The sequence below is a fragment of the Equus caballus genome, chromosome 6, assembly GCF_041296265.1.
Source record: "Equus caballus isolate H_3958 breed thoroughbred chromosome 6, TB-T2T, whole genome shotgun sequence".
Taxonomy (NCBI): domain Eukaryota; kingdom Metazoa; phylum Chordata; class Mammalia; order Perissodactyla; family Equidae; genus Equus; species Equus caballus.
Window position 1 is genome coordinate 4,967,110 of NC_091689.1, and position 144,179 is coordinate 5,111,288.

The window sequence follows — 144,179 nt, forward strand, 5'->3', positions numbered from 1 at the left end:
GGCCTCACTAAACAAGACTGCCTACTGCTGACCTTGAAGAAAACAAACCTGTATTTGCCTTTAATTTACCTCAGTTACATAAAATTCAAAAGCCAGCTGCCCAGGAGAGAGCATGAGTGGTGATGTGAGGTAAGAAGGTGTGAGGCTGTTAGACATGCTAAGTCCAAGGTACCACATGGAAAGAGTAGAAGGTCCTTGGGAAAGTTATTGGTTTTCTTTTTTCCTACTTAGCCTCAGTTTTCCTCATCCACAAAAGGAAGATAATAATACCCATTCTCAGGGTCAATGTGAGAGTGTAGTGAGACTTTATATCTAAACTGCCAGAGAAGCACTCAATAAATGAGAGCTGTCACTTTTATTACTGTCATCATCATTATCATTAACAAGGGAGGAATGAATCTTAGTAATTCAGAACAGGGTTAAAACTAGAGAGATTTATGGAAAGAAAGCATTTTGTCAAGATGTCACTCCAAAACCAGAGAAGCTATAGATTATCCAGAAAAACACCAAAAATACCACAATTAATCACTTGGGGGCGCAGGACCAGAATCCAGGAAGTCAGTTTAGGCAAAGAACTCACATGGAATCTAGAGAACGAAGAGCTTATGTAGACAGCAATTTTTGACCCATAAAGCCCATCCCACTTTCTATGCATTGGCAATTTGCTTTGGTTAATTCCCATTATAATAGTCAAAAACAGGGAAATCTTTTGGTGAGGAGCAATAACAATAAAATAGGAGGGAGAGATGTTGTCATCAAGAATTCCTCTTGGAGAGGGCACTCACTATTTAGAAAGAACACTTTAATAAGAGTAGCAGTCACTGTTACTGTTCAGCCTGTATCTTCTTGGATCCCTCTTCCTATTTCTTCATGCCCTTTCACCCCAGCTTCAAAGTGCACTTGCCTCTCAGGGCCCACAGTGGTACCTCCTCTTTGAGAGACTGCACTCAGGCTACTGAGTCCTTCACCTGCACATGCAGAGAGCCTTCAGTACATGACAGTTTATTACCCTTCAGGTTGGCTCTGGCAGCATCAGAGCACGGAAGCCCAGTCTTCTTGGCTCAAGTCAGAAACTAGGAGTTGTAATTTATATTGCACAGGATCTGGTCAAGTCTAGGACTTCTCCTGAGGTTACACCTTTGCTTGGCTTCTTCCTCCTCTATGTTCTGCTTCCCTCACTCCTTTTCCAGTTTCTCCTTGGAAACATCTTAAATAAATCACTTTCACTCAAGATCTCATCTCGGGGTTTGCTGCTGAAGACCCAACCTAAGACAATGAGCCACTTCAGTGTTGGCTGCAACCCCAAAAGGATGCATAAATAACAAAAGGTAATCACTATCTGCCTTCTAAAATTGGTGGGACCTATTAATTGGAGAGCCCTTTGTTTCAGCAGTTTTGAGAATATGAATGTAGCAGTATTTGCTAAGATAGAGCTGATGATTTGTGCAGTATAAGCACTCCCTCACCACCACACACAAACACACACACACACACACACAAATCATCTCCTCTATAAAATATCAAGTAATGTCTATGTCACACTTTAAGATGTTCACACACAAGCAGATTCTTTTGAAGAACTGGACCACTTGCTGAGTTCTTCATTAGGATGGGCAAGAAGCAAATGTAGAAATTACTCTTGTGAAACTACACAGGGCCAGAGAATTAGGGCACTTTTCTCTCTGGTTACACGTAATAAAAGAGAAGATTTTGAGTTGTGATCAACAAGATGGAACACAAAAATATAACAGCAACAACATTAACCTAATCCTTTTGTGCCAAGTTTCACATTCTGTTATCTAAAGTCTAACATAATGAAGACATTTGCTTCTCTCTTTCCTTCAGTGATCAAACACTACCCTCTACCCTCCCCACTCCTCGGCAGCTCTTCTCCCACATTCTCCTGTCTCCTTCCTTTGGGTGTCCTCCCACCTTCCTATAATTGAAGGCTGATGTCATCTTGAAAGAACATGCAGTCTCTATTTTCAGAGGCTCTGTCATCAGTGCAGCTGCCTGGCATCCTATCATTGCCCATCTCTGTAAGTTAATACAGGAACACAAACCTTCGGTGACATTATGCTAATGCGTAACCTTCCCTGGACACTTTGTGCCTGATGCCAATGTCTAGGTTGCACTGAAATAACACATTGCCCACTTAGACAGCTAAAGCCTACTCTAATGAGTGTCAGAAAGACAAAGAAAAATTATCTTGACCTCATTTGCTAAGGGAATCTATAATTTCTAGAGTGGAGCAGCCTTCTAAACCAAAGATTCTACATGGAAAAATGCCTTTAGAATTCCATAATCTATGTCATCTAGGAGGAGCCCTCAATAGCAGTAGAACTTTAAACTCACTGAGCAAAATCCTGGTGCTCTAATAGCCAATGTAGGCTTTTCATGATCCATACCACACCCAAACTGAAGGGGAAGCAGAGGAAATCCAGTCTTCCCATGTTAATCACGTTCTCCTCTCCTCCCTTCTCTCTCCTCCTCTCCTTCAGGTTCATCAGGCCAATGCAAGTCATCTAGATGCACTAACTTTCCAAGATGTTGAGGCATATAAACTACTGTTATTGAAGCGTCCTATTAGACTTGCTCCCCTACAATGGCTTCTCGTGACCATTTTAGCCACCAATATCCCTAGTCTTCTCTTTTACTCAACAAATATTTCTTAACTATGAACTATGTTCAAGCACTTAAATCTTGGGAAAAACATAACATTGAATCACTAAGGGCCTGTTTTCAATGAGCTGTCAATCTATTAGGGGAACTAAAACACCTAGACACAAAAAATCCGTGAGAGATCATGCATTGCTTTAATGACTAGAAGCGTTTCAAGAAGTTACCATTTATAAGCAAAGATAGAGAAGGAGGTTATAGTAATTTTCTTGTTGCAGCTGTAACAAATTACCACAAACTGAGTGGCTTAAAACAACACAAATTTACTCTCGTGTAGTTCTGGAGATCAGAAATCTAACATAAGTTTTAGAGAGCTAAAATCAAGCATCAGCAGGGCTGGTTCCTTCTGGAGGATCCAGAGGAAAATCCAATCCTTGCCTCTTCCAGCTTCTAAAGGCCACATTGCATTGCCTCACTCCAATCTCTGCTCCCATCTTCATGTTGCTTTCTCCCAGTCTGATCTCCTGTGTCCCTCTTATAAGGACCCCGTGATTATATTGGGCCCACCTCAATAATACAGAATAGTCTCCCTATCCCAAGATCCTTAACCAAATAACATCTGCAAATTCCCCTTTTGCCATGTAAGATAACATGTTCACAGGTTCCGGGGATCAGACATGAACGTGGACATCTTTGGGGAAAGAGGAACATTGTTCAGCTATCACAGAGGTGTTCTTGGCCACAGAAGTTTTCTGATGAAAGGCATGGAAGCAGGTGGGGAGATCACTGTTTGAGGAATGACAAGGTAAGGGTTTATGTGATGGAGATGGGGAATCTCCATGTATCTGGTGGGACAAAATGCTACTAAGGAGGCTGAAAACTTTATTCAAAGATAACTAGAAACAATTGAAAGTGTAAAGTAGAAGAGTTTTTAAAATTAACACGGCAGTAACGCACAGAAGGATTTGGAATAGCAGTCTCAAATGTAAATGCTACAGGGGCCAACCAGGCACCTTACATAGGTAAAACGCTCTTAGCGCAAAGAGAACACAGTCCGGGGAGAACTATGGAGGACAGGAGAGCGTAGGCTCCATTCCAAAAAGGCCAGCACCAAGCCAGTTGCTGCCCCGAAGGATATAGACCCAGTGGTATCATAGCATCAGATTTTTCAAAAGAAGTAAGAAACCAGGATTTTATATAATATCTCTCAATTTTTAAATATTAATAACTATTCAAAACCTTTTTCCAAAACATTGTAATATTGAATCAAATATTACACTTAACACACACACAGCTGGCAGTTTGCAGCCTCTGGATTAGAAGAAGGCAAGATGAAATGACAGAGCTCATCCCAGGTTCAGGGCTGGTCTCCACTCTCTATGTGGAAGCATGACTGAGAGTAGGAACATGGTTATGGACTTAATCCTTAAATTGTCCTTTGTCTGATTGCCACATGACAAATATTAACTACCACTATCATCTAGCTGGGGAAACAGAATGTAGACATGAGAGGATAACTAACTCCAAAAGGTTAGCTGTGCTAAGTGTCAATGAGTGCTACCTCAATGGTTGCTACAGGAATCAAAAGGACACTTGGATAGTTTGGCCTGATAGAAGGTTTTAGATAGCATATTTCCTAAAGTCTGATCTCAGTTATTTGGCCCCAGTTCTTATGAGTATAATCAAATATCTTCATTCCTGTAGTAGACGTGGTTGTGGCCTACCTTATAGCCAAGCCCATGGCTGAGTTCTTGCTAATAGAACCTTGATTCTGCCCAGGAATCTGTATCTGTGTGTTTAGGGGAAGCTGGGCTCCTCCCCAATTCTGGGAAAAAATCTTGTTTGGTATAAACCAATCATGGCAATTCCATTTCCCTCCCCAGTGACTGGTTGCAGAATTGGTCCAACAACACAGTTCTGACCATTGAGATGGGAAGGCAGTTCTGCTGGCATAACTTATGAGGGAGTTTAGGGAGTTTCTTTGCTCTTATAAAGGCACAGACACTCTTCCAGATGTGGAAGACTGCTGTGCAGTGTCTGGAGCTGTGGCAGCCATTTTATGTCCGTGCTGGGGCAAGCATGAAAACAAGAACCAACATGCTGAAAGTGGCATGGCCAAAAGATAGCATGAACCAGTGTCAGTGGTGATATTAGCTGCTAAAAGTTAAACATGGGAACACTACAAAAGGTGATGTGTGCTTGGTTCAAGAACCATAAGGAAGGAAATCTGCAAACTTTTATAGCACTGTTTTTAATCAGACCTTTTAGCACCAAAGCCAGATTAGTTGGAAGAGCAACATGAAAAGTGAGAAAGAAGAGAACAGATGAGCACAGTGAAGTGCCCAGGGAGCAGTTAAGAGCAGAACCTGATACTGAACTGAATCTCAAGTTCATGTGCCCATGCACAGTAAGCCAATCACTGAGACACTGGTACTTGGAGATGGAGAAAGGTTTATTCCAATTGGCCAAAATGAGAAGGAGTGAGGATAGGTTCTCTCAAATCCACCTTAACAAAAGAAGAAAGCAGAGGGGTTTATAGAGCTAAGGGGCGTGAGAGGAGGAGTTTAGGAGAAATCTGTGTTTCTTTCACTCCAGATAAGCCCTTGGGCAATCAGACTTATGGGTGTCAATGGGGGCTAGTTATCTGGTGATTGTAACTTCCTTAAAGGCGTTCCTTTTCTTTTGCAAAACAAGCTCCTAAATCCTTGTGACCCTTGAGTCACCTCTCAGGTTAAATAAGAAAACAGCAAATTAACAAGATTAACTTCTTTTCACCTCTGTCTGTGCTGGGAACAAGGTTAAAAGGTAATTACGTTCTTTTTTTCTTAAAGATTGGCACCTGAGATAACAGCTGTTGCCAATTTTCTTCTTTCTTGCTTCTTCTTCCTGAAGGCCCCCAGTACATAGTTGTAGGTCCTTCTGGTTGTGCTATGTGGGGTGCAGCCTCAGCACGGCCTCACAAGCCCTCCTAGGTCTGTGCCCAGGATCTGAACTGGCGAAACCCGGGGCTGCTGAAGCAGAGTGCACAACTTAACCACTGAGCCACAGGGCTGGCCCTGGGTAATTATGTTCTTATTGAATATCTACAATAACCCTCTGGTGCCTGGCTTCAAACTGACTGCAGAGATTCCAGGCAATAATAATGCAGAGAAGAGCAGGAAGACACCAAGCATGGCAGCACAGGAAAGGGGCAAGCTACACCACCTTCAGGCCCTGAGGGCATCACCAAGAGCTCACCAGTCCAGCCAGCCCAGCAATCTGGAGAGTGTTCACCAAAAAGAGGATGATCTCTTAAAGAAAAATTTCAATAACTGCCTAGAGAACCGCAAATGGTCACACTGAAACCCTGCTACACAGTAAGAATGCTGGGGACTTTCAGTGAATGGGCAGGTTAATTTCCACTCATTTAGTAACAAGCTTTATTCTATCAACTCAAACTCTGAAATAAGTGAGATTGTAGGGGCTAAAGGAGGCATGTGCCTCCTTTATGATCAGACAGTGGGGGTAAAACAATAGAGTGTACAAGTGGATGAACAAAGCAAAGGAATGAAGCCAAGAAGCAGCAGAAAAAGCTGCACTCATCTTAAGAGGATGATGAGATTGTTATGCAATTTAACTAGAATAATTTAATTAGAAAAAAACTTTTATCAATAAAATATGACTTCATTGAAGTATGACCAGAAAAGAAAAAGCTAGTTGAACTATGAAAATTATAATCAAGTAAAGTTAATAAGAAATACTCTGTTGGAAACACAATTTGAGAACCTTGACTATATTTTTTATATGTAATTCTCAGTAAAAAAAGTACAGATTAATTCTCTCTCCTTGTTTATTGGTAAATGAATACGTAAATTATTTTTTATTAGCAGATGTATTATGTCTCACTAATATGTATTTTTCTGAAGGTGCTGATAGTGTTTGAAAAGTCCAACACAGCTTTGAGAAGCTATATGTATTTAGGGGGAAACTCAGCAAATTGTAACTGCTGAACAAGTTTCCAAATTCAAAGATAAATTTAATACCATTAATAATTAATACTACTTCACAGGTTGAAATGCAATCTATTTTAAGGACTACTTTATAAAAATTCCACCCTACCAGGGGCCAGTGAATTACATTTTTAGGGAATTTGACCAGTACAATGTAGCTACTTGCCTAAATACCAATGCTGCTGGTGTCTCATAAAATACGGTCATATACATGTATAAATATTTTTACCATGTAAAAAAATATATGTGTATTCCTGGATATATATTATCCTATTGTCTACCTTAGTGATTCTCAAATGTTTTTTTCAGCTTTAACAGATGTAATGGATGATGTTCACATTACCATGGTCATACAGATTTTGCTGAAATAAACAAAGAAATAGCTGAGACATAAGAATTTTTAAATAGTCCCATGGATGTAATACAGAGTTAAGATTCACATTCTTTTTTATACTTTCTTTATCCTTACTTTCTTCCTTATTATAAATTTCCTTATTTGGTAAAATTTTTAAAAAATAATTCAGGATGCAACTTACAAGGATTTAAATGATTTATGTCCTCAGATATTATCAATACATTAATAATAGTTGCATTTCAAGGACAAGGCATTGAGTCGTGTACAGTTTCCACCTAGCTAATGAATTGAAACTCAACTCTTTTCTCCCATACCAGAAGACAGGTGATAGAGATAGCCTTGAGTCTACCTTAATTTTTAACAAAAGGTAACTCATTTATAAATTTTGGTACTCTTGCTAGTAACAAATGACCCATACCTGGTTCACAAACCTTTTCATCACAGACATATAAGTGTAGCTTGCTGTCATTTTTGAGAACAGCTAGCCTACTAAATGCAAACTAATATGTGTTTGCAAAGAAAAAATTCAACTTCATATGTTTGTGCCTTCAGTGAAAAAAAAAAATGTGCTCAGCATAGTAATTCTGAATCTTTATAGAACATGCATTTGGAGAGCAGGGCCAGTAAATATTAATAATTTTTATTATTTTCTACCTCCCGAAGTCATTGCATTCATTCTACCTATGGATCAGAGTTTAATGAAAACATGAAATGTTATTATAGAAAAAACTGCATAAGAAAATTTATTCATCATGCAGATCCTATGCAGATTTTTAAAAATCTCATTATGACCTTAATATGGAATTTCTAATGTTTCTTGTGCCTGGTGATACACGATGGTGGGGGAGGGGCAGCAGGGAAGAAGTGGCTTAAAGGACTCAGGAGTCTGAGTTGATAGCAAAGCTCAACGTGAGTCAACAGTGGCAGGAGGCAATCAAAAACTCTCACATATTCTTTATTAGAAATGCAATATTCAGAGTGAGTTCTCTTCCCTGTCCCTCAGACTATGCCTGGATTAATATGTGCTGTTTGAACCTTACCTTCTTGAATGGGATATGGACAAACAGGAGAGAATTCAGAGAAGAGTGACAGATGGGTTTGAAATCCTGTCATAAAAGAATTGCTTGAGGACATTATGCTAAGTGAGATAAGCCAGTCACAAAAAGACAAAGATTGTATGATTCCACTTATATGAGGTCTTTAGAGTGGTCAAATTCATTGAGACAGGAGCTCAGGGGAGGGAGGAATGGGGAGTTGTCATCTAATGGGTATAGAGTTTGAGTTTTGCAAGATGAAAAGAATTCTGGAGATTGGTTGCACAAAAATGTGAATGTACCTGACACTATTGAACTGTTCACTTAAAAATGGTTAAGATGGTAAATTCTCTGTTATGTGTATTTTACCATAACTAAAAATTTAACATCTGCTAAAACAACTAAGGTTGTTTAATCAGGAAAAGAGAAAGATTCGTGTGGCAGAAGATAGAAGAAAGAGGGCCAATCTATTAATGATGAGTCACTACATGGAAAGTAAGTCAACTTATTCTTGTGACCTTAAGAAAATGCCAGCACCAACTAGTATTAGCTATTGGGCTACAAATTGTAGCTCAACACAAATAAGAATAACTCAACTGTCAGAATGTAAGACAGAAAGATAGAATAAATGATTGATATCTATGGGCCATATTAGTTACTCTGGAATAATTCATGCCCCAAGAACCAGTTAGTAGCAAGGAACTAGTTGGCAGCTGTGATATAATATGAGAAAGCTGCAGGATACAAGATTGATACACAGAAGTCAGTCATATTTCTATACAGTAACAATAAAAAGTCAGAAAATGAAGGGCTGGCCTGGTGGCTCAGCAGTTAAGTTTGCGCACTCCACTTTGGCAGCCGGGGCTTGGCCTGTTCGGATCCTGGGTGTGGACCTATTCACCGCTTATCAAACCATGCTGTGGTAGGCGTCCCACATATAAAGTAGAGGAAGATGGTCATGGATGTTAGCTCAGGGCCAGTCTTCCTCAGCAAAAAGAGGAGGACTGGTGGCAGATGTTAGCTCAGGGCTAATCTTCCTCAAAAAAAAAGTCAGAAAATGAGGTCAAGAAAACAATTCCATTTACAGTAGCATCGAAAGGAATAAAATACTTAGAAATAAATATAGCAAAAGATGTGTAAGGCTTATACACTAAAGAAAACCACAAAACATCATTGAAATAAGTGAAAGAAGAACTAAAGAAATGAAAGACATATCCCACGTTCACAAATTGGAAGACTTAACATTGTTAAGATGGCAACACTCCCCAAACTGATCTACAGACTCAACGCAATCTCCACCAAGACGCCAGCTGCTGTTTTTTGCGTAGACAAGCTGATCCTAAAATTCATATGAAAATGAAAGAGACATGGACATAGAACAACTAAAGCCATCTTGAAAAAGAACAAAGTTGGAGATCACACTTTCCAATTTCAAAACTTACTACAACCCTACAGTAATCGAGACAGTGTGGTACTGGCATAAGACTAGTTTTATAGATTTAAGAAATAGAATGGAGAGTCCAGGAGTAAACCTTTACATTTGTGATTGATTGATTTTTGACAAGTGTGCCAACAATTCAATGGAGAAAGAATAATCTTTCCAACAAATGGTATTGGGACAACTGGATATCCACATGCAAAAGAACGAAGCAGGATACCCACCTGACACCAAATATGAAAATTAACTCAAAATGGATCAGCAACCTAAATGTAAGAGCAAAAACAATAAAAGTCTTAAAAGGTAACAGGAATAAATTTTCATAACCTTGGATTAGACAATGGTTTCTTAGATATGACACTAAAAGCACAAGTGACGGAAGAAAAAATAGATAAATCAGACATCATCAAAGTTAAAAAAGTTTTCTTTCAAAAGACACCATCAAGAAAGTGAAAAAACTCACAGAATGGGAGAAAATATTTGCAAATCATATACTTGATAAGGGATTTGTATCTAGAACACATAAAGAACTCTTACAACTCTTACAACGGGCTGCCAAAGTGGAGTCTTACAACTTACAACTCAATAATAAAAAGACAACTAATTAAAAAAATGAGCAAAAGATACAAATAGGCATTTCTCCAAGGACAGTATAGAAATAGCCAATAAGCACGTGAAAAATGTTCGATATCATTTGTCATCACAGAACTGCAAATTAAAATCAAAATGAGATGCCGCCTCATACCCACTAGAATGTCTAGGATCAAAAAGTCAGATAATAACAAGTGTTGTGGAGGATGTGATGAAATCAGAGCCCTCAGATACTGCTGTTGGCAATGTAAAATGGTGCGACCGCTTTGGGAAACAGTCTGGCAGTTCCTAAAATGATTAAAAATAGAGCTACCACATGACCAACAATTCCACTCCTGGATGTATACCAAAGAGAAATGAAAACACATGTCCACACAAAAACTTGCACACAAATGTTTATAACAACATGATTCATAATAGCCAAATATCCATTTATTGATGAATGGGTAAACAAAATGTGGTATCTCCATACAATGAAAGTTATTCAGCAGTAAAAAGGAATGAAGTGCTGATCAACGCTACAGTACGGGTGAACCTTGAAAACGTTATGCCAAGTGAAAGAAACCAGTCACAAAAGGCCGTATATTGTATGACTCTATTTATATGAAATGATCAGAGTAGGCAAATCCATAGAAACAGAAAGTAGATTAGTGTTTGCCAGGGGCAGGCGGTAGGGCTAAATGAGGAATGATTGCTGATGAGTATGAAGTTTCTTTCTAGGGTGATGAAAATGTTTTCAAATTAGATGGTGGTGCTAATGGTTGCATACCTCTGGATATGCTAAAACCCAGTGAATCATATACTTTAAAAGGGTAAATTTTATGGTATGTGAATTATATGTCAATAAATCTGTTATTTTAAAAAGTAGTCCACACCGTGAGCATAAAAACACAATTCAAATGAAGAAAATAAATTTTCAGTCTTATATGTAAATATTTCTATTTTCATAAAAATGTATGTTTCTTTGTATCAACCATTGATTATATTAGTCACACTAATGTTAAAATATCTAAGTTTCGACTTAATTTTAATTGGACTTACTCGTTTTCTGCTTGGAACTCTCAGTAGTGCTCTGATAACCAAAGAAACAAAGATAAAAGAATCGACTTTCTCTGGTGTAGTCTTTGGCCAATTACATCTTCACAAACAAACACCAGAATATCACCCAAGGCCAGCTTTAAGGTTTCCTTAATTGTCCGTGCATGTAAATGAGCATGTATGCAGGCACAATGTTTCTTTCATTGAAACCATTAAATAAGTGCCAGGCCAAAAAGCAAACAAGAAAACCAAGAATCATGTTTAACACATCACCGATAGAGAAGATATCTATCAACATTGACTATATTTTCATTATGTTTAAGTCCAAGATGAAGGACTTGCTTAGCAGGTGAACCAAATCAAATTAGGCATGGCTCCTTGTAACAACGACAAAGAAATCCAAAATAGAAGTAGTTTATACAAGACCCAAGTTCATCTCTCTCCCATAGAAGAAATGCCAAGTTTGGCAGCCCTGGGCTGGTAGGGGCTCTCCACAGTGTCATTAGGGAACCAGACTCTTTCCAGCTTCCCACTCCATGATATCTGCATGTGATCCTTGGCCAGCAAATAAATCCATCCACTTCCAACAGTAAAATGAAAGGACACCAGAAAGACTCATCCAACACTTCTTGTGACCGATCATTGGCACCTAATCCCACAACTAACGGCAACGTAGTCTTTTAGTTAGGCTAAAAGATTATAAATCTATACTAAGGAAAGAGAGGAGAACGATTAAGAGGAGGCAACAACTCTTTTAGAAATAGAAATCTATGCCATGAAGAATATATGCAACAATGATCAAAACTGCTGTCAGCCCAAGTCTAACTAAACAACGAGCACAGGCAGTTTCAGTTTTCTTCTATGTGCTGACGGTAATTATTCTGCAGCCATTTTAAAAACATGTTTTTCCAAAGCTGTGTACTAGATCAAAAAGTCATGTTCTATGTATACAATGAATTGTTTTGAATCATTAAGCAGTGAGGAAAGATATTTAGAAAAAGCAAGCAATCATCTCAGTAATGGCAGAACCTGAAACAGCTTTTAGGATGCCATGACAATTTCTCACCAAACGTGGAGACTTTTCCCCCTGCTGTGAATTGAAGGTGGCTGTCAATTCTTCAATCCCTCCTTCCCATGAGATGCGGACTCTGTTTCCCCTCCCTTGCACGTACGCTGGCCCTATGCTACGCTTCAATCGAGAGAATGCAGCACAAGTGATGCTATGCAACTTCTGAGGCCAAGCCTCAAGAGATTTGCACTGTCTTCCCTCCTGCTTGAAATACTTACTCTTTTGGAACCCAGCTGGCATATTCTTAGAGGTCTAAGCCAAGTCTACGTGGAGAGGCCAAGTGGAGAAGAACCAAGACACAAGGGAGTTAGGTAGCCAACACCAACTATCAGTCATGTGAATGACACACGTTGAATGACCCAATCCAGTGAAATCTACAAATGTCTGCAGCCCCAGCTGATACTATGTAAAGCAGAACCATCAGGTGAGTCCATTCAAGGCATGGGTTCATGAAGTATGACATATTTTTTAATCCGCTTTGTTTTGTCATATAGTAATATATAACCAACACACACACCCTCCCATGGGAGATCGGTAATTAAGTACAATTCATTTTCATCTGACTTAGACTTAAAATATTCATTGTCTTTTTAAAATGATTCTCAGTCTTCTCAAATCATCAAGAAAAACGCATTTCTCCTCATGAATCAAAAACGATGTCTTCTCTTTAAATCCGTACTGCCTTGACTAGTAGGTCTGGTCATCATGTAAATATTTATTCAAGAAATGATGCTTTTCAAATGATATACATTCATACTGGCAAAAGTAAACGGGTTGTAAAGAATGAAGACTTTCTGATAAGCAGTGTAAAAATCTCAATACAAGACTTACTCCTTTGGAAATCATTCTGAGCATTTTAAGGAGAATGACATTTACAGATGGAATGCTTTTATTCAATAAAAAACAACCCCGCCCCCACATGAAAAGGAAGGAAAATCACTTTTGGTAATCTTAGTCATATTGAATTGACCTTTGATTTTTGACTACTTTTCAGAACTTATTTCCTGTACTGTTACGCAGAGTTTTGCAAGTTTATAAGTTCAGAACCAAATTTTGATTTTACATCTCTTTACTACACTGTAAAGAACAAAACTTCAGACGACAGACATTTTTTAGATCCCTCTCATGTGACTGCTCTGTGGATTTAATAGTCTATGCCAGTAAAGTCTCCCTTTCTAATTCTTGAAGGTGATACTGAATCTATGCGTGACTGAGAATTCAATGTAAAGATTAATCTTGATTGCAATTTATGATTCTCCCATACCACTGAGAGTATATAATTATGAATAGCTCAAGAAAATATTCTTTATATTCTGTTAGGTTAAAAAAATTATGAGGCTTAGGAATAAAACGTTTTTATCCAAGAATATCTCCTTTATTTAACAATGTAAAGAACCTCTTTCAAGAAATAACTCACTACCTTGAAATCATATGAAGGAAGGATAATAAATAATCTGAATTATTATCAGAACTACATACTAGCTGTATCTTGGTGTACAACCAAAGTATTCCATCTATGATTTTAATAGATTGTAAGGCATTTATTAAAGATATCATTGGTTTTATTTATATTGGATTACACAGCATCTATAAAATATTTCAAATTTAGATAGGTAGATTGTTAATATTCTGACAATAATATTATAATTATTGCCAATCTGAATCTTGGAACTGGAGAGCTTCTGGAGTTGCTACCATCTCTAAAATATCAGACCTATTTGATGTCAAAAACTCTTCTTATTTCTCCTGACAGCCAATAACTTTGTCTGCTGTTCAAGTACATCTATCAGCTATTTTTTCTTACCCTTGATAGAATAAGCCCTGAATTTAGAAAGGCTAGTATGGTGTCCAAAGCTTCCTAAATTATAATTCCTTGTATCTATGGAGGACCTAACAATTTACACACACATTTATTACTGATGTGCCAAGCAACCCATAGGATAGTCAAAGATTATTATTTTTTGATATTGGTCAAGAAAATGAAGGTCTGAAACGCTCTTCTGTCAACAGGTAGTAAATGGCCCAATGGAAATCAATCCAGAATGGACTCCTGGTCTAATGCGCTTGCTGCTGTACCATGCTGATTCAGATCACACAATACACTCTAACTTGAAGAACTGATAGCAGAACCTACAACTGCTGACATATAAAAGGAAACTGTAAATTGATTTTATGTTGTATTAGAAACTGCAGAATATTGCAAAGGACAGAGACATAAAGTGTGGTTGCTGCCTAAAAGAGCCGTTGCGGAAATAGCACCTCAGAAGAACATATACTTCCTTCCCGTGTGTCTTCTGCTTCACATCCGCTTAGTGTACTCAGAAAAAAATAGCATTTTTACCATCACTTCCTCTGCAGAACCAATATTGCTACAGGAGAGCAAAATGCATGCTATTCTGCCTCATGAATCCAAAATGTTGCTGAGTAAATCCTAATTTCAGAGTCACAATTGTTGGCAATGATATAAAGCCAAAAGAACCTTTCTTTATTAAAATTTAAAAAAAATAATAATGGTTTCCATGCTATGTTCTCAATATATAAAATAAAAACAAATATTTGGCAAAAGGTTATATTTGAACCCTGTTTCAGAAATACTTGACTTTGTTCTGATAGAGACAGAAATGTTCAATATCTAAAGTCGGGGATGTGAGAGTGTGCTCTGATATAAGATAGCAGTCACAGATCTTATTATCAGGAGATGGTGATTTAATAAATTTTTGACTTTTATGTGGTATAAATATGTAGCAAAGCTCCAAGAAATTGAGCAACATTGTACTGGCCCAATCGTGCCTGGCAGTGATTTGAAATTAGGTAAAGCAGAATCCTTCAAGCCACAGAGAGCACATCTACATAAATATCAGGAGCTTCTCCATGATTACATCAGCTCTTATCTTTAGAATGGCAAAAACCCAGCAGCTGAAGCCAGAAAACTCCATCAATGCCACAATGAAATTGGCTCGACTCATAAGTGCAGGACGCAAATATGCTTATCTTCCTCCAAGGGCGATGATGACTCTTAAACCTGCAACATTATAGGCTCAGTTCTGGATTTTTGGTAAAATCCAATGACAGCCAGCACTTAAATATTTCTCCAAATATTTTTATGTTCCTTTTTCACTAGATCGGACAAATTTTGCCTCTCTTCTGCATTCTCTTGTTACTAGTACATTTTGCCTAATAATTAGTAAGAATCTTCTCTGAAATGGCCTATCTTCTGAAAGGGTAGAAATGAATTTTATCAGATCAGAGGCAAAAGAAATGTATACAGGCAGTGTCCTCTCTCAAACGCGGGCATATTAAAATCACATTACCTTCATATTTTAAAGCAGATGGGGGAAAAATCAGTTACCCTTTTTAGCCAGGCCATTTCCCAGCATTATAAGAAATTCACCATTTAGCAGTGAACCTGGATATCATTTTTCATGGATTATATTTCTGTTTCATTCATATTGCTTTGGAACTCTTGAAGATTCTTTTATTTAATCCATAAATTATATGGCTAAAATCTGTATTTACCTGTTGTTTATCATTTTAGTGATTAAATATTGCCAGTTTAAACTTTTTCAGTGATACTCACTAACATTAAAATTACCCTGTTCTATAGGTGCACTTTCCTTGTTTTATCTCAGCCTTAGAAATGTTCTTGGCATAACTGTATCTGCGTATCCTCAGATGAACTCAAGCTTTGTCAAAAGAAATGACACCAAAGTGCTATCTAAGTATAATCTGATCATGCACCCAACGTTAAATTAACCTTTGATTATATAATTGTTTGAACAAAGGAACCCAGGCATTGAAAGTCTTTATTCTCCATTAGAGATCAATAAGGAGAATGAAATCAACCACAAGTCATCCACTGGATCGTCTTGGTAAGGAGACCTCCGATGCGAAAGGCTCACTCCAGCAAACAATCCATTGTGCAGTAGGCTCCATGACAAATGGGCTCCTTATGATGGCCATAATGCTCCAAGCCAACCACGTACAGTCCATCATCAGAGACCATCTCTTGTCTTTTAAAGCAAAGACGATGCTATCAGTCCATTATCTATTAAGTGAATGTTTCGTGGTTTGAGTTTCCTTTTCCCCTCGGAATGGAGATAGGTTGAAAGATCCACATTCATTAGTGTCTGGACTACACTCATTTATGGGAAGGTTGGCCAAGGACAGAGGATGAGGGGGCGGCTAATTAATCCCTGTGGAGTTCAAGCCCAATACAGAGGCTTTGTCATCATACTGTCTAACCAATTAAGGTAACTTCTTAAGACCTGAATGTGACCATTTTTAAATATATATTTGCATGTCATTCTTTTGCAACAGTCAAGCTCATTTTTTCTGTCTTACTATTTTAATGCATGGAGCAGGAACATCTTCTCATTCCCTCTCCAACTTCGTCCCTCTGGCTTCCACTACTGCTGCAGCTGCTGTTTAGGTTCGCTACTGGCTATAGCTACTGCCACTCCACTTCTTCCCTAGTTTGATGATAGTCTGTTCTTTCTGCTGTTGCCTCTGGCAGATAATACACACGTGTAATCACCATATATAAACACACATACACTAGCTAGCTCCATCTTCCTCGCTAACAGTTCCATTTTTTGTTGCTGAGAGTTGACACTTTGCGGGTGGGCAGATCATGTGACTTTCTGGTTAAGGAGACATAGGAATCAGCTCTGGGGGGGTGGCTAACAGAGCTGGTGGGCTCTTCTGCCACCTCCTTCCAATCTAAAATGCAGATGAGATGGTCAGAGCTACAGTGAACACGTTATAACAATGCTGCAAGGTAGAGAATGGGCCCCACTGTACCAGCCTTGGACCACTTGGTTCTAGACTTCATGTTACATAAGAGAAAAATAATTTCCTACCTGGTTTGGGCTGCTGCCTTTCAGATCCATGGGACGGATCTACTCCTGACTGAGACAGGTCCCACGTAGTCATTATTTTCTTTATACCAAGCACTTCATACGTTCTCATGTAATCTTCATGACCCTTTAGGACATTACTGTCCCCATTTTACAGATGAGGAGACTGAGTGTCAGGCACAAAATTACCTGCCACAATCATTCAAGTTAACTTTTATAGTTTAAAGTTAGCCCATTACTAACCACTATAGCATGTTGCCTCTTTCACACTGCTTTTCAAAGTTCTCTTTAGAATTGTTGCTTCAGTGAGCTCAGGGGCTGATTCTTTGCACCAAAGACTCTCCTGGAGCCACGTCTGGGTTCAGAGATACTACGGAAGACTGAGGTAGTGGTTAATAGTTCAGGCTCTTGAGTCAGAATATCTGGGCTCAACTCTCAGCAGGACTAAAACAAGCTGTGTGACTTTGGTCAAGTTACTTAAACTCTCAGGGCCTGTTTGCTCATCTTTAAAATGGGACAAAAATAGTACTTAGGAAATAAAGGCTGTTGTGAGAATTATTTAATACATATATAACAATGAAAACAGTCTGATCATGGTAGGCATATGACAACAAAGCATTCACTGCTGTGATTACTATGTAGTCTGGCTTTAAGAAGCTTAGAAAAATTAGGTCACAGTTTCTTTAATAAGAGACAAAGACCATTGACTTTGACCAGTAACTGGAAATGAAGATTTTGGTAATGTTTTGATAGCTACACTAAATAAATGTTGAAATAAAACACAAATTGGAAACAATGGGGAGAAAAGAAAAAAGAAAAGTAATAATTTATAAGGCAAATTTTTAAAAAGTAGTGTCCCATTCATTGAAGTGGATGAATTTCTGATAGCTTTATAAAAGTAGACAATTCCAAGAATCCTGTGGAACATTTTTTCCTCTTGGATGAAAAAGCCAGAAACTCAGTGGAGAGTGTTGAAGTTCAGATTTTTTGAGACTGAATGCCACTGACCAGTCAATGAGGGGCAGGAGAATAATGGTATGGAGGGAATGGAAGTCTAGCAGAGAAGAAAAAGAAGGTAAGCCACAGACAATGCCATCAGTCTTCTGTTCCAGATGTAGGACAGGGATGGAGGCAGAGACCTTCTATGAAGGAAGAACTTATTAAAAACTTCTGGCAACAGAAGTGGCAAGAAGAAAACACCCAAGTATACAATAGAGAAAAGAGGAAAAGCTACGAGTCAAGAGGGAAAAGCTGAGCTCCAGTTCTGCAGCCTTTGAGCTTACTTAACATTTTAAACGAAACGACTGAAGCCGTGTGCTATTTTTAGTGATCCTGGCTTTCACCTACAAACGGAAATGATTTATAAAGGAACGAAATTTTGGAAATGGTTCAAAACAAGAGAAAGAAATGGCTCAGATCAAGATTTTTAATCCACAATTTCCTGACACACTGCACACACTGACGATTCTAGTAGGGACGATCCCATGGAGGAAATGTTCAACTTTTAAATTCCTCTTGCTGGTTACATGGATTCCTTTCCTCCAAAAATTATTACATATTTAAGATATTCCCCAGAGGTAACCACCTGGACATATTTCTCTGGATTATTTACTATGCAAAGCAGGCCCTGAGGTTTACTGCCCCTGACTCCTCCAATTACAGGTATATTGAGAGTTGAATGATTATATTTTCTTCCAGATGAAATGCCACAAAACCACAACCCTATCCTTCAGTGAAGAGGCCTAGCCAATTCTTAACAAATCAGAGTGTAACATAAAAAGACATAAAGCCATTGCTTATACATATTTTTAATTTATTCTTTCTTCCTCTTTCCTCAACCACGGTAAGAGGAGATTAATAGGCTTTCTACTTGATAGTCCAGTCTCAAAAATATCATTTGGAAAAGAAACGGTTGACTAAGTCCTGTGAGCAAGTTGCTCCAAGCCCCAGACAACTAATCTGCCTTAGCTCGTCAAACGTTACTCTCAAAGGGCCAGATTACACCCTTTTAAACCAGGGTATGCCCAATTATTTCCAAATGGCAGAAACAATTCAAAGCCTCAAATGTTGTATTAACTATATATAAAAGGTAAGAATTTCTGGTTTTCAGAAGAATGAGTACAGATATTTAAGGCATTCTTCCATTGCGTGCCCCTTTCTCTGCCTGAAAACCACATTACGTAACCCGATGTAACCCTCAACACAATGCATGGTAGGGGAAAATGACTTCGTAAATGGGAGGAGGGTCAAAACGATGTGCTTGCAGAGGGGACACAGACAAGAAGGAAGAAGCTGACTCACCCCTCAAAACCCTACTCTGAGGGGAAACAACTGCCACTTGAGAAGTATTTACCAAAACAAAGTCAGGGGTGATGGCAGAAAGAAAACATTTTCCCATAAAATATTTAGGTTGTACTCTTTCTCCTGAAGCTACTGAAGGATATACTCCATTAAAATATAGGTGTAAGGCAGAAAACGGATTCCAAGAAAGAAGAGAAGCAAAGGGGTTTCCCGGACCTGGGAGGGAGGGGAAGTCGCAGGACGAAAGCTATGCAGCAGATGTGACGGTCAAATGGTCCACACTGGAGTGGGATGCAGGGGCTGCGGGAGGGCTGTTTCTAGCAAAGACTGAAGCTGGTCTACTGCCCAAACAGGTTTGTCTCAAAGGAAAATTATATTGTGAGCCCTTTTCCAGAGACATCAGAAAGTAGTGAAAGATGTAGACATAAGTTCTAAAGCTTAGACATTTTAAACTAATAAAAATTCAAGGGAAACAAAAAAGGTTTACAAAAAGGGAAATGCAATCATTGCAAAACACTTGGAAGAACAGGGGTATTTCCATAGTCATCGGTGTGAAAACCCTCAAAAGAGATTTAAATTCCCTCCTGGGAAGATGGGGAGAGGAAAGAAGGACGCTCAGAGTGACAAAATGATCATCTACCACGGTAGGAAATCAACAGATGTCTATGATGGATGAATCCACAGAATGCAGTACACAGGCTTACTTCCATAGAAGGCGAATTCCAAAGTCAACTGCTTATTGAAAGAGTACAAAGTGAGGGTTTTGAGTCGACATCGAGAGAGGGGTGAATGAGACTCATGCTTTTTAGTCCAAATCCTTTAGCACTATTTGACTTTTTAAGCTACATACACAAAGGTTTTTCTATGAAATGGAAATTTTTTAAATGCCAACAATCCATTTAAAAAAACCTTTCTTACATTAACAAAAACCTCCTTTCTAATGACTACATCTGAATTCATAGAAAACCAGCATGAATATTAAAAAGATGCATTTTCTAAAAAGGTAGATGAAATAAATCTGGAAAGCTTTAACTACTGTTTAAATTATCTTGAGATTAAATTTGCCAACATAGAAAATGTAACACTGAAAGCAAAAAATTCATTTCCCATTTGTGCCTTCAGCAAGCTGGATTTCCTATTTCTGCCTTGGCTTCCTAATTAAAGAAAAAAACTCTCCAATAAAATATTGATAGAATGTCCTTCTCTTTTGCCAGAGAGTAGAAGTATCACTCAAGGGGAATCAAAAAATGCTTAGTGACTATCATGGGGATATGAACTTATCTGGTCCTAAGAATGAGTCCTAGATACCTTTTCAAAAAATACCTACGTCCAGAGCAAATACTGGTTGGTTCTTCTGCCAAGTGAGTCATGTGTGGCAAGATAGACTTCTGGAAGTCTGTCCTGACACAGAAATGCCCACTAGTGTGCAGGTCTCTACAAGGGCATTCTTCCTGCACACGTGACATGGGCCGGCCCGGCCAACAACAATACCTGTGCAACCATCCGCTTCCTCGTTAGGCTCTCCTGCCAGGGCTTCAGCCCTGTGAGGGCCTTGGCCATGTCTCACTCACCTCACTTGTTCCCAGAAAACAAGAGAGTGATATCCAGTACTTTCCCAGTAAATAGCCCATGAATCAATGTACAAATCAGTGAATCAATATCAGACTCTTGTTAACCTCCTTTTAAAATGTAAAACCAGATACATATTTTTTAAAAGGATAAAATGCATAGGTGTAATTGCTAGTGACTCTTTGCAGAGCACTTTAAATAAGAGGATACTTCCAGAAAAAGTCAATTGCCTGCTCTTTGTGCTTCTGCCACATATCTGCAGCCAAAGAAATGTCAATAGAAAAAACATCTTCAGATTTCGTTTATTTTTCAGAATGTATTAATTCCCTTTTAAAATAAATTAAATGTCATATTTATCAATCATTACTTCCACAGCCCAGAAAAATAATCCAAATTTACCACGAGGTGTCAGAACTTCAGCAGTCATAGAAAAAGGAAATGATTATTACAATGAGAATGGCGATGACTTCAAGGCACATGCATACCCAGGGCTGTGCGTTTCATATCACCCTCACCCCCACCAAAATTCCACATCCCTTAACTTTAGAGATGTGAGTCTTGGGGGATCAGATATATTACACACACACACTTTTTGCATTGCAGTGGGTGTCTCATCAACTCATGAAAATTATAGCAATCAATTAAAGCTCATTTTCTAATTTTTATATTTTAAGCATAACTATAGGTCTTAATTTAAATGTATAAGGTGTGCACTGCATTTTGTAGAGATGGTAATGACAGATGGTGACTTAGTTTGACATTTTAAAGAAAATCTCCCGCTTCCCCTAGGAGTAAAATCTACTATGAAAATGTTTATGCAGCTTTATCTATAATGGAAATAATCCAAATACTCAATAGCAGGGATTTGGTTAAATAAATTACAATACATCTTGTTGATAGGCTGCTATACAACTGTTGCAAAATATCTACAAGAATATTTAATTATATGGGAAAATATGAGAAGTAAAGTTACATTCAGAGTTTCATTCCTTAGTTACAAAACCTATGTGTGTGTGCTAGAACAGAAAAAAAGACAAGAATGTTAATAGTTGTTATTCTGGGTTATGGATTAACTCAATATTTCCAAGGCCCAAGTAAATGAATAAAATGGAAGGGAGTAAGACAGTAATGCGTGGTGGGACTGTGAACTGAATACATGCCCTTTCAATAACACTCAGTACGTTTTTTTAACACTGTGAAGGCCAAAAAAACTATTTTTCAGTTTATGATCTCTGCATTTGGGGACTATTTTCTTCCTCATGTTTTCGTCCTTTGACAATTTGCTACAGTGATTATGTAATACTTTTGAATACTTTTGTAAGCAGAGTTATCTGAAAACTCGAAGGTAGCCACAGTGGTAACATTCAGAAAGAGACCTATAGATTTCATCAATGGCAGAATATTTTGGTAATATTATTTTAGCCCCAGGCAAAGGGGTAGTGATTTCAACAAATTTATAGTATTAATAATGAAAATATAAGAGTCTCACAAATTATGAACTAAAGGTAGAAAAGATCAACTCCTTTCTTTAGAGATGTGTAAGGTAAGGTTATCCCAAGGTCATACAGCAGAAGGCCTGAGGTGGCAAGGGGGCTTGTGACACAATGCTGACAGAAGTTTGGCCAGTGCTTTCTAAGGTGCGTTTCTTAAGTGTGGAGGCCACGGAGTCCTGGTATCCAAAGGAAATGCATTTAGAGGATGAAAGATACGCAAAATCTTAGCTGTATGGGCAGCAGAGGCTATCCAGATGGGGGCACTTCACTCACAGATGGGGAGAGAAGTCAGAGGTGAGAAATTAGCCCGATAGCTGGGTCCTGGTTGTTGTTAAGGTTAATACCAGTAGAGTGAAGACAAGAGGACAGCCAGCAGTCAAGCTGGGGCTGGGCACAACAGCCAGGACTATTCAGGACTGAGATGAGCTGTGCTACCAAAAGCTACCTTCTAATGAGCTGCTTTCTTAGACACATCTCTGGTGCATCCTGCTCACAGAGGTGCTGGAAGGTGAGCGTGTGTCTCTGAGGTGCTCAGAGCTGTCACACATCCTTACATCCTGGTGAGAGGGACAGTATTTCCCTACTTTATAACTGTAGACACACGTTAGTAAAAAGATGGGAAACACACCCAGGTCCAACTGACTTCCCAGCCTGTGCAGGGCCGTGCCCGTGCTTGTCCTTACTCCAGTCTGCAAGCCTGACTGGAGGCTCACTTGGCCTCGGAGGAGCCTGCACAGGGCGCCTCCTCAGGGCTGGGTGTTAGTCAGTAACCCTGTAAGCTGCTTTCCCACGTCTCCCACATGGCCATTCGGAGAGAAACTTCCAGGTATCAAAAGGTGCACTCTGTGCCTTAGAAAGCTACACAAATAATCAACAATCTCTAATTCATAAGAGAGCAGGCAGGTAAGGAGCCAAACATAATACCTATTGGTCAACTGAAAAAAAAAATTAGAACTGCTCAGTTTTCATTTACTAGGTGCTTCGATGTGCATATCTTTGAAAAGGGTTGACTTACAAAGACATACATTAAGTTCACAATTTGTAGTTCAGTCCATCTTCAAACAAAACACTGGCTTACAGTAATTCAATCAAAGAAGCATTATTTCCTCCCATTTTAACGTGCTCTGGTTAGAGAATATAGCAGACATTTGTGACTATGATGAGGTCCACGAACCATTAGAACACAACTGACTCTGCTCCAACCGGTGGAGGCAACAACAGCTAATGCGTAATGTGGCCCCCGCCCAGCCGCATCTTCTCATCCCCACGGGAAACATCAAACCTCCCAAACAGTCTTCATCTATGCAGAGGTCATTTAATTGCCAAGTTCACAAAGCAGACAAAAGAAATCAGGGCAGCTGAAATAAACAGAGAATCTGATCTACAAAAATGTAAGTATCTAACTCTTAGGTAAATCACTAAAACCTTCACACATTGTTTATCGATCCTTTCAGTCATAATTCTAATATACTTCCTATGGTTTCCATTCCTCAGCAAGTCAAAAGAAAAAAATTAGATAGGGGAAAGTATTAATGGAAATAAGTAGCTACAAAGTAGCAGCTGTCAAGGGAAACAGGTAAAAAACTACAAAACGCAGGTGGAACCCGATCTAGAAAACAGCCACGTGTAATACTGTGGATATGCTACCGCCCCTCTGACTAACAGAACCACAAAGGAATCACTGTGTGATGAGGAACGCTCTGAATGATGATTCCAAACCAACAAGGTTACATTGCATTCAGAAAAATTTATTTAAGGTAATAAAGTATCTAATATACTTTAGAAATATTTCTATCCAAAATTAATTAAAAAGCATTAGTGTTCAAAAAGATAAGCCTTTGTCAGCTGAAAGATGTCCTCACAAGTCTTGTGAAGTCTTATTCTTTAACAGCGCAGAATAAGTCACTTCTATAGAGGAAGCACAAAGAACTTTAATGATTTATGGTAAACAGAAAGGAAGCTTAGATCTATGACAGAAAAATGAAGATAATTACAAGTTTACCTATACAGAAAGTACAAGTTTCAAGAGTTTAACATCAATCAACTGCCGTCAAAACAAATATTTAAAGAAACCCAAAATAAAACTGCTTAACTGTGGGGGAGAAAATAGGACAGAGGGAGAGGGCGTACACGAAGAAAATGAAGGAAGGACAGCAAGCAGCAGCCCCCAGACATGTTTTTACCAACAGAGATTCTGATGAGAGGCACAGACACAAACCCGCCTAGGGACGCAACCACTGAGGCAACAGAAAAGTGACTGAAAGTCAGTCATAAATCAAAAGTGACAACCCAAATCCCGGAGAGTCTTCAATTATTTAGTCCAGACATTATCAACCCATCCGACTTGTCTGGGGCTACGGTGTTCATCACTCTCCCTTAGAACGACACGTGGGACACACACACCACTGGCTGGAGAGAGGGAGTCGAGCCAGTTCACCCCTGAAGGTCGAGGTCAGCAGTATATTATCCTGTTCATATGATATATTTCTTGATATGAAAAGTAACATGTCAAAGAAGGAATTAAAGTAAAATTTATTTTGAAATAATCAACAGATCTCAAATTTCCAAATAAATGGATCTTAAAATGTTCACTAACTTCAGACTCTCAGGCTTCTAATGCAGTGGTTATCAGACTGTTTTTGGCCCACGAGGGACCAAACTGGCCGGTCTCACAGTGTCTCCCTTCCCATGGTTTTAACATTATGAGTACATTCAATTTCCAGGAAGACCTCTTAAAGAATTCTGCCTCTAAAAAAAGGTCTTAAAATGATCTAACCTATAATCTAGCTCGTTGATTCACAAATGAGAACACTCAGACCAGAGTAACCTCCCAGCCCCGCCTGCTCCTCAGCCTTGACTGTCCTGTAGCATGAGGAATCCCTTGCCATTCCTCCCTCTAGACTTATTGTCAGGGCCTTTCGTGTCATCTGGACACAACCTGTTCTAAATCAAGCAATCCCCAACTTCTGCCTCCAGAGCAATCTAAAATGAAAAAAAACTTTACGAAAGAAGAAATTAAGGCCTTCAAAATAATTATTTTTGCAGTACGTAGCAAGGCCTACCGGAAGAAGACTGCTTCCTAATTCAGCTCATTAACATTTGACAGACAATCTGCTGGTCTAGTGAGACTTTCTACAAAATGTCGATACTAAAATGTGTTAGCAAACATGCTCTAAGTATATATACATATATTGTAGATAAGGTTATAAACCGATAGTTAACAATAAGCAAGTGTATATAATAAAAATATGTACCATGAGCCCCATGTTGGTCTTCACCACCAAAGAACAATAATATTAAGGTTCAAAACATGATTTCCTGATGAATAGACAAGATAAAAATAAGGAATAAAAACGGAGAAACAGACATTCAAGTAAATTATAATAAACTAAATAATCGCAATGTGAGATGAAGACAATTGTAGATAAAAGAATAGTTTAACATCTGTGGTGGCACATTTAGACCAGGTACACTATTTTCATTACAATAAAGCCAGAATAATTATTTGACAATATTTTTTGTTTACTAAAAGATGGGAAGTGTTTTTGCTGGTGGCAAGGGTGGATTTTTTTTCATCAAAGAACATTAAAAGGCTGAGACAGTAATGATACCACTTGTATATTTAACCAACAGTTCTGATACCCTCTCATTAATCTTTGATAGCTGATAATTTGAATAGAAAGACATGATGAATCAAAACATATGTCAGTTTTAAAAAGAAAAATCCTTGAAAGCAATCCCAGCATCTAAATGGTTAACACAGAATGATTTCCTAATCTGGCATAAAATTCCTTTCTAATTTAAGGGGGGAAAAATAAGAATGAGTCTACCTATCTGTAAAAATATGAATGATCAACACAGTGCAATGGCTGGGTTCTCACACTGTGTAAGTTCAATGTGAAATGTTCGTCCGGTGTAGTATTCAGCTGTCAAGAGGGAGCAACTCAAACGACATCACGCAATCTATAAACCAGCTGGAAGGAGCCATCCAGACTTTGCCCTGCCGAACCTTCTCTGGGCGATGATTAGACAAATCCTCATAGATGATATACTGCGTGCAGAGGCGCTGATCAGAATCGGGTTTGGCATGGTACGCGACTGTATTGATGGTCTGAGTCACGTCACTGTCTGGCTTGGGCTTTCTGCTGAGGATCTGGCCCCCAGCTGCAGTCACAAGCTTAATAAGGTTGTCCTTTGGATGGTGTTTGAAGGTTCCCCCAAAATAGAAGTAGCATCCATCAAACAGCTTTGGCAACTGAAATAACAAGAAAAAGCTTGTTAGAAGCAGACCAAAATATTTGAAAACACTGCATATGAATGAGGGAAATAAAAATAATAATCATAAGCAGTTAAGAAGCTATTTAATGAGGTGCTGGAACAAGCTGTCTTTCAAGTGAACTACTTGGGTCAAGAAAAACACTGATCCAGGGGCTGGTCCGGTGGGGTGCTGGTTAAGTTTGCACGCTCTACTTCAGTAGCCTGGGGTTCGTGGGTTACACACCCGGCATGGGCCTACATACCACTGGTCAAGCCAGGCGGTGGCAGCATCCCACATATAAAATAGAGGAAGACTGGCAACAGATGTTAGCTGAGGGCCAATCTTCCTCACCACAAACAAACAAATAAATAAATAAAAATACTTATGCAAATAAAGGCTTCCTATTTACAATTTTTTCCCTAAAACTGAGTCACCATCTTGGGTCCTTTCCACTCTCCTCAGATTTTAGGTGTGCTTTGTGTGTGTGTGTTGTGTGTGTGTGTGCATGTAGCAAATGAAAACTGTACATCAAGCTTCTTTTATCAGAATATTTATTCACATTTGGTATGACTTAAAGCCCTAAGAATTCCTAGCGTATCTGACATCTGCTTCAGGGAGACCAAGCTCAACTTTATTAAATTATAAGAGCAACAACTTTTCCATGGACTTTTATCCAGTTTTGCCCATCCCTATTCAGGTCCCTTATATTACCAACCTAAGGTCTCCAGGGCAGCCACGTGGGAACGTGGCCTCCAGAGTTCTAGAAATGTATTCCTTGAGACACAATGCATTATGAAGCCAGGGTTAGGGATCCAGTTAGCTATGAAACACACTTCTGTGTGCTTTATTTTAAAAAAAGTTTCACAGTTCCCTTCTATGAAAATTCTTCTTCGTCATTTCCCATCTACCTATATATCAACAGGCTAATGGAGTGTTATCCATTAAACCTGCAGTATGTGGCAATAAAGACATATGGTGACTAAATCCGAGCAGCAGCTCTAAGTTTTCTTTCAAGTTACTTCCTGTATCTGAGACTTACCGCAGATTCTGAAAGGTTTATGGGAATGTTCAAGATGCCAAAAATCCATTAACAGTACGAAATTATTACCTTCTGGATTTTACTGCTCATCGTGACCCCCTCTCAGAATCAAGTGCTTGAAATAAGCACAATTAAAATTTTAATCAGTCACCTGTACTTGTTGAAAGGGTAGGAGTTCTTCCTGATGGTGATAACAATATTAAGTTATAACAAGAACAATGAAAGTAGCATCAAAAGGAAAATACCAGCTGTTCTCTGTTGAGCCTGCCTCTCTGTGGTCCTTCAGGAATTTCATACTTTTCTTCCTGTTCGTATTCTTTTCTTTGTAGACATACTTTCACCCCTGGCAGAAAACAAGGATAAAAGCAAAATAAATAGCAAGTGAGCATTATTTCTTTCTCACTGAAATTAAGCAATTAACCTAAGTGATTTTTCTTCTTCATGGTTGTTTTAAGTATTGCTCTGAAACAGAGAAAGAAACCTTACTTATGCCAAAACAAAATGTAATAAAACTGGTTTTCCATACAAAGAAAATCTAAGAAATGTTTCCTTTAGAGGACTGAGCAACGAATAAGATTGAACACTAATTTTAGTTTCCTTCCTGAAAAACCAAAGTCAATACACTATTTCATAGACAAGAATAAAAATCTAAATTTTTATTTACAGCAATTACCAAAATTAAGGTGAACACAAAGTCCCTGGTTTAGTTCAGCCACGACGATCTGACCTTGAGCGCTGACCATCTGCACTGCTCGTTTTGGTGGCCATATGTTCAACCTCCCGTCAGAAAATGAGGGATCTGACCTTAAGGGAAGTGTGTTGGTCCTCAGCACCTGGCTCAGCTGGCCACACAAGAGGGCTCTACAGAACTTGTTAAAATAAACAATAAGCAGAGCTTGGGTCATGTTTGGGATTTGACAGGTGCATACTGAAGTTGCCAGTCTAGAGATGACGTGGTTGAGTTTTACAGCAAACAGAACATTCTTCCTCTGGCTTGCATAAGTGTGTTCACAATTCCAGATTAAAAAGCAAGAGCAACAGAGAGCCCGGCCTGGCACTGTCTAGAGTCATTCTACTCACTAGCTCCTGGTTGGTTAAGCCCTAAGTGGGGCCATTAGCTGACAGCCAGCACTAACTTTCTGGCTAAGCTCTAGAAATGACGTGGCCTCAGGAAAGCCCAAGATCACTCATAGATGGTAGGACACAGTCAGCTTAATCTGGAGGCCGCATGTTGAGATACTGCCTGTCACCATCAAGGGAGGGAATTCACGGCACATATATATTTATCTATGCATATCTATCATGCTCTTGTTTTGATGGTATAGAACTAACCTAGATTTGGGATTTGGGGTCAAATGACTTAGCTATCCCAATTATTTGCTTTCGGAAAATTATTTAAACTCTTTGAGTTTCAGCTGCCTTGCCTATGGAAAAAAAAAGAACAAGGAAAATAACAATACCATCTATTTCACAGGGTTGCTGTGGATAAAATGCAAAAATGTTCTGGAAAGCGGATACTATGATAAATTATTTTCATATAAAAACAAACCCTTTACACAATTTGCTATCTGTCTTTAAGATTATTATGCTCAATAACCTCAATTTGATCGTTGAGGGAACTCCAGGAGGGTGGGAACCCTACATCAGTCATGCTTGCATCCTCCAGCACTTAACACACTCTCCCATGGAGCTGGAGCTTAATAGCTGAGGTTACTGCCAAAGTCAGGACAGTAACTCAGGGCTTCTACTCACTGTCTGGTGTTGTTAATATAAAGGAAAAAAGTCTTTATAAAATTCACTAAAGATGTAAATGTTAAAGAATTCTATCTGCACTAATTGAAAAAAAATTACATAGCACTTACAAGAGTTCAGAGCAACAGTCCAAATTCTTAACTATTTTAAACTAGTTTTGATAAAGTACTTTATCGCTTGCTATCTAATGGCTTGAAACTTCACCAGAAAGATTTTATGGTGCATAAACATGTACTTTCAGTTGAGAATTAGACATGTATGCTGGAAATATACTGCTGGAACAGTATTTTGAAAAACTCTTGAAAACTGCAGTGATAAAATTCCATGTAGCTGATCCTTACTTAATTCAACAGTGCAATGACTCCAAAGCAAGACAAGAACCACTGCTGGGCCTGTAATCTGGGCCTGCAAAGTTCACCCCTTCTGACTGAAGGGGACCCAGAACCAACAGTTAATCTGATACAGCTACCAGAACAGTCCCAGGATTTCATCTGATATACAATTAAATTCATTTGTGTATGATAAAAAAAAGGCCTCTTGAACTATAAAAATTATCAAGAGAGCAGGAACCATCACTGGAAAAGACAAAGAAATTCAAGCCTCTCCAAAAGTTTCTATCTAATGGTCCACTTCAGACTGATCAAGACTTCATTACCATTTTTAAACTTTTGTAACCATGTGCCCACTAGGACCCAGTTCGAACTGACCCCATCTCTTATCAACAGAGTGACTGAGTTGTTTTTCAGAAAATTTGCAGTCACGTAGCTAGAGCATATGCAGAAGAAGGAATCTTGACCTGAAATGACACCGAAACCAAAGATTCTGCCCCCCACAGAACTAAAGGACCAGAATATGACCGGAACTTGAAAGTCGGACTCTCATCAGAGGCGAGGGGTCCGTTGTCTAGGAAGATCCGGTGTAAGCCCCTTCCACACCTCAGCAGAAAAGTTTAAAACCTTACTAGAAACGTATAAAACACTCCAATCAAAACCGGCCTGGCCAGTGCTTCCATGTCCCAGCCTGCTTCCTCACCCTCTTAAATTTCACCCTAAATCCTGGATCAGGGAGACAGATCTGAGAGCTTATGTCTCCTGTCTCCTTGCAAATCGATCTCACAATAAAGCCTTTTCTTTTCTCAAAAGATGATGCTGTAATAATTGGCTTTTCATGCAAAGAAGGTAGGAGAACCTCATCTTTGTGAAGTACCACGTTCTCTCTAAAACCCTAAACTGACATCATAATATTTCATCTCTGTCTACGTGAGTTAATCTGCAGAACTGGGAGGAAGAGAGGAGACAGAATTGAAACAAATGGTATCTTTTGAGAAAAAAAGTGTTTGAATCCTATTTATTAGGCATATTCTACTTATTCCAAAGTAATCCAATGGCTAACCTTTTGAAGAAATAAATGTGAGAACAGATCTGATTGTCAGAAAGATATTAAAAAAGAAAATTATTCTTTCACATTTCATATTTAGTTCAAATATGGTAAAAGCAAGAATAACTGTTTTCTTGAATAAAACTATCTAAATGCAAAGTTGATTCTGAAAATAATGTAAGACCAGTATAAATATAAAAAAACTGGCAATCAAATATTCTGGAAGTATTAGTGATTCAGATGTTTTAATGAAGTGGGATTCAAAAATATGAGTAATGTGAGAAATAATGCACAACCAATTTTAGTTCCTATTTCTGGAACTATTAAAAAATATTCTGGAAATATTAAAAAAAATTGAACATCATTCAGAAAATATGAAACATTAAGATGTTGTTTTATTGTTACTTTTCTGGGCACAAATGAACAGAATGTGAATAGAATTTACTTACCAAAAACCATTAAGTATATTATGTTGACTGTGTATAAGTTTATTCTTCTTACTCCTGTAAATCCTCTAAAAACAAACTCTCTTCTCACAAATTTTCATTAGTGGAGAACCACCCTAATTTTATAAATGCTATATTACCAAATATTCATCTTATGAGCAGAACGTATCATTATAATCTGAATGTGTAAACACTAGCCAGTGCTAGAAACCTTAATTTTCCATAATTTAAAATAAAATACTCATAATCTCAAGGCTTAACCAAAGCACTCTGGAAGGAATATACTTTTAAAAAAGCAGAAAACCAATGTTAAAATCACACCAATACTGTCTGGTTAAAGAATTTTAGAAAAAAGAGAAAAAATTCTTTAAAGCCCAATTTATTCCATTCTATTTTCTTTCTACCCGTCTCCCTTTAAATGACCAACAACACAATGATTGGTTCCAAGGAAAGGTAACACAAGCGTTTGCTCTGAAAGGCACATCAAGCCTTCTTGTGCTTAGGAACACTAGACAGCACTTCGGTTCTATACTGAGGGGCCATTTTAAACAGTGAATGCACAAAAATGCAAAAAACGTGGCGTTAAGAGATGGACGAAAGGACACTTGTTTACAGTGTGAGAGCTGAGACAGGAGGCCGAGCATCAGTGTCTGACTTCAGCTGGGAACATGCTCGTTGGGCGACTCAAGTGTTTCGCTGCTGTGTGCGTGTCTACAAAGGCACCGTGAGTACTGATCTGTGGAGTACGAAACATTTTAGCGAGTAGGCAAATTCGCAAATACAGAATCCAGGAACAATGAGGACTGGATATATATTATTTCCATTTCAGGGAACTGAAATGCAAAGAAATTAAGTTGCTTACAGACACTCAGCTATTAAGTGGCAAAATGGGAATTTGAACCCAAGTCTGCTTAGTTTTCTAAAGCCTGTGCATTTTACACTAAAATATACCTTTCTGGTATACAAGATACACCTTGGGGTCGAAAAGGCATGATGTGAATATTACAAATGCTTTAGAGCTGCTTCAGTTGAGATGTTCCAAGATGCTGCCAGATAAGTAAAAGTCAAGATTTTAACAACTGAATAGTCCATCTCTCCAAAAGCAGTGCTTTGTCAAGAGACCAGAATTTTTCTTAACTTGGGACTCTGAATGCCTACTCACATTCTACCTTGGAATAGCTATCATCCCCAGCACGGGATTCTGAATTTGTGAGTCTTGCCTGTGCCTTGGTGTCACTTTCCCCCAGTATTCTTAATACGAGAAGTATATTTAGCCAAGTTTGCTATGCTGAATTTCTGAACCCCGTTCTTCTCACTAACTTATCATAAATATAATGGTTCCACAAAAATTGTTGGGCTTTTGTAAATTATATTTTTAAAATATTGTAATTTTTAATAATTGCTCACTGAATAAAAAACAGTATTTCTAATATGAAAATATGAGCTTTATTGTATACTGAAAATGAGTCTCAAAATAAAATTTTTGAGTAGGTCAAAATATCATACCAGAAACACTGCCAGTGAGCTCACATTGCGCCATACACTGTTCCCACATTAAACACCAACCTAAAAAAGGGTAGCAAACTAGCTAAATCACTGACTTACCTCAAACTCATTACTTCAGACGTAAAGTATTATTTTTACTTTCTCTTTAATCACTTAAGCATGTAGTTCCCTTCCTAAATTTCCTAATGATATTTACAGAGCGTTCCTAACAGTATCTGTAGATGAGTGAATATGGCAGCACTTACGGCCACGGACTGGACTGAACACTGACCACTCCTCCGATACCTGCCGTAACAAGTGACTGGCTAACGTCTAACCACAGAAATAAACCAATGAGCTGTGCCTATGCTGGCTGCTTCGCCATTTTATGGGTTTATTTGGTTGATTATTTAAAATGTCAAAAAAAAAAGCATATTAAAATGGTATCCATTAATCCTGACAACGTGCTGGTCTTAGTCAGGAGAATGTAGCCTTAACAGATACTCAGAGATAAGCAGGGCATCGGGAGCAACGAGATGGTAGACACCAGAAGGCAACAAGGCGCTTCCATGGGACGAGGCCAGTGCTTTTATAGTGCAAGTACGCCTCAAGTCACAAAAATTCCAGCCCTACAGCAGTCGTTCAGTAAATTTCTGTAAAATAGGTAGAAAAAATCAGTGCTCTAATTACAATTAATGAGCTGAATAAAGAACACATTCCTGATAGTCTCTTGTTCCAGTAACAATTTGCCAACTCCCTATGTCACCTAACACCAACTAAAACAGAATGAAAATATAGCTATTTTTCCCCCTAAAAACTGAAGAACAGTGTCCAGGTCTATAACAACATGCTTGAATGGTGACAAAGTGTTCTACTAGAGTGGCTCTCATAGCATAGAAAACTGAGAATTTTTTGAAAGCTGGGAGTGACATCTAGTCCATGGGTTGTAACTCGAATGCCTACAAGGGCCAAGCAGACCACACGAACACGTGGGGAACCTGGGGTTAAGTAGTAGGAAGTCGTGGAGACTGTGACAAATAGGAAAATGCACATAACACCCAAAGACACAAAAATTAAATGGTTATGCTGGACTAAACCACATAAATTGTATCTGCTTTGGCCTTTACGCTGCCAGTTTTAAACTGATGCTTTGTCTAATCATCCTCTTCATTGCATAGACAAGGAAACTTAAGTCCTAAGAAATTTAAGCAGCTTTCTCAGTGACACAACTGAGATGAGAACTCAGACATCCTCCATCCTACATCAGTTGTTTTTAAATCTTTATTCTTATAGTTGTAAAAAATAAAGCATCTAAGAAAATGGCAGCCATTCTCTACTACTCAGATTTAATAAATTATACCTTACAATAAATCACATGACCACTTAATAGACTACTAAATAGGAGGATTCTGCCTTTCAAGAGATTAGCCAAAAGCTATACCAAATGGCAAAAACTGCCGGCTACCTTGGAGGTGTGGGGACAAGAACATATCTGGCTTTGTCTTCAGTGGATCAATGAGTTTATTCAATCTGACTGATGCCAAAATTACCACTCTCTAATTTGCACCCTGACAGTTTCAGACTGAAGAGGACCTCTTAGTAGACATTTACAACAATTACAAATGCGTATCAACTTCCTAGTGAACCTCTTCTGGAATAAACTAACTGAACTGCTTTACTAAACAAGTAAAGAAACAAGAATGAAATACTTTATAAACTTTCAGCAATTTAAATATCACTAATGAAATGGAAGAATCTACCAGCCAAAACATTACCTAATTAACAAGCCTAAATGAGACGATATTTTAAGGTTTGATTTACTCAATAAAAGTTAAGCAAACAGCAGCAAGAATTCTTAAACCTATTTTCCATGTTAAACAAAATATCAGAAATTTCACACCATTCCTCAACATAAACTCATCTAATGTATAATATACCCTGTAATCCTTAATCTCTGGATATACATCAAGATTTTAAAATAGCCCATTTTCTACCAATTTAAAGATACTGCTTAAAATTTAACCAAAATATATTTTATATTTGTAATACATACTTAATAGAATCCATATTATTCCATCATCTGCCACTAAAATATATTAACAGAAAGATGGAGTCTTATCCTCTCTTCTGAAGAAATAAGTATATTCGAGACCATTTCTTAGCTTTCTCAGTGAATAATTTCCAAACTGAAATGACTTTACATGAATAAGCTGTTATTTATATAAACATAGGTGATTTCTGCATCTGCCAGAATGACACATACTTCAAAATGTGTCAAGACACCATCCTTATAAAATGTATGCTTTATTTCATCTTTTGTACTTCTCACATGTTCCATTATATTTTAAGATTTTGACTGAAGCTATCATTTTGCAAAAATATAGGAATGAATTACCTGTTTCATTAAAACTAAGAGATTCTTTTAGCCCACATGTATTCTGATCATGCCTAGCATCTCAGGTAAGCTGTCCTTTTGCCATGATCTTATTATTTTTTATGTACATAGGTAAGCAGCGCAATTCCCAAAGTACTGCTTAACTCAAAGTCATCAACTCCAAGTCATTAAGGCAGCTCTGGCTACCCACGCAAAGCCTGGAATATCTGTATGCTAATGCAGCTATGACTTCTGGGTTATAACGATTTTTTACAAAGAAGCTTGTACTATACAGAAAGGAATCCCTTTATTCTAAATCTCTAGTAACCACTCTCACCTTCTACCTCATAAAAGCACAGACATCAATGGATGTACATTTTCATTTTGGCAGCATGAACCACTGATGATGTTCATGGATGTCTATTAAGCTTAGTCACTTTTCCTAGTTTTAGAAAGGATCATACAAACAGGAAGGAGTAGAAGAAAAGGAGTTCCTGAATCTACAGCTACACAGAAATGATTAGAGAATCCAGTGAAGACAGAATAAAGCTTTAAAATGGAGATCTGTGAAATTTCCAGAGGGGGAAATTACCCCTCCATTGAAGGCCACAGAATTTGCTCACTCTCTTCAAAAGCTAGAGCAGTAAATAAATCCATATTTTCAAAAACTGTTATTCTTCTGGAGCAACTGGCTATTTGTAGCTGAAATAGCACTGAAAATCAGAATTAAATATCACTCTGCCAACACCAAATGACCTAAAAAAAATAAAATACAGAATCAAATGTAACTCTATGTCAAAACTAAAAGTCCTAACAAATATGTTATTAGATCCAAACTAGGCACTTATATCACTCAAGATAACAGCATATTAGTAAAATAAACTTTGAAAAATTCCCCTTCTGAATCTATTAAAAATGAACACCCAGGATATAAAAACAAAATAAATTATTTTTTAAGTGCTTTGATATTAAGCTTTTTAGTTAAATAGGCTACGATATCACCAACCTTTAGAAAAAAGGAAGTCACAAGAGGAAACCTACGAAGACAAAAATGGAAAACCACCACTCATACTCTTGTTGCCATTTTTGAAAAACTGGGTGGCACGTAAAAGAAATACTAAGCCCAGTATTATGAAATTCTACAGTAAAGAGTGAAAGGACAAAGAGATGAAGGCTGGAAATGTAAAGTAACTGCTGAGTGCTCTGCTCACACCGTCAGAAACATCTAGATTTGAGACATCACAGATCATTAGATTTTGTAATTCCGTACAAATACCATTTAACATCTGGTTATTTGGGATACTTTTTAGGCCAATATTCTAATTACAAGCATGTTTATCTATCAAAACATGTTTCCTCATAGGATAGTAAGCTGAACTTATTTTACTTAATGCAAGCAGATCAAATTCTACCGCAAAGTATGTTACTGTATCATAAAATTTTCTTAGGCAAAATTTGGGTATTAATTCTAAAACCTTGTATTATGAATAATAATAACAAAATAATCCTTCTCTTTATAGACATGGGTTAAAGACCAAACTCAAGTCTAACGTCCAAAAAGTTTTCTAACAATTTAAATACTCATTCTTGGTGGTGTTTTTTAGTCATATTTTTAAAGCTGAAATATTTATGTAACAATTTCCACTTTGATTAGGCCAATCACTATATTAAAATATATCTGTGAGGTCTGAATAACAGGTATAAAAGATCTGGTGTATCAGATCAAGAAATGTACACACATAGATTCTAATTTTCCTGTTTGAGACTGAAGCCCTTACCTATCAAATTAATCTTTGAAAAACACTAAAAAGTAGATATACTTTCTAACTCTGTTCTTAGCATTTTTGAGAAGCTGAATTTCTTCCGGGAGAAGTTGAATTCATTTAACGGACACACACCGCTTTTAAGACTGTTCTCAACAAAGAGGTCATACCTACCAATAATCTACCACTATTGTTTTTAATTGTGGTAAAACTAGTATACAACACTACATATATTTCAGGTGTACGCTGTAATCGCTATTTGTATACATTCACAGTGATCACCACTGTAAGCCCAGTTATCACCCATCACCATAAAACTGATCCCAACTGCTATTTTCTTTTGGTTGTTTCTTTGTCTGTATGCATTCACCCATTTATATATTGTTGAAAGCAAAGATATAATTGTTTCGCGTTTTTAAAAAATTTAAACAATCCTGTTTTTTCATAATACTTTAGTCTTATATAAAATGTGAATTTTTTCAGAGAATATCTTTAAGCATTCCAGAATTTTCTTAATTCTCTCATATTTAAGTTATTCTTCCTACTTCTTGCTATTAGAAATAACAATGCCAATAGTTTTCGTCTTTCATCTATATTACTTGCTCAGGGTAAATTCTCAGAAGCGGGACTACCAGACTGAAGGATGCTAATTTTTTTTTATTCTTAGAGAAAGTTTGGTAGGGGCCAGACCCATGGTGCAGTGGTTAAGTCTGGTGCACTCCACTTCGGTGACCTAGGTTCTCAGGTTTGGATCCCATGTGCAGAACTACACCACTTGTCAAGCCATGCAATGGTGACAACCCACACACAAAATAGAAGACTGGCACAGATGTTAGCTCAGAGCTAACCTTCCTTGAGCAAAAAAAAAAAGGAACACTCACAGTGGATGTTAGCTCAGAGTGAATCTTTCTCACAAAAAAAAAAAAGAAAGAGAATCTTTGGTAAAGGATTTCTGTAAGCGTGAAATTGCCTAAACAATCTTAGTTGACAGAAATCCTTTAATATATTTTTGATAATTACAAAAGTTTAAATAGAATAAAAATTACAGTTTATTTTTAAAATTCCACAACACTCTCAGTATCCATTTGAAGAAACAAATTTTAATAGAAAAGTGTTTGTTAATCTGATTATGAAGTTATGTATGAAACGATGATGTAATAATTGTCTTTCAGGTTCCATCCTCCTCATCGAAAACAAGAACAAAAGAACACCCTGTTTGGCCCTTTCTCACCCCACGAACCAAGTCCATTCTCAAATGCTGGCATGTTCCTGCAGCAACGCCCTCAGGTACGGAGGACTTTCAAAACTTTCACGGCAGCAATTTGACTTTAACTTAGACGAGAGAGGGGAAGAGGGAGAGGTTATCAAAGAACAGATGACAGCCATCTGCTCTCCCTTTCACCACGAGATGAGAAATGAGGACACAGAATTAAATCTTTTGAAAAACGTCAGGCTAACGAAAATTTTGAAAGCAGTGTACTAAAAGAACAGGTCAGCAGGGGCCAGCCCAGTGGCACAGTGGTTAAGTTCGCACACTCCACTTCAGTGGCCCAGGGTTCATGGGTTCAGATCTCAGGCATGAACCTACACACCACTCATCAAGACATGCTGTGGCAGTGTTCCACATATAAAATAGAGGAAGACTGGAACAGATGTTAGCTCAGCGACAATCCTCCTCAAGCAGAAAGAGGAAGACTGGCACAAATGTTAGCTCAGGGCCAATCTTCCTCACCAAGAAAACAAAATACAAAAAAAACAGGTCAACAAAAGATATTTTATCTTTCTGAGGGCCAGTTTACATCTTCAGGATGCAGTTCCACCTCATTCACACTCTCTCTAAGAGATGAATCAAATGACTTACTTGTACATCTTCTATCTTTCATTCTGGATTCAGAGTCCAGAGTCCTTACCATCACACCACAGAGCTGCCTACTCTTTCATTCTAATCACCTCTTTAATTACCAAATTCACCCTGTACAGGGGGAATCAGCACCAAAACTAGGACTAAAGCAGAATCTCAGCCAGAAAATTAATCTTGAAGAAGGAACTTTTTCTGTCTATTTCTCTCATTTCTGTAAAATAAAGACAAACACCATTCTGTAAGAGATCTGTTAAATAAATATGATGAGATCGAATGGTTGGTACAACAGTATAATTACAGCCTGTTCTCAGAATGTTCATGCTAAGTTCATTAACTGTGACATTGTGAGATACTCTACCTAAATAATGTAGGAAAATAAGATATATCAATTAATTAAGACAAAACACGTTTAAACAGAAAACTTCCAATAGTCAAATTTAGATCCAATGGATCCAAATTGTTTTGTATAGTTCTTTTTCTAATTTGTTTAAATTTGTTTAATTTGTTAAATGAGTCAATTATCTACAGAGAAAGCTTAGATAAAATTTCCTCTTGAATTTACTTGGTTACTAGAAAATACCATAAGAAATCAATATTAAAGTCTCTATATAGCTAAGCCAGTAAAGGTTTTGTCTACCAGCAAGCTAATGGATATCCTCAAATATAAGATCTACTTTTAGAAAGTCATCAATCTTTACAATTAATTTTGAAAGCTTTGGTCCACTTCATCATTCTTTAATATAGATGGTTTTCAACTAGTTTTGAATAGCTCTGAACATTTTTTTAAATCAAACTGAGCTGCCTGACGCTAAGAACAATATAGAAACTGTGAGAAATATATATTAGAAAAGAAGGTATTTGAGGGTTCCTGCCTTCTTTTTATAAACTCAGTAACTACTTAAATTGTCTCAAACCCTGAATCTATTTCTCTTTAGACTTTGTATTAGAAAATATGGGGATATAAACTTCAATAAGAGATTCCATCCATCCTTTATCCTAGAAGAACCACTGATATGAGAGTACTTTATTCACGGCTGTGAGAATCACCAATAGCACACTATTAAGTCAGCTCAAGCCCATCAGTGATTCTATAAAAATGACACGGCCAAGCCATTAAAGTGACAAAACTTCCATTTCTCAAAGACGGCGATTTTATGGAAACAAATCATGTAGTCTGACATGCAACCAGATGCAAGTTCAGCATATTCACAAGAACCAGACTTAACGTTAAGTGGTAAACGCCTTAACATTCAAAACTTCACACGGCTTCTTTATTACTGAGACCTTATTATTATGAAAATCGGCTCCTTCCTAGAACCACTGGCAAGGTTTCTGGCACAAGTTCAGCACAAAAGCATCTACAATCACGGAACCATTTTTAAATCAATTTTTTAAACAGTGAGGCCCAATAAAAGTTGCCACAGATTTGAAAGGAAAAAGAAGGTTCAAAAAAGAGTGAGACATAAAGAGAAACTTTTTTTGCTACATAAATGGCCAATCAGTCCAATTGCTTACATATCTCTTAAACTGGTCATGACTGGCAGAGACTAATAACAGACACTGATGACAACAGATGGCATGGCATCACCAGTCATAGCCACTTAGCTGGATCAGACCACACCGTGGAGACCAACGTCACAAGAAAAGTGGTAGCTGCATTTAAAAAAGACATGAATATCAATTGCTAAAAGGAAGCTGTTCTACAAACCAAACTAATTTCAAACTACAGGTCAAATTAATAATACAATTAAGGTCTTGATAAATCAAGCATTTCTACCATAAAACCTTCAAAGCACAAAGCCATAACATTTTTTAAAACTAATCCTAATCCATCATTTGCTTCTTAAAAACAAAGTTTCATTAAAAATACTATTCTTTTTTCTTTAACTTTTTAATAGGAAATAATTATAGATTCACAGGAGGTTGCACAGAAATGTACAGGGAAGTCCCATGCATCCTTGCTCCAGTGTACAGGGCTAACATCTTACACAACTACAGCACAATATCAAAACCAAGAATTTGACACTGATACAATCGACAGGGCTTATTCAGAGGTCACCAGTTACACACGCATTCGTGTGTGAGTGTGTGTTCAGATCTATAAAATTCAATCATATGTGTAGCACTGTGTAATCAAGATAGTCAACTGTATCCTCAAAGACATCCCAGGGAACCCCACTGCAGCCACTATTCTTTGCTAAGCAACTAGTTAACAGAAAAGGTCATTCCACTGTCCTATGTTAACCATCGTATCAAAAGTAGATACTTTAGTTACTGAGAAGTAGAAAATAACCCTGTATGAGCTTTCTTTATTTTATTTTAAGTCCGAGGTGAATCTAAGGTTAAGAAAAGCAAATAAGTGGGACCTTGGAGGACGGAAGGCAGCTCTGAAGGTGGTGGGGGGTGACAACCAACAGGGAGAGGGTGACGGGACACATTTCCAGGGGAGGCTTCGATGACAGCTGGAGTAACTGCCCTAAATCAGGTGACACGAGGCAGTCTAAATTTCCTAACAGCTTCCTAAAATATACTAGATTAGCAAAGAAAGCAAAAGGGTGTTATACAGGTAAGTTTTCAGACATCATAAAGGGAAAGCAATAAACTATTTTTGTTTCATAGTCGTATTAAGTTAAACATATCATTTAATAGTAATATGGATTGCTAAAGCTTAAAAGTCTACTATGTAATCCATTTACTCTATTAAAATAGTTTATTATAGAAAAAAGATTTTTTAAATTTATTTTTAAATTTTATTTTTTTTAATTGCAGTAACACTGGATTATAACAATATATAGCTTTTAGATGTACATCGTAATATATTTTGAATTCTGTATACATTACATCATGTTCACCACCCAAAAACTAACTATAGTGCAACCCCTCACATGTGAGCCTAATCACCCCTTTTGCCCTCCCCTCCTTCCCCTATGGTAACCCCCAACTCAATCTCCATAGCTACGTGTGTTTGTCGCTGCTTTTATCTTCTACTTATGAGTGAGATCATATGGTATTTGACTTTCTCCCTCTGACTTATTTCACTTCGCATAATACCCTCAAGGACCACCCATGTTGTCACAAACGGCCAGATTTCACCAAGAAAAAAAGATTTTAAAACCAGAACATACTGTGGACATCTACTAAGAACATCGAAATGATGCCATTAATATGAGAAGCTTTTTCAAAATGCAGTGACTAACCAGAGGTAAGAAAATTAGCGTAACTTCCTTAAAAGTTATTGGCAGTAGTACGCTCTGAAAAATGAAATTATTCTACTTAATTCATTTTGTAATTCTCTCAATCCAACACTTACATTCAAATTTGAGGATCCAGCATCCATTGAGAATCCCAAGCATGTATTTCAGGGTACTTTGAATCGTATCACCAGGAACAATGACGTGAGTTACTAGAATACAAAGAAGTAAGAGAAATAGAGATAGAGACCAAAATAGTTTTTTAACTAGTCTGCTTTTCATAATCAGTGAGTCTACATTTTACAAACTTACACAAATTTTCTTCTAAGGCAACAATATTTATACTTAGGTATAAGACTTCTTTTATTTAGTATCATTCTCAACCTGGCCACCAACATAAAAAATCAGATCACAAACTACGTATCTTAAAGCCATAGTTGCAAACACAAATTTTTCTTTTATTTTCAAATTATAACTAAGGAATTAAAGCACTACATTGCATTATAATTTATTTGTCATTAGCAAACTCACAAAATTGCTCTTCTGACACATTGTTCTGTCTTAAAATATGCGCAAAGCTTTAAACTTTACATTTCCTAACTAAATTAAACCTCTAAGTAGTTTATAACTGTAAAAACCTTTTAGATTTATTACAATATACAGTCGTATCCCAATGGTTACAACATATAAATTATCAAAGGGATTATCTATTTAAAAAATTTTTCTATCGAAAATAAATTTAAAAAACCTCACCTGTACTGTCAAACTCAGTACATTTTTTAGCCTTAAGAACTGCTGCAAGTTCACTGAGCATTTTCTGCTGTTCTGAAGAAAGCCCACTGCCTATAAGCACACGAGGTCCACCCCTGTGCTGACCTGTGCTCATCTGTTAATGAAAACGGAGATGCCGCAGTTAAAAACATTGAAAGACTAGACAAAACATTATTTAACTGACTTTCACTTGATGTAAGCTTGAATTTCTTTCCTTAGCTTACTCTATCTAGCAATTCCCAATAATTTCCACTGGATTGTCACTCTGAAGCTTAAAGCTCAATGCATTTGAATAACTATTTTTCTATTTCTTTATCTTCCCCCCATAAAATGCTACTTGTGATGGCTCTCCATACCCAGGGCATCTTGTTTCTTGATTCTAAATTCAGTCTTTCCAGGGTTTTACAGCTTCACTCTGTCACCAGTAAGCCTTTTTTTTTTTAAGTAACCCAAACCACTCACTTAAAATTATCAATTTCCTTTCTCCCCTCCACTCACTTATTCCAATACAGTTAAACTCAACTTGGTCTGTTTGGTTTAAACTGAGACTGTCTGAAAAATGAAAGAATACTCGAACAGCACTGATCTCAAAGATAGAAAACACATTTTTAACATAGAAAGTTACCTCTCAAAATCAAGAAAATGAAAACAGACAAGGGAATATCAGAGTTAAATCAGATCCACCAACAGTAATAAGTCAATGCAGCCCATGAAATGGAAAGAAGCGCTCTAACAAAGACTAATATATGTTCACTTTAATAGAAAGACTTAGAACTGAGAGGAGACAAAAAAGCCAAAAATAAAGAGAAGGTACCCATGGATAGTATTAGAGATTGGAAGTGAAAGATTCAAAGAAACACTGAGATAGTGTTTTCAATAGCAGTCAACAGAAATTTAATAAATGGAATTGGAGGAAGAGTTAGCCAAAAGCTACCTGACAGGAGAAAAACAATGACCCAGCAGAGAAGAATGGGAAGGTGAATCAGCACTACTGTACAAAAGATCGAAAGCCAGACACTTTAATCTTCAAATACAAGACACAGGGCCCTCCTACGCGTGAGTGTGTATGCATACAGACATGTGGGCTTTCAGAAGCTCCGAAGAACATGAGTGAAACACTGCAGGAGCAATCACCAGTATAGTTCAGCAACTAGAATGGAGAAGGTTGGTATTTAAATATTCACTTCAAATATCAGAGTAGAGAGAATTTAATTTATCCAGTCTGATGCCTGCAATATTACATGGAAACTGCTGGCTACATCTCTAAACACATGATCTTAAGATTCATTCACTCAAAGTATATTAAATGAGATTCTACTATGCATTAATAAGCAAGTATGTATATATTTTTTAAAAATATGTTTATAAAAAGTTTTTCTAAATGGCAAGATTCAGCACTTCAAAGTTCAGCTTCCTGAATTACTTATTCCTCTAAGGTTCAAGGTGCAAAGGTTTCACTGGCCATGCTATGTACGCCACACACATATTTACAACACATTTCTATCCATGTATCTTTCCTAGGCACTAAACTCTAAGATGATGTAACCATGTCCAACCCAAACACTGTAAACACTCCATAACGTGAAAATGGTTCAGTGTACTTTATGGATCATTCAATTACTATATGATGATAATACTAAAAAACAGCATTTTAAACATTCGTGTCAGTTATACAAATAAGTGCCACAAAAATAGCTCTAAATTGAACACATTACTTTTCCATTTATGTAACTCCACTTCACCTAAATTAGCTCTCTGTACAAAACAGTGAAAAGATATCAGTTCTAAATATAGCATAGGATACTATTTCCACCAATCCAAGGAAAACACCAAAGTGGGTCAAGAATTTTCCTATCATAGTTTTTAAATTTGAATAAAAAATAGAAACTGGCACTAATTTCTTGTAGTTAAGGAATGCTATTTAAAAAAACTACACAAAGCAAACAGCTGCCAAGGCCACGTGTCTGACGCAGGGGGCAGGCGGCATTTGATTTGAATAAGCAGCGGTCTCAGAAGCATGAGGTTCCGAAGGTGCTCAAAAAACATCCTGAGGGGTCAACACCTTATTTGCAGAGATTAGATACTATGCACAGTGGCATTAAACAAACTCTCATTTAAGGAATAATTAGATCTGGAACTTTTTCTTAGATAAATTAGTTATTCTGAGTTGATCAAAATTAATATTTAAAAAACTATAGACAGAATACAAAAGATAAACAGGCTGCTCAAAGGGAAGAAGGGCGAGAAATCACACAATGAGCATGGCAAGCTGCTTTTCAAGTCTTTCTGCTCAGAGACTGCTTCTCAGATTTAAGGCAGTGCTTTCCAACAACCATTCATCTTACTGGAAACAAAATTCTCAATGGGCAGCAGAGGACTTCAAATCCTGCCCACACAGCACCCCTTCCCTTCTGCACGTTCTCCTGCAGCAGTTCCCAGGATGGCCTGGAAATTACTGAGTGAAGGATTTCAGACTCAGCTACCAAGCACTTGTGCTCATCTCAGGGGCAAGCACGCATCAGGAAGGGCCCCCGGTGCTCATTCATGCATTCGACATCCACTGACTGAGCACCCACTATCTGCCAGCCATTATTCTCAGTGCTGAGGCCACTGCAGTAAACAAGAGAGGCAAGTCCCTGCCCTCACATAGTGTATATTCTAGTTGGGAGGAAAGAAAATCAATAAAAACAAAAAAGAATTAGGTCAGATGATAAGTGGTACGGTAGAATAAAGCAGGGGAGTACAGAGTACAGAGTAATACAGCTGTACAGAGATCGCTCTGATAAGACCACACTGCAGTCACATCTGAAGGGAGTGAGGAAGCATGCCACGTGTTCGCCTGGCACCCTACATTTGCTCCTGGCAGAGAAAACGGCTAGTGCTAAGGACTTGCAAGGAGAGGATGAGGGGGGCTTCAGGAAACAGGAAGGCAGCCCATGTGGCTGAAAAAGAATGAGTGAAGGGGAGTCTGCTTGTGGCTGGGGAAAGGCAAGCGCCAGAGCTTAGATCTCCAGGACTATACATAAAGAAACAACCCTTCCAACTTAGTAGTTGTTAACATTCATTATCTTTTCCTTAGTCGAGCATCTCCCATTAAGACGGGGGACAAGCCATGTCCATGTGACATGCAGAAAGTATAGATTTCTTACATTTAATACAAAGCAATAGTATTTGGAGAGCTGAATTGAGAGAAGGATAATCACTTTCCTCTTTCTGAAGGGCACTGCCATCCCCACACTACAAGAATACCATAAAGAGATCTTTATTTTTGACGCATTTAAAATAATCCTCTCCAGCTTTTACATAAAAGGAACATTGGCAAATGACAACTTAGTTATGCTATGTTCTGCCAGAAGAGTTCAAGTCCAAGTGAATAAAATAAATGGCAATTTATAGTTGTTACATATGGTTAGACCAAATGGGTACCAACCTAAGATTTAAGAAATCTGAGTTCTAATTGATCCACTCCAAAAAAAATTTTTTCTACGATGCTTAACCCTGGGCAAATCATACTAGGTCTCAGCTTTCTCATTTGTAAAATGAGATAATTAACCTGCTGATTTCTAGGTTCCCTTCCGGTTCACTACCAAAACTATAGCATGGAGCACACTTACAGGACTGAAGTCTAGAGCAGGAGGTACAGTTTCAAAGCATAAAGGCAACTACCCGTGACAACATCTATGCCCACATCAAACTCTCCATACTGTGAGTGGCCTCCGTATCTTAAACAACGCATCAATCACTACTCCACTGCTCTTACCAGACAGACAGTGTTCCCTGAATGGTCCTAGACCTCAGCTCACCCCTTTCTCTTATTTTTCCCCATCTGAGCAGTTGCTAAGATACAGTGAGTCCACCAACCCTCTCTCTCTAAACGCCTCTTCTTCTCTCCATCCCCACATCACTACCACCACCTATGGGTCCAGTCCTCACCATTTCACACCTGGACTCTACTGCAGCAGCCTCCTAACAAGTCTTCAGTCTCATCCCACTCCCAACTACCCTCTGCGCAGTGCCAATCCATTTGAAAACACTGAGGGTGCCCTATGAACCAGGGAAATAAAGGCTCAACTTCTCCCCAGGGATTTCAAGACCCTTTACAACCTGATCCCAACCTACCTCTTTACCCTTAATTCCTCTTTAACATGTCTTATGCTCCTCTCACCTAAACTTTCCAACGAAAATCCATTCCTCACTTCCTCCATACTAACAGAAGCCCAATTCTGTTCAGATATCCACTCTTCAAGGACTAACCCTATCTTCAATCATGAAGTATGTCAAAACTGCTATGTGATCAGTTCTGACCAATATGACATAAGAGGAAGTCCACTGGAAGGCGTCTGGGAAGGCTTTAGTCCTTCTTGTAATGCTGGACACTGTCATACCCAGAATTGTGGCAATCACCCTATAACCACTAGTAGGGAGATTACTGAGGTCAGAGCCACCAAGCTGAAGAGGGCAAAGTAGAAAGACAGCCAGACTTTGGGTCTCTGGTGCAGCCACTTACCTGCTCAACTACCCAAATGGAGAGCTAGCCTACATGGAGATTACTTTAAATAAGATAGTACACTGTCTTTAAGCATTTGAGTAAGAATTTTCTGTTATTTACAGCCAACAGCATTCCATTCGATACTTTGCTAAAACTTTCACCTTTCAAGGTTTAGACACCTTTGCCACCTTCTCTGTGAGGCTCTTCAGATCCCTCCTGAAGTCAGCTTCTTCCTTCTCTATGATTCTACTGTACATTTTTATGGCTCCTATTATAAATTTATGACAGTACATAAGAAATTCTCTTACATCTATATACCAACTAAACTCTAGCTTCCCAAGGAATAGTCATTCTTTCCACTTTATCTCTAGAGTGTATCTCTCTCCTCAGCTACAGAAGCACCTATCCAACGCCTGTTCAGCATCACCATTCGATGCCTTATAGACATAACATTGGCAAAGAGAACTACTGCTTTCCTTCCCCACGGCAACAAATGGCACCACCATCTATTCTACTGCTAAAGTCATACTAATTCTACTCTTTCTCCACACTTCATACATAATCCATCAGAAAGTTCTGTTGTCATTAACTCAAAAATATATACTAAACCTCATTACTTCTCATAATCTCCAATGAACAGTCCCAAGTGGTCTCTTTCCTTTCATTCTTGCCCCAACCCTGCAGTCTCTTTATTACAAAGGAGCAGAGGGAACTTTCTAAAGCATAAACCAAATCCTATCATTCCCATGCTTTAAATCCTTTCAGTGGTCTCCCATTAATCTTTGACACTCACTAGTCACCAGCAATAATGACTTTCTCTCTAACCTTCCAACACTCTGAGCTCATCCACTGAGGAGCCTATACACTGGTGTTCCCTCTGCTTGAAACACTTGTCCTCCAGCTATTCACCTGGATGCCTCCTCTTCATCATTCAGGTTTCCAGTCAAACATCAGTTCTTTAAGGTCTCTCCTCAAGGCCCCTCACTACAGCAGTGCCTTTTCTGGAGCCCACAACCCCCACTCAAGTACACTCTACAGAACCTTCTTCAAAGCACTCATTTAGAAGGTCCTGAAAGTTTTTGTTGATATTAGTTTATGTATTGACAGTCTGTCTTTCTCCTTTCTCTCACTAGATTGCAAGCTCCTTGAGAATAAAATTCTATCAGTCATGTTTATTGCGGTATGAGTGCTGCCTAAGATATGGAGGAGGGTCAATAAATATTTGTTGATAGATTTATTCTGATTATGTCTTTGAATTCACAGTAGCTAATACACAGGAAGTGCTCAATAATTGTTTGGTGAATGAAAGCAATTTGCTAACTGGAAATTTTTCTATTATGTTCCTTTCATAACCAATTTCAATAAAAGACATAAATTTCCCAAAGCTAAATCCATACTTACTACTGAGCAACGGCTAGTTGATGATGATTCATTCTTCTCTGGGAGCAGCAACAGCGATTTCATATTTTCACTGTCCGCATAATCCACAGGCCGCAGACCAAATATGTTACTGGTAAAATAAGTACAGATAGGTTTAAGCAAATAAAATGTACGACTTGATTCTTAACTAAATGGATGCACTAATGGAACAATTTCTTCAACTTCCTCAATAATATACAATTTTTACTAAAATAAATGACTCTGAATACACGTAAGGCATAAGGATCAAGTAACATAAGCTGCTGAATTCAATGGACAAAAGATGTGAAATTTCAATTTGAAACAAGACCATTACAGGGAGCATTTTTAATTGACTATATTGCTACTAACATACGAATTTTTCACAACTCTGCATTCTTCTGCATTCATATTCATATTTTGAAACATAGCCTCATAATCATTAATCACTATGGGTGAGATGGTTTCAAATGCAAATAAAAACCATTTACTGTAGCTATTATAGGCTCTGCAGTCTATATAAACAAATACAGAAATTAGATAAATTCATAGGCTAGGCATTTAGATCCACTAGAAGGAAAACCATGCCCCACAACAAAGAATTTAACAAAGTAGTGAACAGGGCACTTTTAAAATTAATTTCAGGGACCGGCCCAGTGGTGCAGCAGTTAAGTCTGCAGCTTCACTGGCCTGGGATTCACCAGTTCAGATCCTGGGTGCAGACCTATACACCGCTCATCAAGCCATGCTGTGGCAGCGTCCCACACACAAAAAAGAGGAAGACTGGCACAGATGTTAGCCCAGTGACAATCTTCCACAGCAAAAAGAGGAGGGGTGGAGGTGGATGTTAGCTCAGGGCTAATTTTACTCAAAAAAAAAAAAAATAATTTTAATAAGTAGACACCCTATAATCTATAATGATCACAGCCATCACAGAACAAAGTGGTATGGTTCAGAGAACAAGCTGAGGCAGACCTCTCAGCAGGTATTAATTCAAAAGCCACAGAACAGTACACTGGACAAGACTTTAGAGATCCAGTACGACTGCTATTTCATAGATGAGAAAACAGAGAGAGAGAGAGGTTCCAATGACTTGAGAAAAGTCACATTTTCCTTGTTTATTCCACTAATATTCAATATTGCCCATCATTAGTCTTTCAATTATAAGTAACTTGTTATAATTACGACTTTTGTCTACCATTCCACTTCCTTACATATGGTTTCAAAATAATTTTAATATATTATACTGTGTCCAAAAGTTTTCTATGAGCATTTCTTTTATAATCCTTTATGGTTTTTAACATTATGGTATATCCATATAATGGCCATTAAAGTTCATGTGAAAATGCAATGTGCTAAACAGGATATAAAATGATAAACATAGTACAATACCAGTTTTTCAATTTGTGTTGAATGCATAGAAAAAGATCTGGGAAGAAACTGAAACAGCAGGGGAAGAGGAAGGAGGAAGCTGCCAGCTGTCTGAGGCTCCATGGAGGGTGCACAGATGAGGGATACAGCATCTATTGGGTTTAGAGACAAGGCCATTGACAACCTTGGAGAAAGATGTTTCGATGGCTTAGCAGGAAAAACAGGCTAGTGGATTAAGGAAAGAACGGAATCTCCAGTCCTGCAAATGTTTCTTTAATGACTGCTATTCATGACTATCAGGTTCAGCCACTCTTTCTTCTTGGGACGGTGCTGGATAAACACTGATAAATTCATATTCTCAGATTCCCCTTTAAGCCAGGTCCAATAACGTGTAACCTTCCTCTGGCAAGAGTCTTTCTCTAGCCAAGGTATAATACCTCAATTGTGTTTCAGCTTTCTGATTTACAACAAAGTGATACGAGTCACTGTGCTGGAATTTGGGAAGACCCATACACTCAGAGCAGACAATCAGCTTGCTTCAAAGGGTAGCTGATCTCATTTACTACACATGATGCTTCTCAGTTTCATTCTCTAAATTATTATGCCCACATGCCAAATACACAATCTCCTCGCACACATATGCTGTAATATGACAATCAAAAATTAGAAGTCTGAGTTTAAGAACCAATATTCTAGAGCTTACACCACCAAGTACACAAATGAATAAACAATAAAAAAGCCACACTATATGCCATCAAAAAATCACTGCATACATAAGGACTTTTCCACAAAGATAAATGCAGATTTTACACTTCAAAGAAATAAAATTTAAGAGCCCAATCAAATGCGCTGTAATGCTCAGTAACTATAGTATAGCTATTTTACACAAATACAAATAAAAGTCCACTATGACAACATGAAAGACTGTCACATGAAAGTACTTCCTAAAGTATCACCATCAGCTAGTGAGGACTTTGAACCAAAAAATAACCAATAAAACAATGGTCTTAACAAGTAAAATGCTTTTACCATCTAAAGAACAGCTTCATAAAATGATTAGAAAGATTCTAATTTACATTTAGAGTCTTTACTACACGGCTTACTACCTCATGTGGTCTGTAAACATGTGGTTTCTCCACAGGGATTACGGACAGCTTCTGCTTATACACACAATCACTAAACCCTTAGGCCCCCTTATTGCTACTGGAGAACGGCACATTACAAATGCTACAGACTGAAAGATAATCGGCCAAACCTCAGCCCTATAGCATGGGAGATGGAGTCTATGAAATCCTGGTGCATTTTGGCTTTGTTGTGGACCACTGAAATTTGGAATTAGACACTAGTTTTGCTTCAAAAAACCATAGGAAGAGAAGACAGGACACACGTAAGATTTCTCCTCTATAATGTAGGCACAAAAAAGTCATAAAACTTTTTTCCCCATAATGATATATTTGAATGAATTAATACTTTGCTTACAGACTTGGTGTGAAAAATCAGTTTAAAATGTACATAATTAAATTTATTCTCTTTTTTTAAAAATAGGTAATACATAGAGGAAAAATCACATGTTGTTACTTGCACAAGGGACTATCAATGTGACAGATTATTAATTGAAGACGGTGAAAGTCAGTTATTCTCCATTACTACATAGGAAAGAAGACTTTTTTAGATTTACTGCAACATCATGGATTCTGAATACATACCAATAATTTAATTTGCTATTTATTCAAATGGGTTACCAAGGGAACTTACAGAATGATTTTTTCTAAATGTTCTTAAATATAGTATGCTTTCTATTTCCTGACATATTTTAACCTAAAGCCTTAACACTTAAAATAGGTATTGTGGAGGAGTACCTAGACTTAGACAACCCTGTCCTTGCCTGTAATCCTACTGAGAACAAATACTCATTCAAGAGATGAGTATAGAAGTGCTAAAGTGGAAACTAAAGCCCAAGTATGAGGTGAGACGTAAGAGGGATCCCGAAGGAGGCAAAGAGCACACGTCAGCAAACAAGACGGCCTTGAGATCGAGATGAGAAACCAGAATGTGGGGCATGAATGTGAAGGACCCGTGGGGGTAAGCAGCGCGATTGTTGAAATGGATGGAATTAATGGAAGAAAGCCTTCTATCAAGGCTGAAGAGTCTAATCACTGTATGCTCGTGTGTCAGAGCCAAATACAATATGGAAAACTGATGAATGATCAGGCCTAAAGCAACGGACATTAGAGACAAAAACAGTACGTAGCTGTGAAGACAGAAAGGCACAGGGTCTACGAGTTAAACTACATGGGTCCATGTGACACCAATATAATTAAAACTATTCTCCGAATATTGGAAACCATCGACATCTTCACCGCTGAGTGTACATGCTGAGAGCACAACAGCATGTTAACACCTTTCACAGGCACCACTTCTGACAGTTCAGTTCCCTCAACGCCCTACTGAACAAAGTCCCCTATAATTCAGTGAATCCCACATAATTACATATAGATAATATGCTTTTATCTAAACTAAATCCTAAAAATGTCAGTTTTTTCTGGTTACTGAAACATTTTACATGATCATTAACCACTCAGGAGTTGTGTGACTTTAGATGAGTTACTTAACCTCTGGTGCCTCTCTTTCCTCATCTATAAGACAGGGATAACAACACAACCCACTTCACAGGATTGTTGCAAGGACCAAATAAAGTAAGACATCAAAAGCATTTAGAGCCAGGCCGGATGGCCGAGTGGTTAAAGTTTGGCACTCTCACTGCTCCGGCCCAGGGTTTGTTTCCTGGTCATGGAACCACACCACCTGTCTGTCAGTTGCCAAGCTGTGGCAGTGGCTCACAGAGAAGAACTAGAAGGACTTACAAATAGAATATACAACCATGTACTGGGTCTTTAGAAAGAAACAAACAAAGAAAAAAACAAAAAGCACTTAAAATAGTGCCTAGTAGACAGTAAACACTCAGTAAGTGCCTGCTATTAATATTACTATATTTTCATTTTTGGAAGACAGATACAGAATGAAGATGAGGGAACATACATTACACCTGGAGCGTTCACCTCTTCTCTTCATTTTCGCCAATCTGATGATGCCTTTCATGCATGCTTTGTAAGGATAATTTGGATGTGTACTAAGGGAAAGTACAGAAGCCTAGTTTCTCAGCAACATTAAAATAGGAGTAGATTTTCATTTTCCTGTATGGTTCAATGTAAAGAGAGAGCATCAACCAGATGACTTTGAAATCCTTTTTGGATCGCTCAGACTGATGAAAAGGAAGCACTTACTAAAGGATTAAGTTGCGGTGCTCAATGTCTCAGCTTCACCCCAAGGGCAGAGCTCAGAATTGAGTAGAATCCTTTAATGTCCTTTTCTCCTCAAGAAAGATATGGCAGCCACCCACCTACAACAATGCCCGAGGTGAGTTTCACCACTAGTAAAAGGGCAGGAGGAAAGACGGGCAAATTTAAACTTGCACTTGCACACACAGATCGTTCAATCCCAAACACACATGTGGGACGGCATTTTTATGAATGCTAACCCTATCATGCACAACAGGATACTAAGGCAGTCCGTGAATGTAACCCCTTATGAATAAACATGAAATTGCAAACACATACACTTTAATTTTTTAAGTCATTTGGCCTGCTGTGAAAGAGGAAAAAGCACAGAAATTCAAAAGAGCAACTTGTTTTTTTAAAAGCTATAACACATAAATTATCTCTGTTATAGGAGATTAATTTTTAAAAAATTAACTAGGGCAATGGGACAATTAATAGGTCCAATGGTCCATATAATATTTTCTAATTAAGAATTCTAGATCCTTGCATGGAAAACTGTGTTAATGACAGACCAAGTACTAAATCCTAAACTCTACATATATGTTAAAAAAGAAAAGGGACAAATGACATTATGACATTCTGCATACACCCAAAATGGTTCTGACGTGACTGCAGGAGTTTTCGCTTTAGGTTCACACTGGGATGCAGAGAAGGCAGTGGTGAAGAAAGACAGCTGATGAGGTTTTGAACAGTTATCTATATAAGTATTCTCAGGCAACAGGCAACAAAGAAGGATATATAGAAGATATGAACCTTTTTCTCATTACCTGAGGCTCTAATTTTCCCTCATGGGCAATGGGACTCCTATTTTAGTTCATGAGAGGTAAGTTTCTCATACAAAGCACAAGTAAATTCAGAGTTAAATGAATTAATACTGTACTCAAATGCAAGATGCATTTTAAAAATGCCAGTTTGCACAGCAAAAGCTCAAAGCATATTAGAAAGTATTTTAAATAAAATGTGACAAAAAAAACAGCAAGGTGTTAGAACATTAAAATTAAATCAAAACAAAAGATAAAGTCTGGAGTAGATATATAGCCTTCTACTGTACACATATTCCCTCTATAATCAGAAAGACTTAAGACCCATACTCCTTGCAGTAGGAAAATCCATAGTTGAAGATCATAGCCTCTGTGGGAGAAAAACGGGCTGCGGCGCCTTCACTGGTGACCCGTGAAAGTCCTGTATTTCTTAAAGTAAGTAATGAAGATGGCAGATAAAAAGTATCAATAATATATCTAATTAGAATGGATGTGGGGTTTGGTTATCATGCCTTGTCTTATAAGGTTTCAAGATTTCCCTCCACCAGTATTCAATAAGATGCTTTTAAATTCACCTGGCTTTGCAGTAAATAATACTCCATTCTTTCTTTTCCTACGCCTGGTCTTCCATAGACATTCAACACCTAATTATATTTCTGAGTTGTTGACTCTCCCTACCTCCTGAGCTATAAAAATGTTCCCGCTTACATTTTATAAATATACTGAAAAGATAGTTCTTGAGCCTTCTCTCCAATATTTAAGGTCATATGGTCTTAGCACCATTCATGACAACTTAATACCAGAACATACCAGAATACAGAATTTTCTAACCTGGATCCCTTAGCCCTCGTATACAAGCCTTCCTCTCTTCCAAAGACATCCAAGAACAACTCTAAGGCTACATTTCCTTCATCTCAGGTTTTCTTCTCTCCCAGGGCTAAGTTATAAAAATCTTTACTCCTCTTTACAAGTTTGCTTTGCCCTCAATTGAACTAATTCAAACTAAAATTCTCACAGTAGCAGAAAAGGTTTAAGTCAATCAAAATATACCAAATGTTGAGTAAGAAGAATCTACATTTGGTGTGAGGACGTGTGCCTTTTATCAAACATGCTTTCAATATGAACTCCATTAACCATCACTTCTTTATGTCTATAGTGCAATGAAAAGCAACGGGTACGTCCAGTGCTGGCTTACAGGCCTACTTTGGCTTACAGGGCCCTGAAGGATGTGGAAACAAAGATAGTATTTTTTAGCATTCAGTACCCAAAGACTATCACAACATTTAACTAAAAAATATATAAAGGAAGACCTGAAGCTTTATGAGTTTGAGACACTCTGAGATACATACGAGAAATATAGTAAGGACAGCACTTCTTCTCAGACCCTGTCTCACTAGTGTGCCCTTTGCTAAGCATCAGTAAGATGATCTTCATGGGCACCCTCCTAAAGATCACAGCCTCAGATGAAAGAGCAAAATAGGCAAACTTTATTTTTATAGTCCACAGGGACTATTTAAAAATAAACTTAATAACAAAAAAGTCCATTTTCTCCTTAGTATCTACAGTCTACTATTAATACATTAGTATTTCAGAGAGATAACTACCAGCAACAAAACTGGAGAACTCTCCAAATATTATACAATATGCAAATTATCAAAGTCGATAACATTGTGCCGGGGTCGGGGGGGAGGGGTATTTCTGTAAGAGACTCCAGTCATGTTTCAGAGACCAGAGGAGGTGGAAGCACCCAGCCTGCCTTAAGAAGCTGTGAGTATAACTCTAATATCAAAACCTGAGGGCAAAAGCGAAAAAGAGAACTACTAATCATTTTAACTTATAACTACAAATACAAAAATCCTAAATAAAACCCTAGCAAACTGAGGTATTTGTTTAAAGACCAACATACTACACTAAGTTAAGTTTACCCCAGGAACGCAACATGGTTTAATATTTAAAAATTTATTAACACCATCAACAGGCAAAAAGTCTAAGATCATCTCAGTATAAGCTGAAAATCATTTAATAAAATGAAATACAATCTTGTTAAAAAGTTGTAAATTAACTGAAAGGAAGATCTTTATTTTTAATATTAATTTTAATATTGACTGTAAACCTACAATTAATATTTTTCAAAAATGAGAATAAAACAAGCATGCCAACTATTACCATTATTTTATACTATTGTTCTGGAAACTTTGACAAACGCAGTAAGAAGTGAAAGTTAATAAACGATAATTAGATCCTCAGAATTAGATGTTGACTAGATCTAAGAGAAATGTACTAAAATAAACAGCTTTCCTATACATCAGGAACAAGTTATATTTATTAATAGAACATCCAGTTCACCTGGGCAACAAAAGAACCAAATACCTAGAATAATCTCAATAAATAGGTGCATGTGTATATATGCACACATATGAAACAGATTTAACGCTTTACTAAGATGTATAACAGAATGCTTAAACAAAGAAACATACCATGGTCCTGAGTGAGAAATCAACTTTATTAAACCTACTATAATCTATACACTTACCAATTTCAATCAAAACCCTAAGCTGAAACTTAATACAGTAAATCAAACTTCACGTGAAGAAATAAATTGATAAAATTACCTAATTCTCCACTCCACCTCCCATCCCTACCGTCACTACTTTAATTCAGACTCTCACTCCTCCCCTGGATCACTGGACACAGCTCTGTACTGAGCTTCCCGTACAGCATGGAGGAGGGAGTTTTCAAGTTAAAATGTGAACTCTTTAGCACACAAGGCCTTTCACTGCCCTGTCCACCTTCTCTGGCCTCTTACCTCCTCCTCCTCCTTCTCATTCCAGTCTTGTGTCACTAACAGAAGCTCCTAGAACTAAATGGAACTTGGTTTTATGTTGGTGGAACTTGGTGGATGTTAGCACCCATCATCTTCTCTTTCTCAAAATCCATCCTCTATTCTTCTTTAAAATTCAGCTGAAGTGCTTCTTTCTCTAGAAAGTCTTTCATGACGTCTTCTAGTCACATTTACAGCCCCGACTCTAGACTTCCAGAGAATCTTGGGCACTGACCTATGAGGGCACGTATCACACTGACCATAATCGGTGCTGTACCTGTCTGTTCACGCCTGCTACAATACAAGTAGCAGACGAAACAAATGAGAAGATGAAGTGAAGGAAGCAATGGAGAGAGTATGAGGAAACATAGCAGGATTTCGTTGGAGACTCAGAAAAGGAAAGCATGTAAGTAAAAAGAAGATTCCAACCTTGAGGTAATAAGTTTGCCAAAATGTCTGTTCTAGAGCTAAGGGATGTCATTTAGAAATTTAGAATAAAGGAAAGGACCCCACTTATCTACAACTTCAATTATTCAAGTACCAAGCCCTAAAGAAGGAGAGACAGAAGAATAGCTTTTGCCATTTTTGATTCCTACCCTTCTTTCAGAGATGAGAAGAGTCTAGTCCTGGTTATTAAGAGAAGGATTCCATTAAGAGTAACAGTAATGTAACAAGCAGAGGAAAAAAAAGAAAACATTTTTGCCAACTCAGATTCTAGAGTCTGAGATATTAATGGTTTAAATGGAACAACAGCTTCAAGCAAAAAAAGAAGAGTAGAACAACTGAGTCCCCATCCTCCCCTAAACAAATGGAGGAGGCACAGGAATGAATTTCATCTATTCTCACCTGTCAGTACTCAACTTTAGAAAGCCAATATAGAGAACACTGGCAGAAAGACAAATAGAACTTAAATATTTCAAGGCTGTAGAAATTACTTTGGTTAGCCATGATCCTATAAACGGTACCATACTATGGATGCCCGATGGGCAAGAGACTAAGAATTCTTACCAGGGAGCAGACATCATTCACTCTGAGATCTACCAGGAACCAGTTCCGCCACCCTAGAAAAGGAGCAGCTTATGGAAACTTGGTTTTAGACATTCTCTTCACACTTACAGTGAAGTTGGGAGCAGAGGGAGGCAATTCCTATTTTCATATCATCTGACCCTTTATCAAAAGAGAGGAAAAAATACACCATCTTTCCATGCATGTAAACACTAATTCATTCTACAAATGTGGGCGCAGACCGTGTGAAGCACTTGGCAGGACCTGCGAGGGAAGACATGATCCTTGGTACACAGAGCATACAACCTAACAAGAAGATAAGAAGCAAATATACTGCCACCTAAGTTCGATGACAGGGAGGAAGCACCGAAGACAGACAAAAGAATCAGGAAAGCCAGCCGGAAGGAAAGGCCACCTAACGTGAAACCCAAAGAATGAGAAACTGGCCACCAAAATGACTATTCCAGACAAAGGGAAGGCCTATTTAAAGGCTAACAGGCAAAACAGCCTAGCACATTTAAGGAAATAAAGATTTAGAAAGGCTAGTGCAAAGAATGCTTGAAGGAAAGGGGACAGGAGGAACTGTGGGAAGACGAGGCTGCAGGTGTCGGCAGCACCAGACCATCCACGGTCTTATAAACCACGTTTTGAAGTCAATTCTTATTTTAAACACATTAAGAAGTGCCCGTGAAGAGTTTTAAGCAAATAAGTGATTGGGCCAGAGTTGTATTTTTTGAAAGCTCTTGGGCTGCAGTTTGGAGAATGATTAAAGAAAAGTAATCCTCAAAGAAGAGATCAGTTAGAAAACTGGTGAAGCCTCTCAGATGAACAACTACTGCTATAAAATAAAACAGAACACAAAAAACAGCAAATCTTTAATACGACCAACAGTCGGAGAAGGAGGAATAACAAGTTTAGGAACAGCTCCCACACTGTTAGACCCGAGGTTAAATCACCCCCTGCATTTGCCCCACAGCTGCCTTACTATCCTCTATCCAACATCACTCCCAACCTCTTTCTTCAAATGAACCCTCCCCCACGATCCTAACTCCATTGACCAGCTATCCAATACAGTAGCCACTTGGCCCATGTGGCTATTTAAATTATTTAAAATAAAATACATTTTAAAGTTCAGTTCCTCAGTTGCAACAGCCACATTTCAAGTGTTCAATAGCAACAGATGGTTAGTGGCTACTGAGTGCTCAGCACAGATACAGAGCATTTCCATCACTGCAGAAAGATCTATTGGACAGTGCTGGGCTATAGATGTACCTAAACCTGCCACTTCACTAGGTAAGCCGATTTAAAACAACACATCCATCTGAGAAGGCACCTGTGAAGGCAGACTCGCTCCCTGCCTCGTGCCCACAGTTTGTATATTAATAAGCTTCACAGTGTGGTGAAGAATTATGGTGTACAACCACAAGGCGGGCCCTGTGTTTTGGCTCATTAATCCTCACACTAGGCTCTGAAGAAATAGAAAAGCAGCAGGCATCACCCATGCTTTATAGGTGAGGACACCAAGGCACAGAAATTAACCTGCCTGAGGCTATAAAGTCAATAATGGAGTCACAAATAAAAGCTGGCTTCCCTAATTCCCTGACCAGTGCTACATTCATTAAAGTAGTCATGACTGATTTAAGAACCCAAGGATGGAAACTATTCAGTCTCACCTGATTCAAACAACCATTTGCCTTATCCAATGGCTTGCCACACTCACAAGAGGGTCATATCTGTTAGGTCCACATATATATAAATACACACACACACACACACACACACACACGGACCTAATATGCGTATGTGTGTATGTATGCTGTGTGTGTACGCACATGTGGAAAAAAAAAAAAAACAGAGAAATCAAAATCAGAAGAAGATGCGTCCCTTGAGCTTGCCCCAACTATCTCATCACATGAGATGGGAAATAAAGGCTATTAGACACACTGACCGAGACTAACAGCACCAAGGTACGGCACATTCCTGCATTATTAGCTTTTCAATTATGTTATATGGTTACCTATAAAAAATTACAACCCAGAAGCAATCTCTAATTCTTATTTGCCTCTGTAACCAGAGTAAGCCTGACTTTCGTGTGCTCCTTCCATACCTATAGAAGCAACAGAGGCACAGAGAGGCAATTCCTGCATTTTCATTTCAACTACCTCATTAAAGAATACAATAATATATAGGGAGACATGAACCAAGTTATAGATTAAAGATATAAAAGCCACATTTGGCATTTGCTTGTGACACTCTTAACAATAGTAATTTTAAAATGCAGCCGCCAGCATTTACTAATGCATCTCTGTGCCCTGACACAGCAAAACAATTTACCCAGAGCTTCATCTGAACGACGTGAAAATCTAAGAAATCATTCAACTGCACTTGCCCAACGTCTGAATTCGTACATATTTTAACTGTTGTTATAATACACAGAAAAAGCATAAAAGGAATAGAATATTTAAAAGAATTCTCAAGTATTGGGAAGCAGACATAATAGTTATTTCTATGCTTCTAATTCTTTTCTTATTAGTAAGTCCAAATCAATCCACAGAATATAAAAACTAAGTGAATTTTTGCAGAAAATCAAAGCTTCCAAAATTAATTTGACAATTGTTTCTTAATTTGAGAATTGTTTCTAAAAGTGTAAATATATAATTATCATAAAGGAAAAAGGCATGAATGCTGATTTTAAATCCAGAACATAATGGTCACATCTAATTTCAGTTGGGAAAGAGAAGAAAAAGAGCCATCAACTTTATTAAAGTCTTGCTTCATCACAGACCTTGACTCAGGAAAACAAGTCAACTAAAAAATGTGTTTTTAAGTTAAACTACTTACACTGCATTCCTGGAGGCTCCATAGGAAAGTAATAACTTGACTATATCCACATGCCCATTCTTGGCCGCGTCGTGAAGTGGTGAGTCATTCTGATACCCGGTGGTGTTCACCAAGGCCTTATGCTGGAGCAACAATTCCACTACCCTTAGGTGCCCATGATTGCAGGCTTCATGCTAATTAAATAAATAAAAAGAAAAGGAGTGAGAAGAGTGATGAGGAAGAGCAACAGATGTCATAATAAACCCACATTCTAGAAAAACAAATGTGAACCTCAGTCAGGAAATTGGTTCTTCCCTAAATACTCATACAGACCTAAGTTGTTGAGAGAGTAAAAGCCACTACTAATAATCTTTGTGATAAGATACATGGGGATCAAGATCTATGCAATTCATGGAAAAAGATGCTATTCATTTGAGCCTTGGATCAAGTGCTCTTTTTTTAAGAAGAAAATGCAGCTTTAAACCAATATTGGTTCCTAAATTGTTCCACAATAATAAACTAAAAACAACAAGAAGAAAAAGACTTAGAAAGTATTTAACAACCAGATCATGCATAAAATCTGAAATTCTCCAAAGCTGAACAGAATTCACTAAATCAGGCACTTAGCAACATGCTCAGTGGTGCACCCGCACATACATATAACCGTCCAACAAAGTGAATATCCTAGAGATCATTTACAAGACAAGCCTCTCTATCTGCTGAAGCTACAGATTACTGTATGGCTGTTGTCAATGATAACACAAGCAACAAGGAGTAGGTGCTCAAAAAGAGCTTACTGAATGAATGACATAACTGGTAACAGAGGAATATTCAGAGATGCCTCACATACAAATCTCTCCTTAGGTCTAATGAACTGTTAACAACGCCATTACACTGTATTCTAATAAAACTCTAGGATACTGTGCTTTTTAAGTACATCTATTCAATTCATAAGCAATACCACACTAAACGTCTGTAGGTCTATTTCTAGGAGAAAGGAATCCAAATTAGGCATCGGATCATCTAACTCACCAACTTTGACTACAATTTGCCTTAGTGGCTTAAAAAAAAAAGAAGTTAACCTTCCTTTGAGAAGGTTAGTTAGCCTGTGGAGTCAAAACAATAAAGTGCCTCTGATCCAGACTAAACCCTCCGAGCTTAAAGATTTGGCAAGAAGTCATTGTACAGAACTTTAAACCTGTATTTGCACCTGGCCTAATGAGAATCTCCCCATTTCTGTGCTGAATCTGCAGTTCACAGGGTAAGGGCATCCACCTCATCTGCTGACACTTCTATGGCTGCAAACCGCATGCTTATTGTCCTAACTAGTCCAGACAGCACTTGTTCCCACGTATTTGCGCCATTCTTTTTCCAGACTATACTTCACACTGCATTTTAAGTAGTCATGCATTGCTTAACGATGGGGATACATTCTGAGAAATGTGTCAGGCGATTTCGTTGTTGTGAGAACATCATAGTACACTTAGACAAACCTAAACGGTACAGCCCACTAGACACCTAGGCTCTACGGTACTAATCTTATGGGGCCAGCATCACATATGCGCTCTGTCGTGGACTGAACCATCATTAAACACAGCGCATGACTGTAAGAACAAGCAAAGACTTAAAAATGTTCAATGTAAGCAAAGATTTCTACTGCCTCTATACATTTGCAATTAGATAGGATATGAGTGAGGTTAGGATACATCCTCAATAAGAATCACTTCTTTGTGATACATTCTTATACCTAGTGCCTCTGACTTCTCTGTTCCAAGAAATCTGGTTCCAACGACATGCAATGCTGTAGAATGGAGCTGATGTCAGCTGCAGCAGTCACCTCCATACATTAGCTAAATTCAGCAATATCCTGTAACTGGATTCCTAAACCTAAAGGTAGTCAGTCAAAAGGTAGCCAACTTCTTGCCTGTCACAATTGAAACGCTAGATGAAAAAAAATCATTTTCTCTTGGTGAAAATATAAGTTCTTCAGTTTAAAAAAGAGAGAGTATAGGGCAGAGGATAACAAATAGACCACTGAATAACTATAATAATGATATAAAACATACACAGAATGAGCATAAAAACAAACAAATGGAAAACTACCAATGGTGTCCATCCAGCATGGTCTTTAACATTTGGGTCGCTCCCATTTTGTAAGAGGTATTCAACAGAAGGTATGTCACCCTAGGAGAACAATGAAAAAATAAAAAGAAATTAAAAATCATCAGGAAAATAAGATATTGAGATTGTTGGGGTTTGTTTTTTGAGATTCTGTCTTCTTCTAGATAGAATAAAACAAATCTTTTCTCTTATACCTATTGCTTATGAGTTAATAAATAGTAAGCTATGTATGTATGAATTGTTCTGAGGTACCCAGTCACGGAAGTGATATGGGCCATCCTTGAATACAGAATGCAAAATCTCTGCTCTCAGCAACCCATATCAAAATTCATTTCAAAATACCAAATAAAGGACACAAGCCAAAGACCACAAAACATAAGGAAGTTTTTTTTTTTGAGCAAGATTAGCCCTGCGCTAACATCTGCCTCCAATCTTCCTCTTTTTGCTGAGGAAGACTGGCCCTGAACTAGCATCCGTGCCCATCTTCCTCTACTTTATATGGTTTGACAAGTGATGGCATGTCTGCATCCGGGATCTGAACCAGCGAACCCCGGGCCGCCGAAGCGGAACTTGTGTCCTTAACCACTGCGCCACCGGGCCAGGCCCCATAAGGAAATTTTAAAGTCATCATTTCATTTGTGGAAAACATCCTTTTTAAGCATACATGAAAATGGATTCTGAGTATTGTTTAAAACAAAATTAAAGACAAGAAGGCTGCTCAGTGAAACCAACATTAAAACTGCCAAAAAACTGTCTTCTTGGAATTACTCTACTTACCTTGAATACATTAATTTAGTTCATATTCACCTTATTTGCTCAAAGATATTCTTCTAGGCAGAAGCAAGGCTTATTTTCTCCAAAAATAACTGACAGCTTACTCTGAATAAGGCTAAACAAACAAAAGTTAATTTACAACTGACAATGTTGTGTCCAACCGGTTTTGAGAAGTGCTTCTTTAAGGAGGAAATCTCTCCCCTCCCACTCTCAGCCCCAATACTCTTCTGAAATGAGCTTTGTCCTCTATTTACTTGATAATGCAGAAGTCACTAAGTCCCCTGAAACCAGCAACATTTGCTTTAATTGATGGTTTGGGCTACCTCTCAAAAACAGCCAATCTAAGATGGTACTTTACCTAGTTTTCTAAAAAAAGCCAAATCCCCAAGGAACATAAATTTTTATGTTCCTAAATTAACAAAATGACCTGAAATATTTAAAGGGACAAAAAAATTAGCATTATATATATTTCAAATCAATTGCCTCAGTTCCAATTTAAAATATTTTCTCATAGTTCCTTAGGGGTCCATACACCTCTAGTACAAGTTAACACGTATGTAGCATCTTTTGCTCTATATTCAAGTCAGTTCCAAGCGAAGTCAGGAGCGTCTGTCGAGACACCAAGGTGAACTTTTTAAACAATGTCATGCATACTGGGGCAGACGAACTGCCAGAACCACGTATTCCCAACACTCAGCACGCAAGTATCCACAAAAACCTTCTCAAACATTTCCCCATTTGAATTCTACATGATAATCACAAAAACACATTAACCTAATGAAGCCCACAAAATATTACAAACATATCTGTGGAATGGAAGCCTCACACGGGCAGAGTCACATAGTAATACAGAGACAGTTTAGAGTGAAAGCAGAATCTCTTGTAAGCTTGCTAGACAGCGGCGCTTTTCTTTCATGTCGCCTCTTCACATTATCAAAGGCGTCTTCCGTTAACATTCCACCCCTAGGCTTCCCACAAATGTCAGCTGATTTGCAAACTGCTGGCTTTTTATATCCAATCTGCTTTCTCCTCCCTAATACTTAAAAGTTTGTCATATTTTTATCGTTCTACTTTATGTAAATTTAGAGTCGTGCACATAAATAAAATTATGATAATTAGATAGGGTCCACAGTAACTGGGTAAGCTTGAACCAATATGAAGTTTCCAGGAAATAAATTAACTTCTGCTTCTGATTTCCTTAAATTACTTTTTTCCCTAACAGAACATTTTCTGAGTAATAAGCACTCACTTTTAGGCTCCTCACAACTTAAAAGAATATGAGATTTTCTTAAACCACAGCAAGAAAAAAAATTCATCTAAGAAAAGTATTTACCAAGACTTATAAGAAATTTTAAATGGATTTGGTACTTTGAAGTAATGTCTTAAAGGCTGAAAATGAGGAAGCATGTGTGACACACTGAAGTTTCTTATTGCTAACCTTTCATTCAAAGGAAAGATTCTTCACACATTTGTGCATATTACAGCAATATAATTTACTTTCCAAAAGCACACACACAAACAAAACTCTTTTTCTTTATTATAAAGGTTAGCTCTTCTGAAATACTATCACTAATAAATATCTTTATAAAAATACTGCAGGACATTCCAACTAAGTACAATAATGATGACTTGCCCAAAATGATGGAGCTTTTCCAAGTAAATTAACTGACCAGGTACCTAAAACTACTCCTTTCAGCAACTAGATGTCATTAAAAAAAGTTGAGTCATCTGAGACGGAGATCTAGAATATATTAAACACTTCCCCAGCTTCTTAGTCAGTGTTTACTAAATAAAATAATTTCACACTGGATTCTAACAGCCTAGTCGTGATGATAAGTTACTGGTATTATAAAGCTATTGCTATTACAAAGGTGGCAGGTGACACAGGGAAACATGGACACTGACTCCAAGAGGTGTTCTAGAAATTAAAATCTTGAAAATATCACCAATGCCAGTTTGCTTGAGTCCTTTGCTCCTTTCCCAGGAAGCTGGTATGAAGGACATGGAACAACACGACTTTACACGCCACACAACATGACTGCCTTAAAGTCTAACGACTTACAAAGTCAGACCTTGAAGGAGGCTCCTCAGGAGGGACTTTCTCTCTACCCGGGAGATTCTCATCACTTTTGTTATGTTATAAGCATGTCATGCCTCGTCAGTTGCCTTCAAAATATTATCTATTATGTCTGCATCACAAATACATCACAACATGACAACTTCAAGCCATGCTTCTATTTCATAATACGTTCATTGCCGTGGCATGAATTATGAGTATTCATTACCATTTTAAGAATCTGTGCTGGAGAACTTTGGGGAATTTTATTCCAGCACCTACAAATTCTCAAGCAGGTAACATAATAAAATGGTGACATAATAGAACAATAAATCAAAATTCTCTATGTCTAGAGAAATGTCACATACTAAGGTATTTTTTTTTTTATTAAATCAGAAGAATAAACCATATGAGTGCTTATCTTAGTTTAGGCATAATGCTTTCTCATAAAATCTCTCATTTATAACATAATGTTCTCAGTAGCATTTTTTTTTAAAGATTAGCACCTGAGCTAACATCTGCTGCCAATCTTCTATTTTTTTCCTTCTTCCTCTCCCCAAAGCCCCCCAGTACATACTTGTATATTCTAGTTATAGGTCCTTGCTTCTGGTTCTGCTACGTGGGACGCCACCTCAGCACGGCTTGATGAGCGGTGCTAGGTTCGTGCCCAAGATCCGAACCGGGAAACCCCTGGGCCACCGAAGAGGAGCACATGAACTTAACCACTCGGCTACAGGGCTGGCCCCTCTCAGTAGCATTTTAACCATCGGTGACATATATGTTCTAATAGAAACATGGGGAATAAAGAGAGCCTCGAGATGCCAACTTTTGTTCTGGTTAAAAGAGAATGTTCACAACATCCCAGGCATCACATTAATAAATATTCTGCCTCAGGTTCCATAGCATAATAAAACAAAAGTATAAATAAGGAATTCAAGAATAATCCTGTGAGGGTTTGCATTCAAAAGGTGCTGACTGTCCAAAAACTAGGTGGCTGGCCTATAAGCCCAGGATCCTGAGCTGAAAAAAGAATTTGAGAATTGATAATATAAACTGTATCTGCTGATGATATAGTAAGCAGCCTGGATATTTAGGCAGTCTGGATATTTAGTAAGAGCCTTCCATTACCAAGTATGGAGGGATCAAGATAAACAAGATAACAAATGCTTTACATTAACCTGGAAGTCCCACTTCTAAGGATTGATCCTAAAGACATACCTGCTCACACATGAAACAAAGATGCCTCACTGCAGCGCTGTTTATCAAAGCCAAAGGACAGAAACAAACAGGCACCCATCAGTAAGGGACTAGTTACAAGATGCAAATTCATGGAAAGCTACGCTACTACAAAATGTACAGAAAGCTCTGTGCTAATATGGAAAGATTTGCTTATGTTTGCATAGAGAAATTCACAAAAGATACACAAGAAAGTAAGAGATAGGGAGCAGGGAGGGCTTGTCAGCAGTAGGGTGGGTGGCTGGAGGCAGAAACAGGAGCAAGGCTTTCCACTGTAAATATTTTTCTTATTTTTGAAACGTGGAGTTATTACTCATATTTTGAAATTAAATTTTAGATGAGGAATATACTCCAGATAATCACAAAGTTTAACTGAGGAGTCATATAATAAATAGAAACCTAAATGAATGTAAATGCAAATAAATAATGTGAGCAGAGAGAAGAAACTAACTCTGGGAATTCTGAAAAAGACTTATAAGAAGGTACAACATGAGCTGGATTTTGAAGGTTAGGTACAAAAGGACCAGGAGGGAAAAGAGAAAGATGCAGAGGAAAGGATATAAGAGGCAGAGGAAAGAACACATGCCCAGTATTGTTAGCACTAATGATTGCACCTGAATAATTCATAAAGTTAAAGTCCAGGGTGATAGGAGAATGGGGCTCAGATCATGGCTGAGTGGAAAATTCACTCATTTATTCAACAAAATATCAACCTACTATGTGCCAGGCAATGTTTAGATACTGAAGATACAACAGTGAACAAACAGAATTCTTGCTCTCATTCGAAAGAGAGAGACAAGAAACAAAGAGATCTAAAACAACGTCAGGAAAGAATAATAGGAAGATAAACAAAACACCTAAGGGTATGGCAGGGACTACTACTTTAGATAAGTTAGGAAAAGTCTCTCTGGGGGCTGGCCCCGTGGCCGAGTGGTTAAGTTCGCGCGCTCCACTGCAGGCGGCCCAGTGTTTCGTTGGTTCTAATCCTGGGCACGGACATGGCACTGCTCATCAAACCACGCTGAGGCAGCGTCCCACATGCCACAACTAGAAGGACCCACAACGAAGAATATACAACTATGTACCGGGGGGCTTTGGGGAGAAAAAGGAAGAAAAAAAAAAAAAAAGAAAAGTCTCTCTGAAGAGGTGGCATTTGAGCAGAAGCCTGAAGAAGGCAGGGCTGCGGAGGCCATGAGAAGGACTGTGGTTTTGTATTCAGGGGGCCAGGAAGTTACCCATACCAGAGCAGAGAAAGGTAAGATCTGACTTGGGTCAGACTACTCTGGCTGTCATGAGAACTCACCGCAGGAGGTATAAAGAAAAGCAGAGCAAGGCCACTGCTGTGGTCGGAAGAATAATGACTCCCCCCAAAAATGACCACATCCCAATCCCCAGGATTTATGACTACGTTACCTTATATGGCAAAGGGTCTTTGTAAAGCAAATCAGGGACGGAGACATCCTACAGTCTGGGTGGCCCCAGTCTACTCCTGGGAGTCCACAGAGACAGTGAAGCTTTCCCGCCAGATCAGAAAGACGGCATGTGCGAAGGACTCCCACTGCTGGCTGTGAAGACAGGACGAGGGCCACAAACTAAGGACTGCGGTGGTCTCCAGAACCTGAGAACGGCCCTCAGCTGAAAGCCAGGGAGAAAACGGGATCTCAGTCCTACAACCACAAGGAACTATGCAGTTCCTGTCAACAACCCAAATAACGGGGGAAACAGGGTCTCTCCTAGAGCCTCCAGAAAGGGACACGGCTAACAAACTGATTTCAGCCTAGTGACTAAATTCCAGACTTCTGACCCAAAGAACTGTGAGAAAATAAGTCCACCTTGTTTTAAGTCACTACTCTTGTGGTAACTGGTTGTGATTGCAAGTGGTCAGGGCAAGACAGACAAGTGGCTTCTACCAGAGTGGCAGCCACGGAAAGGTGATGGCCAATGAAGATGCCCAGCAGTAAGTTTGGGTAAGACAATAAAGAGTTCCTTTAATAATGTTACCAAGTTCAGAGATCAGTCTGGAAAGCTGTAACTGCAGCAAGGGACGCTAACTAGCCCAAGAGAGCAGTGAAACTACTGCAGGGCCCCTGCCCACCGTGCACACACCAAGTATGCACAGTGAGACCATAGACACTTAAAATCTGGGAGAACAATGGGCATCGGAAGCACACCAAGATGCTGCAGGGGAAACAACAGCTACAACTACAACAAAACCTTTTTCTTTTTTTTGAGGAAGATTAGCCCTGAGCTAACTGCTGCCAATCCTCCTCTTTTTGCTGAGGAAGACTGGCCCCGAGCTAAGACCCGTGCCCATCTTCCTATACTTTATACGTGGAATGCCTGCTACAGCATGGCCTGCCAAGTGGTGCCATGTCCGCACCCAGGTTCCGAACCGGTGAACCCCGGGCCGCCAAAGCAGAACGTGTGCATTTAACCGCTGTGCCACCGGGCCAGTCCCAACAAAATCTATCTCTGACAGCAAAAACCTGGCACTTCCCCTTATCTGCTTTGGCTGCCTGAAAGGCCATCAGCTCTACACTCATTATTCAGCGCAGTAACTCTGTCCTCTGTCCCTGTCCTTGGTCCACTGTATGGTAGTTTTAACTTTAGAGCCACCTCAAACCCTTTCTGAAGCAGGTGGGTACAGAGCATAAATATGACAGCATAATTGCAATATTCGGTTTTCTAGTACACAGATTATTCATTCTCGGCTGTAAATGAACAAATTAGGGTAAGAAAATGAAATGACTACTATTTATAAAGAGGTAAATCTACTGACAAAGCTACTGTTTGTTTTTTTTCAAGTATTTGTTCTGACTCAAAATCAAGCTGAGATGGAAACATACATTCAACTCATAATAAATTTCTAAAAGAGAAGACTTGTTAAATAGTGATTTCAAAAACAACAGAAATAAATTAACTTTTTAAAATATACTATATCAGCATCTGCCAACTAACAACAACAGTATTTCATAAATTCGAGAGAATCAAAATGGGCAATCACAATTCTGACAGGACAATTCTAAGAAAACTGACAATCTGACAAAACTTGCATGAAGTAATCTTGAACATATCAATGGGAAAAATTCACCAAGACAGCATCATGCCACCATTTTTTCCTGTCTTAAGATTCTGCTGGGCTTTTTTCCACAGCCTAGGCCAAAGATAGGCAAACTGTGGCCTCTAGGCCAGACACTAATTTTGTATGCAAAGCTTTACTGGTTTACATATTGTCTATGGCCGCGTTTGCATTACAATGGCAGAGGTGAATGGCTGTTACGACTATATAGCCTGCAAAGCTAAAAATAGTTACTCTAAAAAACAGTTTGCCAAACCACGGCCTAGACACTTAGGTCCTAGGGATCCTCACTAAGAAAGACAAACTATTCTTACGAGTAAAAAAAAATTCTCTACCAGTGTAAGTTGATGCCTGCCTGGTGGTGTGAAGGTAATTTCCAGAAAGCAAAACGCAGAAACTGAAGCAGCTGACATTCTGATGTATGAATCAGAAAAAACAAACAAAAATAATTATCATCATGCTAGCTATTTATGTCTATAAAGTATTAATAACATTATAGTGTTAGGATTATAATAGTGTATATTATGCATGCATTATACATATAAAACAAAATATAGCCTGATTTTTAAAATCATGCTTTGCAAAAATCAAACCAAAATATAACCAGAGACAACTCTGAAAACTCAAGTTGTTCAGGGGATATGTAACCCCCCGCATACTCATGTGGCACGCTCCCCCGGGACTGGCATCAGATATAATCTACATTCACCATTTATTGGAAGACAAAGCAAGGAAAAAAAATAAAACACTAACGGTTGGGAGAAACTCATTTTGTGCATTTCCCTGTCTCCACACAACAACACAGGAATCCCTGGACCCAACGTCTGCTCCACCTTCTTCCAGGATGTTTGACGTTGCTCAACAGCCTTACATTTGGGGGCCTCCACGGGTTCCTTCCAGACCTCCCAAAGCTCTCTATCCTTGCAAAAGACCCAAGGATTTCCCAAAGAATTTACTGAAACATCATAAAAACTATCCTAATTTAGTTCTAAGCTCTCTCATATTATATTTTCATAACACTTGCACGAAATAACAGATCAAAGTCTGTAAAGCTATGGCGCTAACTGCTGCCCTTGATGTGTGGTACTTGCCTCAATTTCAGAGATCAGCCCGCGCAAGTACACCTCACACTCGGCGAACGGGCCTGGTCCCAAGAAACGAACACTGCCACACCCCAGGTTTTGAGGCAATAAATAAAGAGAATTAACTTCAATGAACAGGCTAGTAAAACGAATAGCTGGCCGTGGGGCACGGGGAAGCTTCTTCGTGTTGAACCGCAGTAGCCATTTCTGACAACCAACTTTCTAGATCATTGGAGAGATGTTCAGACCACATCTTTCAACCTTCCAAATCCTGGCAAACATACACAGAAGCTTGTGGCCTCTCACACTGCCCTTAGCTCCTTTGCTAGGTATAAAGATATGTTGGCAGCAGTAGCTTGGCAATGGTCTATAATATTCAAAAAGCACGAGAAGAATGGGTAAACAAAATAGTGAAAACTGAACCAAACCATTATGGGATAGACAAAAACAAAAGCACTTGGGTAAAGTAGAAGCTGAAATATTGAAATACTGGTTTTCTCCTGCAAGATCCCGCTCCTGGGCCCAGGGGCCACTGCTCTAACTGAGGTGGGGATGCAGTCCATATGAATTTTGCTTCTCTGGTTCAGAAGTAGTACATTTGTGGCAGGTTAATTATCCTAGTAGTCTTATGTCATTTTTCACAAACCCCAAGCAAATTGTTTTACTGTTGGTCTCACTCCAAAACTGTATTTCAGAATAAGCATCCTACCTTAATAGAAGCAATATGGAGCAAAGTCTCTCCTCTATGATTTCTTTTTGCAGCCATAAGGCTGTTGGGTGACAGCTTCATTGCTGAGGGGCTGGTCATCATTCGTCTGTAACTTGGACTATTCAGTGCAGAGGGTGTTCCTGGTGAAAGACTAAGAGACTCATCTGATATATTACTGTTTTTACTCCCTAATGCGTCATCAACTTTAAGTTTGCTTGAAGGTGGTGAAGAACAGCCAGGCAATGGGAGGTTTTCTGAGAGCACTGTTTGCTCGACAAAACTTCCACCAGTGCTCAGAATGCTGCTTCTAGATCTCTTAGAAATGGGACTGGAAAGTCTGTTGCGACGACCACGTTTTCCACTATGACCTAATGGCAAGGATTTCTTAGAAGAAAGATAATTTTCACAGAGATTCTTCTCAGGAGTCACTACTTCATCTCTGCTCTTAATCTCTGGAGATTCTATTTGTTCAGCCAATGGTAAAGAGACTTCAGTTAAGCTTCCAAAACTTTCAGATTCTGTTACAGAGCCACTTGCCAGGAAGTCTACTTCACCATTTGTCTGAGGACTAGCAATAATAGATGGTTGGCTACAGAAGGAGACCAGCTTTTCCTTACATTCCTGTTTGGGATCAAGTTCACCATCTTCTTTTTCCACCTCTAAATTCCACTCTTGGTTGATTTCAGCTAGAGTTTTCTTTTTTTGCTTTTTTCTAGATCTTGTAGAAGCCTTTTTAGCCCTCTCAGAAACATCTCCTGTAGGACTTGGAGAAACATATTCATACATTGAGGCTTGCTGACTATTTTCATCATTTATCATTTGAGGTTGGGTTTGCACTGAAACTTTAGTGACAACATATCTGACCTTCTTACTTCGAGGACTAAACCACATTTTTATTGAATTCTTCTTATTTTCTGCATCATTAAATAAACCTTTCCCAGGTGTATCTTCTTTTGAATCTAATTTTAAAAAAAAAGCAAAAGAAATCTGTTACATGATTAATCTCTTCCATCTTGAGCTCCCAGAAAATTTTGTTTATAGTTCTCCTTTTATGTGTATACCTCTTTTTCCCTCCTAGACTATAAACTCCTTGAGAGCAGATATTTACTCGTTCAACAAATATTTACTGAATCTTACTTTATTCCAGACAATGTTCTAGGGACTGGAGATACAGCAGAGAATAAAACATAAAATGTATATTCCATTGGGGATAGGCAGAATATGCAAATAAATAAATAGAACATACAGTATGCTGATGGTGATAAAGCCATGAAGAAAACACATGCTAAATAAATAGACAGATACGGAATTTAATAAATAATAGTAAAAAAAAACTAAGACTTGTTAATTGATGCTTAATCTAAAAAAAGAATTTTGAAAAACAATCAATATAATTTACTATATTACTAACAAACTAAAGGAAAACCATGTGATTTTCTCAACAGACACAGAAAAAAATCATTTGACAAACTCCAACATCCATTCACAATTTTAAGAAAGACTCAGCAAATTATGGACAGAAGGGAACTTCTTCAACCTGATGAAGGGCATCTACAAAAATACTCATAGCTATTATCAAGCTTAATGGTGAAAGACTGGAACTACTGTTTTGTTCCTATTATCTTGCTACTATTATCAAGAACAAGGCAAAGATATCTACTCTCACCACTCCTACTCAACATCATACTAAAAGTCATAGACAGCACAGCAAAGTAAGAAAAAGATATAAAAGGCACACAGATTGTAAAGGAAGATATAAAGCTATATCTATTCACAACTGACTTGACTATGTAAAATATCCCAAGGAAGTTTTTAAAAAAAAAACCATTAATAAACTAACAAATGACTTTAGCAAGGTCGTAGAATACAAGGTCAATATACCAAGTTCAACTTCAACTGCATTTCTATATACTAACAACAAACAAACGTAAGCTGAAATTTTAAAAAACAGTATCATTTACCCTAGTACCAAAAATAACAAAAAATTCTCAAATATAAATCTAACAAAATATGTACAAAGTTATTTTTGCTGAAAATTACAGAACATTTATGGAAAGAACTCCTATACAAATGGAAAGACATACCATGTTCATGAATTAGAAGACTCAATATTATTAAGATGTCAATTCTCCCAAATAGATCTACAGACTATAACATAATCCCAATGAAAAGTCCAGGAGGGTTTTCTTACAGACAAGCTAATTCTAAAATTTACATGGAAAAACAAAGAAACCATAATATGGAACAGCAAAAGACCTAGAATAGCCAATACAATCTTGAAGAAGAACAAAGCTGGAGGACTCACACTACCTGCTCTAAAATTATTTCAGAGAAAATGAACCAAGGGGATTAAAGATAACAGTGACAAATGTACCATCTCATATAACCTCGAGTCATGTAAACCAAAACTAATGAGAACAAATGAAGTATAACTACATACTCAAACATACTCCTGAGCAAAAGAAGCCAGATACAAACGAGTAGATAAAAATGGCTAAAACTAATGTAATGTGTAAAGTCAGAAAGGTGGTTATCCCTCTGGGAAAAGGAGGCAGTCACTGGAAGAGGACAACAAGAGAGGCATCTAGAATACTGTTTATTCTTCTGGGTGAGTTCAGTTTGTGAAAATTCATTAAGCTATACACTTTTGATATGTACGTTATACTTTAAAAAGAAGTTTTTTAAAAAATACAAATTTATTATCAGGAATTAAAACATAAAGATTCATGAGAGTTAAAAAATAAGAGTCATTGTTTATTGTCCCTAAGTAGACAAGGTCACATTTTCTTGTACAAACACCTTGCTGCTTTAGCTAAGGTCATCAAGGAAGGCCTCTGTGGGGAGCTCACTTTGGAGTTGAGAGGTAAATGACGAAAGGGAAGCAGCCACATAAGGAGGCAGGAAAGTGTTTCCCAGGCAGAAGGAAGAGCAAGTGCCAAGGTCTTAAGACGGGAACAAGTTTAGCACATATTCAACGGATAGAAAGCCAGCGTGGCTGGAGCTTGGAGAAGGAGCAGAAAATGGAGGGAAATGAAGTCAGACAAGTGAGCAGAGCATTCTATAAAGAGCTCAGTCTCGGGTTTCTCTGCTGATAATCCTTATTCCACCAACCTGTGAAGTGGGAGGGCTTGGGACTTCTCCATCTGCAGTCACTTCCTCAGTGACCTTATATATATGTACATCGTTATCTATATATACACTGACAACTCCAAATGTGTAAGTGCAGCCCAGACCTCTCCCCTGAACTCCAGACTCCAATATTCAAGTGCCTCCCTAGCACTACCTGCAAGTCTCCTCCTAACGAGCTATCTCATACTGAACAGCCCCTCAGACCTGCTCCTCCTACAGTTTTTCCCCATTTCGGTAAATGGCATATCCATAATCCAGTAGCCTAGAACAAAAAACCTTAGAGTCAAACTTGCCTCTGCAATCATATGCAAAATGCAAGTTCTATCAGTTCTACCTGGAAAATATATCCCAAATCTGACCACTTTTTACTACCTCCACTCCTGCCACCATGGTGTAAGACAATCTCATCTCTCACTAGATCATTATGATACCCTCCAAAGTCATCTCCCTGATTATGTGCTTGTCTCCTCCCCCTTAAGTCTATTCTGAACACAGCAGCCAGGTGTCCTTTTATAATTGGTCAGATCATGTCAATGAAACCCTCCAGAGAGTTCCACTCTGACTCTGAATAAAAGTCAAAATCTTCGTAGTTGTCTACAAGGCCAAATACATCTTGATTCTCCCCTTTCCTTCCTGATCTCATCACCCGTTCTCTCCTCCTTACTCACCATTCCAGCCACTGAGCCTCCATGTTGTTCCCCAAACACACTAAGCTGCTTCTGCCTCAGAGCCTTTGCACTTGCTGATCCTTTGCCCAGAGGCCTCTTTTCCAAATATTGGCATGGCTCGCTATCTCCCCAACTTCGGGTCGTTGCTCAAATGTCACATTTTTGTGAGACCACACCTGACACTCTATTTAAACTTACATACCCTCACCTCCCACTTACTTTACTTATGTTTTGGTGTCTTATCTGTCTCTTCCCATCAGAATATAAGCCCTATGAAGGCAAGCTTGTGCCTCAACCCGCCCTATCTCTGGTACCTACACAGTGTCTAGCTCATAGTAGATGCTCAATTAATATTTACTGGCTGAATGAATGGGATCTTATAATCCAGGTAAAGCAACCTGGATCAGACTCAATTCAGGGAAAGGATATAACAATTTACATTTTAGAATGATCGCTCTGGCTGCTATGTGGGAGGAGGAACTTTAGAAAGACAAGAGTGGTCACAGTGACCAATTACGTAGCTATCATCCAAGAGAAAGATCATAGGAGCTCTGATAAGCATTCTAGCAGAAGAAATAGTAAAAAGCATCAAATATAAAATCTAAAAGACCCTAAATAACTAAACCTAGAGGTAGGGGAGAGATGATAAAATGTTTAAAGGCCCAGTAGCAGGAGGACATATAATAACTTAAGGAACTAAAAGACGGTTAGTATACTTGCCTTGCAGAGACCAAGGAAGAAAGTGGTCTAAAGACGAGACTATAAAAATAGGCAATAGCCAGACCACGCGAATTCTTGCTGCAATGTTAAAAACTTCGATACCTATGCTAAGAGCAAGGGAAAATCGTCAAACGTTCCATGTAAGTCAGGTGGTCATGCCTACATCTGCGTTTTTAAAAGATCACTCTTGGCTGTAGTGTGGGAAAAGAGACTGGAAGAAGGCAAGAGTGGATGCAAGAATAACAGTTAAGAGGCCAAAGTAGGAGTATAAGTAGAAGATAACAGACTAGGGAGGTGGCAGCAGACAAAGAAGAAGATTTGAAAAATATTTAAGAGAGAAAATTTACAGGATTTGGTGATGAAATAAATACAAGAACAAGGTGACAAGGACAATTCACAAGGTTCTGGCTTATAGCACTGAGCACACCTAAGGAAACCCTGATGCTGGGAGAGAGTCTGCCAGGGGTCCTGAGAACCCCCATCCCTGCAGGAGCATAAGAAGGCAAGGGCCTGGCTGCTCTTGACGGGGGCCATTTCTCAGGACTATGCTTGCAGCAAGCAATTCTGAGGAATGTGGCAGTGTCTCCCCAGGAAGACACGCAGGCCTGTTTCTGCTTCCTACAAAGACGATCCATTCCCCAAGCTCAGAGTTCCTTTCCTCTATCACAACCCACTGTGTGTGCAGGAATCCATACGGGCCTTTGGCCCATAACGGCTAAAGATACAAAACTGCTAAATAAAACATTAGCAAACCAAATCGAGAAATTTGTAATGTATATATCCTTTCATAAAGCAATTTCACCTCTAGTAATCTATCTTACAAAATAGTCATGCATGTGCCTGCAAACATGGATGTACAAGAATGTTAATCACAGCAATATTTGTAATAACGTAAATTAGGGAAAAGTTCAGTCGGTGTTCAAAGACTGGGGATCTGTTAACCATGGAGCATTTATACTACAAAATCTTTTTTTTTCTTCTTTTTTTTTTTGCTGAGGAAGATTCACCCTGAGCTATCATCCACTGCCAATCTTCCTCTTTTTGTATGTGAGTTACCATCACAGGATAGTCACAGGATGGTCACAGACGAGTGGTGTAGGTCCCCACCTGGGAATCGCCAAAGCAGAGTGTGCTGTGCTGAACTTAACTACTAGGTCACAAGAGCTGGCCCTACACTATAAAATCTTATATAGCCATTGTACATATCAACTAACATGCAAAGACCTTCAAGACACTTGTAAGGGTAGCACAATCCCGTTTATGTTTTAAAATTTCTATTGCATTTATGTCCAAATACTTTCATAAGTCATAAAAGAAAGACTAGGTTAAACAAAGAAAACTACCTCTGAAAAAGAAAGGGATTTTGTGCTTTTCAGGTGGGGAAAAGGGTAGAGCAGGACTTTCACCTTTCAGTCTGCACAGTTTCGCACTGCTTGATCAGTTGCAAAGAGAACGTTCTCCGATATTTCTTAGGGAAATTAAACAAATAGAAAACACAACTTGTGTGAGGTCATATATGTGGCTGGTGATAGAGCTGGCCTTCGAACTCAGGGCTGTTTTCACTAAGTACACACTATATGTGATACTGTGACTTATTATAAGAAATTAGATTTGGTCTTCATCCACTGTTCTTGGCACAGAGCTCCTCAAACCCTCCTCATTTCCCATGTAAGAACCACAGGGGCATCTTTTCTTATATTTAGTTGTGTGCCCAGTTCCTGAGTGATGAAGGTGAAGTGGGTGTCTTTTGTTATTCATAACAAGCTCCTTTCAATCACACCTGAGTTTATGTTAATGAAGGTGACTTTCGGAAAAGCCCTGCAGGATGGAGGCCGGGTGCCACCAGGGGAACCAGCCATGATTAGAAGGTTGGAACTTTTAGTCCCGCTCCCTGATCTCCAAGAGGGGAGAAATGCTTGAGGCTGAATCAGGCACCAGTGGCCATGACTTCGCCAGTCGTGCCTCTGCAGTGAAGCCTCCATAGAGACCCAGCAGGGCAGGGTGGGAGAGCTCCCGGGGGAACGCAGGGAGCTGAGGGGGTGGTGCGCCCAGAGAGGGCAGGCGAGCTCCGCGCCCCCTCCCACATCCCTCGCCCTGTCCGTCTCTTCCACCCGGCTGTTCCTGAGGTATATCCTTTTATAACGAACCAGTAATCTAGTAAGTAAATGCTTTCCTGAGTTCTGTGAGCCACTCTAGCAAATTAATCAAACCCCAGGAGGCCGGAGGAACCTCCAATGTACAGCTGTCAGTCAGAAGCACGACCTGGACTTGAGACCGGCATCTGAAGGGGATGGGGGCGGTCCTGTGGGACTGAGCTCTCAACCTGTGAGATCCGATGCTATCTCCAGGTAGGCAGTGTCAGAACTGAGTTAAACTGCAGGACACCCAACAGGTGTCACAGAATGGTTCATGTGCTGAAAATCCACACATCTGGCGTCAGAAGTAAAACAGTAGGGTAGTGGAGTTTTTCTTTGTTCTGTGTGTATCACAATCTCTATACATGGTGTATTTTTAGACCTACCAGGCCTGCCCATTAACAGATGCTCAGGAAACAGTGAATGAGCTGTACAGCTACCCACTTTCTGATTCTGCCAGCAACCCCCTTCACCTTGTCTTATTTTGGTTTTGCCTTTAGGTTCATTCATTTTTCTTCAAAAAATACTCCCTTACAATTCCCTCCTCCCAGCCCATACAGATGTAAAACCAACCCCGGCCGGCCCACAGTGGTGAGCACAGAAACAGTGCTCAGCAAATACCGATGAATAAATGATTTGATATCCTCTCTTAAATCCTGACGGGTATTTATTCCAGGGAGGTTAGAATTCATTTTAAGGGCTAGATGAAAACGTGAGGCTCACTTGTGCATTTCTCTCATTTTAAGATGAAGAATTAACATTAGAGAGAAAGGAGGCGGAGGGTGTCTCCCGCCTGCCCACCCAGTGCTCCTCTCTCCACACACACTGTGGCACAAAAAAGCACCCAGGAAAGACAGGGAGATGGAAAACCAGCCCGCCTGAGAGAATTAACAAACTGTTCCACACTGCCCATACTCGCTCTCCAAATTAACACAGACTTACCACTCTCCTCTGACCAACTGGACATTTTGAATATGTTTTATTTGTTCTACCAAAAAAAATAATAGAGGAGAAGAAAAAGGAAACTAACTGAATTATGTTTTTTTCTCCAGAGAAGTCACTTCTCACTTAAGCTAGAGAGAACTCTGTGTAAAACTTTTCTTATATTACAGAACCTAAAGAAAAATTTTAACAAACCGAGTTCTAAAACTAAGTTAGTTTAAGAAGAAAACCAACAGCCACTTATGCTTCTTACTCCTAAGGACTGGAAACATCCACCATGTGGGAAATAAGTGTGTCTGATGTGACTAAGGTGTAATATAAAATTGTCAAGAGTGCTTATTCCTGAGAGGTTTTAATAGTTAAGAGACATAACATAATCTTAATTTCATTTCTCTTATTGTTTCTGGGAATAAACTTCTTTTCAACATTCTCATGTTTTAAAACATCAGCAAGAGAAAAGGAAGCTATGAAATATTTTTTAATTCCTTTTAGATATTTTATTCACACAGAACATTTTCTTATTTTACCAGCTTAAAATTATTAAACAAAATTAGTAAACTAAAAGCTCAAATCTTCTCTAAAGTTCAGAATCTCTTCTTCTGCCTATTCTTCCTTCACCTCGTTTCTTGAGTACCAGAGTACTACCTTTATAAATACATCTGCCAAGCAAAAGCACCTTGAACAGGTAGGAAAAAACAAAAAATAATGGATTTTGAAATACAAATAATTAGTATTTAACTCTAGAAATTTCAGAGACATGATCCCTGCCTAGCAAAAGAATTCGAACTTCACTCCACAGTAACCACCCACCCCTCCCTCCTGGTGGAAATGGAATTATCACCTTGGAAAGACAGACGGTGAACCCAGTTGGAAGCAGGCCTGTGGATCTGAAGAAGGGAGACCCTCGGACATCCTTTTTGTGTCCCAGCTGAACATCGCCTGGTCCACAGGGTGTTGCTAGGACAGGATCTTGGAAATCAAAGCAATCAGAATGGGGTTTCCATTCACACAGAGACTTTATGTCTCGAATCAACAAAGGTCTTTTCTCTACAGGGATAAGTAGATTTCAAAACCAAACCATTTCTGATACAATCTCAAGTTTAGAGGAAAGGTCAAAATGAAACGTACTTTACAAGAAAGACTCAGGATTACAAAGACTTAAAGGTTAATCCTGTGGAAGTCTGTAAAAACTTGTATTTGACTTTTTTAACATAGATGATGACATTTTCATTTAAAAACAAGTCAAAGCCTGAAGTCCTCAATGCTTATAAAACTTAAAAAATGTAGGATTAGGCACTTAAATGAAAATCAAGGCTTATAAGTAGCAAGAACATTACTCAAGTGACTAAAAAATCTAAATCTGAAAAGACAACAAATTTCACACTCAGGTGTACATATTTTCTAACTTATAAAGAAGTAAATGAAAAGAGCATATATTCATGTACTTTATATGTACACAATAATTTCACTCATCATCCAGTAATAATAAATGTACTCAAGAAGACTTTAATTATGTATCTTTTCCTAACTAAGCAAGGACACAGCAGCAAACAGGACTGTAAAGTCTGGAATTTAAGCAGCATATCGAAGTTAAGACTGTAAAAAGCAAAACCACCACCACCAATGAAACATAAATCATACTATTAACAGCTACAACAGTTTTATGGGTGAACGCTTCTAAGCATGATAAATTACCATATTCATTTCATGAAGAAAAATATTGATCCTTCCTCTACATAGTAAATTTCTTAATGATGACATTTAAAAGAATCTATTCTCTGAATTTAAATATTTCTGAGTATACCACAAAATATTGAGGAACAGAGATGCACATGTTGCTAAGGAACTACTTAGCCAAGTTTTTTCCTTGAAATTTAATAATAAACTATAGAAAAGGGAGGCAATTAGAAAATGTGATTTAGCCATCATTAATCTACATCAAAGGATTATAATCATGCACATTGTGTGCCTTTCAAATTATTCTCTATTATAGCTTTCACAACAGAAGTTGAGAAATCTCTTTGACAACTAGTCCCTTATTAAAAATCAAAGGGAAGCACTTTGCTACCATCTGTGCAACATTACTGCCTTCACTGAAGAATGATTATTTTGTGAGTTAAGAAGTATTCAGTTCTATTTAAAAAAACAACACCAACACAGCTACTCAAACGCTCATCTTCATCTATTATAGAAAAGTCACAGCATAAATGAAACACTGTGTAATTCACTGCAGAAAGACCAGCATCTCTCCTGAAACCAGAAGAGGAAACTGTGACGCTCTGAAAGCATAATCAAAGTATTTTTTCAATGTCACCAACACCAACACACGCTTCACAGAATCTGACCAGCACCTGCAAGGTCTGATTTAACATGACGCGGGGCAGGAGAAAATAAAAACTTTTAAATTTATCTCCATTAGAAGAAAGCAGATTATGTTACAAAGAATAAGGTAAAATTATCTACAAATGGTTGTCAGAAAAAATCATGACAGACAATCTCCTCTCTTTAAAGCACACTGAACCGAGAAAAATCTGTTCAAGTATTTAGAAGCTCATTTTAGAAAGTATTGCCATAAATCAGGCTTCTTTATTGCCAGGATACCATATACTATGTCCATGATTTGACAAGTTCTTCCTAATTACCCACCTAAATTACAGTAATTATATATTCTATAGTAAATGCAAGTAACAAGGTTCACTTGGAAGATAAATTGTGAACGACAGAGTTTTTTAAAAAAAAAATAGAGAAAATGTGAGAGATGTCCAACCATTCCACTTCATCACCTTCAACACTTGAGCATTTAACAGAACGATACGATTTTGGAGCTAGACCTCAGAGATCACTTAAGCGAATACCCTTATTTCATGAGTTCATTTTCCAATTTCCTCATTATAAAGAGGATCAGTCATTATCTGTCCCCAACTATTAGTTCCCCCTACTATTCACCTAGTTCACCTTATACCACTTTAGTTTTAGAAGTACTTGCTAGATAATAAACTAACATAAAAGAACTGAATAAAATACACTGAATAGTTAAACTATAAAGAAACAAAGGGAAATACCCCCAAAGAACCCTCAAATACCACAAGACTAGTTTGTTTTGGGGGGCCTTGGGAGGAAAAGCTGATGATGAAGCAACTGATAATAAATAAAAAAAGCTTTGCATCATGGAAATTACAGATCTGGACAGAAATTTATATTTCAATATGTTTATACTCTAGATTATCATCTTCTACAAAAATAGCAAAGTAGGATGCTACCATTATAAAAGGAATTGTTGAAACCAAAATCTAAGAATTTGTTTTAAAATAGTTTTAATTAAGTTTGGTCTCTGGGATATAAATTAGTCTTAACCCTGCCAATTTTTCTCCAACTCAATGCAACAAATACAACGAATACCTATACTTCTAATGAAAGCATTGTGCTAAATGATAAAACAGTGAGCAAGAACTAACAATATGACCGCCCTGCATAACCTGGGTCCTCAATTTCCTCATCTACAGAATAGAGGGATTAAAGGTGACTTTCTACCTCCTGAAATTCTGACTATACTGTATCCAAACGGTGAAATTTCAATTCATCTTAAAATAAGTAAAATGGTAAAGCCAGCACTGCTAAACTATGGTAAGGATTAATGTAATGATTACTCATTTTAACAAAGAAAACGAACACAAATGGCCTTTGGAAAATGAAGCACTATAATTCTCTCCCCAGACTCCACCTTCACTCTTAAACAAAAAAGAGTATTCCAAAGGCCTCAGGTCCCACACAAAAACTTGTTCTAAACTCAGTAATTTTCCTAAATATCTTTTTTTAATGATGAAATATTAAGGCATTTCATATTCCATGGTCCACAAAATATGAAAACCATTCTCATGATCCAACATCACTAACCACAGTAAAATTTCCTGAGGAGTCATCTAATTCTTCTTTGCACTCCATGGTACCCCACACCCCAGTATGCCATAATCCACTACAGTCAATCCATCAAGGGTTACTCTGCTTCCCCTTTTATCACCATTAAAAATGTCACATTATGATGAGAGATGGTTACTAGTCTTATCAGAGTGGTCATTTTGTAAGGTAAATAAATGCAGAATCACTATGCTGTACACCTGAAACTAATACAATATTGTATGGCAACTATACTCCAATTAAAAAAAAGTCACATTACTTGTTATGGGTTAAATTGTGTCCCTCCCAAAACTTATATATTGAAGTCCTAATCTCCAGTACCTCAGAATGTGCCTTTATTTGGAAATAGGGTCATTGCAAATGTAATTAGTAAAGATGAGTAAGGTGGGACTCTAAAACAATATGAATGGTGTTCTTATTAAAAGGGGAAATTTGGGGGGCTGGCCCAGTGGCCAAGCGTTGGGTTCGCGCGCTCTGCTTCGGCGACCCAGGGTTTCACCGGTTCGAGTCTTGGGCGTGGACATGGCACTGCTCACCGGGCCATGCTGAAGCAGCATCCCACATGCCACAACTAGACGGACCCACAACTAAAAATACACAACTATGTATCGGGGGGCTTTGGGAGAAAAAGGAAAAATAAAATCTTTTAAAATAAGGGGAAATTTGACACAAAGATGCACACGGGGAGAACACATGTGCAAATGAAGACCACCATCCACAAGCCAAGGAGAGAGGCCTGGAACACATCCTTTCCTCACAGCCTTCCAAGTAACCAACCTTACCCTCACTTTGATTTAGGACTACTACGAGCCTCCAGAACTGTGAGACAATAAATTTCTGTTGCATAAGCCACCCAGCTTGGGGTCCTTTGTTATGGCAGCCTGGCAAGTTAATATATTACTGTACAGCAAGTGGGGAAGAATCAAAGCAAATCATGACAGCCACAAGGAAGCACCCCAAATTTCAACGCATAGCCCACATGCCTAACAGACCACACATCTTTAAGAATCTAACGAAAGCCACTTTCACACAGACATGAACTTTTCCGTACTGTACCCTTAACTCAAGAGGCTCACTAATCCTCCCCTCTCCCACCCCAACACTGCCGAAGATGCACGACTCCTGATTAAGAATTCCTGCTTCCATCAAGGATACTGTGTGTTTGTGTGTGTGTCTGGGGAGGAGGTGAGAAGCCAGATCACACCCCAATCTTTTAAACTAGAAAATAAACACTCTCAGCACTGCCTTTGAAAAAGAAGGAAAAGAATACAGAGAACTAAACAATGAAATTTTCCTCATTGTGCTCTTAAAGAGGTTTATAACACAACATGACTTTTTTAAAAAGGTAAGTACTTTTTACCATACATGTATATTTACATGTGAAAATAAGTAGAACTTTATCACGATAGCACCTTTTATCATAAAAGAATGGAGTCTCATACAACAAACTGATAACTAGATGAAGAAAACTTTTCATAGATGGACTATGACTGAAATTCCTCTTAAAAATAAAGACCTGGTCAATAAGACTCAAAGTATCTGCCTTGTTTCCTTATTTTGTCAAATCAGCTGCAGCTTTAGTAGCTGACAATAATACATCAAGCCAGAAATCTAAGATCAAAAGATTTATGAACATAAACCCAACCATTCTCTGTGAGCATTATCGATCATTCATGGCATCCTGGCAGTCAAGGCAAGGTTCTCCTATAAACACGTGCTAAAATGGCGTAATCTGGTCAATAAAAAGCCAACTCTAATATGTAGTTATGAAGACTGAAAACACTTTACTTTCTTTCCACAGCTAGTGAGTTCTCAGCAGAAGGCACAATGGGAAGACGTATAGTTAATAACAGAGTCTAAGAGCAATTTGAAAGACATTAACCCCCATTTAAATAGAAAAGAAAATGAATATTAGATTTTTGCTCTTTCAAAATGTGTTAATTAATTCAGTCTAGAAAAGCAATCCACGAAAGGTTGTATTCTATCTTGTAAAGTATATTTAAGTGAGTTTAAGGACAAAATCATTATTATTAAGGACAAAATCACTATTCCACATATATTATAGAGAAACTATCATAATTGTAAAAAGCAGGCAGTGCAGGTGGTGAAAGTCTCTGGGCTGACAATGGGAAGAAACAGGCTCCATTTCTCCTGCTTCCGGTACTAACCACATGTGTGACTTTAGGCAAGATCATTGAATCTCTCTGCACCTTGGTTCCTCATCTATAAAACGAGGGAGTCAGACTTAATTACCTCTAAGGTGTCTGCCACTTCTCAAAATGATTACAAACACTATGAATCTTAAAATCTGAAATACGTCATTCATATTTGACATACTTTATGTGACCAGTATGAATTCATCAGTTATTTACCAGAGGGAGACAGTGATTTTTCTCACCTGAAAGCTCATGGCCATGCAGCAAATGTCGAAGCTTACTGCAAAGCTGGATCATGCTGTCCAACTGTCTGTTTATCTTCACATCTTGTATCCAGGCTGGGGTATAACACACTGGACATCCGGTTCCAATGCAGTCACTTACACAATTACTTAAAAAGGATTAAAAAATATACAGATTTATCAACACATGCAGCAGAAAAGGAATTCCAAAAAATAAAGAGTTTGAACAGAAGTCAATGAAGAGGTTGTTGTAACAAACAACAGTCAATTATAAAACATTTGTTAAAATAATGTTTTTGAAAGAGCGTGATATACAACACACACAAAATCTAAATCTAAAGTTGCTTACGTAATTTGCTATGAAGAGACTTGGCCAGACATTACTCTACCTAATTTTTCCCTGCAAATAACTCTATAGCTTCCAAAGGGTGAGAGTACAGAGGGAGAGATAAACAAACACATTTAGTACCCAATGCACAGCAGCCATGGATCGCAACCTTGCCCAGCCCAGACCCTAACACTGCACTGCATGGAGCCCCCCAAAATCACTGCAGAGAGACAGGGAAAGGTATTTTTTGTCTTGTTTTTGGACAAGTGTCTAAAGGCTTTAACGCAGTTTTTGAGAAAAGCTCTCTGATTCTTCCAGACAATTTTATAACCTGTAGACTCAATTAAATTACCTTGGGTTATCTGTCCAGGAGTTAGAAGGGTTTTCCTAACTTTGAGGTTACAAAGTGTTTGCTAATCTAATGAAGATAGACACAAGCTCCTGTAAGAAAAGGGGTTCACAATCCCCCCTGAAGCCTATTTGTGAATTCTGAAACGAGACCTACAAACCCACCCTTCCGTAGGCTTGCCAGTGGTCTCCAGCAGGACTGGGTAATGTAACCACTGCGGAAGCCACATCTCCCCCAAACACTACATCCCTTTCAGGTGACTCACTCATTTGTAGGCACAGAGGATTCTTACAACGTGAGCTTCCTTCAGAAAAAGCCTGTGGCATTGCTAATCTTTGCAACCTTAGATCCTAGCGTAATTCCTGCCACAAAGTAACTCAATAAAGGTTGTAAAATGAATCTATAAACCACACCAGGGCTGGGAGGGACCTTCCCGATCACTGGGTTCAATAAACAGCAACTCTCTAGCAAACAAAGGGACTTCTGTGAGTTTGCTTGCTCACTTGGAACTCCAACAAATAAAATAGGTAAACCGATTCCTCAGGAATTTAAATTGTCAACTGTTGTGCAATACTTAATTATTTGAGGAACACTAGTGAAATATAGTCAAAATCCACTCATCAAGGACCGCAACCTCATTTTCAGATGAAGAAAATGAGATCCAGTTAATTAAGACACTGACCCAGCACCACACTAGTTCTCGGATCAGTCTAGTTCATATATTCCATAATGTTTGTTCATGACTCTTCTCCAATTATTTTATATACATTAATGCAGAACTCTGGGGAAATATCTCAATAGATCTGCACAACTCAGCAAGTCAGTATTTTCCAATGACCGATGTATGATGCCATCAAGTCATGCTGGGTAGAAGATCTATTCACAGTGCGGGAAAAACCGATGGAATTTAACAGAACAGAGCAAAAAAGTTCATTGATACGGTTTTAGATTTCACACCAACAAATCTGAAGAAACTGGCACTTCACAAGTGGTGGTGTAGTATCAAAGAATAGCCATAATTATCTGAAAAGGTTATTAAAATATTCCTTTTCCAACTATAGGGATGTGTAAAACCAGATTTCACACACACACGCGCTTCAACGAAAACACCCCAACAGACTGAATACATAAGCAGACATGAGAATCTAGCCGTCTTCTCTTCGGCAAGTCAATAAAGAGATTTGCAAAATTATAAAACGGTGCCACTCTTACATTTTTCCTTTGGTTTATAAAATATTTATTTTTCCTAAAAAAGCATTATTTATGTTAGTTTGTAAAGGGCTTACTATTGTTATTTTTAAATGAATTAGTATTTTTTAAATGTCTCAGTTTTATATGGTAAACACACACACACAAACAAAAGCTCTTTGGGGTCCTCGATTTTTAAGAGTGTAAAGTGGTCTGAGAGCAAAGTTGGAGTCCCCCGCCAGGTGTCATCAACGACTTCTATCTTAGAGTCCATGTACAACTTTTATCAGGGATTGGCATGGACGTACCAGAAAGCACCACCACACTGTCAATGAGAGAAAAGTCTGTGCCGCCCCAACGCCCCCGCACACTCACGCTTCAGTTAGATTGGGATAAATACAGCCAAACCAGTTTTTAAAAAACGCTATGGTACTTACAGCATTGCTTGGCCGTTTTACATAGCTCCAAATCTGCCAAGAACACAAACAGCAGCCCTAGTTTTTGGCGTGATACATTCAAAATGAACCAAAACTGCACTGGATCCATTCTTTCCTGTGTTTGTGTCATAAACAGACGACTGTTTTCTCTTTTAAGATGTCCTCATGCCTCTCGTAATATCTCTTTGGCCATTGTAAGTCACAGACCCCTCTATCCAATTAAAGGTATGGATCTCTCTCTCTCTCTCTTACACTCTCTCACACACACAGCTTTACGTATACTTTCATGGAGTTTGTTAGGCCCGAGCAGCTCTGTCACTGATCTATTATATACAGCAAGTGCATCAGCTGAAACAAAACAAATGCGCCTGCTATGGAGTAGGAACAGGGAGCAGGCATCATTTCATAAAGGGATCGTGGGAGGCCTTCTAGAGGAGGTGACATTTGAGCTGAAGTGTAAGTGATGAAAAGTTAAGTTTCAGAAATACTCGGCAGAAGTACATTCCAGATGGAAGAAATAGCAAGTGCAGAAGTCCTGGGGCAGGAGTGAGTTTGGCACGTTTAATGAGCTAAAAGGAGAAGGTGGCTAGAACGGTGTGAACTAGAGGGCAGTGTGGTCTGAGAAGCAGACAGGAACTAGGTCCTGTAATGTTGTAATTGTTTTGGGGTGCCACAAACCACACCTATATAAGACAGCGAACTTAATCAATCAATGTTGTGTGTGTTCTGACCGCTCCATCAACTGACAGTTCCCCCATCTCTCTCCTCTCCTTGGGCCTCCTTATTCCCTGAAACACAATATTGAAAACAGGCCAACTAACAACCCTACAATGGCGTCTCAGTGTTCAAGTGAAAGGAAGAGTTATACATCTCTCACTTTAAATCAAAAGCTAGAAACGCTTAAGCTTTGTGAGGAAGGCAGGTCAAAAGGCAAGACAGGTTGAAAGCGAGGCCTCTTACACCAAACAGTTAGCCAAGTTGTGAATGCAAAGGAAAAGTTCTTGAAGGATGTTGAAAGTGCTACTCCCGTGAAGACACAAAGGATAAGAAAGTGAAACAGCCACACTGCTGATATGGAGAAAGTTTTAGTGGTCTGGATAGAAGATCAAACCAGCCACAACATTCCCTTAAACCAAAGCCTAGTCCAGAACAAGGCCCTAACTCTCTTCAATTCTGTGAAGGCTGAAAGGTGAGGAAGCTGCAGAAGAAAAGTCTGAAGCTGGCAGAGGTTGGTTCATGAGAATTAAGGAATGAAGCCGTCTCCATAACATAAACGTGCAGTGAAGCAGCAAGAGCTGATGTGGAAGCTGTGAAAGGTATCCAGAAGATCTGGCTAAGATCACTAAGGAAGGTGGCTACTCTAAACAACAGATTTTCAAAGTAGACAAAACAGCCTTATATTGGAGGAAGATGACAGACAGGACTTTCATCGCTAAAGAGGAGAACTCATTGCCTGGCTTCAAAGCCACAAAGGACAGGCTGACTCTCCTGTTAGAGGCTAATGCAACCGGTCACTTTAAGTTGATGCCAATGCTCATTTATCACTCTGAAAATTCTAGGGCCCTTAAGAATTATGCTAAATCTACTCTGCCTGTGCTCTACAAATGGAACAGCAAAGCCTGGATGCAGTACATCTCTTTACAACACAGTTTACCAAATGAATATTTTAAGCCTACTATTGAGACCTACTGCTTAGAAAAAAAAGACTCTTTTCAAAATATTACTGCTAATGACAATGCACCTGGTCACTCAAGAGTTCTGATGGAGACGTACGATGAGATTAATGTTGTTTTCATCCCTGCTAACACAACATCCATTCTGCAAACCATGCATCAAGGAGAATTTCGATTTTCAAGTCCTATTACTTAGGAAATATATTTTGTAAGGCTATAGCTGCCATAGACAGTGATTACTCTGATGGATCTGAGCAAAGTAAATTAAAAACTTTCTGGAAAGGAGTCACCAGTCTAGACGCCATTAAGAACATTCATGATTCGTGCAAAGAGGTCAAAATATCAACATTAGTAGTTTAGAAGAAGTTCATTAGAACCCTCAAGGATGACTTAGAGGGGTTCAAGACTTCATTGGAGGAAGTAACGGTAGATGTGAAAACAGTAAGAGAACCAAAGTTAGAAGCGGAACCTGAAGATGTAACTGAACGGCAGCATTGTGTGCTACAGAGAAGTCGTTCACGGAAGGAATAGTCAACTGATGCAGCAAACCTCATTGTTGTCTTATTTTAAGAAATTGCGACAGCCACCCCAACCTTCAGCAACCACTACCCTGATCAGTCAGCAGCCATCAACATGGAGGCAAGACCCTCCACCAGCAAAAAGATTATGGCTCGCTGAAGGCTCAGATGACAATTAGCATTTTTTAACAATAAAGTATTTTTAATTAATGTATGTACATTCTTTTTAGACATAATGCTATTGCATACTTAACAGACTACAATACAATGTAAACATAACTTTAATATGCACTGGGAAACCAAGAAATTCGTGTGACTTGCTTTATTTCACTCTTCGCCTTATTGCAGTGGTCTGGAACCAAACCTGCAGTATCTCCGAGTTATGCCTGTACAGGGTCTTGTGGACCTTAGTGCAAATTTTCAATTTTATTCTAATTGTAACAGGAAGCCACTGAAGAAGGATTTTAAGAAGGGTAATGATATGGATGATCTTCATTCTTAAAAGATCTCTGACAAGAATGCAAAAACGGGGAAGACAACCAGTTATGAACTTACTACAACAGTCTGAGGAGAGCAAATATGATGGTGGCCTGGACCATAGGGTAAACAGCAGTTAATATACAGAAAAAAGGGGAAATTCAAGATTCAGGGCACACTTTGAGGTGGAACTGACAGAACTTAATGATGTGAGATAAGGAAGAAAAAGAGCAATCAGATAAGACCTGTGGTTTTTGCCTCGAGCACCTGTGCAGTCGGTAGTACCATTTATTGCTATGAAGATGAGTGCGGCCGGCACAGGTTGAAGGCGAGGATGATGGACAGATCTGCTCTGAGCACATCAAGTCTGAGATGGCTTTGCATCACCCAAAGGGAGACGTCAGGTAAGCAATAGGCACTGTTTCCTACCCCATCCTTCTGCTGGTATGCCCCCTATAGCAGACCTACGTTTCTACAAACCCAATTGGGACCCCAAGCACAGCTGCCTCCCACACATCCCCAGCCCACTGAAATCACACCGTAAATTATTTTCATATATGCTTCAACCTCATCTTGCAGTTTGCTCAGGCCAGACAGTCGGTCGTAACTTGAAATAATTAAAAGACTGATTCGAAGGAGGCTATATTAACCTTGTCTCACAGACAATTAAACTAAGACATTCAGTCCTTTAATTGATTTCTCCTGAATTAAGAAACAGGATGAGATGAAAATCTAATATTCTAATCTATAAGCCAGGGCTTTCATATTATAACATGAAATAACTGTTATGGCTTGAATTGCATCCCCTGAAAAGATACTGAAGTCTTAATCCCCAGTACCTGTGAACGTGACCTTACTTGGAAATAGGGTCTTTGCAGATGATCAAGTTAAGATGAGATCATCATCATGAGCCCTGATCCAATATAAGTGGTATTCTTATAAAAAGAGGAAATTTGGACACAGAGAAACATGTACACGAGAGGGAATGCCATGTGAACCTGAAGGCTAAGATCAGAGTAGTGTATCCAGAAGCCAAGGAACGCCCAACTGCCAGAAAGCAATGATGCTCCACCAGAAGGCAGGAGAGAAGCATGGACGGATTCTCCCTCACAGCCCTCAGAGGGAACCAGCCCTGCTGACACCCTGCTCTCGGACTTCTGGCCTGCAGAACTTTGAGACAATAAAATTCTGTTGCTCTAAGCCACTCAGTTTTTGGTACTTCATTACAGCAGCACTAAGAAACTAATACAATAACTATAAGAACTAGACTTTCATAATTTGGAAAGTTCACATTCAAAACTAACTGGAAAGATAAAAAAGACATATTTGAATTATATAATATGTACATATTAATGTTTTTTCCCTAGGCTTAGAAAAGCTATTTACTAAGCTTTGTAACTTTGGACACGTCATCCTCTATGAGCTCTGATTTTCTTTTTGTCAATTAAGACAGCTATGAGGATCAAGCTGAGATAATGTACAGTAAGTTACTTTGCAGTTTATGAGAGTTACACAAACATAATGTAACATTATTATCAATATGATTACATGACTATGACCTAGGAAAAAATAGAGTTATACTATATACATAATTACTTACCTACAGAAAATGTGCTCACATCCTCCTAAACACACAGGCTCCCTCAGAATACTAGTGCTGTTTGAAGAAAAGAAAATAATCAAGACTTAGGTCATTGTTAGATAAAAATTTTATACCCAACATTTCATATATCCAAAGCCCAACACTACCATATTGCTCTCTTCCTCAAAGCAGAAGATATTAAGGATGTATTCATCCAGGTTAAATATTGTATCATCACACACCCACTGAATTCAAATAGCAAGTATCAAACTCAGTACAAATTCTAACACTTTTCATAATGTATATACTGTGAAGTCATAGAAAGCAGCAACTTTGTTCAAGCATTTCTAAACCTCTTACAGGCTAACCTCTGACAGGTTGCTTCTTTCAACTACTAAGATAAATCTTCACCTAATGATTCCAACGGTAGACCATAAATCTCAAAACGAGACTCTCAAGCAGGATGACCATATAACGTATTGTCCAAAAGAGAACATTTCTGAGAATGAAGGGGAGTGATAACTGGATAGGATGCTGGGACAGCAGGACTGCCCCAGGAAAACCAGGACATCTGGTCACCTTGACCATAAGAATTTATGGTGTCCCACAAGAAAACTTTGGTTTCTGGCCATTGTTAAGTAGTCACCTATTTTTCATAGATGCCTTGTCACAAGTATAGCCCTTCTTTCAGTTCACAGGAAGTTAACTGTCTTGTTCTTTAAGCAACTGCAAACAGGAATGAATCATCAGGTGGGCAGTCTGCAGATGAATGAGATTCATGGCACAGAAACACAAGTATTCCCAACACTGCCCATCAAAACACCTGCGATATTCGATAATCCTCAAAAGGTAACGGTAAATGGTACTTACTAATAAACACATATCAAGTCATTATGTTCAGAGGGCTTAAGGTAGCGAGAGTAAACAGGAGAAATAAAGCTTTTAAAGGATGAACATTTTTGTGCTTGGTTTATTACACTAACCCTAGGACCTTTAGGTATTTACACCATTATTATCAAATTACCTCTGTACACAAACTACATGGCAATAAAAACAGTTTTCCACATTTCTTGAAAGATCAAAAGTATCACACTGCACATTTTAATAGATATGAACATTAAAGTGAAATTGAGCTTTCAGAAAGAGTGCTGAAAACAGAGTGTACACCCACAATGCTATTCTCAAGATACCAAAAATGGTGCTCACTGACATTATAAAGCCCATTACTTTTTAAAAACTCAAAATATCTGATTTTTCTATCACACTAAGTAGAACATAGTGATAAAAAGATGACTTGGATGTGCCAGCTGCTTTTGTGATCCTGGCAATTAAGATGATATCTGTTACAATGTTCATGCTGCTTCTATAATTTCTGTTTGTTATTTGACTTACAAACCTAATCTCTTATCTCTCCATCAAGTGTGTTGAATTCTACTTCCCTACAAACTCTGCCTCTAAGATCTCAAAAGTGGTGTTATCTCCCCTCCTTCTATCAAAATATCCTCCCGCTATCTCTTTTATTCCATCACCCTGACCAATCCCCCATCGTCAGGTTGCTCTCCACCCCGAGAGAACTCCAGTCAGTCCATTAGCTCCCTGGACTCCCTATCTAGCCCAGGCCATAGAGTTAACCACTTTAGGGCCATCTTCCCCCCCATCCTTCCGCCGATCTCTTAGATACTCAGGGATGCCAATCTATAATGCTAGATAAACCCCAAAGTCCACCCCTTCCATGCCTGCTCTCAGGCTATGAATAACCATTATAAATAGAAAGATAAACAAACATGTCTCTATACATTTATCTGGTAACTTCTCACCTTTGTACCTCTACCAAAGGGATGTATTAGATGCTCTGTGAGTAAACAAACAAATGAATAGATGGTTATTCAAAACACTCTCCATGCTCCTAAATCCCATTAACCTTAGGGGAGCCCACAGTGTGAGCGTTTCACCACGCAGATTCATATCCTACCTCTTCAGCTATAACCTACCCCTCTCTCCAGGAAAAGCCCTCCTTCAGTCGTTCCTCCTCCTTAAGACATGCTGCTCCATTGTCCCTGGACCGCGTATCTTCCCCGTCTCCTACAGGAGTCCACTCTCGTCCTTATGGTCACCTTTCTTCTTCTACCTGCACCTCAACACGTGCAGATAATCTCTCCTTCCACCTAAAAACAGCTGCTTAGGTCGTGCCTCCCGCTCCACTTTCTGCTCCAGCTCTTCCCCTTCTTGTAGACACGTGTGAGGTCTTAAATAAGTGCTCTGCACCCGCTAAATCCATCTCCTTACCTGCCAGCTTCAACTCCCAGCACTCTGCTGAAACGGCTCTGCAAAGCATTTGTGGCCCTCATTCTCCCGACCTCTCTGTGAAATAACACGGAGCTCGCCTTCTCTCCTGAAACCTCCCCTTTCACGGAGTTTTAATTTTCTTTTGGCATTTTCTTATGCTATTTCAGCCTTTCCTTAGCTGCTGCTTTTCCTGTCTCTCAATGTAGGCCCACCCCCGGCATGCGGTCCACAGCCTTCTGCTTTCTCTGGCAATATTTGACTCAACACTTAATTCTTCTGTTTCTAAACTTAAATTTCCTTCGTAAGATGACTCTGAATGCTTTATCTATAGTCTGTACCCTTCACCCTGGCAATAAGGTAATGTACTGTAATTAGCAAGAAAGCTAATATCTATGAATAACTGATCAGTTGCACTAATTACTCTAATTAGTGAGTTAGAATGCATTTTTTGTTGCTATTAATAGACAAGGAAAGACATTGGAAGAGTGAAGGAAAAGCATGTGCAGTGTGTATATCGGGGGAAGAAGTGGGGAGGGGAGTCTTAGAGCCAAAGCTGGGAGATGGTAGTGCCAAATTCAAAAGAATTTTCATGGAAGTGCTCAAAGGGTAGATGCACCACACAGAAGGTGGCACTCATCTGTGTCAAAGCTAGACTTCCTGACAATGTCTAGAGCGTAGCTGAGAAGACATACTAGAATAAAAGAATTTTTAATACAACCAGGGAATATCTATCAAAACTGTAAATGCACTCAGCTACTCCACCACCAGGAATTTATCCTTGAGATGCACTCAGATGCTTGCAAAACTGAAACTTCGAAACACCAAATATACGTAGACAACATACCAAAAGCTCTGAGAGATTAAGAAATAATAAAATTAAAATGTCACATATAAATTTTCTTTTAACGAAATCAAAATAGCATAAGACATCTCAAGGGTAATAAAGGATGCTTGGCCTTCAAAATAATGATTCACAGTCCCACCCCATGGCCTAGTGGTGGAGTTTGGTGCACTCTGCTTTGGAAGCCTGGGTTCATTGGTTCAGATCCTGTGTGCAGATCAACACCACTCATCAGCCATGCTGTGGTGGTGACCCACTATAAAACAGAGGAAGACTCGCACAGATGTTAGCTCAGAGCTAATATTCCTCAGCAAAAAAAAAAAAAAAGATTGAAAATTATTTCGTAATTCTAATTCTGTATCATCATGTTCCATGGTAGAAAGTTTACAGATAACAATAAAAAATTCATCTTTCAGAGTAGAAAGTTAATAATGTTTAAAATGAAAAAAATCAAGAAATAGCAATAAAAATGTACTATTTGGAAATGTAGAAGTAAATACTTGAAGAAATAAAAAAGATGAAAGAGACTATGTCTGGAGTATAGAACTCAAGTTTGATAAGGATGAGGCAAAAGAATGTTTTCATTACAGTTTTGTCCTACTGACTTTGTCAACTATGTTCATGTCTAATTTTAATAAGCAACTTTAAAAATGTAAAAGCACATGGAAAAGCATATTCACTCCAGCACTGGTTATTACAGCAAAAGACTGGAAACCATCTAAATTTTACCAAGAAGGAAATGGTTAAACAAATCATGACACATCTACCTGATGTATGTTAGCTTCTCAACTGAAGTATATAATGCTTTTATAGAGAAACTTCTAAAGGATACACAAGAAAATAGTGGGTTCTTGAAGAAAACAATTCAGACCTACTCATCATTCATTTAACAAATATTTAATGACCACATAGCGTGTTAATTCTTTGACATATGCATGCATTACTTTCAATTTTTAAAAACTTACTATTAAAAAGTTCTTCACCATCTGGTAAGTTCCAAGCCAGGCACCCTTCTTGATCACCGCACCTCAATGAAAACCCTGTGTGCTCCTCAGGCCAGTGTCTGTCACATTTCTCAAATACCCCAAGTCCCATTCCAAGCCGAGGACTGATCAGACTCTTTTCTCCAGCCTAGAATACACTTCCTCCTCCCCAGAAACTACTCAAGCCCAACACAGCATCCACATACTGTCCAGGATGGTAAAACAAAAAAGCACAAGAATTCTTGGATTTTAGTTTCCATGCCATCACTTACGCAAAATCTGTACTCTGCCCCAGCCATGAGACAAGACAAAGTTACTGTGTTACGCCCTTTTCTAAGGGGCTTATAATCTTGCTGTGTAGTTTTATAAACCAAGTGACTATATGACTTCAGAGAGGGACAAAATGTTCTAAAGTTCCACAGAGACGGCAACCAGCTGGGGGCTCTGGAAATCAATGTTGAAAACGAAGTACTTTATCTTTGATCTGCCTGATTCCTTTTTATTTATCTATTTATTTTTGTCTCAAAATAGACTGTAGCCCTAAAGACAAGAGATCCTGACTTTCATTTTTTTCTGAGCTCCCCAACACACCTTCCTAGCACGTCGCCATAGGAACAGCAGGACTTCAGTAAGTCCTTAGTGAAGACCTGAATGGAAGACTACACAAAGAAATGCATGCACGTTAACAATTCTATCTACCCTTTCCCTATTTTTTGTTTGATATGCATACATATTAGAAAGAAAAACTCCAGGAGAAAACGAGAAGACATGCGCATGGTGGCAGGATGTCTGTGCCGTGAACATTCAGCTCCTCTTCTCCTTCCCGTCTGCACTCACATGTCTCCCACTTCAGACACAGCTGCTTTGGAGAGATGGGTGCAGCCAGAGGATTATAACTTGGGCAAGAACTAAGTGGTGAGAACAAACAATTTTTTTAAAAGAAGGTCCTATTGATATAAAACTTTCTTTGCAAAGAAAAAAAGGAAAGCAAATTCGGTTGGGATTACAATACCGAGGAAGATCTATTTCTTAACTGAATGGCTCCCTGAGCTTCCATGAGATATCAACAGCTACTTAATATGAGGCAAGAGAGCTACCACGGTGCTTGTGCATTTGAGAAAATCCCCAAGGCATTTTTAAGTGTGGAGCAACATATTTAACACCAAAATGCACAGGCTCTCCAAGCCAATTAAACAATTTCTCATGTTTATCTTTAGGAGAATAAACACAATTGTTAACAAGTAAGGGATATGGGTAAGGACATGGAAGCACATTATTTTGTATAGTTATTTTATATACCGGATCCAAGTAACCCACATGGGAAAAATAAGAAACCATGTCTATTTGTTTAGTGTCAACAAATATTGAATAAATCAGTGAGTCAAATATCCCAAAAGTCAAATGGGCAATAGAATTCTATTACTGACTAATTAATTAGTCTAATTATCAATGACTAATTATAATAGAATCTACCATATGAAACAGATAAGCCACAGAGACCATCATGTATACCCAAATCAAATTGTGTTGGCTATTCTGTCTTCTATCCCCAATAACTTCACTTGCAAGCCCGTCCCCTATGCTACAGGGCACAGGAGGGAAGAGTGCTCAGTGTCGGGGAAGTTTCTCTGGCAGTCAAAAGCCCTATATAACACCAGCTGTGTGCAGGCCTGTAAGGGAGCTGTGCATGTCAGTTCCAGCTCTGAAGCCCAGGGAGAAAGACCTGTCCCTTTCATACCTGCCCTGAGACCTTACCTCCGTTTACGATAGGATTTAACCCCAGGGACCTCTGGAGGCTTCTTGGTGATTGCAGTGAATTAACCACGTTCTTCTGGTACTTCCAATGACAAAGTCCCCTTAAATGTGATCCTAATTTAACCTAAATTCTTTCACATGTTAATTTAACAAACATTAAGACACCATGTGTCCAGCACTGTGGCTACAAATGTGAACCTGTCTTTATGAAACGTGTGGTATAATTGAAGGAGAGAGACATCAGTCAAAGAAGCAAAATACCACATGAGTAAATAAAGCTCACAGTTTGGAGGGATATATGATACATGCTGAACAGCAAATGTCTGTGCCCTTTCCTGTACGTATGTTGTTGCTGTTGTAAGTGCCATCAAGTGGATTCTGACTCCTAGCGACCCTGCGCAGAGGAGAGCGGAACCCTCCCCAGTCTTCTTGTGCCATCCTCTCACCTTCCAGCACTCTACCACCAGACGATGCTCCGCTGATCTTCACAGGGTTTTCATGGCCATAATTTTGGCAGTGGGTGGCCAGGTCCTTCTTCTTAGTCTATCTTAGTCTGGAAGCTCCACTGAAACCTGTCCACCATGGGTGACCCTGCTGGTATTTGAAATCCCGGTGGCATAGCTTTCAGCATCACAGCAACGCACAGCTGCCACAGTATGACAGCCGACAGACGGGTGGTGTGGTTCCCTGATGGGAAACGAACTCGGGCTGGGCAGTGAGAGCCCTGCATCTTAACCGCTGGACCAGCAGGACTGGCATATGAATATTAAACTTCAGTCAAAAGTTTTAAACAACATTTTGCATCCAATGGACACTAATAATTATGGAATCTGTGAACTGGAGGGAGCCTTAAAAATCAATTCATCCAGGGGCTGGCCCTGTGGCCGAGTGGTTAAGTTCGCGCGCTCCGCTGCAGGCGGCCCAGTGCTTCGTTGGTTCGAATCCTGGGCGCGGACATGGCACTGCTCATCAGACCACGCTGAGGCAGCGTCCCGCATGCCACAGCTAGAAGAACCCACAACAAAGAATACACAACTATGTACCGGGGGGCTTTGGGGAGAAAAAGGAAAAAAAAATCTTTAAAAAAAAAAAAAAATCAATTCATCCATTTTCCTCATTTTATACATGAGGATGCTGAAGTCTCAGAAAAGTTACATGAACTGCTCTCCTTAAGAATCTATATGAACCAATTGAACAGTCTGCTGTTAGCCTACTAACCACTCTACAGTCCGGCCCTGTCTTAACTCCCTGACCACCAGACCCACTCCCCTTTTACTCTGCAATACTTTTTAGCATGTTGTTATTTGCTAATAATCCCCCACCCGGCCCACCTATAAAAATCTATCCAAGGCCCAGTTCACAAGCCCATGAAGCTTTCCTCCGCTGGCTCCACCCCAGTACTCCTCTGCATCCCCTGGGCTCTCACCGTAACCGTGCCCGGGACTGTACACACACTTTATCCCTTATAATTAAGCATAGGCTCCTTAAGGGTAGACAATGTCTCACCACTAATGAATGCCCTCAGTGACGGCTTGTGGTCCTGATGAATAACCTGCACCAGAGCAAACGGAGGGAGTGTTCGTCCCGTTTACGGATCACTGGCCTGTCCAAATGCCTCTGAACACTCAAAATTCCTCAAGAAAGGCAAAAGCTGAATGCTGGGGTCAGGAAACCTCCCCTTTATTTCACAAACATTCATACAGCACTTAGAACATAACAGGCACTGTTCTAAGTACCTAATACATATTAAGTCATTTCATTCACATAACAACCTTACAAAGTAGAAACTACTACTAACTCATTTTGCAGATGAAGGAAGGGAAGCATACTAAGATGAGATAATTTGTCCAAAATCACTGAGTCAGGATTTGAAGTCCGGATTCAAAATCCATGCTCTTAACCACGAAACTATGCTGCTTCAAAATATAAGAGATAACTTTAATCCTCATCACCTTTTAAACGACAAGAGAGAATTCAAAAAACAAAATCACCTATCCTAAAAATCACAAGATTACTTTTTGACATTTTACTAAAAGTTGATTTAAAAGGTACTAGAACTCCAAGATACAACTGTCATAGATACCAACCTGCCCCCCCCAAAAATAAGTCAAGAGGTACCTAATTAGTGTAGTTCACAAAATAGTATCATATGGCACCTGGGCTTTTACAGAGCAGCCCCTATTATCATCTCCTGCTTCCTTTAGGAACACATTACTATGCCCGCTGCCAACCTCTCAAACGATAGTCTTCCTGTCTCATTCTTCCAAATCTTTAAATAGTTTCTCTCTGGTTGCAAGGCTTGGACCTAACACAAATGTCACATGTGGCCTCTTGAACAATTTCATCAGCTTCACCTTGGAGCCATACTTATGTTAAACGTCAAGAAAGGATGCCCTGTAATGTGGCCAATCCACCCTCAACCGCAAGATTCTTGCTATAAGACAGATCCAGTGTGCTACACAAGGCAGGCGACAGCTGGGAACACTAGACAATGACAGCTGCTGGCTGAATGTGAGGGTAATCGGGGTCATCACTGGCCCACGGGGTAGAACTCTGAAGCTCTGTAAAAGGACATACTGACAATTTCAAAGAATATGACATTGCATTGAATGGTTGGTAGCAAAAGCAAGAAGCAGACCATCCTGAGTTGCTCTTTCCAAGCAATGATGTCAGGTCGCTACTAAGTAAAGGCAGAGGTGGAAAGAATGCTTTTTTCCCCATAGGTAAGGAGCCACTGGCCATGCTTTACTGACACAGACAGTGCCAAATGTGCAGAAACACCAAGAGGAACGCAAAATCACTTCTAAATATCAAACCCCATGTGACATAAAATTTTACACCAAAAAGAATTTTTTTTTTGAGGAAGATTAGCCCTGAGCTAACATCTGCCACCAATCCTCCTCTTTTTGCTGAGGAAGACTGGCCCTGAGCTAACATCCATGCCCATCTTCCTCTACCTTATATGTGGGACGCCTGCCACATCATGGCTTGACGAGTGGTGCACAGGTCCACACCTGGCATCCAAACCAGCAAACCATGGGCCACCAAAGCAGAACATGCAAACTTAACCGCCGCATCACCAGGCCAGCCCCCAAAAATAATTTTTAAACTAAGACATTTTACCTGTTAAAACAAAATTTGGCAAACTACTGCCTATGTTCCAAATCAAGCCAGTGGTCCGCTTTTGCACAGCCCTTGAGCTAAGAATGGTTTTTAACGGTCGTAAAAAAACAAAAATAAGGGCCAGCCTAGTGGCACAGTGGTTAAGTTCGTGAGCTCCACTTCAGCAGCTGGGGTTCATGGGTTCAGATCCCAAGTGTGGACCTACACACCACTCATCAAGCCATGCTGTGGTGGCGCCCCACATACAAAATAGAAGACTAGCACAGATGTCAGTTCAGGGACAATCTTCCTCACCAAAAAAAAAATAAAAAGAAGAAGAAGAGGGACTGTCTGTGGCCAGCAAAGCCTAAAATATTTACTATATGATCCTTTACAGAAAAAGTTTACAGAGCCCTATGTTAAAATATGCATTCAAAGAACAGATGAGATTTAGTTAATCCATCAGTGGTTCATATATTACTTTTTTTAAAAAACCACTGGAATTCAGTATCATCCTCCAGCCAACTGGATGAGTTATACGAAAAGTCTGGACCTTGTTACTGATATCGCCTTTCAGTCCTTTGGCTCTTATTATCTGCTCACTTCCATTAGAAACTGAAAAAATATTTGAGATGGGATAAACAGTGAAACTGGCTTTATTAGATTCCAGGACCACCTACAGATTATTCATATAGATCACGTATTTTGTCTCCCCCAAGCATTCAGCAAGCAGTTTATGCTTTTTAAAATTTTTATAAGACAGCTATTATTTATCACTTATTCTAAAACCACCACAATACTCAACACTTTACACGCATAATTTCATTTAGTTTCTTTCCTCCCACAGAATGCCAGCTTCCTTAGGGTAGGGGTTGTCTGCTTTGTTCACTAATACCCAACGCCTAGAACAGTGTCCAGCACCTTGCAGGTGCTCAGTTATTTATTATTGTTATTATTAACGAATCCTCACAGGAGGATGAGCTGAGCACTATTATCACTCAGATGGGGAAAGTGGGCACAGCGAAGTTAATGCCTTGGGCCACTCGATGGTGTCACAGCTGGAACCTGAACTCAGGCATTCTGACTCTACAAGGTAAGCGAAGCGCAGCTGCTGCCCTAGAGCCTTCCATACAGAAACGTCAGGTAGGAATATCTAACTTTTGTTGAACTATTAAGGTGGGACTAGCATCACTTGTATTAGAAACTAACAGAGTCAGATTTAAATTTCTTAATCTCAAATGGATGACCCATGTGCTATGGGAAAACACACACAACTCAGAATATCTTCATGTATTCCTTCTAGCAAAAGTGCCACTTTTCTAAGGAGTGCAATGACGTCATTTTGTCACAGGTTTTATGGTTTTCGTAAAACAAAATAGAAGTGCAAAACGGTGACAGTTCAGTCGTTTTCATTTTTAAAGAAAAAGCTGCTATGTTGCTTATACTCTATGTATAACTAAGTTCTGCAAGCTGAAAATCAGAAGGAAAACAAACATCAAAACAGAGTCCAAAAAAGAAATATGGTCGAGACGGCTACAAGCAGAAAGAAAACCTGCCAGAGTGATACCGATGCAGAAATACTGAGCTGTGCAGAGGGCGGGTGCTCAATAAATGCTTTTGTAAGAAACGAAAAATGAGACAAGCCCTTCTTGGGTTTTACAAACCTTCTGGTTTCTATACTTGGAAGAGCTACAGGAAAAAGACAAGTAAGGAGTACTGGTCAGAACGATGTCTTCAGATGGAATAAAAACCCTGAACCGAGAGGACTTGACGGTGTAACAGCATGAAGAAAAATAAACAGCAAAAAATGATAATAAATAGCATCTCTAAGAGCTGGAACCCCAGATCATTACAGTCTTTTGCCCAAAACAAGGAAATGAGAAATTGAATGATAAATAGAATGGTGGTGTCCATCACACTGCCATCTTCAATCTACCCCCAACAAGGGTCGCCAAAACTCTCCCCTCTCCCCCAAAAAAAGCTGCTACGGGGAAAAGTCAAAGGGGCCAGCTCAGCAAAGAGTGACAGCTGCTTCAAACTTCGCAGGCCTCTTCAAACTTGGCAGCCCTAGGCGTAAGTTTCTGAAATTACCTTCACAAGGACCCGGGAGCCAGTAAAAAGTGCAGATGCCTTAGCCCCACCCCAGCCCTGCAGATTCAAACTGGAGGCGGGCCCAGAGATCGAAATTTTGAACCACAGCTCGAGACGATTCTTAAGCCCGCCAAAGTTGGAGAACTACCGTCTTAGCTGGGTTTGGTGCAAGAAAAGGCCAGAGAGCCGCCCAAAAAGGATGTGAATGGGGGCCCAGGAGGGGCTAACGAGCCCCAGATGCCCAGGCAGGTCGTAACTCTGCTCGCCGGCCCGACCGCGGGGCGGGCATGGAAGGAGGAACCCGGAGGTTTGAAAAGACCCCCCGCGCCCGCCCCCTCGAGGGTCGCTCTTTACCAACGCGAGCAGCGCAGCAGCCTCTCCAGCCGGTCGAGCGCGGCGCGGCTGTGGGCCCAGGCCCCGGGCCCCGCCGGCTCCGTGGCGGGCGCGGGTCGAGGCTCGTTCCCGGAGCGGACCCTCGGCGGCCGGTTGCCTGGCATCGCCTCGCCTTCGCGGGAAAGGCTCCTCCGAGAGCGGGAGGCCAGCGGACTCGGGCAACGACCGAGACGCGGCAGGCCTGCTACCCGACCCGGCCCAGCAGTTCCCGCGTCTAGGCCGGCGGGACGCCTGGAGGGCGGGGCGCGCGGGGGGCGGGGCGCGACTGCGGAAACGCGCGGCGGCTCAGCGCGCGGACCCGGGAGGGGCGGGGCCGCGGCCGCACGCCTAAGGGCCTAGGGGCGGGGCCGCGGGGCCTAGGGGCGGGGCCTGTGGGCGGGGCCGCAGCCTGTGGGCGGGGCGCGGCAGCGCGCTCAAGGTTGGCGGGAAAGGGGGCAGGTCCAGGGAACGCCCCTTCCTCCTGGCGGAAAGCCCCGTGGGGCCCTTCGGGAGGGATAAAGGCAAGAAAAAGAGAAAAACGAGTCCTTGCTTTCCCGGAGCAAGGATTCTAGGGACTCTCTGTCTAACTTAACCGAGGGAAAATCAAAAACCCAGAAACTTTTGGTTGAGTATTGTTTATAAACAGTGCTGTTTCCAGACTGTTGAGCTTGGAAAAGCTTTGCTCATGAGCTTATGACGCTCAAGGTACCAATCCCTTTATTCTGAAGAAAGTTGCTTTCTTTTCTCCTGTCTTCTCCCCAGCTATGGAGTGTAAGAGTTGAGTAAAAACAAGGAGAGTTTCTCTGTAATATTAGCTAGTTACAAATGTCTGCTCAAAGGCATGTTTAAAACGCTCTGGTTTATTTTTGAAATATTGTAGGAAGGAAGAACTATTCCTGTACTCTCTAGGTTTTTCTAGCTGGTCTAAGAATTAAATTGACATGAGATGGAGTAACAGGAGAAAATCAAACAGATTTAATAATATGTATAAAGGGGAGAAACCAAGATTAACTGATTAACTCACGAAAATGGCTGACGCCACCACTTTAAATACCATCTTCAGGTAAAAACAAAGGAAGATGTTGGAAGTAGTAGTTTAGGACTTAAAGGGGTGGAAGGCAATTTACATGGAGATGAAAAAGCAAATGTTTGGTAAACATGTTTGCTGGGCCATTATAGAGAGAAATTTGATTAGAATGGGCCTTGCTAGGTGCCTTCCTGTCTGCCACACCCAGAGTTATCTCTGGTGACAGCTCCTTCTTGGGACATGCCTTCTATCCTGAATTGTTTTAGGCAGTTGAGGGGAAGGTCAAAGTTCTTTCTGAGTCTTTTGTTCTTAAAAATAATCGAGTCAAAGAAACACATTTTGGGGTAGCAAATTCTGATCCCCCACAATAAGATTGGAATAAAATTTCAAAAAACTTTTTTTGTTTGTTAAAGATTGTGTCTGCTGTCAATGGTGTAAATTGGGGATTTCAGGAGCCAGAGAGTCCCACTTTTAATCCTTATTCCTCCACTAAATAATTGTGTGATTTTAGTTGAGTCTTAAGTTCTCTGAACATTTGTTTCCTTATCTGCAAAGTGGAGATAATATTTATCCTGTAGATTAGGGGTTTATTAAATGAGATAAATGTTAAATCACCCACATCAGAAGTACTCAATAAATAGTAGTTAATATGAAGATGATTATATTTATAATCAGTACCATTAATGCTTCACTTACCATAGAACAACGTTGAACATTTTTATTAGGGTATAACTTTGTGATTAGAATAAATGAAAATTTCACATTTTGGTAAAATGCTTTAAGGACCAAACCCTTGCTACTGGCCTGTTTGTACCATGCTATTAAATGAATTACGATGCTGGCGCAATGAGTTCTTTTGAAACTGGTAAACAGCCATTGATGATTGGGTAGCTAGTGACTAGGTTTTTTTCTTTTTGCAATTACTGATTATAGTTTTTACTTGTTCACCTGCCCATTGTTAACTGTGCTGTTTAGGCAATACACTATATGACTCCCACTGGGTTCCTATAGGTAGCATCTCCCTGGAGCCTGGGTCACCATGATAATGGGTGTGTGAGCTGTTTTTCAGGAATTAGGACCCCTTTGTCTAGTTCAGGCCAGTTGAGACCACCAGTTCATCAAATGGGCCCACACAGATGCCCAATAAGTGACCATTTGACATCAACAGGCTAAAAACTCCACCCTCAGATCATGCTAATGACACCATTTTGTGAACACGGGTCCTGTGAAGAGGCATGAAGTCTGACTACCGTTGTGCAAATCATCAATTACCTCACCTCTCCTCCATCTCCACCTTTCCAATCATCTATCTCCACATTTCAGACCACCTTGCTCTCAACCCATTAATATCCCTGAGCCCCTATTTTCAGGGAAGCGGATTTGAAACTCATGTTCTCGCTTCCTCACATGGCTGCCTCGTGATTAAACCCTCTCTCTGCCACAACCCAGGTGACAGGCAAAAAGCACGCTGGTTCAGTAACACTTTCTCCTCTTATTTTCCTCTTTTCCTTTCCTCTGTCATTGCCCCATTACCTCTCTCCAAGGCCCATGAAATTCTCGGCAGCTGTTTGATGGTGGTCACAGTAACCTCATCAAGGGAATAAGCAAGATTATTCTCCATTTGCAACTTCTCCATCCATTTCCTCCCTCCCCGCCCTGCTCTGCTACACCTGATGATTTGCTTTCAGTGGAGACAGGATGTGTGTTTTTGAATCAACTCATCCTCTCAGCCCTGGATCCTGAATTTCAAGAGCCGATTCCTTCTCCCATGCCCATTTATATGTGCAGGTAAGAGATGGCCCACCTGGGGCTGGCCCCTTGGCCAAGTGGTTAAGTTCACACACTCCGCTGCAGGCGGCCCAGTGTTTCATTGGTTCGAATCCTGGGCGCAGACATGGCACTGCTCATCAAGCCACGCTGAGGCAGTATCCCACATGCCACAACTAGAAGGACCCACAACGAAGAATATACAACTATGTATTGGGGGGCTTTGGGGAGGAAAAAAAAAAAAGATGGCCCACCTATCCAGGATGAGGTATGCCATCAAAGTGTAAAATCCTGGAACTCTGCTCCCAAAGGAAAACTTCCCCAGGGAAATCCAGTTCATCCATAGGTCTTGTTAACGTCTTAGCTTAGAGCATTGACAACATCCTCTCCCCACTTCAGAAAGGGCAAATTGTGTCTTATTTCCTTTTTGTTTTCCTTGCAAGGACCTCCTGAGTACATCAAGATTTGGTTTGTTGCTCCATTTCACTTCTAGTCTATTCTCCTCTTTCAGTTAAGCAGTATTCCTCAGTACCTTAAACTCTTTCAGAATTATCCATCCTACCCCAGGGGAACACTACGGTCCTGGAGGCAGATTCTCAGGCGTACAAACTATCCTGCTATAGCCTATTTACCCTTCCTTCTCTCTCCATTCCGTGGCCTCATTGTTTTGATTATCATCTGTGTGCTGCTATCCTCCAAAGGTGACCTGGATCTCTTTCCTGATCTACAGGCTCAATATAATGGTTTATTGAAAGCAGTCTAAATGCTAATTTTTGTCTTCTGTTGTGTTGTGAAGTATTTTACAAAGTAGTAAATCTTTCTCATATTCACTTGGATAAACAAATATAACAAGCAGAATGGAACATAGATAATACCCACAATTTGCTCCTGTGGAAGGTGAAGATATCTCACACGTTCAGCCTGTACATTCACTCTTCTGTGGCTTTTAATTATGGTGTCATGTGGTGGGATGGACTACTTTGACTTTTTTAGTGCATTCTCTTTGTCAGATATAAATTTTATTTGCAAGGACCTCTATGAGACCTAGAGTTCCCTCCCCAAAAAATGCAGTTTAAAAACAATTGATGAAGAACAATTGAATGTGGTATTTGATGAAGTGGAACCAATCTCCACAGCATCTAGGAGTGTGGTAGCTGCTCGCTACTTTTGACTGAGCTAGGCTTCCTATGTGAAAATGCTGCTAAGCTAAGTTAAAGCCATAAGCTTTGTGCTATGTTTTCTGGAATCTGATGTGGCACAACGATTAAGTGCATCGAGCTCTAGAGTCAAGCAGAACTAGGTTATAAACCAAACCTGCCATTTCTTAGGATTGCATCCATGGGCCTGTTGTTTAACCTATCTTGGAACTTAATTTCATCTTTTGTAAATTTAGAATTCAAATATACCAACCTCACACTCCTAGGGCGGTTGTGAGAAGGAATTACAAATTATGAAACTGTTCTAAACCAGTAGTGTCACACAACGAATGGAAATCCCTTCACAATGGACTATACTGAGCTTTAATCCTATATTAAAGCTTAACTCACAATAAGCACTGAATACATTTTCCCATTTTTAGGACTGGTTTTAGCATTGTTGAGTTGCACTCAGCCAGTTATACTTGCTTTAAAACTCTCTTATGAAAGAGTACATGTTCTGAGCAAGCAGGAGCCACTCCTTCCATGACTGTTGGAACAGAGATATGTACTGTAACAATTCCTTTGAAAACATGATGCAATAACTCTGAAAGAAAGCTTGAATTCTATCTAATGATCATAATCTCTTTTAGTATCATCGCAAATAACGTATCCACTGGATTCCTAACACCATCTTTGGCCTGATGTTAGGATCTGGTATTGAAAATCCCTGTAGTTTTTGATCAGTCAACTGGGAGAGCTTTCATTTACAACATTTTGTTCTTCCCTTAAAAGCAAAAAAACCTCAGCAAAAAGCTCATCAGTACCTACCACCCAAGGATGCCGTAATGATGAATGTGGATCCCCTCCTGATCAGTACAGTTATGCATAGATATATTGATTAAGTTATTGGCTACAGTGGACCGTACTGAAATGTTTTAACATACTGCAGTCTCTTTAACCTGCCCTTATAGACACAGTCTCGATGTCATGTAGACCTTGGCATTTATTGAAAAATACCCAAGTCTCTAGAAGCATCTAGATATTTTGAGATGGCTTTTGAAAGGAGGTTAACTCCATTCTTGTGAGCACCTGCCAAATTTCTGTCACAGGATCAAAAGTAACAAGTCTAAGGACATAGTTACATTAATATGTCCCTACAGCAGTGATTTTAAAGGTTTTGGTATCTTCTATATTTCCTGGTCATTTATCAAATTCAGTCTGACACAGATGTTTCATTGGTCACTGTTTTTTGTGCAACAGACTTCAGAGTTCAGCCCATTCCACTGCCTTTTATTGCTTGCTATTTTTAAGGAGACACCTCAGTAGAAACCCCCTTTTTCTGTACAGTGTAATTACTGAAGCACATAAAGTGGTTATAGCAGGAATTTATCACTTTCAGGTGGAAATACTCCCAGCCAAATAAAAGATAGCGTAGGAATGCCAGAAGCAATTTATAACAGGCTCACTGACATTTTGTGTTGAGACGTTCTACCACTGAATAAGTAACAAGTTATAAATCTCTGTAAACGTGATTAGAGCAAGCAAGTTATTCTTTGAGGGGACACTATAATCAAAGAATGCTGTGATGCAAAGCAGGAAAATTCTGTTGACAAAAATCACCAAAAACAGCTGTCAGTAAAATTTACAAACAGCTTGTTTTAAATTCTGTTGAATTCCAGCAGCTGTTTGTTTGCACATAAAATGTTCATTTCAGAAATGAGCATTGGCCCTAGTTTGGGTTGCATTGTGTTTCAAAATTTTGTAATCAGTTTAGTCAAAATTCATGCAATAATTTAAATTTCTTTCAAAGGACAAGAGGTAACCACTGCATGTAAGTATGCTTCATGCACAGTATGTGTTCAATACACATGGGAAAAAATGAGGAAATAACTATATAATATTATTTCTGAAAGCAATGATCAATTAGAAAGTGCATTTCAGCTTTTTTTTCCATCCACATACACTGTTTTGGAAATTATGCCATGTTCGTATTCATTTTCCTAATATTGGTAATAACCTTAAAAGCCCTTCAGCAATCCATTTTAGAGCATAGAAAGCTGAATTAAAATTTAGTTACTGTTATAAAGTCACTGTGAGAGATAGTTTATTAAATCTCTCCTCAGTATTTTTGCATATGCCTTTGTTTAGTTACTTTTCTCACTATCTCAAAACATAATATATATTTTTTCATCTGTGAAGTAGGGATAATAGAAAATACCTCATTGCTGTTGTATGGATAAAATAAACTAATGTACTTAGCAATGTCCTTGGAAATAGTAAGTCTGTAGCTACAGGACCAGGTTAAAGTGACCATATATATATATATATATATATATATATATATATATATATATATATAATTTATTTTTAGGAAGATTGGCCCTCAGCCTACATCTATGCCCATCTTCCTCTATTTTCTATATGTGGGATGCCTGCCACAGCATGGCTTGATAACCTGTGCATAGGTCCATGCCCTGGTCCAAACCAGTGAAAACCTGGGCCACTGAAGCAGAGCACACAAACCTAGCTGCTGTGCCACTGGCCAGCCCCAAAACTGGCCCCATGATATCAACAACGGAATGTTAAAGTTGTTTGGCAGGGGCAGTGAGAGCCCAAACTGCAAGTCATGTAGCTGGAGCATGTGTAGAAGAGAAAATTCTGACCTGAAATAACACGTGGAACCAAAGATTCCCCGCCAAGGAACCACAATGACTGGGACCAACCAGAACTTGACAGGTAGACCCTTTCCAGAAGGGAGGTCTATTGTCCAGGAAGCCTCTTTCCATACCTTAACAAAAACGGTCTTGTTTGGAGTCTTGCCAATGGAAACATGCTGCCAGCACTTCCGAATACCAGCCTGCCCTCTCTAATCCCTTAAATTTTACCCAAAACCTTGGCCCAGGGAGACGGATTTGAGAGCCATGTCTCCTGTCTCCTTGCTGGTCGACCTTGCAATAATGTCTTTTCTTTTCTCAAAAGCAGGTGCCATAGTATTGGCTTCTCTGCGTGTTGGGTGGTGGGCCGTTACCCGGTAAGAAGTTCTTAATGAATGCTAGGACTTATTACTGTGCAAAAAGCTCTAGGTTCAAGGATAACAAAATGATCAAGAATTTATTCCCAGGTAACAAGAACCACAATATCCTTCTGGATACTCAACTAGACCACAATCCAGTATGTTTCAACTTTTAAAAATGTCTGTGTTCCCCCCGAAAATATATATATCTGTGCCATTTTTAGATATTAAGTTGAGAGATTGGGAAGTTGAGTCAAACCAGAAAACATTATCTTAAAAATAACTATGACAACACTTTTCATTCTCAAGCCAGACATACACAATGATAATCTTTCCTTCCCCTGAATGACTGAAATCACTGAGAAAAATATATTCCATTGGTTTTAAATTTCCAGAAAAGAGTCTATAGAATCCACATTTATCATATAACCCTAAGAATCACCAATGGTATAGAGCCATAACCTGTCCATTTGACAGAAGAAGAAAAGAGATGTCAGGTTTTTTAATAACTATCTCACGGACTCAAGGCTTGTAAGGTGGCTGAATGAGGAAATAGATCCAGGTCTGCCTGACTTCAAAGCTCAAGTTTTAAGAACCTACATAACCTTGTTTTAATTAAGTTCAACTTCAAAGGACATTGTTTAGGGGCAAATCAGTTGAAATACCAGAGTGCATCCTGATTTTCAGTACAATTATGCATTGTAAGCTTACAGAAGTTTAACCTATAGTCTCTCCTCTCAGAGAATTTACTGTCTGGTTACAGACAAGACTAATATAAGAAACAGTACAAATAGTATGAGACAGATTATAATTAAGTGTTCAATGGTGTGATGCAATATAAGTATCATAAAAGCCCAGGGGAGAGAATGCTTAAAATTGCTTAATGAAGATTGGAGTGGTCATGGTTATCTTTCTGGGAGAGCTGGGAGTGGGGGTTGTCTAAAGACAGAGAGCTTTAAAGTAGTAGAAGGAAGGAGATGGATTATTTCAAATGGGCAAAATCACCTGCACACAGAGACACAAAGTATAGGGTAGATAGCACCAGTTTGACTGGACTAAAGATATTAGATTGACGCCTATGAAATTACGGTTTGTGGATCAAAAATGGTCAGATAACAGCAATTTTATCTGGCTCAACCTAATACGTATTAGATGTGATGATTATGGATAGCAGGTAGCTGAATGCAATAATAGCTGAATGCAATAACTCCTAGAATTTGGGGAGGAATCAGTGAAAAGTCACCTTCTGAGAGGGAATCAACAAATAATAACTGAGATTATTATCTGCCCATTTATGCACCCGAAGAGATATTTGGAAATATGTTGCTTAGATATTCAAAGAAAAGCCCAAGTCCTATCAAAAAGCAAATAGAGCAAAATTAAAAGACTGAAATATTTTTTTAAAAAACTTACCTTTTCAGGGTAACTTGAGCCTGAGAATTAAAAATTAAGTTGCATTATTAATAATAACAACCCACCTTTGCATAGTTTTGTCGTCCACCAGTGGTGTGTGGGAGCTGTTTGTGCAGGCCCACAGGAACCAATATTAAATTTGCAGGGATTTTTTTCTAGCTGTTTCTTAAACATAGCCTTTATTAAAAATCATATTATGTAAATTTAGAATTAAATAAATTGTTTCTTAAAGCAAAGGTAAGAATACTTAATATCATCACTTCCTAAATATTGTACGACTTTTTCTTATCTATCCTCCTGATGTTATTTACATTTTTTAAAATCTCTATAGTGAGAATGCTCTAGTACATAATGGTGTGCTCTTGCACATTTCTTGCCAACTCTACGTTTCATCACATCACCTTGGTAGCTTGAAATCAGCAACGGTAAGAGTATTTATACCATGGATATTGGTCAATGCTACAAATTAGGGCTTGATATATTGTTCTGCTGTTTGTTTATTCTAGACTTAGATGAAGAAGATGCTAATAATACAGATTAGTATGTCATGTCTGCAGCTCTCGTATTGCACAAAAAATAGATGATTTTTTTTGCAGTATTCAAAACTGATTCAGCAAACAATTCACTCACGTCATTGAGGAGCAAGTTTCACTTTTGTCTTACTCATTAATTTAACAGGAATATCAACCAGCATATGTGTCTGAATTGCACTCAGTAAGCCAGTCATTTGACATTCACCGCGGCCTCGGTGCATCTCCCCATTGTGTCAGCTCTGGTGTCTCTCCCGCCTGCCCCCTGTGGAAGTCTCAGGCTGTTTCAAACTTACTCACAAATGCAGTGGTATTGGCTGCAATATGACATCCAACTTTCCCCTCTTCTCAGGCTCTGATTCTGAGCCCTGCAGTCATTTCTGCTGCCTGGCTCAGGAGCCTAGCACTCCCAAAGGTCTTGACATCCTCACTCCTTTGGGCCCCACAACCCCTCCTATCCAAAACTGTCTCTCTCTGCTGCCTTTGGAAGGTTCTCCATGTCAACACTGATCTGCTCAAATAGGGAGAATCCCTTTCCCCAGTTCCATGCCTACTCTGAACTAACTGAGTCTTGCCTTGTGCCTTCAGTGTGTCTTAGAACTGCTGTATGGAATTGACGCTGGTTTTGCCATGATTTTTACATTCACATCACAAGTCCACCAGGGTCTGGTTTGAAGGATCATTTTCTACCTACTTTACCACCTTTATGTTTTTCTAGCAGTTATCACTAGCTAACATATTACACATTTAACTTATTCATCTAATTTATTATCTGTATCTCTTTATGGAATGAGTGCTCCAAGAGAGCAGTGATTTCTGTCTATTTATTGCTACATCCCCAGCACCCAGAACAGCACCAACGGCATAGTAGGTATTAGAATGAATGAATGAGGACAAAGTGACACATTATGCTTTAGTCAAAATCGGCTTGGCCCTTTGATGCTGGGGGCATTATTTCTGAATTAAACTTCCTCTATTTTCTCTTTACTTAACATCTAAAGTAAATACTTACTTATGTTAAGTTATAAGTTACTTATGTTAAGCTAATACTTACTTATGTTACTTAACATAAGTAAACTTCCTGGAAATTCCTCAGTCATCTGCGCCCCACAAGTTCTCTAACTATAACTAAAGTCTTCTGCTTGGGGGGTGCAGCTTAGATTCCCCTCCCACACCATCCCCCAACCATACATAAAGTTGTAACTGGAACATTATGATGTAACCTAACTGTCTGAAGAAAAATAAACCCTATGAGTATGTCAAATCAGAATGTAAAAAATGCATTTTCTTAATAGTTCAGACCAGATTTCGTGGGGTGGTTTGGGAAAATTCTTTTTTTTTTTTTTTTTAAGATTGGCACCTGGGCTAACGACTGTTGCCAATCTTTTTTGTTTTTTTCTGCTTTATCTCCCCAAACCCCCCTGTACACAGTTGTATATCTTAGTTGCAGGTCCTTCTAGTTGTGGGATGTGGGACGCCACCTCAACGTGGCCTGACGAGTAGTGCCATGTCTGTGCCCAGGATCCGAACCCTGGGCTGCCGCAGCGGAGCGCGCAAACTTAACCACTCCGCCACGGAGCCGGCCCCAGCAAAATTCTTGCTAAGAGCCTTAGCTATGAGGGATATTAGCAAAAGCCAAGGTAGCTATAGGCAATATTTAAACTACTTTCCATGGGACAAGGAGAGAGAAGTTAGATTTGGGGCCTGGGAGAAAGGAAGAGAGGGGAGAAGGAGAAGGGACAGAGAAAGGAGCCAACAACATTGTCATGACATTGGTCTTGCAACAAGAAAAGACAGCCAGCGAAAAGTCCCAGGAGTTGGGTGGCTGGGAACTATAAGAACAAATCCTTGGCTATGGAATGCTTCTAGCTGGATATAGGGTTGCTATGGAAACAAACCTGCCATCTGTGGATTTATGGGGCGTGGCTCCCTGGAAAATGCCATGTGAGCTAAGATACCTCATGTTTGAACAGGTAGGTCTGTTTTGTGTAAGTGAAATAGCTACACACATTCTTGTTTCCAGATAAGGGCCAGAGTACATCATTACGTGGCCAAAAAAAAAAGGTGGGAGGGTGCCTGGCAATCTGGGACCTTGAAATGATTAGGAAAGTATGAAATTGTTAGCAAAGATATAAGAGCTCAGTTTTCTGAGAGTCTGGTTGGAAATCTCATCTCTTGTTTTACCTCAGTAGGGCTGGGTAAGAAAGGCTTCTGGGTTTTTTGTTTTGTTTTGTTTTTTTAAATATCGCATACTTCCTGTCCCCGAGGGGAAACATTTTGCTGCCAGAATAAGATGGGCAAACACTATGATGCTAGAAGGTATTTCAGGTTTCTATTGACCCACTCTCAAAACGGTCCATATCCCATGAAATGCAGGCTTATCCTTCCACAAGCAAGAAATGACAGTCCTTATCGGATATTATATCCCATTTTGCCTGAAATTTTTTCTGATCATATTATCTTCTCAAAAGAGTTCTATTTTCACACACTACCTTGATGTCAAAGATTTTCACATCTTTCTGGTTTATTGCTTTAGGTGAATGTGGATGCTGGGATAGCAGTAATTATCAAAACAGAGAAAGAACAGGAAAAAGAAAACTACCCTTTGTTTTCCCGCTATTTTTAATGGTTAAAAGCAGTTAAAACTCAAAGGAGAAATATAATTTAAATGTATACTTTTTCTTTTTGAGGAAGATTAGCCCTGAGCTAACATCTGCTGCCAATCTTCCTCTTTTTTTTTTTTTTTTTTTTTTGTTGAGGAAGACTGGCCCTGAGCTAACATCCGTGCCCATCTTCCTCTATTTTATACGTGGGACGCCTGCCACAGTATGGCTTGCCAAGCGGTGCCATGTCTGCACCCGGGATCCGAACCTGTGAATCCTGGGCCGCTGAAGCAGAACATGCACACTTAACCACTGTGCCACCAGACCGGCCCCATAAATGTATACATATTTTTTTAAAAATTTCATGAGCATCTATTTTTTCTTGAAGGGGAGCAGTAAGGGGAAAAGAGAAGGGATGGAATAACTAACTACTAATGAATGGGCAAAAAAAAACCCAAACCAGGGCAGTGTTCCTGGAGCTGTAAGATATATGTTCAAACCTTGGATCTCCCATTTATGAGTTTTTTGACTCTAGTTAAGCCATTTAATACATCCTTCCAGTTATTCTCAGGCATCAAATGGTTTATGAGAGCTTATGATATACCAATCACTATCTTAGGTGCTGGAGATACAGGGATGAATAAGACCAACGTGACCCTGTCCTCATAGAGTTTATAATCCGTGCTGCCCTTTATTAACTCTAGAATGGGGAAAATGATAATTGCCTTCTCATAGTGTGGCTGTGAGGATCAAACAGAAGACCTTATGTAAAAGAAATTTGTCGATCATACAAATGAGATAATACTTCTCTTAGTCTAAACTCAAAATAAGAGGTACTCAACCAACTCCACATTTTTTAAATTAAAACAAAATTATTAACTTCAATTGTTAGTGCACAATTGCTTCTGTAGAAGAAAATATCATTTTAAAAAAACCTATCAAGGTTTTGTGCAACTCCCATTATGATCAATAGATAATGCAACTTGCTTTGAAATTTCTTCTCTACGTTTCATTTCCAAGTAGGAATTAAATTTCCTTTCTTGAATTATAGGGTGCCAGGATAAACTGTTGAAGCATCGGGCAAGAATCACAAAATCTGAATCATTGTGTCCTAGTACCTGAACCACGGACAAAGAAAACCCTGTAATTTGAATAGAGATATCCTCAGACCTAAGATAATTTTTTATTATATGACATCAGTACAACACAGTAAAAAAAATCCATACATAAAGATAATTTTCTAAAATATTGAATTAAAATAACTATTTAATCTGCTCACTCAGAGAATAGCTTTAATATCAAGTCAAACAGAACCATAGCCCTATGTTCCGTCTTATTTTCATTTATATATTGTATCTCTTTAAATAAAATTACAACACTAACATGTTCACAAATCGAGCCATCTTGACAAGCTCAGCTCTGCTAAGAGTTTTATAATTATTCAAAAATTAAGTATTACTTGGAATGAGTATTTCTGGTATTTCAAGTACGACTTGTTGATAAGCATACCAATTTTGAAATAGTGGTAATACCAGTTTTAAATCGTATTTGATCAATTGATCTTCTAAATAAAGTGGCCGTTAACTTTTGAAAACGAAGGATACCAATATAGACTTCGTAAGACAATAAAATAGATAAATGGATCATCTTCTTTTCCACAGACTGAAATATGTTTGCAGCCTTTGTCAATACATCAGAATGTGTATGCATTTCTCTGTCGGGCTTTACTTAAATTTGCAACCAAGTAAGCATAGAACAAAGCATTCCACATTACAACTAAGATCAAATATACATATACATACATAATAGTACACACATATAAATATGTTATTGTAGTAGGATATAAGATTAAACTGATTTATTTTTAAATTCATAAGGTTAAAGCGTTACAGATTCTAGAAATGTAGGAAAGTATTTTTTCTGCTGTAAATTATTGCAGACAATTGGACCTTCCAAAGTGCAAACAACTTGGTGCATGCAAGCATGAAAAATAAACAGATCACTAAATTTGGTTTATGCAGTGTTTAAGAATAAGCCTTGCAGTTTTGCCTTTACAAGGCAAAGGCATTTTAAAATCGATTTGTAATGTAACAGAAAGCCTGTAAAACAGTTTCAGTGGTCGGATAATAGACTGTGGTTGTTCAGTTCTATGCAAACGTGAATCGAGACCTCCGTGATATCCTGTCAAGGGAACAAAACCTAACCTTGCTAAGAGAGCGGTGTGAATTCCAACAGTGTGCTCCTTAAAGGAAAAGCTTAAGGTGAGATATGGCACCATGCTTTTTGGAAGAGAAGAGAAGTACAATCACCTTCCGAGTGGATTGTACTGCAGACTCTGTAGTTTAGAGGAACTTCACATTTTTTTTCTTCTTGATGTACTGCTTAGTACAAATGGTTTACTTATAAAATGCCCAGTTTTGAAATTTTGAATAAAAGTATAGTCCTCATTATGCCGCAAGGTTTGATATGTTTTATAATATAGTAAAAGTTAAAATATTCACGTTTGGGAAAATCAACATTTTAACTCACTGAAATGAAGCACAGGAAGAGTAACTTTACAATTGTGAATTTGTTTTTAAAATAATAATCCTTTTTATAATTACCTTCCAACGTGACATTAGAGGGGATAACAGCTCCTTTCCACAATGTATCACTCATATTCTCATATTCACTCATAAATGAAATGGAGAATATCATGAAACAGTTTATAAAAGTTTATAATCACATCGATGAACCACATTTTGCTTAATAACTGTGTAAATGAGGTATAATAAAATCCTATATAAAGCATGTCTTTGAAAGGACTAGTCATTTCACGTTTCTTTTTTCATTTTCTTAGTCTTTTATTTTTACTTTTTATTTACTTACATATTTTTTGGTGAGGAAGATTGGCCCTGAACTAACATCTATTGCCAATTTTCCTCATTTTGCTTGAGGAAGATGGTGCCTGAACTAACACCTGTGCCAGTCTTCCTCTATTTTGTATGTGGGATGCCACCACAGCATGGCTTGATCTGAACCCACAAACCCTGGGCCACCAAAGCAGTGCTTTTGAACTTAACCATCATGCCACTGGGCTGGCCTCTTTTTATTTTTTTAATTTAGGTCATATTGGTTTGTAACATTGTACCAATTTCAGATGTGCATTACTATCTATCAGTTTCTGGATAGACTGCCTCATGCTCACCACCAATAGTCTAGTTTTTAATCACCATACCTGTGTGCCCCTTTACCCCTTTCACTCACCCCTCCACCCACGTCCCCTCTGGTGACCAGTAATCTGTTCTCATTACCCACGTGTTTGTTTATCTTCCACATATGAGTGAAATCATGGGGTATTTGTCTTTGTCTGACTTATTTCACTTAACATAATACCCTCAAGGTCCATCCACGTTGTTGCAAATGGCACAATTTTGTCCTTTTTTATGGCTGAGTAGTGTTCCATTGTATACATATACCGCATCTTCTTTATCCATTCATCAGTCAATGGATACTTGTGTTGCTTCCATGTCTTGGCTATTGCGAATAATGCTGCAGTGAACATAGGGGTGTAGAAGTCTCTTTGTATTACGGATTTCATGTTCTTTGGGTAAATACCCAGTAGTAGGACAGCTGGGTTGTATGGTATTTCTATTTTTAATTTTTTGAGAAATCTCCATACCATTTTCCATAGTGGCTGCACAAGTTTACATTCCCACCAGCAATGGATGAGGGTTCTCTTTTCTCCACATCCTCTCCAACATTTGTTACTTTTTCTCTTGGTAATTGTAGCCATTCTGACAGGTGTAAGGTGACATCTCATTGTAGTTTTAATTTGCATTTCCCTAATAATTAGTGACATTGAACATCTTTTCCTGTGCTTATTGGCCCTGTGTATATCTTCTTTGGAAAAATGTTCATATTCTCTGCCAACTTTTTGATTGGGTGGCTTGTTTTTTGTTGTTGAGTTGTATGAGTTCTTTATATATTTTGGAAATTAACCACTTGTTGCATGTATGATTTGCAAATATTTTCTCCCAATTGGTGGATTGTCTTTTCATTTTGTTCATGGTCTCCTTTGCCTTGCAGAAGCTTTTTAGTCTGATGTAGACCATTTGTTTATTTTTTCTTTTGTTTCCCTTGCCTGAGTAGCTGTGGTATTTGAAAAGATGCTGCTAAGATTAATGTCAAAGAATGTACTGCCTATGTTTTCTTCTAGGAGTTTTATGGTTTCAGGTCTTACCTTCAAGTCTTTAATCCATTTTGAGTTAATCATTGTTGTGTACGGTATAAGATAATCTACTTTCATTCTTTTGCATGTGGCTGTCCGGTTTCCCCAACGTCATTTGATGTTCCTTTCTCCATTGCATGTTCTTGGTCCCTTTGTTAAAGATTAGCTATCCATAGGTGTGTGGTTTTATTTCTAGGCTTTCAATTCTGTTCCATTGACATGTGCATCTGTTTCTGTGCCACTACCATGCTGTTTTGATTACTATTGCTTTGAAATATATTTTGAAATCAGGGATTATGATGCCTCCAGCTTTGTTCTTTTTTCTGAGGACTACTTTGGCTATTTGGGGTCTTTTGTTGTTCCATATAAATTTTAAGATTCTTTGCTCTATTTTCAAGAAGAATGTCATTGGGATTCTGATTGATACTGCATTGAATCTGTACCTTGCTTTAGGTAATATGGACATTTTAACTATGTTTACTCCTCCAATCCACAAGCATGGAATATCTTTCCATTTCTTTACTCTTCTTCTTCGTCTTTCAATAATGTCTTATAGTTTTCAATGTATAGGTCTTTCACCTCCTTGGCTAAATTTATTCCTAGATATTTTATTGTTTTTGTTACAGTTATAAATGAGATTGTATTTTGACTTCCCTTTCTGCTAGTTCATTATTTGTGTGTAAAAATGCAACTCAATTTTGTGAGTTGATTTTGCACCCTGGACCTGTGTTGTAGTTGTTGATTATTTCTAATAGTTTTCTGATAGATTCTTTAGGATTTTCTATAAATAGAATCATGTCATCCACAAACAGTGAGAGTTTTGCTTCTTCCTTTCCAGTTGGGATCCCTTTTATTTCCTTTTCTTGCCTAATTGCTCTGGCCAAAACCTCCAGTACTATGTCGAATAGGAGTGGTGAGAGTGGGCACAGTTACCTTGTTCCTGTTCTCAGAGGGATGGCTTTCAGTTTTTCCCCATTGAGCATGATGTTGGCTGTGGATTTGTCATATATGGCCTTTATTATGTTGAAGTACTTCCTTCTATACCCATTTTACTGAGAGTTTTTGTCATAAACAGATGTTGGATCTTGTCAAATGATTTTTTTTTGCATCCATTGAGATAATCATGTGGTTTTTATTCCTCATTTTCTTAATGTAGTATACAGCCTTGATTGATTTGCAGATGTTGAACCATCCCTGCATCCCTGGCATAAATCCTGTTTGATCATGATTTAAGATCCTTTTAATGTATTGCTGCATTCAGTTTGCCAATATTTTCTTGAGGATTTTTGCACCTATGTTCATCAGTGATATTGGCCTATGTTGTCCTTGTCTGGTTTTGGCATCAGGGTGATGTTGGCCTCTGGAATGAGTTAGGAAGTGTTCCATCTTCTTCAATTTTTTGGAATAGTTTGAGAAGGATAGGTATTAAATCTTCTTTGAATGTTTGGTAGAATTCTCCAGAGAAGTCTTCTGGTCCTGAATTTTTATTTTTTGGGAGGTTTTGATTGCTGTTTCAATCTCTTTACTTGTGATTGGTCAGTTCAGATTCTCTATTTCTTCTTGATTCAGTTTTGGCAAGTTATATGAGTCTAAGAATTTATTCATTTCTTCTAGATTATCCAATTTGCTGGCATATAATTTTTCATAGTATTTTCTTATAATCTTTTGTATTTCTGTGGTATCCACTGCAATTTCTCCTCTTTAATTTTTTTTTTTTATTTTTGTGGAGGATTAGCCCTGAGCTAACTGCTGCCAATCCTCCTCTTTTCACTGAGGAAGACTGGCCCTGAGCTAACATCCATGACCATCTTCCTCTACTTTTTGTATGTGGGACGCCTACCACAGCATGGTGTGCCAAGCAGTGCCATGTCTTCATCCGGGATCTGAACTGGCAAACCCCATGCTGCTGAAGCGGAACCTGCGCACTTAACCACTGCACCACCAGGCCAGCCCCTCTCCTCTTTAATTTTTAATTTTATTTGTTTGAACCTTCTCTCTTTTATCCTTAGTGAGTCTGGCTAAGAGCTTGTCAATGTCGTTTATCTTTTCAAAGAACCAGCTCTTAGTTCCATTGATACTTTCTATTGTCTTTTTTTATCTCTATTTCATTTATTTCTGTTCTAATTTTTCTTATTTCCCTCCTTCTGCTGATTTGGGCTTTGTTTGTCTTTTTCTAGTTCTGTTAGATGTAGTTTAATATTACTTATTTGAGATTTTTATTGTTTGTTGAGGTGGGCCTGTATTGCTATAAATTTCCCTCTTAGTACTGCTTTTGCTGCATCTCATAGGAATTGATATGTTGTATTTTCATTTTAATTTGGCTCTAGGTATTTTTTGATTTCTCCTTTGATTTCTTCATTGATCATATCATTGCTCAGTAGCATGTTTTTTAGTCTCCACATGTTTGTGACTCTCCCATTCTTTTCTTTTTCTTTTTCTTTCTTTAGGAAAATTATCCCTGAGCCCACTGCTGCCAATCTTCCTCTTTTTGCTGAAGAAGGCTGGCCCTGAGCTAACGTCCACACCCATCTTCCTCTACTTTATATGTGGGATGCTTACCACAGCATGGTCTGCCAAGTTGTGCCATGTCTGCACCCGGCATCCGAACCAGCAAACCCTGGGCTGCTGAAGAGGAACATGCACACTTAACAACTGTGCCACTGGGCTGGCCTCATTCTTTTTCTTGTAGTTGGTTTCTAGTTTCACAGCATTGTAGTCAGAAAAGATGTTTGATATGATTGCAGTCTCCTTAAATTTATTGAGGCTTGCCTTGTTTCCCAACATGTGGTCTATCCTAGAGAATGATCCATGTACACTTGAGAAGAATATGTATTCTGCTCTTTTTGGATGGAATGTTCTCTGTGTATCTATTAATTCCTTCTGATCTAGAATTTCATTTAAGGCTACTATTTCCTGGTTGACTTTCTCTCTGGATGATGTATTCATTGATGTAAGTAGGATGTTGAGGTCCCCCACTATTATTGTGTTGCTGTCAGTTTCTCCCTTTAGTTCTGTTAATAATTGTTTTATATACTTTGTTGCTCCTGTGTTAGGTGCATATATATTCATAATTGTTTTGTCCTCTTGGTGGAATGTCCCTTGTATCATTATATACTGTCCCTCTGTCTCTTCTGTGTTTTTTATCTTGAAATCTGCTTTGTCTGAAATAAGTATCTTAGCACCCACTTTCTTTTGCTTGCCATTTGCTTGGAGTATCGTCTTCCATCCCCTCACTCTGGGCTCGTGTTTTTCTTTAGAGCTGAGATGTATTTCCTGGAGGCAGCATATTGTTGGGTCTTATTTTTTAATCCATCCAGCCATTCTGTATCTTTTGATTGGAAAATTCAATCCATTTACATTTAGAGTGATTGTTCATATATGAGGGCTTAATACTACCATTGTATCTCTTGTTTTCCAGTTGTTGTATTTTTGATTGTTTCTTTTCTGACTGTCACTTCAGTTTGGTGGTTTTTTGTGATGGTTTTCTCTTTATTTGTGATTTGTGTCTCTGCTCTCTTTAGTGGTTACCATGAAGTTTGTATAAAAATTCTCATAGATGAGATGGTCCATTTTCTGATAGCCTCTTATCTCCATTAGTCTAAACAGTTTCCATCCGTCTCCTCTTCCCCCTTGAGTTACTGTTGTCACAAATTGTTCTTTTCTGTATTGTGAGTTTGTGACTAAATTGAAGGGTTTATAGTTATTTTTGAGGCTTTCCTTCCCTTTATCTTTAATGTGATATTATTTACTAACCTATTCTGATATAGAGCTGCAATTTTCTAATTCTATCTCTCTGTTTATCTCCTTGCTCAAGGTTTTGTAAACCTTTGCTTTTTCATTTCAGATGGGAGAGCTACTTTCAACCTTTCTTGTAAGGCAGGTCTTGTGGCAATGAACTCCCTCCGCTTTTGTTTATCTGGGAAAACTTTTATTTCTCCGTAGTATCTGAAGGATACTTTTACTGGATAGAGTATTCCTGGCTAAAAGTTTTTGTCTGTCATTATTTTGAATATATCATTCCATTCCCTGCTATCCTGAAACACTTTTGCTGAGAAATCTACTCAAAGGCTGATAGGGGTTCCTTTGTAAGTAATTTTCTTCTGCCTTGCTGCCCTTAATATTTTTTCTTTGGCATTGACTTTTGCCATTTTAATATTATATGCCTTGGAGAAGATCTTTTTTCACTGGTGTAATTAGGAGTTCTATTGTCTTCATGTACGTGTAAGTCCAGTTTCCTCCCCAGGTTTGGTAAATTCTCAGCTATTATTTCTTTGAGCAAGCTCTCTGCTCCTTTCTCCCTCTGGAATACCTATAATCCATTTCCTAACTGAGTGAGATATTTCTCAAAGAATTTCTTCATTTTTTAAAAATCTTAGTTCTCTCTCCTCCACCACCTGAAGCATTTCTATATTCCTTTCCTCTAAATCACTAATTCTGTCCTCCATAACGTTAGCTCTGTTCTTTGTGGTTCCTAGATCATTTTTTATCTCATTAATTGTGTTCGTCATCTCTAGAATTTCTGTTTGGTTTTTTTTTTTTTTTTTTAGAGTTTCAATCTCCTTGGTGAAGTAATCTTTCTGCTCATTAATTTTATTCCTGAGCTCACTGACCTATCTTTTTGAGTTTTCTTATAACTCACTGACTTTTTTTATGACAACTATTTTGAGTTCTCTGTCATTTAGATTACAAATTTCTGTGACTTCAAGGTTAGTTTCTGGAGACTTGTCATTTTCCTCTGCTCTGGAGTATTAGTATAGTTCTTCATGGTGTTTGATGAATAGATCCTTTGCCAGCACATTTGTGGTAGTATCAGGTTGTAGATTTCCTCTGCCACCACTGGGGTGGGGGCAGGAGCTGTGTTTTCTGATCCCGCGCCCTCTGCTAGAAGTTTTGCCCTGAGGGCTGCTCTGCATTTGTGCAGCTTGGCCACAGCTGCTTGGTAGGTCACACATGCACACACAGGCAGGGGCCTCTGTGTTCCACCAGCAGGTCACTCTCATGTGTATGGGACTGATGCACTTGACAGTGAAACGGCTGAGCTGCTGCACTAGGTGGGATGGGGGGTGCTCTCTTTTGCAAGTGTGCTGGCTCTGCCATCGTGGGTCACTCAGCAGAGCTCCTGCACTTGGAGGTCAGGGCTCACTCATGGGGGCTAAGCTGCCACCACTTGGTGGGGAGTATTCCTATGGGTAGGCTTGCCATGCCATAGTGGGCACTCCCATGGGCCAGGACACCACTCTGAGAGCATTCATGTGCAGGCCTGACTGCCTCTACCTCCCCTTACAGTCATGCTAGCTGCTGTGTGGGTGTCTGTGACCTGGACTTCTGCCACAGGGGAGGATGAGGGGCTATTCACCCAGTTCCACCAAATCCTGGTGATCCAGGCCACCCACATTCAGAAGTAGGGCTGTGTGGATCTCAGGCATCCTGTTTTGCTGCTAAGGGAATCCTCTGTGGTTAATGAATGTCCATTTAGTTATAACTTAGAGGGGAGAGACAAAAGGACCAACTCACTCCACCAGGATGCTGATGTCACTCCTCATCATTTCACATTTTATGTTGGAGCTATACCACTGGTGAGATTTTCTTTAAAATAACCCATTAAGATCAATTGTAAGGTATCTGACAAATATAATTTGCAAATATATAGCCTCTTAAGATTCAAATTCAAGCTAAAATTTTGGCCTAACACTCACTTCTATTATGTATCTATATTAGAACTAGGGGTGACCAAAAGATCAGGTACTCATTATCTATACTTTCTTAGTATATATTGGCAGGGTAGATACCAATATTTCTCATTCCTCACATTTGTGAGTGATCTTGTCCGAATCATAACGAGCAAAGCTATTCAGTCATATCCTCTTGTTCAATTACTCAAGCCAGGAAGAGATTGAAAATTTATTCTGGTGGTGGTGTTCTCTGATACTTAGAATTAACAAAAAGAACATGTTGAACAGGAAGAGATTCAGTTTTAAATCCAGAATGAAAGGGAAGAAAGTGAGAGATTTGTTTCCACATTGCAGAATAGTAATACAACAAGAATGGAGATTTTGCATATTGTACCTGTTTGACTTGTTAAAACTTGATTTTTGTGTAGAAAAATTTTTTTTGGTCAGAAAAGTATTTAGAAAGATCTGTAAAATGTACCTGTTTACCAAGCGATAAATAAAACAACTCAAAAAAATGATCTCTGATTCCCAGGACATTCAAGAACAGAGTATTGATAAAAAGAAAGACAAGTACCTTAGCAATTGCCTACATTCAGGAGACAGGGGAAGCAAGATGATCTTGGAGATTAAAAGAAAAAAATTAAGCCATAGAGGAAATATTTAAGTTTTGCGAACAAATGAAAAGCAATAAGATATATTGAGGTAAGAAGAAACCATTTGGTTTGAAACTAATTTAGCCTGACCTTGTTTTTCCAGAAAGGCCCAATATGGCCTGTGGAGCATGCATTGTACATCTGCTTTAAATATTTACAATGTCCCAAAGACAAGAATGCTGCCTTTAAAGATATAGATGTTGCCTCCCCTCATTTCAGCATTTCTTTAAAGATGAACATTTCTTCCCAGAAACTAAAGTTTAATTACTGACCTACTGTGCTCCTCTTGCAACCATTGACCTGCAGTGCTAGCAAAAGATCTTGTGACTGGAGTAAAAGAGATCTTCCTGTCATATTTGAATATGTTCCTTGTTCCAAGATGATAGAAAACCATGCTACACCCCAAGTTTTTGGAGTGCTTCCTTCCTTGATGAGGTTCTCTCCCGGGCTATAGTCCTCAAAATTGGTCACATAATAAACTCACCCCAGTTTTGATTTATAGATTGATTATGGATTATTTGAGTCAACAGCTTGAAAAATCTTATTTTGAAGAAGAATTTGGGATTCTAAGTGAGTATTCTGTGTGAGGGGAGGAAGAAACTGAAAAATATTATTGCTCACATTCTTTTTAAAGACTATCCTCTGGTGCTGAGAGATGTCAAGTGTTGAGAACTGGGAAAAAGCCACAGACTTTGGTTATTCCATCCCCAAAAGATGATAGTATTCCAGAAGAAGTGTTATTACCTCTGTCCCAAAGATGCCTTCTCTTTCATCTTTTTCATAATATTGAACTTGGAAATGGCTCTGGCTCATTCCTTTTCCTGTTTTTGCCCAGAAGATCCTTGTGATCTGACACTATTTGGCACTAGCAAAAGTCCACTTAAGGTGGATCCTCTTAACCCCGGGGCCAAAATTTCATAAGAAATACTGAAGGAGAATGAAAAAAAAGAGAAGGAAGAAGAGAAGGAGGAGGAAGAAGAGGAAGATGAAAGAACTGATGAATCTTTAGCTTCAAAAATGAAATAAAAATTGTGGGGAAAAAGATTATATTTAACAATATTTAGGTTATAATTACAATTATATGTTCATTTTCAGAATGAACAAAGAATGAGCCAAAAATTCACTGGGGTATAACTTGGCAAAGAAACGTTTTTGACAGAAGTTGTGACATCCTCAATCCACATGTTCCCAAGGCTTCTCTGAATCCTTTGATATTCAAATACTCCTCATTTGAAGCTTCTACCTTGTCATCACGTTAGTTGCTTTTCTCTTGTCCAGTAGTTGAATGGTTTAATTCTCAGTCACCTGTGATTCCAGCAGTTCTCCATTATCACTTTCAGTGACTTCAAGAAAGTTCGCACCTTGTGTAATACTTGTATTTTCACTTTGATTTTGATTGCATTGTATTTTACATCATATTGTCCAGATATCAATGCTTTAAGCAATGAGGAGTATAGAGGCTAGTGTTCGACATGGAGCATTCTGTCTTACTTCGGTGGCAACTAATTTTATACATGGCCCATTTTGTGTTATGGATTTGTAAGTATATTGTGTTTTGCTTTTCTATACAATCTTATATAAACCCAGGAATTTGATTATGAAAACTCAGAAGAAAGATCTCTCTGATCTCTGAATAATCAAGAATGACTTGTTTTTTCAAACATCCTATAAATGACTAAATTTTTCTACAAAGAAACTATAATCGAGAAGTATGTTTTTATTTCATCCTCAGAAATCTTTGTTATGCTATGCCTAAGTCATAATAGTATATTTTGGGACTATTAGTCTAGTCTTTAGGAAGTCAGTTGTTTATCTCAAAGTTTAACTACAAAAAATAAAGCAAAAATACAATTGCTTACTCATTGTCTTAGTATGGCTGCTGAGCAGTCAACAAACAAACACATAATTCTCTATTTTAATGGCTTTTCTCCATGGTAGTTTAAATTGGTAAAAATTATTAGTCAGTTTGTTAGATTTGACATTGACTTTGTTAAGTTGTTTGTACACATAGGAAAAAATAACTACATGCAATTATAATCTTATGATAAAACGCATATTTGCAGTCAGAAAAATATAACATTGGTATGAGACTTGTTGCCAGGAAATAAAGCTAACTCTACCAATTAGTATTTCTGGAAATTTTCTATTAAAGGGGTGTATTGATTCATTTTGAAAGTTTCTCTGGGTTAATTTGAATTTGCGAATCATGTTTATGCAATTAATTAAGATGATTAAAAAATGTAAATCAAACAAGTCTATCTAATGCTTTTCAAAAAATAATTAAAATAGGCAATCTGGCAAAATCCCACTTATAGTTTTAAATCTCCACATTCTATTTTTGTAGTTGATGTAGGAAAAATCATTATACTGCATCATAAAATGCATTTGTTTGACCTTGCAAAAAGAAAAGACTTACTTTTGGAAGAAACATCTCCATTGCCAAATTGCTTTGCATTTGGTTGTATTAGAAACCAAGCCGTTGCTGGCCAACAGGTAGTCAGTAAATGAAAAGATACAGCTAGAGATGCGCTTCCTTTCAGCCATTTTGAATGTTTTTCTATTCTAGTAATTTAGTCCTTATCATGCCCTTTTTGAAACATCCATTTTTTGTGTGCCATTTCTTTGTTTAGAAAGAAATATTCTGTGGACTTCCTCATTGCTTTGAACAATGGGGACCACTTTTGACAATGGACTTGTTGATTCCACTTTTCCCCTATTGTTGGCCACCAACATGCTCTAGAAATATTAGAAGGACAGTGGCCATAAGATCTTTTTAGATCTTGGTCCACAGCAGGGACGAAAAACTCTCTGTTTCATACACATATTCCTCTCAATTTCCAACTAATGATTAACCAAGAAGTACCATTATATAAGGATAGATCAGGGAAATAACGTAAACAACAACATTGTCTTAAAATGATTCTCAATGATTGTGAGTCTTGCTTTAAATTAAATTCCTCAATAAACTCACTTACACAGTAATTTTAGTTCATGCATATCACAATTTAGTAAATTCCCAGAAACTTAGCAGTACATAAAAATTACGAAATGATTTAAAATTTCCCAAGGAGTTTTAAAAAATTATATATTACTGTGAGAAGTGCATTAAAAAAAAAAAGATTATGCAAATGCTGGACCATGATGATTGCCATGTCTTTCTTCCAAACAGTCTCTATGGAAACTTCAAACATCATCTGTCATTTGACTCTGTTTCTCTGAAGCTTTCCAATTCATGACAATATAAATGGCACACATCAAATTATGGTAGAGGAACCCCAAATTGTGTGTCTGCATGCTCAGATTTTAATGTAGTCTCCTACTCACCAGAGAAGTCACAATATTCATAAATTTAAGTTTTTATTGCATCCCCTCATCTGCTTTGCTACAACTTAATTTGTCTGCTTAAGTCAGACAAATTGCCGTTTGGTCTTTCCTACACTATTCTCTCACTTTTACTTGCTTCTGCATTTATTCCTACACTCAAAGTATTTTTTTTTCCTTTCAAGAGAAGACCCTTTCCTCATGCAAGAAATCCATAAAGATATAACAACTCATGGACAGTTTTCTCAAATTCAACCAGCCTTCCTCTTTACCTTAAGAACTTAGCTGGCCTTTTAGCCTTGTATATAGCTGCAGTTGATAATGAAAAATATTTAATGAATTTGAGCATTCTCCTCTGAATTTATTATACTTCCTCAATTGCAGCTATCCTAGTGACCATCATTATTCCATAGTCTCATAGAAACATGGAAGCTGTTCTCCTTTTACTAAAGAAATTATGCAATTAAACATGCACTTCTGAGAAATAGCCTACCAGGCCCACAGCCTCCTTTTGAGAGATGCTTCTGTAAGAAGTGCTTTGTGCATAACTGGACCTGCTGATGCTTATGCCAAAGTTGTTAGCCTACGGCTAGGCAGCCTGGCACCAAAGCTCTGTCCACAGGAGATAACCTATATGATGCTGCTGAATCCTTACCATGAGGAAAGTCAAAACTCAGGCTGGGAGGAGCTAAATCGCCATGATGGTAGATAAATAGACCAGAGAGATATTGTGAGCTGAAAAATACGATAGTCTGAAAAAATAAACGGATTCATGCACGGATCACTGGAACGGCCACTGGATAGCTGAGTGCCAATATGCAATTTCATGCTTGTGTCTACATCGCATTTACATTTTGTATACTGAGTAAAGGCCAACTAAAGTCAACACCAGTTTCTCAGTAAGGGAATTTGAGAGAAGTGTTGGAAGTATTGAGTGATCACGCAACATGCTGGGCTCAAAAAAACCTTTGCCACAGCAGTCAGTATGACCACACTTGCTTTGCAAGGAGATTGTGGTAGGCTAAATACTAGCCCCCAAAGACATGAAGGTCCTAATTCTTGGAATTCGTGAAAGTTATATTACATAACAAAAGAGAACGTGCAAATGTGATTTAAGCAAGGATTTTGAGATTGGGAGATTATCTGGGTGGGTCCTAAAAGCAATCACAAGTGCCCTTTTAAGAGGGAGGCATGGGGGCCACCCTGGGGCTGAGTGGTTAAGTTCACACCTTCTGCTTCAGCAGCCCAGGGTTTCGCCTTTTGGGATCCTGGGTGCGGACCTAGCACTGCTCATCAGGCCATGCTGAGGCCATGTCCCACATAGCACAACTAGAAGGACCTGCAACTAGAATATACAACTATGTACCGGGGGCTTTGGGGAGAAGAAGAAGGAGGAGGAGGAGGAGGAGGAGAAAGATTGGCAACAGATGTTAGGTCAGGGGCCAACTTTTTTTTAAAAAAACAAAAGAGGGAGGCAGCCAGAGACTTGACTATAGAGACAGAAGAGGAGAAGGTGGTGTGATGATGGAGTAAAGAGAGACTTGAAGATGCCACAGTGCAGACTTCAAAGATGGAGGAAGGGGCTATGAGCCGGGGAATGCAGCTCTAGAAGCTGGGAAAGGCCAGAAAACAGACTCTCTCCTCGAGCCTCCTGAAGGAGCTCGGCCTGCCACACCTTCGCTTCAGCCCAGCGAAACTCATTTCAGACTCCAGACTCCAAGAACTGTGAGAGAATAAACATGTATTGTTTTATGTCACCAAGTTTGTGGTAATCTGCACATAGCCATAGGAAACTAATATGGAGATGTATGTGCATATTCCATCTCTGTAAGTAATAAATAGAGTAGGAGATACACATTAATTTTTTCTTTTCCACACAATAAGCGGATTTAGGTGCTTATTTAATGTAAATTTCAATAATTTGACAATCAAGGGTTGCTCCTGACAAAATTTTGATTAAGTACGAGGTGTGAATATCTTCAACTAGCAAGCAAATTCTTAAAATTATTAATACTAATGTGAATTGCCACTCTCTATATTAGTATTATTGAGATTAAAAAAATGCATCCGCAAATATAAAACCTAACTGAGTCTACATCTTTCAAATCTTACTATCTAGTTTTACCAAAATAGTAGCACGTATCTAATTAGGTTAACGTTTTCAATTTAAATTGCATTAGTTTTATACTTTAATTTATATTTAATTTGCAAATTTGTTGATTTTAATTTTTATTTTTGTATTTATTTTCATTTATAAGAGCCATTAGCCTGAGGAGTTGAGGCTTAGTTTTATCTTCATATAGATTTCAATCAACATCAGAGTCTGAAACTTTTTTCTTTTAAAAAGCTGCTATTTTAAATGCTGCTAGATTGAGGAACATTATTCAAAGTCTTTGTGAGGCTTAGCTAGGCAATGCCCTTCTATTACTCCATACTGCTAAAAGATAAACTGAGGCATATGAAAATTTTTAAGAGTTCATTTGAGCGAAAATCTGTTCCAAACGGGCAGTGCCAAACCGGAAGTGGTTAAGAGCGCTCCGCCACTGACAGGAGCCAAGGGAAAGACTGATACAGATCATAGACAAGATGCTGAAGAAAAGAAAGGATATTATTAGATTGGCTATATTTCAGCTTAGTTGGCTGTTTGTGGTTGGTTGTCCTGACCATGTAGATTTTTTAACCTTGAGACATTTACAGGCCTGGATTTTGGTTATATATTCTGCCACAGCATGAGCCACCTCAGTCTAACGGCCTCCTTGTTTAATTAATTTAAGAATACTTTCTCAATGAATGTCCAGTAATAGAAGATGTCTCTTGAAGACTAAGAAAACTTACAGCACTCATACCCACCTACACTTTATCATGAAAGGTATTCCCAGATATCTTTGCTCTGGGATGGAATTTGATAAATGCAATCTTTACAATTGATTCATCAATTGGATGAGTTAAGCATAGTCTTCAGAATAACTACATACCCACTCCAGTTAGAACTTTTGTAGCTTGAATATGAAAAGTTTCAGTTAAGACGATATTTGTCCTTAGGTGACAGTTTACATAATATAAATTCAACAAGTAAGAAATGAGACAGTTAATAGATGGTGGTGATAGATGTCAAAAAATTTAAACTCCTTAAGTGTTACTCATCTCTGAAACTCAGCTGCTTTGTCATTTCTTCCGGGAAGGCTTTCCAGGCCCCCAGGATCCACTAGTGGGCACAGTACACTTCCTTTATGCTCTCAGGGTATCTGTCCTTGCTGTGGGGTCTTCCCACTAAGCAGTGGGGAGAAGACAGGGAGTAGGTATTTGTTTTTATTTAATCTCTGTATCTCCACTGTCTCAAAGGCGGGCCCTCCTTTCCCTCCATACCAGCATGCCTAGTATATAGCAGGCACTCAATTGACATTTATTGAATGAGTCTAGCTCCTACAAATTAAAAGAGGAGCACTTTTAATAAAACAGACTTTCTCAGGGGCACTCAGCAAATGTCAAGGCTTTTAACTGCTACCTAGAGAAATTTGACACTGGAATGTTGACATGGAGAAGCCACATTTGCATTTATTTGAAGGCTGTGTTTTCCACTGACTAACAGGCTACATCGAAAGTCTGGTAACTTGTACTCCAATAATGCAGCTGTAATAAAAATACGAAGTGGATTGAGAAATTACCAAAACGCATAAACTCCAAGCTTATTACTCTATAGTGAAGAACATATTCTCTAGTGAATTTTCTATTCCTCAATGATCTATGGCCACGTAATTATCTCTAGACTCCAGTCAAATCAATTACAGTGTTAGTTCTTACAGCTTCCAGACAGGAATATCCTTCTTCTGTCCAAATCTTCATGTTTCCTTGTGCATCCAGGTTTCATTGCACCACCAGGTGAAAGCTTATTTTAAAAATGACGCGTTCTTTGAATGATTTGCCATATTTGAAAAAAATAGAAAAATAGGGGCTTTGAAATCAGCAGCAGTACAATTGAACTTAATCCATGTCTACTAAGGCTTTATCTTTGCTTACCACTTTGCTAAACACCGTGGGGCTTAGAAAGAGGGGCAAAACAATGAACTGTGTGGAGCCCTACGGCTCAGTCATGTGAAACGTTTAATAACATTATAAAGCAGAGTATGATTAAGTGTCAAAATGAGATATATAGTTAGGAAGGGCTTTTGATGTTCTGCAGAAAGAGAAAGACATCAGCAGAGGGCTAAGGGAGTCAGCCCACGGCAGGTTCAAGACGCAGATCTCTACCATGGACAACAGACTTGGGTAAGGGGAGGCTGTGGAGCTGGGCAAGGTGGCTTAGCACAATTAGGAGGAAAGGCAGAGGAATTACCAGCAAGGAGAAAAGAGTCTAAGGACATTAGAGAAGAACTCTCTTTAACTCACAGTTACATTTTTATTTGGTACAGAATTATACGTATAAATTAGTATGACTCAGGTTGAGTTTACTATTGTTATTTGTATTTGTTTATTTCTTGTTTGTTTCTCAAGAAATTTTAGGTAGGTTGCAAAAGAATACTGGCAATAAAATAAACTAACATTAAAACATACATAAAGAATCTATCATTTCAAAAAGTAGATGGAATTTTCAAAGGTCAAGACCAAGGAGAAAAACAGAACAGAAAAGTAGACTTTATAAGGTTTTTCACAATTCCTGTATTTGAGCCACAGATCTGGATCTGAGCTTCCTGGCAATTAAAGAAGAAAGGGATGTCATTATAATATTTTAATTTTTGTATTTGTTTAAGTCAGGGATTCTTAAATTGGGTCCGTGGAATCCTTAATAGTTCATGAACAACCTTCAGGGGGCCCATGAACATCCTGGAATTTTATGCAAAATATTACTTATACAGGAGGTTTTTCTGAGGAAAGGGTCCATAATTTCATCAGATTCTTGAAGGGGTTTGTGACCCCAAATGTTAAGAACCATTGAAAAAGTGATGTTAAATTTACAGAGCACTATCACATAACTATATCATCTGAGGCCCAGACAGTTTAAGTCCAAGGTCAAAATTAGGAGTCCAAGTGCTGAATTTGGCCTGTTGATATGTTTTGTTTGGCCCACACAGCATTTTCGAAAAAATGGAATTGCCAACATTTAAAAGTCTTGAAAAACTGAAAAATCTGGCAATATGGGACTCCTATTTCAGCGTGGTAGAAACTATCTACTAAGCTGAGAAGGAGCTGCCCCTGGAACCAAGCTTATGTCCTCATTTATCCCATGCTCATCACCCCCAAGAGTTCTGGACCCATTTGTTCATCCATTTCCTGCCTAGCTGCTGTAGATGTTTGTGTTTGAGAGTCCCAAATTAAATAATTTGTGCAGAAGCTGATAACTGGATCTAGTTTGGGCTCCAGTTTAGAACAGAGTCTCTATCCCAGTGGTTCTCAAACTGTATGCCTGCTGGAACCCTACTGTTACATGCTCACCTTTGCTTTTTTTGTTACCATTTTTCTAATAAGCAAGTGTCAATAGACACAGCTATAAATAGTTTATGATGCTTATTTAGTGGCTTTTTTCATAAGCACATGTACTCACAATTATTTTATATTTTATGCATATTTGCATTCATTCAGAAATATTTCTTGAGCACTTACTATATATCAGGCACTTTTCAAGTTCTATAATATATATTTCTGCTGGTAAAGTATTTCCTAACTTATATGATGAAAATAAATATATATAATATCTTATAACATTCATAATGTTCTGTAAAAAGAACTGTGAATCCATGTGTTCTGTGCCTAAGCACAATCACTGCCCTCCCCAAGCTACCATCCATTAAATTATTTGTGTCTGTTTGTTAGACTTCCATGCATAAAAAAGGTAACTCTAGAAGAACCGTGTTTCTTTCCCCCTTAATTATAATTCAACTAACATAGATCTTTTTCTCCAAGCTGGTAGATGGGTTAGCTGATATGTTACCTTCTCCTGCGTGGCTTTCATACTCTTCGTAGAATTCTTGGTTTTCCATCAAAAACGTCTCCCTCCCTTAGCCTTGCTATATCAGTAAATGGCACGGCCATCAGCACAGCGCGTCAGTTCAAGTGTTTAGGAGATAGCCTTAATTTCTCTTTCCCTCATCTCCTCCTCAATATCTAACCTAATTGGTTTTGATCACTGTTGACCGTACCTTCAAATGCACCACAAATCCATTAACTTACCTCCATCTCCTCTGCTCTTACCCTCGTGCTCCACCATCTCTCACCTAGACCAGTGCAGTAACCTCACTATTAGTTTTCCTATTTCTATTCTTGCATTTTTACAATTCATTCTCCACACAGCAGCCAGAGTGATGCTGTAAATGGAAACAGAACTCTGTCACTTCACTGCTTAAAACTCTCCTACGGCTCCTTCTTCCACTGGAATCAAACTCAAACCCCTTACTTTGGTCTTCGTGAGCCTCATAGTGTAGCCCCTGCATCCGTCTCTAATTTCATGTCCTACTGTTCTCCCCTCTGCTCACTAAAATGCAGCCACACTGGCTTCTTGCAGAAATACTGAGAAGGCTAAGTCTGTTCCTTCGTTAGGGCCATCACATTTCTGTTCCCTGGGCCAGGAACATTCTTCCCTAGTTCTTTGTGTGCTTGGCTTCCTCTTATCCCTCAGATCTTCCAACAAATTTCATGACCTCAGAGAGGCCTTCCTGGCTTTCTAATCTAAATGAGTTGCCTTCCCATCCTATGCCAATCAATTGCCCTCATTACCCTGCTTTATGATGTTGTTTTATACATTTGTTTACTGTCTGCTTTACCCACTTGATCATAATCTCCATGAAAGCAGAAAATCCTCTCTTTCTTACTCATCTGAATGCCAGGATCAGGCACTTGTTCACTTAAATTGGTTTCTGGCATACAGGTGGCTGAAAATATTTGTCGGATGAATGGTGAATCAGTAAATGCACGAAAATAAACCAAAAAAATGGCCAACACTCTCAGAGTCTAAACGTGCTGACTCATGACATTGCAGTTCACTTTTCTGACACTCAGAGATGTGCGGTACATAAATGGTCCCATGATGTACGTAGTTGAGTTTGAGGATGGATGGATGGATGGATGCTGGATGGATGAATGTCTATTTGATTCTCTATTTGTTGATTTTGCTTAAGTATATCTGTGTGAGAAAAGCTCAATGGCTCACTAGATTTTGGTTGAGAGGGCATTGCCTCTGACCTAGCCACATGAGCAGCCATACTCTTACCTAGTATCTATCAGTTTCACAGAAAATAAACTAACAGATTCTTTTCTTTCTTTTTTCCTAGCATAATTCACTGCCTGCTTTCTGAAACTATTTTCAGGCTTCAGAGAAAAATGGATTCACGAAAACCACTTTAAACAAAGACCAATCTTTAAACAAACTTTTGATATGGGAGACAGTACCATTTTTAATCATGCAAATTCATAATATTTGATCAAAGGAAAAGCATAGTGACTGAGTGCTATGCAGAAAATATGAAATATATGCTAATGTTTCTACTATATGCATTTGGGTTGGCAGAAAAAAGTAGTTTTTTAAAAGATAGGTCTCTATAGAGCTGTATAATTCACTTATAAGAAATGATAAATAAAATCTTTTTTTCCTAATTAAATAGGAGGTAATGGAGGATCTAATCAATTTTTATTAAAAATGAAGAAATGAATTATTTTAATAAATGTCAAAGTTTAGTTTTTGAGTCAGACAGAAAAAAATATTTAAAGTCACATAGGAAAAGAAAATGTTCTTCTGGGACAAAAATAAGGAAGGCACAGAAGATTCCTGCTGAGGCAAAAGAGAAAATTCAAAAAGATTTTTAAAAAAATTACTGCAAGACTCATATACCATTTTAGTCTTAAAGAAAGGTGCTTTCCTGCTTTATGAAAATATTCAGAACCTGTCCCTAAATGTACGTGGAATTACAACCCCTGCTGAATGCAGAACAGAACACAGCAACTTTTTCTGGGAGACCTGGGTGTTATGAATAAGGAACCTCCAGATTTTCCTTGAATGCCAAGGAATGTTAAATTCATAAAACTTACTAACAATAGCGCTGACATTTGTGTAATACTTTTAGATTATGGACACTTTCAAATACATTATCTCATTTGGTTTTCAAAATAACCTTTGGGGAAATCAGAATGTATTTAGTGGTACTTTACTGATAGGGAGCGGTCAGGGCAGGCCAGCAGTCACTCAGTGCTGCGCTGAAATAATTGAAGTCCTCCCGCAGCCCAGCAGCCCTCTACTGGGCACCAAGCCTCTTATCCACAGACTGCCTCAGTTCAGCCTGCAAAGGCCCTGGGAGACACGGTAATTTACATCTCCACTAAGATGCAATGAGCTAATCTAGATTCTTTTCTGTGGGCGGACTTTGGCAAGGGGTGAAGTAAAGGGTCCGGGAGCACGCAGATCCCGAAGGAACCGTCCATGTCCCTTTGTGGAGGAGGTTGCTGGGACGAAGTAGGGGCCCTTGAAGAGAAACCTGGTCTTTTTCACAGGTCTTCTGAGGCCCCCATCCTCACTTTAAGCTATGCTAGTGAACTTCATGTGTGCAAGTATATTTATGTTCTTGAGATTTTTAATCTGTGTTGGTTTTTAAAAATAATGAATCAAGGCATAGTTTAAATTTGCTAAGTGATGCTTAAACTAAGATGTGAAGAGTGCGTAGGAGTTAGCCAGGTGCGGAGGAAGGGAAAGTAGCACATTCCAGGAAGAGAAAGCAGCATGTGTGAAGGTCAGAGGCAAGAGATGGTATGACCCATTTTATTACTATGCGCCAGAATAATTCACTGAGATACCAATTTGTGTTTTGGTTGCACGGCTGCAGATGGATCAGAAATACAAGAACTATTTTTTCTCTCCCTAATATGCTTCTCAGTCCTACCTAGGTTTTCAGTTGAAGAGACACCTGGAGTTTGTCTTGCAGAGTTAAGAAAACTTGGTTTTGTAGAAGATAGTCCAAGAAAGGGTATGGGCTCCGAGACTCTAAGATCAGCAGCTGGACATGATAAAAACTGAAAGAGGTTCCCAGAGGGCTGCTGACTAGGGGTCCCGGAATCAGCTGACCTGTCCTCCACCGCCTCATGCATCCCAGGGAGGTGTTAGGAGCTCCAAGAAGAATGGCTGTGCCCAATTGTTACTGCACAAAATGGGGGTTCTCTGCCCGATGAGCCTAAAAAAAGGCAATTATTATACCACTAGGTTTTGAGATAAGAAAAGCCTTTATGAAAGGTTGACCAGCAAGGAGACGGAGGCAAAGGTCTCAAATCTGTCTCCCCAGTTCGGGGTTTGAGGTGAAATTTCAGAGGTTAGAGAGAACAGGCTGGTGCGCAGAAAGCTGGCGGGGCAGGTTTTTGGTTGAGGGCTTTAAGCATTTCTGTTCAGGTTTTAAACACTTATGGGGACGTGTGGAAGGGGCTTTAACACTGGATCTTCCTGGAAAGCAGACCCCTCGCCTCTGCTAAGAGTCGACTCCCATGTTCCAGTGGTGACCTGGTTCTTTGCTTCCAAGGAGGGGGAATCTTTGTTTCCAGGGTCATTTCAGGTCAAGATTTTCTCCTCTGCGCATGCTCTGGCTACATGATCATAGTTTTGGCCCCTGAAAAACAACTTTTAATCACTCTGTTGATAAGATGGGGTCAGTTCAAACTGGTCTCAGGGGGCCCGTGCTTACACTATCACGAAGCTCCCAGTCTGCAAGGATCTCAGTGCTCATCTTACCAACGAAGCTTCTTTACAAAGAAAATCCAGGCTTGGACAGGCAGTGATCTCTGTGGGCCAAAGACAAGACGTGCTGGATCTGAGATGGGCGTGGCGTTGGCCGAGGGATATGTGTCTTAGTTTTTTGGAATTGTGCAATTGTCATAAATACTCATTTCAGATATTTCAATTGCTTAACTTAGACTCAGAGATCTTCAGACTCTGAGATCTGATCCAGGCCTTTGGAACATGAGTGGCTTGTACTTAACCTTTGTCTCCATATTTTGTAGGGTTTCTGAAGGTTTCAGGATCATCATTTCCTGCACATTTATAGATTTTAGAATTAGAAGTATTCATTCTTACAATGATTTGATAAAGTCTATATTTTACAATTGTCATGGTCACATGTAACAGAAATCCATATAAAGGGAGAGCAAAGGTAGAACATTTACCATGTAAAGGTAAAAATAAGAAGTAACACTCATCCATGTAGCGCTAGCTTTTTCCCAAGTACTGTTCTAAGTGATTTAGCTAGATTAAGTCATGTGATCCTCTTAACAACGCTATAGGTAGATACTATTCTTATCCCAAGTGTGACTATTGCCAAGAGAAGGGTGGTGGATGAAGAAATGCAAACCAAGTAGGCAACATTTTCCATGAGGAGAGAAGATGACATCGAGCACTGATGAAGTAAGCTAAAGGTAATTCCTGGACCAAATTCAAATGCTATCATAAGGGGGAAAATCCATTATTTGTACCAAAGTTAAAACTGGATACCGAACAACTTTTGGCCACATTGAGAATGGATGTAATGATTACGTGGACTTATTTTGGCCTCTACTTTCTGGGAGTCTGTTGCTTTTTCTGTCTAAGGCCTTTTGGCGTTATCCCTCTTGGGTTCTCATTGAACAATTGAGGCTTACTGCCAGATGACTTCCTGCATTATTAGGTGGCTGCACCATCCTGGACCTAGCCATCATTTCCAGGGCATCAAGGGGCATCCCATTGATTATAATAAGCCAAAACACACTGCCCTTGGAAATTTTAGGTACTATTGTTCAATAGACTCTACTATCCAATTTATTTTACAGCAAAATCTATCACAAAAGCATTCAGCAAATTAATCTGGCTTGACTGCCAGGAAGTTCTTTTGTTATTGTATTTTCCCCCCAGGGCACCAAGAAGAGTTTGTTCAATTGTCATTCATATTATTCCCAATGTTTTGTTGTCCTTAGGCAAAACTGACATGGCTGACACGACATGGCAAACCCCAGGTAAAACTGGAAGGTAGCCAAAGTTCATTTTGAGAGTCCTTCCTTCTTTTCATGCAGAGCTCCTCCCTTTTCTTGAGAAAGCCTGGTTTGTATTCAGCCCCAGGAATGCTCAGATATCCATTAAAACTCTGGATTCATGAACTATTTGGATACCAAAAATGTGTCATCAGGCTTGAACTGATCTTCCCATTGCTAAATCCACTTCTAAATGCTCAGTCCTTATTTGACCTGACTTATCGGCAGCATTTGGTACAGCTGATACTCCCTCCTCTTTGATAAACCATCTTTTTTTTTTTTACCTTGTTGCCCTGTTCCTGGGTTTTCTTCCTATCCCACTGATGGCTTCTTTTTGATCTCCTTTCTTTGTTCCTTCTTGTCTCCTCTAGCCTTTTAACCTCGGAGGAATCCAGTTCTCAGGCCTCGGTCCTCTTCTCTTTCTCTGTAGGTTTACTCTCTTGGTGATCTCATTGCTTGAAATATCATCTATATGCCAACGACTCCCATTGTATCTCTTCTGTGGCCCTTCCTTATGAACTCTAGAGTCATGTGTCCAGGTGCCTCCTTGAAAGCCTTTCTTGAATAGTTGCTAGATATCTCAAAGTTAAGTGACCAAAACGGAGCTCTGTATCTTCCCCAGAAAATCTTCTCTTCCTGAAGTCTTTTCCAACTCACTTGAAAGAAACTCAATCATTCCAGTTAACCCAGGCAAAATCTTTGGAACTATCCTTAACTCCTTTACCTCATGTCGTACATCCAACTTCACATATCCAGCTTCAAGATACATCCAGAAGTCAACCACTCCCAACCACAATCCAATGACCTCCAGCGCCTCCACCCTGACTGAACCATCAGAATCTCCTGCCTGGATTATTGCAATAACTTTGTAAGTGCTCTCCCAGTTTCTACCCTTATGGACCACCTCGGTTTAGGTCCCTCCAATAGCAGATCCTGAACAAGAATTTGGATGTAATTTATTTAGTAAGTGATCTTAGGAAGCATTGTAGGGAGTGGTGCAGAAAGAAGGGTAAGAAGAAAAGCCAATAAAAGATTTGGTGTTAATGAGTAGGTTACCATTGTGGACAACTGGGGCTCAGTGCTACTGGGGATCCTCTGAGAGACTGAGTGGAACATGTCTTTGAATTTTGCCACCAAGAAGCAAGAAACCTGAGATAGTTAACCCAACTGAAAGAGAGCTAACATGTTGTGCCTCTTTCTTTGTGGTAAGAGGTGTAATGACTTGTCCTTTAGCACTGAAGAAATGTCCTGGCATTCCTCAAAACAGTGGACCACGAAAATATCACTGGTGTACCATGAATTTTTCCAGCATTTGTCTAATTTCCAGTTCACATGTGCCTTACCAGAACATCCAGAGCATTTGCCACCTCATGCTTACTAGTTTAATATGATGTCATTCACCCAGTGGACCACAATGACGTTCTGTAGAGTGTCCCCTTAGATCCTACTGCAACAGCAACAGGAAAGTTAACAAAAATCTGGGGCAAGACTCTGGATGTGCACTGCTCTCCATCCAGGTGAACACAAAGTGCTTTTGATCCTCTTTCCCAATAAATATTTTTGAAAACTCGTTTTCCCCGTCAGTAGCAGCTGTGTTGATTTGCTCTAGTAGCGATACCACATCTGACACAGCAGCTGTGAATAAGCTGCCACTTGGTCAATTTTATGGTAGTCCAACTATTATTTGCTGTGATCAACCTGAGTTTTGTAGGGGCTGTACCAGTGAGTTAAATGAGAATATGATGGAGTCCATCATGTAAGACTTTGAGGATGGCACAAGTCTCTGCTCTTCCAACTGATATGCAGATTGCATGTGATTTACTATCTTGGCCAGGTCACAGGGGCAGTTTCAGAAACTTCTACTTAGCCTTTCCTGCCACCATAGCTCCTATTTAACAAGTCAAGGAACCAATGTGAGATTTCTGCTAGCTGCTAAGAATATCCAGCTTTGCATTTGTATTGGGGAAATGATCAATCACCTGTGGAGCCTCAGACTCATTGAACTCATTGTGAAAGAGACTTGGCACAGGACCTCCATTTATCATCTAGCCTCCATGCATCCCCAGTCTAACACAGACCATGATGACACTTTGTGTCCCTCAGTGTTATCTTTGACCCTATTTCCAGCAGCCTTGAACAGTCTTGGAATTACCCTTTCTTCAGTGGACAATTAATGTGATAAAAGGTCTGAGGTTCTTCTGGAGAAGGACTGGTGAAATTTTGATTTTATATACTTGCTATGGCATTGCAAGGCCCTTTCTTTAAAGGGAATCTGTGGGGCCGGCCCGGTGGCACAGCAGTTAAGTGTACATGTTCCACTTTGGTGGCCCGGGGTTCACCGGTTTGGATCCAGGATGCGGACATGGCACCACTTGGCAAGCCGTGCTGTGGTAGGCGTCCCACATATAAAAAAAAAAAAGTAGAGGAAGATGGGCACAGATGTTAGCTCAGGGCCAGTCTTCCTCAGCAAAAAGAGAAGGATTGGTGGCAAATGTTAGCTCAGGACTAATCTTCCTTAAAAAGTAATAAAATAAGGGGAACCTGGCCTCCTCCTTCTTGATCGATGAGCCCTATGTCTGAGAACTGGCTCAGATCTGGACACAAGGTGAATGATCATGATCTGCCATTACAGTGGCTGACATCAACCATTTGCTTTCCAGCTCTTGATTTTTTTGCTTATGCAAATCAATGAATAACTGTTATTGGCTGCCTACTTATCTAGCTCCAAGGCACAGCCCGGTCAATTAACCATCACTACAAATCTTTTGTGGGTCAAGTTTCCTCGGTTACCATTATGGCCTGTGTCTGTTATGTAATTATGTCAACTTTACCTCTGATAGTTAAGTGATGCCACTGGCCTCTGCTATTCCAGAATGTTATCATGTCTATTATCACTAGGGAGCTCGGTTTCATAGCAGTCTCCCCTACTGTCAACCCTGGCCTAGAGATGACATCACCACTTAGTTTTTCGATGATGCCAGCATCCCTTCTCTAGCACATCCTTATAGTTTTAGTGAAGAGTGCCTACCCAGGCCCTCCTAGGTAGCAGAGTCAGCTGGTGCGTTCTCTGGACTTAAGTAGTAAACCTATCTCTGAGTATCAGGATTGCTTCCTCATTGACTCTGTTGAGGAAGTGCTGGCATCTCCACTGCAGACGATCCTTTTCTCCAAACTTCAAGGAGTCATTCCAGCAGCATATGGGGACTGACTCCAAGCATCCATGTCAAAGTGCTTTATTCTAAGTCACAGGAGAGCGCCCCATATCTGTAAATACTTCCCTAGTAAGTTTTTGTTCTGTCCCCACCTCATCCCCAGTCCCCATCCACCACCCTCAAAATTCACATCATGCATACCCTCCTGGTTCTTGCTGACATATATTAGCCAGGTTCTGAAGACCTTTGGATAAATTATCTGTTTCCTTAAATAATCGGGACAGTCATCCCCCACTTGATCCATGATGAGACTTGACCCTAGTCATTGGTCTAGAAGCAATAAGGGGAGGTGAAGGCAGATCTTGAGGAGGAAAAATATCCTTTTGTGAGGCATCTGCCTCAGGAGAAGTCAGTCTTTACATGGGCCCCACGCAATGGGAAGTGAAGGGAGGGAGTTGCTCATGCCACCCAGAGATTCTGGAGGCTTAGTGCCAGTAGTAGCAACCCCATCCTCAACAAATAAGGGAAGAGACTTGCTTGGGACTCACAACTCAGTGTCACAATATGTTGTGAATTTCACACATTCTCTCAGAAAGTCTACAACCAGATTGAGCTCTGATTTCCGACAATGGTGACCTGCTTATAATGTTGTCAAGTAAAAGATATACAGATGCATCACAGGCCAGGCACCTGTGCTAAGTATTTTACAAGAATTACTCCTATTGTCCTCATAAGGAAGGGAGGGAAGCCAATAAAAAGTGCATTGCCACCCGATATTTGCTCCTAAAGAAAGAAAATTAAGATGACTAAAACATGTGTGTTGGGGGCTGGTCCGGCGGTGCAGCGGTTAATTGCACACGTTCCGCTTTGGCGGCCTGGGGCTCGCCGGTTTGGATCCTGGGTGTGGACATGGCACCACTTGGCAAGCCATGCTGTAGTAGGCGTCCCACATATAAAGTAGAGGAAGATGGGCATGGATGTTAGCTCAGGACCAGTCTTACTCAGCAAAAAGAGGAGGATTGGCAGCAGTTAGCTCAGGGCTAATCTTCCTGAAAAAAAAAATCTTTTGTATTTATTTGAATTTATTTTTGAAAAA

General features: G+C 38.9%; 1 protein-coding gene and 1 long non-coding RNA gene across 3 annotated transcripts; one reads left to right on the plus strand and one right to left on the minus strand.

Moving 5' to 3' along the window:
- Window positions 1-24,079: 24,079 nt before the first annotated feature.
- Window positions 24,080-103,956, minus strand: BARD1 (BRCA1 associated RING domain 1). 2 transcript variants are annotated; one of them, XM_023642278.2, is made up of 11 exons: window positions 103,601-103,956; window positions 92,207-92,263; window positions 85,637-85,785; window positions 71,730-72,688; window positions 62,776-62,856; window positions 60,694-60,866; window positions 48,560-48,668; window positions 42,652-42,784; window positions 42,018-42,110; window positions 27,895-27,992; window positions 24,080-26,607 (listed from the first exon to the last, which is right to left on the minus strand). In XM_023642278.2, the coding sequence occupies exons 1-11, from the start codon at window positions 103,741-103,743 to the stop codon at window positions 26,275-26,277; spliced, it is 2,328 nt and encodes a 775-aa protein (XP_023498046.1). In that variant the 5' UTR covers window positions 103,744-103,956; the 3' UTR covers window positions 24,080-26,274. The 2 variants fall into 2 exon arrangements, with proteins under 2 accessions (XP_023498046.1, XP_070125338.1); XM_070269237.1 differs by lacking the exon at window positions 103,601-103,956 and adding an exon at window positions 94,180-94,347.
- Window positions 38,024-48,391, plus strand: LOC111773826 (uncharacterized). Its single transcript, XR_002808451.2, has 3 exons — window positions 38,024-38,133; window positions 41,766-41,909; window positions 48,292-48,391. It is a non-coding gene; the product is annotated as an uncharacterized lncRNA (long non-coding RNA).
- Window positions 103,957-144,179: the final 40,223 nt, after the last annotated feature.

Bases quoted from the DNA above. Each gene is read 5' to 3' on its own strand.
- BARD1 (XM_023642278.2), bottom strand. From the start codon at position 103,743: ATGCCAGGCAACCGGCCGCCGAGGGTCCGCTCCGGGAACGAGCCTCGA. The intron at 48,669-60,693 runs GTAAGTAGTTTA...TTATTTTACCAG, and splicing joins GGAGCCTCCAGGAATGCAGT to TAACATATTTGGTCTGCGGC. The intron at 27,993-42,017 runs GTAAGTGTTGGA...GTTTTCTGCCAG, and splicing joins CTGGATCCTCAAATTTGAAT to GGGTGAAAGTATGTCTACAA.